Consider the following 130,000-nt stretch of genomic DNA (forward strand, 5'->3'; position numbering starts at 1 on the left):
CGCCATCTCTTCTCAGCGCCCAGGGTATCACCTCCCACTTCCTATAGGATCAAAAGAAGCGCACACCAAGCCCTAAATACGCCGAAGTCGTTGGCCGCCCAAGGAGAAGTAGCGAGGATGGGGGTGTGCGACCGCCCAGGGAGAGGAAAACAAATGCACACCAAGCAGTAAACAATTGGTGAAGTCGACGAGGGGCACTAAAGTGAAAAAATGCGTGCAATAAGCTAGGGGTGACTAGGAAAACTTCTAGAGGCATGAAACGTGAGGTTTTGCATGAAGACGATGAGGGGTGCTCTGGGAAAAAAATGCATTGTAGTAAACTGGGACGACTCCCTAAACTACAGGAGGTAGGCTACGTGGGAAGTAAACTAGGCTAATGGTAAACTCGGCCCGTCTAGAAAAATAGCTACAAACGGCGCACGGTGGCAGTGAGTAATCACGTCGCACATATCCAATTATGGGATACATGCTGCAATCACAGTCTAGAGTCACGGTGGCAAGTTGACTTCCCCCAGGTGATCACCCCGCCCCTTTTCTGGCATTGGATGCCCCTTTTCTGGCAATAAACGATGATCGTCAATTTTTTGCATCATTCTTCTGCTGCCGTCGATTTCACCTGACTGATGTCTTTAAGACCCCATCCCCCCCCCCCCCCCCTCGAGGAGGGAGAGAGTAACGAGGGCTGTAATATAGGTATGCATTAGTTAATGCCACTAATAGATATAAGAAGAATAGCGGCATTAATTAATAGATATAAGAAGAATTGTGTGAATATGTACCCACAACGTTCTTCTGAGTGCACAATAATTAATGAGCGTGTATTCTCAAGAGGTTTCATTAAGGTTTTCCAACATAATTTTCCATCATGTTTTATGGGATAAATTTCCTTAATTAGCAATATTTGACAAACTGCATTTCCTTAATTAGCAACCTCTGCCTCATGAATACGTAACCCCCTCTCTCTGTCTCGTGACTGCTTTGCTTCTCTGTAGGTGATGTGCTACCCTACAGGTTCATCCTGGCTGATGTGCCCGCTTCAAAAATAGGCACTCAGCCTCTCTACTTGGTCTTTCTCTCTCTCGCATGTACCTTGCCCTCATGCTTCCTCCCTTTTTCTTTGATGCAGAGACTCGTGCCCTCTGCTGAGTCCTGCTCAAGCTCTAGGGTTCTCTTCCCTCTACTCAGTCCTTGTCATCCATGTTGTGTACATGTTTTCCTCTCGAAAGAGGGCATGGCTTCTTTTGTTGTTTCCTCTGTGAAAGAGAAGATGTAGGAGCACCTATTTGCCATACCATCACATGGCCTACACGTGGCAGGCTCTTTTTTGCAGGCATAGCAATAGAAGTAGCATTAGTAACTTGCAATTTAGACCTTCATTGTATTAATGAATGCCTGCGTGGCATTGATTAGTACACCATCAATAAAACTCTGATATACGAAGAATTGTGTGAAATATATACATACATATGCGTAAGAGACCGGACCAATAAATAAACATAAACGCTTAGTCTTCACTCTCGAGGATTACAGCGACAGTCAAATAAATCTATCTAGAAGCTCAGAAGAAAACGAGTTTGACATGAAGTTCCCAATCCATCTCCTGCATCAATCGTCATCATCATCATCATCACCATTGCCCTCATCAACAGAGGAGAAGAAGAAGAGACAGACATGGCCAAAAGCTCCTACATGCCCTCTCTCCTAACATCTTTTCTGATCTGCCTGCTCTTCACAACAACAGCAGCACTAGCTCAGCATCTGTCCGGCTCTGATCCGGCTCCATCTCCATCCTCTTCATCTCCATTGCCTCTCGCTCTCGAAGAAGAACAACAGAGGTATGCGCTGCACATCAGAAATTTTACAGTGTTTTTTTTTTCCCGCTTCCCCTGTACATAAATTCCCGTCTAACGCAGGTTTCGTGGATTCTTCGTGTCCTAACTCAGCATTTTTCATGGATTATTTTCCTGTGATCTAGCCCCAATCCGTGGCCTCCTACTGCTAACGAAGAAGTCATTGAACCCTCTCAAATATGTTTCATCCCCTCTGTTTGCTATCATATGACCTTGGCAGGCCTCATAACCTCTTTTGCTACCATTTACTTACCTTTAAGTCATGGCCTCGTAACCACTTTTGCTACCCATTACTTATCTTTAAGCCATGACCTCTTTCTGCTCTCATGTACTAGGATATTTTCTGGCATTTTTCTGCTATACCCTAATTCAGCAGGTTTAATGGCCATTTTAATTATCATAAATTTCTAATTTAGCATGCCCGATGGCCATTTTGTGCTATCATTGAGCCTTAATTCAGTAGGCTCAATTCTCGAGTTTGTCTTCTTTTGATTCTTTTTTTTTTTTGGTGTGTGTGTGTGTGTGTGTTTTCAACAGATTTCAGGTGGAATTGCAGGTTTTGTGGAATGGGGTGGTTACTGCAAGAGACCGGGAGACAAAAGAAGTGCAGTGGTCGTTTTTTTCCGGGGCTCCGCTGCACTCAGCCCATGGCCCTTTGCTGGACGCCTATGAGAGTTCAAACTCATCTGCAGGCATAACTGCTGGTGTTATTTCTGAGGATGAGTTTGTGTTCTGTGGCACAGATTGGGAGCTTTACTCCTTTGACAAACATCGAGGGATCCAGGTGAGCGGTTATCAAAAAGAGAGTTTTCTTGTCAAGGAAAGTCTACCTCAGATTTTTAGTCTTGTTTAGCTCGTGTGGAAGATGGCTACTTTTGTTGCGGTAGAATATGTAGGTGTTGTTAATGGCAAGATTGTGAATGGCTGATCTTGATAACTTCACAGGACCTTCCCATCTCACCCGATGAGCTTGTACGGAGCACTCCAGCCATTCTGAATGGGGCTCTCATCCTTGGCACCTTGTCAACTTCCGTGTTTCTTCTGGATGCAAAGTCTGGGAGTTTGGTACAGACATTTGATTCGAAAAACGACACATTTGTACCTGACCATGTTGATGTTGAAGACATGTTGCGCTTTTTAGAGCCCAGTCTTCAAGAGCTAAGAACTGCAGAATACCTGTTTGTCTTCAGGAAGGACTACACAATCAAATCTGTTGCAATGGCATCGGGCACACTTTTATGGAATGTAAGTGTGGGGGATGTTCAGCTGCATCATATCAATTCTGATGGCATTCCTCGCCTCCCGCAACCAAGAGAGGGAAGCTTAAGAGACAGTTCAGTGGGTGAAGATGTTCCAACACGTGTTCAGCTGCATAATATCAATTCTGATGGCATTCCTTGCCTCCCGCAACCAAGAGAGGGAAGCTTAAGAGAGAGTTCAGTGGGTGAAGCTGTTCCAACACTTGTAGCGCTGCCTGCTGGCCATGAAAAGGAAAATCAAATTCTTCCAGCTCGTGTTCATGTATTTCAAGACAGTTCAGGGGACCTGCCTTTGAGAAGTAGATTTACCAAAAAACAAGTCACTGTTGCCCTCTTCTTGACATTTGGGTGTTGTGCAGCAGCCACATTTCTCTTCTGGAAATTTGAAGGAAAGACAAGTAAGGAGGAGAAGCAGGTGCCCAGAAAGAAAAAGGGGAGGAGAACAAAGCCAGGTGTTGCCGCCACACCACAAGAATTCATGCAGTTCACAGGTGGTCCTGTGACCACTGAAGAAAATTATACTGCTTCACGGTCTGGTGCAATTGTTGATACAATGACACTTCTGAATGAGGGGAACGAAGAGTATTACCTGGTGGATGACCTTCGTATGACATGGAAGCATATTGGGAGTGGAAGTAATGGAACCATGGTTTTTGATGGTTATATTGACAAGCGATCTGTTGCTGTCAAGAGGATGCTTAGGCAGTATTATTATAAAGCTCAAAAGGAAATAGATCACTTGATAAAATCTGATGAGCATCCTAATATTGTGCGCTATTTCTCTGTGAAATTTGATGCTCATTTTGTCTACGTTGTTCTAGAACGCTGCCGTTTCAGCTTAAATGATCTTGTTCTTGCCCAAAGTTTACAGCACTTGGGAACATACAAAAGCGATGCAATGCCCGGAGATCTAACCAAGGAAGAATTAGAAGCCATTGCAGAGAAGGTTGGAGATACCAAAGATTATCAATTATGGGATGAATGGGCTCGGCCTTCTACAAAACTTTTGAAGTTCATGAGGTGCGCTTTTGAACACCTCTGACAGCAGCAGATGGCCTTTTTTTTCGAGTCTGCATGGTGACTGTGTGCGTGATATGCGCATGCATTGGTGTGTGCGCGCGCGTGTTTATTAACAAAGCAAAGTAGTTGAATTGAATTTGTGTGCTGATTTTAGTGCTTTTGCACATTATTTAGTAAGCAAAGCAGGGATTCCAACATGATTATAGGATATCATTTACTTTGGTAATAAAGAAGGCCATGCCTATCATTATCCCTTTAGCATTATTTCTGTCTTTCAGGAAAAAGAACAGATTAACAATTATGGGTATTATTAGAGGATATGACTTGCAGCTTTTCTTTCTTGATGTTTCTAACACAGGCTCATGTAGTTCAGTCTGCTTCAAAGTTCCAAATGTGTTAGGATTGCACTTGCTTTTACCACCTCCTCTTTGGGCAGGGAGATATTTTGTTAAAGAGAGTTGACAAAGATGAGCAGCTTTGTCTACCTTATACTAATGCGTGAAATTTCAATGACAGTGTTTAGTTGAGGCTTGCACTTTTATTCCTGTGGACTTGGTATATAAAGCAGGAGACACATTATTCAAGGGGATGGGCAAGCCTTTTCAAATGAATGTTGATAGATGTGGAGCTTTTGAAGGGGGACTTGTTCATTAGATTTTGGGTTTGTTCTCCCATTGAGAGTGGAAAGTGGACTTCAATTTAGAATACAAAGTTCAATGCAAATACATCTCGCCAGTTTGGAACTCTTGAGTAGACTCAAACTTGAGAGAGGTGCATATCATTTGAGCCCAGAGAGAGTAGATTCAATCTCAAAATGATTTAGGAAATGCCGTTTCTATATGTGATTTGGGCATTTCCTACGTGTCTCATGTGAGGATGGGATGAAATGGCCGTTTTTGCCGTTTCAGGCCGTTTCTTGCAGGTACCACCCTTGAAATGGTGTTTCCTTGTTTCAGGCCTCCGTTTCCAACGCTTCTTGTGATTGCCCCTGAGAGAGACCTTCAATAGGCACGATGATTTGGGCTCACTGGCATTACGTGATGTAAAAGATCATAGTGGCCATACTTGACGTGATACAACATATCACAGTCAAGCCTGCAAATGGAGCTTGACCACACATGACTTAAACTTACATCAGACTACTGAAAGGTCAACCCACCCTAGATAAGTCGACGATCATCATCAATGAGAAAAGCCACCATGCCATCATATGGCATCTCTTTCGACACTCCAAGTGATCACCTCTTTATACTTTTCCATCTCTTCCAAGCTGGAAAAGAGTACTGCTCTCTTGTCATCCTCATGAATGTTGGCCCTTAAAGCAGCTAGTTGTTGGAGGAGGGAACGTGTGGTGCCGAGGTGCTCTTGCAATGTGTGATGCAACTTTTTGTGGAGAAAGTCAAAACTCCTAAAAATCTCACAAATGCTTTTGAATTCGAAGATGCCGTAAGAGGGAAAGTTGTTCCTCTCAACAAGCTCTACGCAATGGCGTGAACAGATCTTCTTTTTGACAACCTTGAAAAATTAGGGTTTCAGCTGTGCAGAAATTAGGGCTAGGGTTTTGGGAGACAAGAGGATACAGAGCTGCTAGTTGCAATTGTGTGAGCTTAGGTGTGCAATGCTGCAGGTTACGAAAGAGAGCAAAGTGGAAGACAAGTGTGTACAGAGTGTGTAGCTTCAAGAAAACTTCCTAGAGATGTTTTTGCTTAGGAGGTGGCTGTAGCCAAGTGGAAGCTTGGAGTTGTTGTCTCCAAAGGCTGAGGAAATTCGTAAGGTAGTTGTTTTGATTAGGAGCCGGGCTACCCGCAACGTAGTCGTCGATGGTGCTCCAACAGTCAGTCAAGTAGCAAAGGCTTGGATTATTCTAAGAAGGCAAATTGGAAAGCTGTACCGGAATCAACAAAACATGGCTTCTTTTCGGAAGCCGAGGGCAAACCTTAGCAGCCCTATGATTACCTCATGTTAGTAGTAAATTCATAGAATGATATGGGAGATGCATTTAACACTCAAGATAAAGCAAGTGTTCACAGGTGAAGGAGTTTCAATGATGTTGATCATTGAAGCAGCAGTATCAAGATAAGCCAAACGGTGACATGAACATGGGAATCTGCTTGAAGATACACATGAGTTCCGAGGAGGACTAATCTTGTGAGAAGAAAGCATGCAAGGGAACATATGCATGGAAATCGGCCGTGAAGATGTACATGTAGCCATGAGGGCATGCTTCCTTAGAAAGTGAAAAAGAATATCTACAAATACTTGAAAACTTTGTTGAAGGTACCATTGAGATAATATCAAGAAATGGTGAAGACTTTATGACTTGGTTGAACACAATGCTAATCAATGCACTTAAATACACTAAGATTTGATGGGCACTTGCTCAAATACAAGAAGTAATTTGCTGAATTGACAAGAGACACACAATGAGATGGAACGGCCGACCCCTCCCTCAAATAAAGTATATTGATCTTGGGAGAATCAAGCATAGTAACATGGGACGGGGAACGTAATGGGGATGGGGACGGGGATTCCTGGGAACCAGGACGGGGAACAGGGGACGGCATGGGATGGCATACAAAATATGCAATTTTAAGTAAGCACTCATTTAAGAAACTTAACAATACTAAAACAAAGTCACTTTACACTTCCAAAGCATCAATATTAAGTCATACTAGCAAAAAAATGGGTGTTACAAAAAAGGAGATCAATCGCCAAAGGCTAAAGCAAAAGACAAGGGCAAAGGCCTAGGCCCTAACCACGTAAGTGGCATACAAAAAAGAGACTATCACTAGAGTAGTACATATGTCAAAAAGCCTCAAGGGGCATGTGAAGTGCTGGCCTCACGATCATGGGTCCTTGCAATGCGTGCAGGCTCCATAGAGATGTCCTCCACTTGCTCCTCCAACTCCTCATCATCTTGAGACATCTCCCACTCGGTAAATGCATCAGCCTTTGCAGTTGCACTCTTGCAAAGCATTCGCAAGTTTGCACTCACAAAGACTAGATCATTTGCCCGTTCCACCCCAAGACGGTTCCTCTTCTTCGATGCAATGTGACTGTATGAGCTCCAAAGTTGCTCTAGGCAAGAGGAACTCACTGCCTGGCTGGGAATGCGGATGGCTAGATGCTGAAGCTCAGGTCCATCCGAACCAAAGTCTTCCCACCACAAAGCAGCCCCAACTTTGAAGCGATTATCCTGTGCATCCATGTCTCCATAAGAGCCCTGAAAGCTCCTATACCTGGACAACTGGTCACGGATCTTCCGCCTAACATTTGGGTCAGGTACAAATCGAGTCAAGACAAGTCTCCATAGCTTGCTCACCTCTGCGTCACTTTCTTGCCCTTTACCCTGAAACTCAGGGTCCACCACATAGGCTGCTGCATGCAAAGGAGAGGAGTAGGAGTTCCACCGACGTTCACATAGGGCCCGGATCTCCAAATCCCTCAGCTTCTCTATCATGTTGTCCATAGCCTCATATACCTTGCCGATGCATGGCTTCATACCATCCACAAGCCTCATCAAGTGGACAATAGGATGAACCATAGCATTAATGCACTTCACTTTTTCCCAAAAATCAGGGCTCTTTGCTTTTTCCTTGCATAGAGCTCCTGTCTCAGTGGAAGCCAATGGTGAAGAAGTGAACTCGTCACTAATGAACAACTGTCTCAATTCACCACTACACTCTTTCAATCGGTGGAGCATCAAGAAGTTGTAGGCAAACCTCGTATCTGAGTATTTGAGGAGCTGACGGCTAGATTTTTTGGAGAATTCATGGCGTAGGAATTGATGGTTTGTGACAAATGTCACTATTTGGCTGCCCACTTGGATGATAGGCTGGATCCATGGCAAGTCCCCAATATCCTTCAAGAGATTATTTAAGCAATGTGCCATGCAAAATGACACGGTGATGTTGGGGTACATGCTCTCAATGATCGCTCTGGCTGCCCTGTTTGAAGCCTCCCCATCAGCAACAAAGCCCACAACTAGGTCTGGGCCAATGATCTCTATGCCACTAGCCCACTCTGTTGCTAGCACATTAGCACTCTTCCCGGTCCCAGAAGCATCATGTGAGGCGATGAAGTACATCTCACCGTGGGAATATGCAACAAGGCCATGGATGGACCTCTTTTGCGTATCACTCCATCCATCTGCTATCAGGGACACTCCATTCCTTGCCCATTGTCGCTTCGTGTTTTCTGTTGCTTGCTCCACAAGCTGTTGGGGTAAAGGCATTATGCCCACCCTTATAGTGTGTACAAGCCCATAAGTTATAGTACATAGTACACTTAGTACTTTTAATGTACTAAGTGCACTATGTGTACTAGTGCAATATACATGTGTGATAGGGGAGTCACACACTCATTCCTTGATGAGTTGACTTATCCCCACAACTCTCTTTCTCTCTCTCTCCTTGTTCTCTCTGTGTATGTCTCCCACATGAATCTCTAACCCTAATTCTCTCTCCCATTCAACTGGTATCAGAGCTGGAGGGGAGTTTGCACAGACTCAAAGCACAGAAACGTGCACAATGGTAATCGAGGCTTGTTAGATCTTCTTGCGCATTTGTCTGACTGTGTCGGGCATTTCGTCTGATGGCCACCATGAGGCCTCTGCCAGCGGGTGTCATCCTCACCAACGAACTCTTATGGTGGGAGTTCTTCCTGGATGCTTCGCAATGCTGGGGCAATCGGCTTAGGAAGGCAACAACACGTGTAGCGCAAGCCACTGAAGGAGGCGGCGAAGGCACACAACGCGTGTAGCGCAAGCCACTGAAGGAGGCGGCGAAGGCACACAACGCCTACGTGGTGGTGGTCCGCGTAAGTAGGCGAAGGCGACACGCCTACGTGGTGGTGGTCAGGCGCAGCCACAAGACGTCAACAGGCGGGCGGCGCTCAGCTCCACGTCAGGCGACACGCCTACGTGGTGGTGGTCAGGCTCAGCCACAAGGCGTCAACAGGCGGGCGGCGTCAGCTCCACGTCATTTGCTGAGGAGAGCTACGCAGCCCACACGCTGCCTGCTGAGGAGAGCTACGCAGCCCAGCCATCTGGACAGCTGCAGGCGCATAAGCATCAACACAAGTAACTCCCGATTCAGCAACATCAGCAAGAAGCCCCCCCCTCCCCCCCCTTTTCTGCAACAGCATCAACACAAAGAAATTCAGCCTGCAGATCAGAGAAATTCAAAAAAAATTAAGAGGTACTCAATTTTGAGCAAAATTGGCAAAATTGGGTGACATTGGTCACAATTAGGATCAATTTGCAGGAAATTGGATGTTGAAATTTGGGGCTTTTGATGTAATTGTGCAATTAAGCATTCATACATGCTGTATGATGTGAGAAATCGCACATTCGGGCAAAATTGCAGTGCAAATCAAGGGGCTTTTGTGCCGATTGGATTGATTTGCATGCAGGCAATCGCATTTGATGTTGTGGATAATGTGTTGATGCCTAACAAGCACTCAATGTGCCTGTAAATCAAGGGGCTTTCATGTATTGGATGTATATGTGGCCAGGGGGAAGCATCGCGAAGACTCTGGATGCCTTCATGTGCGTTAATGCACCATGTATGATCAGAAATTGATCTTAAATCAAGGGGCTTTTCAAGATTTTATGCTTGTTGAGCTTGGCAAAGCAGCAGGCAAGACTTTTATGCCTTGAATCCTCAGAAATCAGCTTGCAGTCAAGGGGCTTTTGCCCAATTTCTGTTCGGGACTGTTGTATGCAGTGTTCGGGACTGTAAAAGTCTGATTTTCACTCATTTGGACAGCCAGGAGAGCATTTATTGCTGCTGTACTTGTTGGTACAGATTTGGTACAGCTTTGTACAAGTTTTGGCATGGCTGCACATTGATTTGAGTGACCAAAAGGCTCAATTTCAGCTACTGTACTTGCCGGTACAGGTTTGGTACATCATTGGTGAGCACTTAGTACTGCTGTACAGTACTTTGGAAGGGCCACAGAGCACATTTAAGGTGCTGTCCTAAATCTGCAGCAACCAGATTTTGCTGATTTCATCACATACAGTGGGAGTAGAGTTGCATTTGTGCTTCCGCAGTGGGAGATAAAGCTTGGGAGAATAACTGTGAGCACTTTGTGTGCTTTTGGTGCAGTGTTTTCACATTTTGCAGGGAGTCAGGCATTGACAGGTTGCATATTGCTATGGCAACCACAGGTGAGAGCTCTTCATTGCTTCACATCAAGAAGCTTGAAGGCTCACATAACTATGATATTTGGCAAACCCAGTGCTATAATGTGTTGCTCCAGAAGAAGCAGCACAAGCCTATCAAAGAAAGGGGTGTAAAGCCCGCTTCTCTTACTGCTGAAGAGTGGGAAGATATGGATGAGCTGGCAAGATCTACTATCATGTTGTCTATGTCAGACTCTTTACTTTTCAGCATTCGTGAAGAGAAGACAGCTTGGGGAATGTGGCAGAGATTGCAGGACTTGTATGCCCAACAAAGTGCCTCAAGCAAAGTGTATTGGTTGAAGAAACTCATAGGTCTTTAGATGAAGGAAGGGGCGTCTATGGCAGCCCATCTAAATGAGTTTAATGGTATTGTCAGCCAAGTTATTAATCAAAAGTTGGCAATGGACGATGAGTTCAAAGCCACTTTTCTCTTATGCACTTTGCCAGAGAGTTGGGACACATTCAGGACAGCCACTAGCAATTCGAATGTTATGCTGTCATACGCAGATGTTGAGGGTGCTCTTCTTCAAGAAGAGATGAACAGGAAAAACAACTCTGTTGGAAAGTCCAATGCAATGAATGCACGTGGGAGATCCCAGCAAAGGGGTAAAAGCCAAGAACGGGGAAGGAGCAAGTCTCGCTCCAAAAAGGACTTGGAATGCCATTATTGTGGCAAGAAGGGACACATCAAAAAGCAATGCTACAAATGGAAAAATGATCAAAAGGAAAAGGGAAAAGGCAAAGACAAAGACAAAGATGAAGCCAAAGATGTAAAGCCAAAGGGCAAAAGTGGAGTCAAGATTGAAGAAATCAATGTTTCACATGCAGGTGACAGTGAGGATGAGGTCCTATTCACGTCTTCACTTGATGCCCATTCATTTCTTGCAGGAGATGGTCATGGTATGCACTCATGGATCATTGATTCAGGTGCCTCCTTTCATGTCACAGGTTGCAGAGACTTGTTTGTCAGGTATACTGCTGGCAATGAAGGAGTGGTTTATTTGGGTGATAACCATGCATGCAAGATTCTTGGCAAAGGTGATGTGAGGCTTGTGTTTTCAGATGGCTCACAGCTTATGCTCCATGATGTCAGGCATGTGCCTGAGATCAAGAAGAATCTGCTTTCTACTGGACAGCTTGATGATGCTGATTATGTTACCACATTTAGTCGTGGAAAGTCGAAGATTAGTAAGGGCTCACTGGTTGTTGCCAGAGGCTCTAAGGTGGATACTCTTTACTTCATGCATGCAGGTGTTTGTCACCATGCTAATGTGAATGCAACCGAGCTGCCGGAAATTTCTATGTGGCATAGCCGGTTGGGACACATGAGTGTCAAAGGAATGGAGCAATTGTCTCGTTTGGGTTACTTGCCTTGGCCCTTCTCTAAAGGTTTCAAGTTTTCAGTTTTGTGAGCATTGTATATATGGTAGGCAACTACAGTGCCCCCACAAGAAAGCTCTTGGACACAAAGATGCTCAGTTAGAGCTTGTGCATACAGATGTATGTGAGATGCCTCAGCTTTCTTTGGGAGGGGCAAAATATTTTGTGTCTTTTATAGACGATGCCACACGCAAGGTGTGGGTCTATCCTCTTCGTTTGAAGAGTGATACATTCTCAGTGTTTGAGAAGTTTGTTGCTCTTGTTGAGAATCAAACTGGCAAAACACTGAAGGCTTTGCGTTTCGACAATGGTGGAGAGTATATGTCCAAACAGTTTCAGGACTTTTGTGATGCTAAAGGCATCAAGAGGGAGCTCTCTACTCCTTATGATCCTCCACAAAACGGGACAGTAGAGAGGATGAACAGGACCATTCAGGAGAAGGTCCGTTCTATGTTGTCACATGCTGCGTTACCTCATGGTTTTTGGGCTGAAGCTGTTATGACAGCCGTTCATCTTATAAACAGGTCACCTAACACGAGGCTTGGTGGGAAAGTGCCAGAGGAAGTATGGACGTCATACAAGCACTTGAGAGTGTTTGGTTGCGTTGCGTACGTGCACATACGCAGGGAAATGCGCACCAAACTTGATCCTAAGTCTCACAAATGCATATTCCTAGGATATGGTGACAGAGGTGAAATGGGGTATAGACTTTGGGATCCAGTGAATAGAAAGATTATACGCAGCAATGATGTCATTTTTGATGAAACATGCATGTATAAGGAGCCTGCAAGGCAACAGGAGACTGGTAGAGTCATCTTTGATGATGATGGACATCATGGACAACAACCAAGGGCTGTAAATCAGCCATTACAGCAGCAAAACCAGCCCTTAAATGGTGCTGAGAATGGTCCAAATGGACAGCCAGAGATGGCAGAAGATATCCCTATGGATATACCACAGTTAGAGGAGATACCGGGCATGATTTTTCTGCCTTATGGCATGGAACAGGAGCCACCAATGGGTGATATGCAGGCTGGACAGCAACCTGCAAATGATGGTCATTGGGTACGGAGGTCCACTAGACCCTCCAGAGCCCCTGACAGGTTTGTTCCAGGGGTTGACTACTTGATGCTCACTGACTGTGGGGAGCCCTCATGTTATAAGGAGGCTTTACAGAGGGCAGACAAGGCTCTTTGGGAGCGTGCCATGAAGTCAGAGATGGATTCTCTGCACAAAAATGGAACATGGAAGTTGGTGCATTTGCCTGCAGGCAAGAAGGTTTTGCCATGCAAGTGGGTTTATAGGCTCAAAGTTGCACCAGATGCTAAGCCAAGATACAAAGCCAGGTTAGTGGCTAAGGGCTTCAAGCAGGAATATGGTGTGGACTTTGATGAGATCTTCTCTCCAGTGGTCAAAATGACCACACTTAGAGCTGTGTTAGCTTTGGTTGCACATGATGATCTGGACTTGATTCAGATGGATGTGAAGACTGCTTTTCTTCACGGTGATCTCCATGAGGAGATATATATGCAACAGCCAGAGGGTTATGCAGTGAGTGGAAAGGAGAAGCTTGTATGCAAGCTGAAAAAGAGTCTTTATGGGCTCAAACAGGCACTAAGGGAATGGTATCATAAATTTGATACATTCATGAAATCCCAGAAATTCAGGAGAAGTGACATAGATCACTGCTTATACACCAAGAAAGCTTTGGATGGCAGTCTATTGATCCTCATCTTGTATGTTGATGATATGTTGATTGCCAGGAAATCTCGTAAGGAGATGGATACCTTGAAGCAGAGGCTGCATCAAACCTTTGATATGAAGGATTTGGGTGATGCAAATCACATTTTGGGTATGCGGATACTTCGGGACAGAAATCAGCATGTGTTGTATTTGTCTCAGAAGGAATACATTGGCAAAGTTTTGCAGAGGTTCAATATGGACGGGGGAAAGAAGACTAGTACTCCTTTGCCTCCATACGTGAAACTCAGTGCTATGGACAGCCCACAGTCAGATAGTGGCAGGGCTGATATGGCCAAGATTCCGTATGCTTCAGCTTGTGGCAGTCTCATGTATGCCATGGTTGCTACTAGGCCGGACATTGCTTTTGCAGTGGGAGTGGTTTCTAGATACATGGCCAACCCTGGCAAGAAGCATTGGGAAGCAGTGAAAGGTGTCATGAGATACCTGAAGGGCACACAGGATATGTGCATATGTTTTGGCAAACAGGATGCATTAGTGCATGGTTATACGGATTCGGATTATGCCGGTCATCCAGATAACCGGAAGTCTACTACCGGTTATGTGTTTACATTCACAGGAGGTGCTGTGTCATGGATATCCAGGATGCAGAAGTCAGTGACTACAGAGGCCGAGTATATTGCAGCCACAGAGGCTTGCAAGGAGGCATTATGGCTATCTCGGTTAGTGGTTGATTTGGGTTATACAGGGGATATTCCATTGTTGCATTGTGACAGTCAGAGTGCCATCCAGTTGGCAAAGAACCCTGTCTTTCATGCAAAGACGAAGCATGTGGATGTGAAGTATCACTCATCAGAGAGGTGATAGAGAACAAGCAAATTCAGCTTGTTAAGATTCATACGGATGACAACCCGGCTGATCTGTTGACAAAGGAATTGCCTCCGGAGCGGTTTGCTCATTGCAGACACTTGATGGGCATTGGATGAGGCCAGTTTCAGCCTTGATATGGCCTTGTCTATTATCATGTACATGCTGATTTTTCTTTTCCTTCATTTAAGGGCACTTTGCCTTTAAGTGGGAGGTTGTTGGGGTAAAGGCATTATGCCCACCCTTATAGTGTGTACAAGCCCATAAGTTATAGTACATAGTACACTTAGTACTTTTAATGTACTAAGTGCACTATGTGTACTAGTGCAATATACATGTGTGATAGGGGAGTCACACACTCATTCCTTGATGAGTTGACTTATCCCCACAACTCTCTTTCTCTCTCTCTCCTTGTTCTCTCTGTGTATGTCTCCCACATGAATCTCTAACCCTAATTCTCTCTCCCATTCAACAAGCCTCTTCTCCTTCTCTAGCAATGTGGTGTGCAAGGACTCCGATGATGGGGGCGTATAGTTTGGACCATACTCCCCTATCTTCTTCACCATGACCTTGAAGTAGTCCGATCTATCCACAAAAAATGAATAATTTAATAACCGATCAACTTCAAACTTCAAAGTTCAAGTAACTTGTAAGAGGAACATTGTAAAATGATAGATCTTAAGCTAGACATCTTAATTCTTGATTACCTGGCAGCATGGAAAGCAATGTGGTCATGAAAGAAGAAGCGGGCTATGGTCGTATCCACCTCTTCCTCCTTCTTGGGGTCCCAACTACCCTCGAGTACTCGGCGTGTGTGGATGCGGTCAGCATGGAGAAGGATGGTGTTGGGGCCTGTTCTCGTGGGGCGGGTGATGCGCCCGCGGGTGCCGATGAAGTGGATGCACATGGGGATGCCGAACCTTGGGATGGCCTCACTAGTGTTGCGGGATCCACGGCCACATGCGGCACTCTCCTCCTTGAAAGCAAGGCCTCATGTGTGGCAACACATTCAAGAAGCCTCCTTCTGGTCTCCTGTGTGACCTGATCACAAAATCGGACCTCATGACTGGGCCCATGCAAGAGGTGAGCTCTCACTTTATCCGCCCCACCCGTTCGCCTATATGGACATAGCTTGCAGGACCATGGGCGAGAGCCTCCTCCACTTCCGGAATGATCGGAGTTGACCTCTTCCCAGCAAGACCAACCTTCGGTCCTCCTTCCTCTATTCGTATTGGCGCCGCCGGAACGAGGTGCGGGGGATGGTTGCGATGAAGATGCCATGGAGGCAAGTGCCAAGGAGGCTTGAGCAATGGAGGTGAGTGTAGGAGAGAGATGTAGGAGAAGCTAAAGCAATGGAGGTGAGTGTAGGAGAGAGATGTAGGAGAAGCTAAAGTAAGAGGAGGTGAGACCATGAGTGTAGGAGAGAGATGTAGGAGAGGCTTGAGCAATGGAGGTGAGAGTAGGAGAGAGATGTAGGAGAGGCTTGCCAATGGAGAGGCTAGAGCAAGAGGTGAGTGTAGGAGAGCAACAAGACTACAAGTGACAACTTGAAATTACAACTTACCCAATGTCCCAATGCCACTTCAGCCTTGAGGCTTGAGGAGAGCTAGAGCCTTGCCGGGTTGCCCAATGCCCACTTGAGTCTTGAGCCTTGAAAGTTGAGCAGTGCTGAGCCAATGAGCTTTTCACTTGAGCCTTGAAAGTTGAGGAGCGTTGAGGCTTGAGCTTGAGCCTTGCTTGAGCCTTGAGGAGTGTTGCAAGTGCCAAGAGGCAAGACCTAAGAGGCTAGAGCAAGTGCCAAGGAGGCCCGAGGTGAGTCTTGAAGACTTGAAAGTTTCCTATAGCATGTGCCAATGGGGGCTCTTCTTATAGCCATGGGCCAAGTGGGGAGGGCTGCTCAACGGCTAGGCGCCCAACGGCTATAGGGCGCAACGGCAGACTGGTCAACGCTGCGCAACGGTCAGCTGACCGTCCCGTCCCGTTCCGTCCCACACGAATTGCTGTCCTGTCGTCCCGGAATCGCTGTCCCCTTGTTACAGCGTGGGCTCACACGTCCCCTGGCCGTCCTTGTCCGTTTCCGTTTCCGCACGTTATGGGACGACGTTCCCCCGTCCTAGGGGTCCGTCCCCCACGTCCCCTGTGACTATGGAATCAAGTACATAGTGTCATGGGCATTTCTGACCAGATTTCCATACCAATGCATATGAATATAGTATTGCAAACAGGTGGTTGTCGATGTAGACTTGAAACCCGCACACTACTCTCTCAAGTGTCCATGTTCCCTACCATTTGCTCTCTATTGTTCCACCAACACATGGTAGCAACAATCTGCAAGAGAGCACGTAGGACAAGAGAACACTACATAGGGTATATGATCTTGTAATCCGGTTCCTCTCTCCTGCTACTTGCTTCCATATTTAAGCATAAAAGCTTACTAATTGCAAGTAGAGTCGATGACAGCGGAAGTCTTCGCGATGGACGTCCTTGGATTGATGAGATCTTCGATTTGTCGCATTTCTTCACGACAAAAAACTTCAAGAGGATGAAGGGAACCCAGGGAAAGCTTCCCCTATGGTTCAACTTGAGAAAGGAGGGCTGAAATTAGGGTTTTTAGCAAAAAGACTAGAAATTACATGTTTTGTTGAATTTCAGTCATTGGGAGTGTGTAGGAGAGTGATTAGCATCTGGAAACACTCTTGGAAGCTTGAGAAATACCTTAGCAAGCTTGGAAATGGAGTTGGGAAGGAGAAAGTGCAGAAAATGCAGCCGAACAGCCCTCATGAAGGAGGTGCCAATCTCTAGAGAGAGGAGTGAGGTGGTGAGTTGTCCAGTGTAGGTGGCAGGCAGGTGCTTTGCGGAGCAAGCTAGAGCGGACACATGGTTGGTTACTCCCTTTGTACAAAGGGGATAAGGTTTGGGCGGTGGACATAGGGTTATGTCCACCTCGGGACATCAGTGTGTGTGAACTCCGGGCCGGTCATAATTTATAAGTGAGTTTTGGTTGCCCAAAACTTAATGAAGTGTGTACACACTCACTTATAAATTAGTGCTAACTCCTAAGGCTAGGTTTATGACCAATACTTACCACTTGTCACATGCCACATAACCATGTCAGCAGACAGTTTCACACGCACGGTTCGTGGGCGGGCGTCCCCTTATCCGGAACTACACATTAGTCAAGCAAGAATGAAAACATCATGTAATTTCAATTGCAAGCAAGCACATAAAGATGCTATGCAATGCATCATTGGTATGGACAATCCCCGTTCATGAGACTATACCAAAATAGACGTGCTCGAGGCAAGTACACGAAGTACTAGACCCAATGGAACACCAATCCACCAGCCATTTTTGGGCATGTATATAGAGGCACAAGTCCCAACGGAAAGCTAAGTCCATAGTATCACATGAGTGGCATCAATTCCCGGTATATACAACTGCCATGGATACCAATCCAATGTACATACATGATAAGAAAGCACGGGTGGACCAATTGGGTGGCCAAATGGTGACATTCCCCCCGGCTTCTAAACAGTTGTCCGCAACTGAAAAGCATCCAAATACGTCTGAAGCACATGCAGGCAATCTCTGAAGAACTCTTCATCTATCCATTTAGCATCAATGGGAAGATAGTTCTTAAACTTCACAAGGTAACGCCTGACAACTTTGCCTGTGGCAAGCTTGCGTTCCTTGTGATACACAATCTGCTTTGGTTGCAAGATCTCCTCAAGCTCATCCACCTATGGTGGATCCTCAATGACCGTTTCACTGGGCTCCGACCCTACATACTTGTGAAGGAGACTCACATGAAAAGCATTGTGTATGTGCCAATGACTAGGTAATGCTAATCTGAAAGCTACTTCATTGATCTTCTCGATCACTCGAAAAGGCCCATAGTACCTGGTTGCAAGCTTAGGATATTTATCCTCTTTGCCAGGCCTCTTTGCAAGTCTTGCTTTCTCAAATTTCAGCAATACCCAATCATTCTCTTTAACATCCAATTGCCTTCTATGCTTGTCGGCAACCTTTTTATGCTTGTCTTGTGACCTTGCAGTGGCTGTCCGCACCTGAGCAAAAGTAATATCCAAGTCTCTTACATACTCATCAGCTGCAGATATCTCATTCTTTGTGCGAAGGATGGTGGCAAAACCACCTTACCATAAACAATCTCAAACGGAGCCTTTCGCGTAGATGCATGCACCGTGTTGTTGTATGCAAATTCCACAAGCAGTAAGTACTTCTCCCAAGAAGACTTCTGATCTGCCACATAACATTTCAAGAGATCCAACATGGTTGAATTTGCAGCCTCACTTTGCCTATCCGTCTGAAGGTGATAAGTTGATGAGAAGTCTAATTTGGTGGCCATGTTATCAAATAAGGCCCGCCAAAAGAGACTTGTAGTCCTGGGATCTCTATTCCCCACAATAGACTTCGGCATTCCATGATGCTTGAACACTTGTGCAAGATATATTTTAACCATATGCTCAGCTTTGATGGTATTTTTGACCAGCAAGAAGTGAGCTTGCTTGCTAAACCTGTCCACAATTGTCCAAATTGCATCATTACCCTGTTGGGTCCGTGGCAAGTCCATAATGAAATCCATTGTAATACTTTCCCATGGCTGCGTTGGAATAGGCAATGGCTGAAGCAAACTTGGTGTCTTTTGCCTATCAAATTTCACCTTTTGACAGGTGATACATGCACGTACATGTGTCTCTATGTCCTTCTGCATACCTGGCCAAAAGAAATACCGCTCCATCATGTGCGTAGTTGGCATTATGCATCTATGACCAGCATATGGAGGAGCATGGCACTTATCCAAAACCTTTTGCCTCAAGTCAGATACCACACATAGGCAATTATCTTTCATGAGATAACCCTCTTTGATCACATATGAGGCATGTGCATGACCAGCCATCAAATCAGCCCAAATAGTGGCAAAATCAGCATTCGTATGATACAAATCACGCATGGCAGACAAGTCCCCATGAGAGGCAACTGAGATAGCTGCTACATACGGCTTTCATGACAATGCATCTACCACTACATTCTTCTTTCCTGGGATGTGCAAGATCTAAAAATGAAACATAGAGAGGAAATTGGCCATCGTCATATGCTTCTCTGACAACTTAGTTTGGGTAAGAAAATACCTCAAACTCTGGTGATCTGTCTTCATAGTAAAAGCAACCCCAAGAAGGTAATGTTTCCATATAGTAAGTGCATGAATTACAGCCAAGAGCTCTTTCTCATAAATGCCAAGAGTTAGCTCTGCATCATGCAATCTACGGCTCTTATAAGCCACGGCATGTCCCTCTTGATTAAGGACAGCTCCTGTCCAATTTCCAGTTGCATCACATTCCACACTAAAGGCTTTTGCAAATCCGGAATGTTCAACATTGGACCATGAGTAGTTGTATCTTTCAATTTGAGAAATGCATCCCTCTCTACATTAGTCCATTTCAACATGGCCTTCTTCTTTGTCAAATCATGCAAAGGAGAAGCAATCCATGCAAAGTGCCGAATGAACCTGTGGTAATCCAAGAAAACTACGGATCTCATGCATTGAACTCAATTCGGACCAATTCCGAATTGCATCAATTTTTGCAGGATCCATCCGCACTCCATCTTTGGACACAATATGCCCAAGATAATGTATCTTTGACAAGAAGAACTCACTCTTTGCATTTATGAAGAGTTTATGCTTATGGAGTGTGATATGCAGCGGAAGTCTTTGTATTAGAAGATTCTGTCACACAAATGCTCACACCGTCTTCTGAATCCTGAGTTTCGTGAGTTTAGCAATCCACTTTAATACTTCAAACTTTAAAGAGATGAGAGAGAGATATATGAGAATTGTACACGAGATTGGGTCCCGAATTACCCACTGAAGGGTCCCCTATCCCGATAACGAGATAGTATTTGCTTTATTACTTTAGAGAGAATGACTGTGGACTGTAGATAAGCTAAACGCAAGATCTCGGAGGATCTGAAGCCTAGCTGAACTGTACACGGCTGTAGAAACACCTCAATGAACTGATCTCGAGCCTATGCACTCTTCCCAAGGACATGAGGAAGGGTTGCACACCTGAGGCTGAGAAAAGAAGGCGGTGGACTGTTCTAAGCTATGTTAGAATGCTGTAAATGCTTATGAATGATAGAATATCTTTACCAGATGACTGGTGTATGCCTGGATGATGCACTGAATGCTGGATACTGATGTAGGTTGATGAATCAAGGCTGAAACTGCTGGAAATCTGCAAACGCAGGTTTGTAGGGCTGACTACTGTTGTAGGATTGAAACGCAGACTTAATGGCTGCTGTGGGACTGCAAACGCAGGGAAGGACTAGTCTGAACACCTGTCGGCTTAATTAAGTGCAGAAACGCAAAGATGCTGTTTGGGCCTGCTGAAGTGTTGTCTGGCTGCGCCTATGACCTGATTGGCTGCGCCTATATCTGCAGGGATTGTAGTGCTGCTGGGCAGTGTACCTGGACGGCTGCGTTGAACTGCAGGTGCTGTTGGACTGCTGCGTTGATTTGCAGGGGCTGATTGGAAGCAAAACGTAGGTTCACAAGGCTGGAGAAGCAAACGCAGAAGCTCCAAGGCTGTTGGATTAGTCTAGGGCTAAAGGCAAGGGTACTCCTAGGGCTGAGGAGGAAGCTCTTAGCACACTGAAGACTGAATGAGGAACTAAGCCCTATGCAAGCCTATTTATACTAGATAGGGGTTGGTCAAGTTGGCTGGTCATAATTTAATAAACTTTATGTTTATAAATGACAATAAATGCTTAAATAAATACCATAAAATATGACAAAAATACTAGATAAATCCTAGTAAATTCCTTGGGATGTTCTAAATGATGCACAGGCATATGAATGCATATTATGCAGGATGTAGAGTGCTTTCTGATGCAAATCCTAAGGTTTCTACTGACTCTACATGCAGGAATGATTCTCTCCAAGTGGATTAAGGGACTTGACTGATCGACTGACCCGCTAAGGCTGAGGAATGACCTACGTAGCTCTTGCCTGACTTATCCTGGATTGAGGATGTACAATGGGGTCACGGCGTATGACAAATATCATCCTACTGGGTTCTAATAATGTATAAATGTTGCACTGCTGATGATGAGCCATCTTGACCATGCACTGAGTGCAGAGTGCATGTGACATTCCCTCCTGCTTAGCTTGGCGGCAGGTTCATGGCTTCCAAGTAGTCCGCCAACAACTGGGGGTACTCCTGGAAGAACTCCTTGTCTAGCCATATAGCTTCGTGGGTACCTCGATCTTGGAATTTCGTATAGAACGGATGTATCCGTCGATCGGAACCATGCTTCCAACGATGAAGAAGGATTTGCTCGGGCTCAATAACTTCTGCTTCGTCTACCACGTCTGGCTGCTGTTCATCTGAAACATCAAACACTTCTGGACCAACATATGGTTTTAGCCAAGAAACATGGAAAACATCATGCATTGTCCAACTGGTAGGCAACTTTAACTTCATGGAGACATCACTTAACTTCTTAACTATTGGAAAAGGGCCAAAACTACGGAATGAAAGCTTGGGACAACATTTGCCCACTTGTTTCAATCTCTGTTTCATGATACACAAATAGACCCAATCCCCTTCCTTGAGTGGACATCTCATCTAGACTTATTTGCCTGTTTGCTATATGCTTCGTGAGCTTTGGTCAAGCGGGCCTTGACTGACTTAATGATCTCGGAAAATGCTTCCGTGGTTTTATTAGCCTCTAAAGATGTTCCGTGGTTTTATTAGCCTCTAAAGATGGAGACACCATTCTCGTCAAAAGAGAAGAAAAACGGCGACCAAAGGTTGCTTCATATGGAGTCCGTCCGACACTGGATGAATGAGTGTCGTTCAAGATAGCTTGGACCAATGGAAGATAATGTTCCCATTTGGACTGCTGGTCATGACTTGAGAACATCAAAGGCCAACTGGTTATAAATTCTGTTTGGCCATCTGTCTGCGGATGGAATGCACTAGACAACTGCAACTTAGTTCCGAAGTTTTCAAATAATGCCCTCCAGAAATGCGAGGTAAACTTGGAATATCTATATGATGTTATGGTGCTAGGCAAACCACAAACATGATACCAATGCTTGAGAAACAGACGGGCTACGTTCTCGGCTGTGGCCGTATGCTTGCATGGGATGAGCATGCAGAATTTACTAAAGCGATCCACAATGGTAAAACACTGAGTGTTATGGGATCCGGTGGATGTTGGTAGAGGCCCTACAAAGTCCATAGATATGTCGATGAAAGGTCCGTCGGGGATAGGCAAAGGTTGAAGTAAACCTGCCTTCTTTGTATGGGAAACCTTGACTTTTTGACAAATCTTACGGGTACTGTTGATACCCCTATGTCCTCCAACTAAGGAGTCATGGGCATCGTGGAGAAGAGTGGAACGCTTTTCCCGAGTAACACAGAGACGGTTCTTGCAGAACAACCAACTGTTTTGTACTGAATAGTGGCCAGGCTCAGAATTGAGGACCAAACTGTACTGAGTACCGCATTCAGGGGAGTCGACATATTGGTCTTTCATACTATCTAAGTCCTTCCCCGTGATTTCGAGAATAGTAGATTCTTGGATTGCCTGGATGTTGGACTTTCGACTAAGAGCATCTGCTACTGGGTTATGCTTACCAGGGATGTATTCAATCATACCTCCAAACTGTTGGAAGATTTGACTCCACTTGGCCTGTCTATCACTCCATTGGGCACTTGGCATAGTCTAAAGCGTCCATAAAGAAAAGGCTTCCAATGCTTGACGGCTGTGATCACACCCAAAAGCTCTTTGTCATATACCGAATAATTCTTTTTGGCGACATCCAACTTTCTACTGTAATATGCCACGGGTCTCTTGTCCTGCTAGAGGACTGCACCTATGGCTACATTGCTGGCATCGGTGATGACCTCGAAAGGTTAGTCCCATGATGCTAACTTTAATATAGGTGCTTCTGAGGCGGCTTTCTGGAGTGCACGGAATGCATCAAGCGCCTTGCGTGTAATTGAGACTTTCTGCTTGCGAGTCTTCACCCCCTTGAGCAAGTCGGTAAGAGGTGCTGCAAGGTTGGAAAACTGATGGACATGGGTACTATAGGCCTAACAAAGACCTACGAATGAACGGATTTCTTGGGCGGTCTTAGGAATGTCCCAATCTAAGATCTCCTGAACCTTTGATGGATCCAGTCTAATCCCATCGGAAGCGATGATGTAGCCCAACTACTAAACTTCCTTAACACCAAAGACAGACTTTTTGGCGTTTATGTAGAGTTGATTATCTCGCAAAAGTTGCAAGACTTTCTCCACATCTTTCTCATGCTGCTCCGTAGTGGCTGAGAAGACTAGTATGTCATCAAGGAATATGAAAACACACTTCCCAATGTGGACTGCAAAAATCCTAGACATCATCATATTGAAGGTTGCGGGTGCATTCGTAAGCCCAAAAGGCATGACTACGAACTCGTAGTGACCACGCTCTGTTCAAAAAGCTGTTTTTGGAATGTCAGCTTAAAAAATGCGGACCTGATGGTAACCACTCTTGAGGTCGATCTTAGTGAAAAACTTAGCAACGTCTAAACGCTCCAAAATGTACTCTATTCTTGGCATAGGAAACTTATTCTTGATAGTGAGTTTGTTTAATGCCCTATAGTCTACACAAAGGCGTGTAGACTTGTCCTTCTTTTGGACAAATAGGATAGGTGCAGCAAATGGGGAGGAAGAAGGCCGAATGAATCCGGCTCGGAGAAGCTCAGATAACTGCTTTTCTAACTTGCCCTCTAAAGTCTTGGAAAGATGATAGGGACCAAATCAATGTGATGGTCCTCAGGGCGAGAGGGTGGGAGACCGGGCGGGAGATAGTCCCTAAGCATAATGTCCTGATGTCTGGATAGGAGGTCTGCTAACTGAGGGATTGAAGATGTAACGGATGCTACTAATGAGGAAGGGGCTGTTTGAGCACGAACATAAAGGAGTGCTCCTTCCGCTTCCTTGCGAATAGCTCGTCTGGCCTGGAGATGCGAAATCAATGGGATGCCAAGAATGCTTCTATTCCCACGAATCATGACAGGCTCAGAACTTCAAAGGCAAATTGCTGTGCCTTATGGGAAATGTGGGTGCGAAGACCAGGTGTAAACCCGTCCACATCCAGATGATATGGGACTAATGTGTAGCTCAATTTATTAGCCAATTGGGGAGAGATGGCGTCTTTAGAACTACCCATATCGAAAAGGACTACAAACTGTCGGCCTTGGGCAGAGCCATAACCTCGGATGAGGCTCTTCTAAGCAGCATCGCTCTCACCCTCCTGCTTAGCATCAAATACCACGGATGGCATAGGATGCATAGAAGGTAAAAGTTGAACTGCATTTGAGGTAGTAGGCGGGGCTGGAGGAGCTGGGGAGGCTAGAAGGAGCTTTGGTGGCTTGTGCCGCTTGCCATTTGTGGCAATCCTTCTTACCATGCCCTATAATATGACAGAAAAAACATCTATTTTCTGACTGGTACTTCCTTTGCTCCTCTGGAGGAAGATAACCTCTAGTAATGCTTGCTTTAGCCTTTTCATCAAGGGTTTTCTTAGGTTTAGATTCTTTATCTTTCTTACCCCTTGAACTGGAGCTATTGCTGCCGTCCTTCTTAGCATCTTTAGAAGAAACATTACCTTTCCCTGTCTGTGCAGCTGATTGCTGCTGCTGGGGTTTGGTATTGGACTGAGATCACTGCTTGGGCTTGCTCCCGTTCAGCTTCATTTCTTCATTCTGAGCGAGAGTTAGAGCCCGGTCATATGTACTTGGTTCAAAGTTACGAACTGTGAACCGAATGTCCACGAATGAATTGCTCCATCTAAGCCTGTGCAGATAACCCTAACTATTGTGCTAAAGTAATAACCTTACCAGAAAACTGAAGCACTTGGGATCCGTTATGTCTGAGTCCATAGAACTCATCTTTTAGACCGGTCATGTACTGAGGCAGGAGAAATCTGGTCTTCAGGTCATGGACAAAGGTGTCCCAGTCAAAGGCTGTGACACCTGTGGCTTGGTCCTAATGAATACTAGACCAATGCTGCTACCAAGCAACTGCCTCACCAGTGAGATGGGGAGCCGCTAAGTGGACTTTATCTTGGGGGTGTGTGATCCTAGCTAAAGGAAAATGAGCATTAAACTGATGAATAAATTGATTAACTGATGAATGATCACACTTACTGAAGTTTGGTTGATTGCGAATGACGGTGGTTGATGCTGCTGCGGACTGCTGGCTGGTGACACCTATGACTGGGGAGACTGAGGAGAGCTGCTGATACCTCAAGTGTATGGCCTCCTTTTCCCGTTGGTGCTCGAGTAACACAAGTTCTTGATCAAGCTCACGTTGGTGTTCCCGAGCGGCGAGTTCAGCTTGACGCCGGTCTTCGTCGATCTTGCGTTTGGCTTCCATATATTCCCGTCTTTCTGCTTTTTCTTCTTCCCTTCAGGCCTCATCCTCTCTCCTTTGTTGTTCCATCTGAAAGAAGAGGGAGATGTAGTCGGGTGCTGCTGGAGGCGGAGAAGGACGTGCTGCTGTTGCCTCCAAGAGTTGGAGATGCTCCATGAGCAGTTGGTTCTGACCTCTAAGAAGAGCTATGGTGTCTGCTCTAGGCGGAAGAACATGGTCTCCTTCGGGGGAGACGTCTTCCGGCTGATGAGTACTCTCTTCTGTAGACATGATGCTGAAGTCGGTGGTTGTGCCGGAACGCAATCTAACCATCCAAGGATGCCCCCACGCTAGGAAACGGTGTGTGTGGACAATCTGAATCTGATACCAATGTGATATGTAGCGGAAGTCTTTGTATTGGAAGATCCTGTCACACAAATGCTCACACCGTCTTCTGTATCCTGAGTTTCGTGAGTTTAGCAATCCACTTTAATACTTTAAACTTTAAAGAGATGAGAGAGAGATATATGAGAACTGTACACCAGATAGATTGGGTCCCGAATTACCCCTATTTTCTTAAACGAGGTCAAGATACTGAACTAACCTTCATCTGAATGAACCAGATAGAAGGGCTCCCTATCCCGATAACGAGATAGTATTTGCTTTATTACTTTAGAGAGAATGATTGTGGACTGTAGATAAGCCAAATGCAAGATCTCGGAGGATTTGAAGCCTGGCTGAACTTTACACGGTTGTAGAAACACCTCGATGAACTGATCTCGAGCCTATGCACTCTTCCCAAGGGCATGAGGAAGGGCTGCACACCTGAGGTTGAGAAAAGAAGGCGGTGGACCGTTCTAAGCTATGTTAGAATGCTGTAAATGCTTATGAATGATAGAATACCTTTACCAGATGACTGGTGTATGCCTGGATGATGCACTGAATGTTGGATACTGATGCAGACTGATGAATCAAGGCTGAAACTGCTGGAAATCTGCAAATGCAGAAGCTCCAAGGCTGTTGGATTAGTCTAGGGCTGAAGGCAAGGGTACTCCTAGGGCTGAGGAGGGAAGCTCTTAGCACACTAAAGATTGAATGAGGAACTAAGCCCTATGCAAGCCTATTTATACTAGATAGGGGTTGGTCAAGTTGGCTGGTCATAATTTAATAAACTTTATGTTTATAAATGACAATAAATGCTTAAATAATACCATAAAATATGGAAAAAATACCAGATAAATCCTAGTAAATTCCCTAAGGCTTCTGGGATGTTCTAAATGATGCACAGGCATATGAATGCATATTATGCAGGATGCAGAGTGCTTGCTGATGCAAACCCTAAGGCTTCTACTGACTCTACAGGCATGAATGATTCTCTCCAAGTGGGTTAAGGGACTTGACTGACTGACTGACCCGCTAAGGATGAGGAATGACCTACGTAGCTCGTGCCTGACTTATCTTGGAGTGAGGATGTACAATGGGGTTACGGCGTACGACAAATATGATCCTACTGGGTTCTAATAATGTACAAATGTTGCACTGCTAATGATGAGCCATCTTGTCACCATGCACTGAGTGCAGAGTGCATGTGACACGGAGTTCTTCAAAAACAATGGCCAAATGAGCTCTATGCGCTTCTTTGGTCTTCGAGAAGACTAGGATGTCATCAAAGAAGACACCTGTAAATTTTTTGTACCCACGGAATATGCGATCCATCATTCAATTGAATGTAGCCGGGGCATTTGTAAGACCAAAAGGCATAATAAGATACTCATAAAGCCCAAATGCTGTCCTGAAAGCAGTTTTGTGTACATCCTCAGGCACTACACGCACTTGATGATACCCACTCTTGAGATCAATTCGGCTAAAGCATGCCGATCCATCCAACTTGTCAAGGATGTCGTCTGTGTGGAATCGAAAACCGATTCTTGATGGTAAGCTTATTCAAAGCTCTATAATCCACACACATACGAAAGGATCCATCCTTCTTTTGAACCAAGAGGACGGGTGAACAATATGGGGAAGAGCTTGGTTGAATCAAACCCTTCTCAAGAAGCTCATTCACCTGCTTCATGATCTCCTCTTTTTGGGATGCACTTACACGATAGGCTGGCCTATTAGGTGGTGAGCTACCCGGCACAAGATTAATGCGATGATCTTCCAGTCGTACGGGTGGCAACTCATTTGGTAACTCATCAGCAAAACAATCATTGTGCTCTTGCAAAATTTCAGCCTATCATTACTAAGAGTGTTTACATGTACATTATTTTCCTCAACATGATCTCGTATAAAAATCAAGTACGCAAAAACACTCTTTTTCATTACTTTCTTAATTTGTACATGAGATACAAGGGGAATGGTATCACTCTCTTCACCAGCATCAATTACATGCTCTCGGTCTTTATGCATGAAGGTGATCCTGTTGGTCTTGTAAGCCTTGCACGGATCAATACGTATGCCAAGGCTTTCCAAGCAATACATCACACCGATTCAAAGGCCCCACAAGAAATCCTCATGACCCACATAGCCTTGAATGTGTATGCGCAACTTTCCAAAAATAGGCATGACCTGCACTTCTCTACCAACAAAGGCAGCCCCTGCTTCAATTTGAGGACCCATGTCCTCTACTTCAATACCCAAAGCAATTGCTATATGTGTGGATATGAATTCTCCGATGCACAATCATCAAACATGAACAAAGCGGGCTGATCCTTGAGCTGTTCCCAAGCTTTACATACAACCTTGTCTTTGCTATCATGTTTCGTGTTGCCCTGCACATTTGGAACCATATGCACATTAGGCTTTGATGCATTTGCATTATCACGCTTCTTGTTTTGCAATATGCTCGGTGCTACCACAAGTAAAGCATTTCCCCTCACTCATATATTGCTTTTCATGCTCCGGAGTGAGACCATAGTCTCTCAATTTGAAGGGACGCTTCTTGGTAGTGTTATTTTCAGCCTTTGGACCAATTTTATCTTGGTTTTGGTCCTTTTTAGGTGGCTGTCCATTATTTTGCAGGTTTTGGACAGCCCTCTCTTTGCCTTGAAATGAGGGTTTAGCCTTATTGGATCGACTCAATTTGAGTTCCAATTGCTCGGTGGCAGTGGCGGCTGTGATTAATTGGTGTAAGGTGTGACCAGGATACATTTGTAGTCCTGCTTTGTACTCGGTTGCAATCCCGATTGAAACCTTCTCTTCCTTTCCGCCTCGGTGACATGCATAAATGGAGACACCTCCATAAGCACTTTCCAAAACTTTTGTATATATGCATTCACTGATTCCCCCTCATTTTGCTTCACCCAATCCCACTTCATTGTTATCTCATTCAATGCATTGGGAGGCAAGAATTGAGCATAGAACCTCTCCTTGACCTCTTCCCAAGATCTAACAGGATTCGGTGAGAGCTTCTCTGTGAGCCACCAATGGGTAGCAGTGCCTTAAATGAACATGCTTACATGCCGGATCATGGATTTCTGAGTGAAATCCTCATCACTGAAAGCAATGTCAAATTGGGCAATAAAAGCAAGTGCCTTTGATGCATTATATTCCCCATGATATGCGTTAAACTTCACAAATTTGTCTCCAGCTTTGAAGTCACGAGACTTTGATGCATGTGCCTGCATCTCAACATGTTTTTTTCCATGTTTGTCCATTGGGACAGCCCCTGTGAGACTGGCATCATTTTAGGACCAAAAGGTGATGCATAAGGCATATATACATGTGCCCTTTAAGCATGAGGCATGGTTGGCCCTCAACATGCATTGATACATTTTCAGCCATAGCTTCTCCCTCACGAGCACACTTGAAGGCATGAGTAGCATGAGAGAACGTGGAATACTTGCACCAACAGAAAATTGCAGCCCATGTTGCATGTGTTGTGCATGCACATTTTCAGCCAGCAATGGCATTTGACATACATTTTGACCACTACCATAAACATTGTATCCTTGACGGGCCACATAAGGTATTCCTGCATGGCATGAAGTCACTGATTGTCTTTATAAAAATGGCCAAGGCATGAAAGGACTATGCAAAGGAAAGTTTTCAGTTGAGGGCAACTGATTAGAAGCTGAGGGGATGTCACCAATCTGTATATTTTAACATCCTAAGATCAAAAAACATCCATATATTGATCATGGAAAGGTTTGCAAGAGAACTAAGGTTGTCACATGCACTCTGCATTGTAGTGCATGGTGACAAGATGGCTCATCATTAGTGCAACACTGTACAACAGTAGGACCCTTTTAGGATATGAAATTGTCGTACGCCGTGGCCCCATTGTAATCCTCAGTCGAAGATATGTCAGGCACGAGCTATGTAGGTCATTCCTCAACCTTAGAGAGTTAGTCCGTCAAAGTCCCTTAACGCACTTGGAGAGAATCATTCATGCATATAGAGTCAGTAGAAACCTTAGGGTTTGTATCAGAGCATGGTTACATTTGCATATTCAGCATTTTACTACATTTATTAGCATTTCTTCTGGCATTTTTCATAATATTTCAGCATTTATCCCATTATAGCAAGTCGTGTAGCTTTAATGCTACAGTCGGGCAGCTTTACAACCAGTTGACCAGCCCTCTTGCCTATATAAATAGCATCACTTGCATCATTCCATTCATCTCATCATCATTGGAGTCAAACGTTTCAGTCCTTTGGCACTAGGAGCATCAATGCTTGAGCATTCAGCCATACATCATCGAAACACATCATCATCAGCATTCAGCCAGAAGAAGCGCTATAGAACCTTGCGTTTTCAGCATACAAACAGTTTCCAGCATTCATCCATCATTTCGTTTTGCTACAGCCATTTCGGTGAAGGTAAAACGAATCATCTACATTCATTCATAGTGCATATCATAGCTAGAACAGTCCCAAACAGCCCCTTCTCTCAGCCTCAGATTTGCAGCCTTCCTACATTCCACTGGAAGAGTGCATAGGCATTGTTGGTGCTTCTACAGCCGTGTACAGTTCAGCCCGACTCTTGGTCTTTCAAAGGTCTTGCGTTTGGCTTATTTACAGTCCCAAGTCAGTCCTTCATTCAATCTCTTCAAGGATAATAAAGCAAATACTCCTAGCAATAGGAGGGGACCCTTCAGTGGGTAATTTGGGACCCAATAAGGTGTATAGATCTATCTCTCTCCGTCTGTGGGTGAAGTGCACTGGAAAAATTTAATTTAGTACCAAAGTTATCAAACAATGTCCTCCAAAAATGACTGGTAAACTTGGCATCTTTGTCTGACACTATGGTCCTAGGAATCCCGCCAATCGGGTACCAATGCCGAATGAACAACCAGGCAGCATCCTCAGCGGTCACATTGGCCCTGCATGGAATAAGCATAACAAATTTGCTATAGTTAAGCACTGAGTATTACGCTTACCTGGGCTGGGAGGTAGATTCGTGACAAAGTCCGTCGAAATATCTTGGAAAGGTCTCTCAGGAATTGGCATGGGCTGTAATAACCCTATCTTCTTTCCATGGGGAGCTTTCACCTTTTGACAAATATCACAGTGTTGTACATATGAAAACACATCTCGCCTCATCTTTGGCCAATAATATTGCCATTCCAATTTCTCCAAAGTCGAATTCATGCCACTATGACCACCAGTAACGGCGTCATGGGCGTCATGGAGAAGAGCTACCCTGAACGACTTCATGACACATAGTCGGCCTTTGTAGAAAAGCCAATTATCGCGTATCAAAAAATGGCATGGTCCTGTGGCATCCAATGCCTGTTCCCAGTGTGTACTGAATTTCTCGGAATCCGCGTACGTGTGCTTCATGTCGTCTAGTCCCGTACTAACAAGGTCGAGTCTAGTGGTCTGAATCAAAGTCACTTGTCCCTTCCTGCTCAAAGCATTAGCCACTGGATTGGCCTTTCTTGGAAGGTACTCAATCATACCACCAAATTGTTGGAATATCTGGCTCCAGTGGTGTTGTCGGTCACTCCACTGTGCACTTGGCATTGTACGAATCCAGTGTAATACTTGATGGTCAGTGCGAACCTCAAAGTCACGGCCATAAAGGAAATGTTTCCAATGTTTCAAGGCCTGTATTACTGCGAGGAGTTCACGATCGTAGACTGAGTAATTCTTCTCTGCGGGCAGTAACTTAACGAGACATGTAAGCTGTTGGTGGTGGACTCACACTCACACACAGAGTCTTGTAGATTAGGGTTAGGTGTAGGAAGAAGAAGATCACACATAAATGAAAGAGAGAGAGAGAGAGAGAGAGAGAGCCAAATGTGTGGTAGCCACAAAATGCAAGTCAACCCTTGCATGTGTGTCACATCCATATACTATAGAAGTACAGAATATTATATGGATAGAGTGTCATACTTGATATCCAAGGGGAAAAACCACATGGAAAAAAGTGCCCTTGGTTAAGTCCTGTTCACACATAGCACTACCATAAGTGAGCATATGTCAACAAATCCCCCCTGTAGTGAAAGTGTGAACTTGTACAAGGTAGCAGATCACTCTCTGTATGAGAGTAAGCCAGAGGGTTCACATCGGAGATGGTGCCTACACCGGAGGATTCAGAGCATCATTGCGAGGCATCGGGCTCGTCTGACCAGGCATCCCACTATGGCAGATATCCAGGCCATCCGGCAGAGACCCATGCTAGAGCTCCTAGGATGATTACCACTCCAGCCATATACTGTTGTACTCAGTGTCACTTTTGTACTCCCCCATATTCATGTATTCATGTATCCATGTACTCATGTACCCCATTTTGACTAGTAGCATTAGCTTCCCACTCTCCCTAGTTGTTGCTTCTGCATGCTCCCTACTGATGTATTGTAGGGCTAGATACTTACCTTCAGTTCTTTCTTTTCTTTTCCAGACAGTGTATCAGATGTCACATGGTTGTAACTTTGGTCTCATAGGTCACTTTGGCCTTTTGAAGACGTTAATATAACATTTCATTTCATTTCTCTCTGTTTGTCTGTCTGTCTCTCTCTTTCTTATCTCCATTACATTGTGCTATCGTCAAGAACCAAGGTGCTGAATAATCATTATCAAATTATAACCCTGTTTGTAAGCTTCCGCATGTTACAGAACCACCTGCCTGTACTCTAAAGTTTCAATGGGTTCTTACCATTAACCATGCCAAGACATGAGAAACACACATTGACTAGCTAACACGAGTTGTCCAAATAAGATGTTTTTTGTTCCTACTATTTATGATTGAATGAAATTCTTTCCACCTGTTCCAATAGGGAGGGTCTTTGTCCTTGAGAGCCTGTCCCTGATGGAGGCTGCCCGTCAGCTTTTCATGTCCTGGTGCCTGAAACCCTTTTGATTTGCACCACTGGAAAATGATTTGAAGAGAGGTGCGTGTCACCAAAATTGCAGATGTTCTCAACAGCATAAGCCTGGAACAAGCATGAGACTTGTCTATAGATGGGCTTTCATTTATTCTTATGTATTATGGTCTGCTGCAGATATCCCTTGAACTTTAGAAGGTACTGAAGTTTTTTGTGTTGAAATCCTCAGATGAAACCAAATAATGATCTCTAACTTTGGCTTGTCCTCTTTTGTAGAAACTGTAGACCCAGAAGATTGTTCCCACAGTGATTTTTAACCCTCTAAGCCCAGCATTAAGTTGGTGAATGTTGTTTTGAGCATGCATAGCCAAGGAAGTAAAGGTAATAACAAGTCCTAAAAAGACGTTCTAAGGAGAAACATCTTCCTTTAGGATGACTCCATTTGTAGGACTACTTTGGATTTAACAAAGAGAGTTCTGGTGGTCTCATTGCACGTGTGCACTAAAAGATGAATTAGCTTTTAGTGACTTCTGGAATTGGGAGTGTTCTGATGTGAGGGGAAGGATGATCTTGATTAATGCTAAGCAAGAGAGATTAATGCTAAACAGTAAGTGCCTTATTCTGCAACTAACATCGCTCACGATTGAGGTTAAGACACATTGTCCAACATTTCCTCCTGTGGTGTTCAAGGAACCAATCAATGATACTGGAGACTCGTCATTCAACACTTCTAATGGCTTTGGAGTTAATGAGCATGTATAAGTTTTGCAGCTTGCCATCGAATATTTTGGATATAAAAGGTGGCTGATAAGCGTAAGAATGTGAGCCTGATGTCAAAAGATGTTAGCCTTTCATGTAAAGGCATACATAAGCACGAGCTTGTGTGGAGAAAGGGGTTGCAGGTCAAAGTGAGCATTAGCAGTTTGGCCCCATGATTGGTTTTAATATAGTTTTTTAAAAACTCCATCAATCTCGTGCTTTGGGACTCAGATACATACTATTCAACATTTTGCTTTATTTAGTAAGAACAGAAAGTCATTTATGATGTACGTCAAGTGTTTGAAGCTATAGATGATTGGCACTGTCTCATGATAAGCTTTTTTGCTTCTGGTGTTTCTAATGCATTGTTAGGGATATTCTGGCGGGTCTTTCACATCTACATGATGTGGGAATAGTGCATCGTGATCTGAAGCCCCATAATGTGTTGATAAGCAGTGGGCGTATGCCACAAGCAAAGCTTTCCGACATGGGGATTAGCAAACAGTTGGCTGATGGTGTAACCTCTCTTGACACTCAATCTACAGGCATGGCTTGACTTCTCAACCCCTAGCTTGTCTCATTTGCAAAATGTGGATATGAGTTTCTAAGTGAGAACAAAGTAGCCAAAAGTTGATAGAATGATAGCTTAGTTCTCAATGCTGGGTCTTTTTTTGTTTCGAAGGGGAGGGGGGAGGTCTATTGACCGAGTGAAACTTTTTGTGTAGGTTCGGGAAGTTCTGGCTGGCAAGCTCCTGAACAGCTTATGCGCAAGTTGCAAACAAGGAGTGTAGATTTGTTTAGTCTTGGCTGTGTACTATTTTTCAGTATAAGTGGGGGCTACCATCCTTTTGGCACACGCATTGAACGTGATATGAACATCGTACATGGGAAGCTTGACCTTTTTCGAGTCGAGCACGTGCCTGAAGCTATGGATTTGATACCAAAATTACTTCATCACGATCCAAGTAAAAGGTAAATAGAGCTGCATATTGGTTGTTCAAGCAGTGATTTTAAATTGCCTCAGCCTTTGTAGTAAATAAGGAAGAGAGATAGTGACAGCAGGGTGGGTGTTTACATGTTTGCGGCTTCCCCTTAAGCCACAGCCAAGGATTTCTTTTACCTTGGTTGCGTATTGTTTGAAACAATGTAAAATAAATTAAAGTTTTCATATCTTTGACTCCTGGCTGAGATAGCTCCTATCTGATAGCCAAATTCAATACTCTTGAAGAGATTAGCAAGAACAACACAGAGTAGATGACTATCCTGTCACCACTCAACCAGAGGTCCTCTTCAAGACCACCCCCTTGGTAGGGGTAAGGCACCAAGAGTAGCATCTCCCAAATAAGAGCTACTTGTCCCATACAACACGGTCCTCAGTGTCATTGGAGACCTTTCTAGAGGGCGCAGCGAAACATGGACCTTCGGATGACTCCCAATCCTCAAGAAGAAAAATTGATGATCTCAAACTTATATTTATAGTCGTGTCCACTCATCCTTAATTACAAAGTAAAGCTAACCCTTGGTTAACCTCACCAATAAATTGGGCCCACATTATGTCTTTCAGGGACATGACATTCTCTCCCCCTTTGTGTGACTAAATCTATGGAAGAAAAACTTTGGAAATGGGTGCCGAAGAGATTCAACAAGCTTTAGGTTGACATTCATATATTAACACAAATGGACTCAACTTTGTGGCTGAATGCTTAGCACTGTTGTAAGCAAACTCCACCAATGGTAGAGACTCCATGATGATGTGCATTATTGGGCTGAGAACTGATGGGGAGAAACCTGTAATTAGGGTTTAGAGTTCATTCATGGGAGACATACACAGAGAAGCAAGGGAGAGAGAGAGAGAGAGTTGTGGGGATAAGTCAACTCATGAAAAGCATATGTGTGTGACTCCCCTATCACACATGTATATTGCACTAGTACACATAGTGCACTTAGTACATTAAAAGTACTAAGTGTACTATGTACTATAACTTATGGGCTTGTACACACTATAAGGGTGGGCATAACGCCTTTACCCCAACAACCTCCCACTTAAAGGCAAAGTGCCCTTAAGTAAAGGAAAAGAAAAAATCAGCATGTACATGATAATATACAAGGCCATATCAAGGCTGAAAATGGCCTCATCCAATGCCCATCAAGTGTCTGCAATGAGCAAACCGCTCCGGAGGCAAACTCTTCGTCAACAGATCAGCCGGGTTGTCATCCGTATGAATCTTAACAAGCTGAATTTGCTTGTTCTCTATCACCTCTCTGATGAAGTGATACTTCACATCCACATGCTTCGTCTTTGCATGAAAGACAGGGTTCTTTGCCAACTGGATGGCACTCTGACTGTCACAATGCAACAATGGAATATCCCCTGTATAACCCAAATCAACCACTAACCGAGATAGCCATAATGCCTCCTTGCAAGCCTCTGTGGCTGCAATATACTCGGCCTCTGTAGTAGATAAGGCAGTGCACTTCTGCATCCTGGATATCCATGACACAGCACCTCCTGTGAATGTAAACACATAACCGGTAGTAGACTTCCGGTTATCTGGATGACCGGCATAATCCGAATCCGTGTAACCATGCACTAATGCATCCTGTTTGCCAAAGCAAATGCACAAATCCTGTGTGCCCTTCAGGTATCTCATGACACCTTTCACTGCTTCCCAATGCTTCTTGCCAGGGTTGGCCATGTACCTAGAAACCACTCCCACTGCAAATGCAATGTCCGGCCTAGTAGCAACCATGGCATACATGAGACTGCCACAAGCTGAAGCATACGGAATCTTGGCCATATCAGCCCTGTCTCTATCTGACTGTGGGCTGTCCATAGCACTGAGTTTCACATATGGAGGCAAAGGAGTACTAGCCTTCTTCCCCCCGTCCATATTGAACCTCTGCAAAACTTTGCCAATATATTCCTTCTGAGACAAATACAACACATGCTGATTTCTGTCCCGAAGTATCCGCATACCCAAAATGTGATTTGCATCACCCAAATCCTTCATATCAAAGGTTTCATGCAGCCTCTTTTTCAAAGCATCCATCTCTTTACGAGATTTCCCGGCAATCAACATATCATCAACATACAAAATGAGAATCAATAGACTGCCATCCAAAGCCTTTTTGGTGTACAAGCAGTGATCTATGTCACTTCTCCTGAATTTCTGAGATTTCATGAATGTATCAAATTTATGATACCATTCTCTTGGTGCCTGTTTGAGCCCATAAAGACTCTTTTTCAGCTTGCATACAAGCTTCTCCTTTCCACTTACTGCATAACCCTCTGGCTGCTGCATATATATCTCCTCATGGAGATCACCGTGAAGAAAAGCAGTCTTCACATCCATCTGAATCAAGTCCAGATCATCATGCGCAACCAAAGCCAACACAGCTCTAAGTGTGGTCATTTTGACCACTGGAGAGAAGATCTCATCAAAGTCCACACCATATTTCTGCTTGAAGCCCTTAGCCACTAACCTGGCTTTGTATCTTGGCTTTGCATCTGGTGCAACTTTGAGCCTGTATACCCACTTGCATGGCAAAACCTTCTTGCCTGCAGGCAAAGGCACCAATTTCCATGTTCCATTTTTATGCAGAGAATCCATCTCTGACTTCATGGCACGCTCCCATAGAGCCTTGTCTGCCCTCTGTAAAGCCTCTTTATAACATGAGGGCTCCCCACAGTCAGTTAGCATCAAGTAGTCAACCCCTGGAACAAACCTGTCAGGGGCTCTGGAGGGTCTAGTGGACCTCCGTACCCAATGACCATCATTTGCAGGTTGCTGTCCAGCCTGCATATCACCCATTGGTGGCTCCTGTTCCATGCCATAAGGCTGAAAAATCATGCCCGGTATCTCCTCTAACTGTGGTATATCCATAGGGATATCTTCTGCCATATCTGGCTGTCCATTTGGACCATTTTCAGCACCATTTAAGGGCTGGTTTTCCTGCTGTAATGGCTGATTTACAGCCCTTTGTTGTTGTCCATGATGTCCATCATCATCAAAGATGACTCTGCTAGGCTCCTGTTGCCTTGCAGGCTCCTTATACATGCATGTTTCATCAAAAATGACATCATTGCTGCGTATGATCTTTCTATTCATGGGATCCCAAAGTCTATACCCCATTTCACCTCTGTCACCATATCCTAGGAATATGCATTTGTGAGACTTAGGATCAAGTTTGGTGCGCATTTCCCTGCGTATGTGCACGTACGCAACGCAACCAAACACTCTCAAGTGCTTGTATGACGGAGGCTTCCCTGTCCATACTTCTTCTGGCACTTTCCCACCAAGCCTCGTGTTAGGTGACCTGTTTATAAGGTGAACGGCTGTCATAACAGCTTCAGCCCAAAAACCATGAGGTAATGCAGCATGTGACAACATAGAACGGACCTTCTCCTGTATGGTCCTGTTCATCCTCTCTGCTGTCCCGTTTTGTGGAGGATCATAAGGAGTAGAGAGCTCCCTCTTGATGCCTTTAGCATCACAAAAGTCCTGAAACTGTTTGGACGTATACTCTCCACCATTATCGGAACGCAAAGCCTTCAGTGTTTTGCCAGTTTGATTCTCAACATGAGCAACAAACTTCTGAAACACTGAGAATGTATCACTCTTCAAACGAAGAGGATAAACCCACACCTTGCGTGTGGCATCATCTATAAATGACACAAAGTATTTTGCCCCTCCCAAAGAAAGCTGAGGCATCTCACATACATCTGTATGCACAAGCTCTAACTGAGCATCTTTCTGTCCAAGAGCTTTCTTGTGGGGGCACTGTAGTTGCCTACCATATATACAATGCTCACAAAATTGAAAACTTGAAAACTTTAGAGAAGGCAAGTAACCCAAACGAGACAATTGCTCCATTCCTTTGACACTCATGTGTCCCAACCGGCTATGCCACATAGAAATTTCCGGCAGCTCGGTTGCATTTACATTAGCATGGTGACAAACACCTGCATGTATAAAGTAAAGAGTGTCCACCTTAGAGCCTCTGGCAACAACCAGTGAGCCCTTACTAATCTTCCACTTTCCACTACCAAATGTGGTAACATAATCAGCATCATCAAGCTGTCCAGTAGAAAGCAGATTCTTCTTGATCTCAGGCACATGCCTGACATCATGGAGCATAAGCTGTGAGCCATCTGAAAATACAAGCCTCACATCACCTCTGCCAAGTATCTTGCATGCATGGTTATCACCCAAATAAACAACTCCTTCATTGCCAGCAGTGTACCTGACAAACAAGTCTCTGCAACCTGTGACATGAAAGGAGGCACCTGAATCAATGATCCATGAGTGCATACCATGACCACCTGTAAGAAGTGAATGGGCATCAAGTGAAGACGTAAAGAGGACCTCATCCTCACTGCCACCTGCATGTGACACATTGATTTCTTCGATCTTGACTCCACTTTTGCCCTTTGGCTTTACATCTTTGGCTTCATCCTTCTCTTTGTCTTTGCCTTTTCCTTTTTCCTTTTGATCATTTTTCCATTTGTAGCATTGCTTTTTGATGTGTCCCTTCTTGCCACAATAATGGCATTCCAAATCCTTTTTGGAGCGAGACTTGCTCCTTCCCCTTTCTTGGCTTTTACCCCTTTGCTGGGATCTCCCACGTGCATTCATTGCATTGGACTTTCCAACAGAGTTGTTCTTCCTGTTCATCTCTTCTTGAAGAAGAGCACCCTCAACATCTGCATATGACAGCATAGCATTCGAATTGCTAGTGGCTGTCCTGAATGTGTCCCAACTCTCTGGCAAAGTGCATAACAAAAAAGTGGCTTTGAACTCATCGTCCATTGCCAACTTTTGATTTATAACCTGGCTGACAATACCATTAAACTCATTGAGATGGGCTGTCATAGAAGCCCCTTCCTTCATCTGAAGGCCTATGAGTTTCTTCAACCAATACACTTTGCTTGAGGCACTTTGTTGGGCATACAAGTCCTGCAATCTCTGCCACATTCCCCAAGCTGTCTTCTCTTCACGAATGCTGAAAAGTAATGAGTCTGACACAGACAACATGATAGTAGATCTTGCCAGCTCATCCATATCTTCCCACTCTTCAGCTGTAAGAGAAGCGGGCATCACACCCCTTTCTTTGATAGGCTTATGTTGCTTTTTCTGAAGCAACACATTGTAGCACTGGGTTTGCCAAATATCATAATTATGCGAGCCTTCAAGCTTCTTGATGTGAAGCAATGAAGAGCTCTCACCTGTGGTTGCCATAGCAAAATGCAACCTGTAATGCCTGACTCCCTGCAAATGTGCAAACACTGCACCCTAAGCACACAAAGTGCTTACAAATGTTCTCCCAAGCTTTATCTCCCACTGCGGAAGCAAGAATGCAACTTTTCTCCCACTTTTTGTGATGAAAACACCAAAATCTGGTTGCTGCAGATTTTGGACAGCACCTTAAATGTCCTCTTTTGCCCTTCCAAAATACTGTACAGCAGTACTAAGCGCTCTCCAATGATGTACCAAACCTGTACCGGCAATTTCAGCAGCTGAATTTGAACCTTTTGATCACTCAAAACAATGTACAGCCATGCCAAACCATGCACAAAGCTGTGCCAAATCTGTACCAGCAGGTACAGTAGCAATAAATGCTCTCCTGGCTGTCCAAATGAGTGAAAATCAGATTTTTACAGTCACGAACACTGCATAAAACAGTCCCGAACAGAAATTGGGCAAAAGCCCCTTGACTGCAAGCTGATTTTTGAAGATTCAAGGCATAAATGTCTTGCCTGCTGCTTTGCCAAGCTCAACAAGCATACAAACTTGAAAAGCCCCTTGATTTGAGATCAATTTCTGATCATGCATGGTACATTGACGCACATGAAGGCATCCAGAGTGTTCACGATGCTTCCCCCTGGCCACATATACATCCAATACATGAAAGCCCCTTGATTTACAGGCACATTGAGTGCTTGTAAGGCATCAGCACATTAACCACAGCATCAAATGCGATTGCCTGCATGCAAATCAACCAAATCGGCACAAAAGCCCCTTGATTTGCACTGCGATTTGCTGCAATTTGCTGCGATTTTGCCCAAATGTGCGATTTTTCACATCATACAGCATGTATGAGTGCTTAATTGCACAATTACATCAAAAACCCCAAATTTCGACATCCAATTTCCTGCAAATTGATCCTGATTTGACCAATTTCCTGCAAATTGATCCTGATTGTGACCAATGTCACCCGATTTTGCCAATTTTGCTCAAAAATTGAGCAATTGGGCACCTGTACCTGCTCAATTGATTTAATTGAAAAGAAATTCGCAAAAAATTAAGGCAAGTACCTATGAAATTCTGAATTTCTCTGATTTGCAGGTTGTTTTCTGTTGCAGGAGGGGGGTTTGCTGATGTTGATGCTGCTGCAGAAAGCTATTGCTTTTTATTATGTTTCCAGACGAATAGGTGCTGTTCTGCTGCTGCCTAAGGAACTGCTGTTACTCTTCCTCTGACCTAAAGATGGATGAACTTCAGTGCAGAGGTGGCGTTCATTAGCTGCAGAACACATAGCAAAGGCTTGTGACTCGGGCTTCAGGAGAGCAAGGTGAGCAATAGCGAACCGCAGCGCAGGCGCCTGACGACCTCGTTGCCTAGCGCTTTTCGCCTTCGCTCTACGCTTCTTCACTCACGCTTTCGCCTTCTCCGCCCAGCACCGCATACACGTCGACGGGCTCCCTTCGCTAATCGACTCTCCTGCTCGTTGACGTATTCGCCAGCTAACTTGTGTTTGCCTTCGCTCAAGCCTAGCGCATGTTCGCCTGCGGCTGATGTCTTCGCCTCACTTTGTGCACCAGCGCTACACGTATTTGCCTGCGCCACTATGCTGCCCTCCTCGCTCGTGGCTGCTGGACAGCCCGCCTGGTTGCTGGGCAGTCCACGCTGCTGGCTGGGCAACAGTTGAGCCAGCCCACGCCTACTGTCTGGGCAGAGACTAGAAAAAATACAGCAGCTCCAAGAGAGATTCAGCAGGCGACCAGGAATCAGCAAAAGGGGGGGGGGCAGGGGCGGCCAGCAGAGCAGAAGAGGTTCTTCGCGACGGAAGTGCTTCACCAGCAATAGGGAAGGCGGGAGCAGGAACAACAACAAGCTCTGATACCAGTTGATGGGGAGAAACCTGTAATTAGGGTTTAGAGTTCATTCATGGGAGACATACACAGAGAAGCAAGGGAGAGAGAGAGAGAGAGTTGTGGGGATAAGTCAACTCATGAAAAGCATATGTGTGTGACTCCCCTATCACACATGTATATTGCACTAGTACACATAGTGCACTTAGTACATTAAAAGTACTAAGTGTACTATGTACTATAACTTATGGGCTTGTACACACTATAAGGGTGGGCATAACGCCTTTACCCCAACAAGAACCTCTTTGCGCAAGCTTGACCTGATTGCCCTCTTGCTATGGTGCGTTTTCCTCCCTTGCTTGCCCTTGATGCTGAGAGTACAACTCTACAAGCTTCTCTGGCTGAGAATAAAGCCCACAAGATGATGGCTTCTACCACAAGATGATCTCTATGGGCAGCCATATAGAGATGTACAGACGGGCTGCAGAAAGCAACCGTTAATTCAGGCATGCTAATATGGACGCCACAAGTATTTTTAGGGGTTTTTTTATTGAAAAAGCAAGTGGGCGTGTTAATACACAAAAAAGCCCATCTTTTTTAGGAAAAAACGTGCAAAGGGAGGGGTGTGGTACCTTCTAGCCTTTTAAAAAAAAAGGCATCTTCCTTATTTATAATGGGAAAGCACATGGGTGTTTTTTTGCCCTGTAAAAACAAGGTTACAGGATGCTTACTGATCTTACCTTCTCCGGACGTAATGAAACCTTGGAGATGGTCTATTGCGAGGCTTCACAATATGGGGGCAGGTTGAAGGAGTGGAAAAATCCTACTCTGAGGAGCAAATGTCCAAACTCCGGGCCAACTTACAGGCTGATATACAGTAATTGCGGGACCAGGTGATACTCCTACGGAGGGCAGTCCTTGGATCAGCCCCTACTCCAGGTACAGTTGTAGTCGTGCCTTCTTTCACGCCGGACGCTTTTGCGGCCGAGAAGGAGAGGATGCAGGAGGTTGTAGACTCTTGGCTCAACCGGTGGAATGTGCACTTCGAGTTTCACCCTTTCCGAGACGTCTGGAAAATCCAGATGGTTAGGGGTCTCCTGAAGGGGAAGGCTCTTACTTGGTGGAGAAAAATCAGGGATAAACCCACTACTTGGGCAGATTTTGAGGGGCAGTTTTGCAATGAGTTCCTCCAGGCAGATGATGAGTTTCATGTCGTGGTCAAGTTTGCAGACTCGGATATGTGCAACATGTCTTTGGCACGTATTTATAGAGGTTTAGGAATTGCAGTCTCGATGAGCAGGGCACATGGATGCTACTACTCTATGCAGATTCTTTATCCGTTGACTTGCACGAGATCACAGTCTCCAGTTGAGAAATAATCATAGCAGGTTTCTAGAGGATGCCATCAAGTATGCTAGAATTTATGGAGACTATGGCTAGCCAGAATCAGAAACAGGTCTCTTAGAAATCTCACACTCCAGGCAGTTTGAAGGAGGGTTCCCAATGTAAATTTAAGTTTAGGTTTGGGAAGGCTTCGCATAACAAAAATCAAACCCTGGCTTCGGGTGATTCCAATCCAAAGAAAGAGAAGAAAATCCACCAAGGTCTTTGAACTTTCTGAGATGGTGGGTGTTTTATTTGTGGCCAAAAGAGCCATATGAGACCGAACTATCCGTAGGGGAAGAAAGTGCCCAAGGTAGCTTACGTGAGAGAAGTGGAAGGTAATCCTAGAATCTCTTCCGTTTGATACTACAGTTCTAGATCATAGTACCTGCATGGTGTGTAACTTCAACATGTGGGTCTTTGGTCCCAATGATCTTATACGGATGTATGCATCGGTATTAGGGAAGACCGTGCACATCCTTTTTGACCCTGGTAGTACTCACAACTTCGTTAATGCCACACTTGTGCAGAAGTTGAGAGTGGAGACGTAGCCAAGTGATCATGTTTACCGCGTGTGAAGCTGGTGGTGGGGGATGGACACATTTGGGACCGGCGGGTTTCTCAGTTGCCCTCCATCCATGATTATACAAAGGCCCTAGATTTCTTGATTATGGATCTATATAGGGTTGATGTTATTCTAGGAAAGGAATGGTTTTATAGCCATGATGTTCATGTCGATTGGAAGGGTCATACTTTGTCCTTTGTAATGAGGGTCTTCCGATTTGTCTTAAGAGTGGTTTTGCAATCCTACACTCTACTTTTGTAAATTCAGCAGAACTTCATAATATTATTGGAAATTCAGATTATGAGGTGTATGAGTGTGTTCTTGATCCCCTTTCATCTAATGTTAATTGTAGTTTAAATACGGTAAAGTTGGATGCTTGGGAGATGAGCTTTAGAGGACATTAAGGCGGATTTTGTCGATGTCTTCCTGCTGAATTCTCTTATGGTTTGACGCCTAATAGGTCGGTGGATCATAAGATTGATTTGCTTCTAGGGTCTCAGCCTGTGAGTATAGCCTTATAGGATGAGCTAGATGGAAGAGGACGAGATTGCCCGACATATCTCCGGATGGGATAGATACATAGGAGTAAAACTCCCTGAGGAGCTCCAGTGCTTTTAAAGCACAAGAAGGATGGTACTTGGCAGATGTGTGAATTATAAAAAGTGGAATAAAGTTATGATAAAGAATAGGTATCCTTTTTCTAGATGATTTGATAGATAGGTTGTAGGGTGTTGCCTATTGTACGAAGAATGACCTTTGTGCTGGTTATCTAATATTGGAGGAGAATGTCATTAAGACAGGTTTCCGTACACGATATGGCCATTATGAGTTTCTTGTATTACCTTTTGGGCTCACTAATTCAGCAGATGATGAATGTTCTCTTTCGAGATTATGTGGAGAAATTCATTGTAGTATTCTTAGATGATATTTTATTTTATAGTCGTACCTTCGAGGAGCATGTTTAGCATCTCAGGGGAGTCTTGGGGATTTTGAGATGAGAACGACTGCATGCTAAACTCTCCAAGTGTGAGTCCTTCTATAAGGAGCTCACATACCTAGGTTATTGGATTTCTCGGGATGGTATGAGCATTGATCTTGAGCAGATCCAGAAGGTGTTGGAATGACCAGTTCCTCGGAGAGTGAGGCAACTTCGAGCATTCTTGTGATTCACGTCTTTCTTAAAAAATCAGTAAAGGATTATTTGAATCTAATTGCTTCTCTTGTGAACCTTCTCAGAGGACGAGGACGTAAGTCCAATAGTCCTACTACCTGGAATGAGAGGCTTGAGGAGGCTTTCCAGACTCCCAAGCTTAAGGTGAAGGAAGATGTTATGACCCTGTGTTTTCCTCTGGACAGTATGCAGGTGGGCACGGGGACATGGTGGACAGTGTGAATGGCATCCGTTTCGAATTGAGAAGGAAACCCATGGGACAAAAGGATTTTAAGTTTAAAGGTTTTTTAACCTTTGGTACAAAAGGAACCTTTGATGATTTAAAATAATAATAATATTGGAGGATGCGCTTTTTGTTATGGCTTTTAGTTTTTGCTTTTTGGAGAAAAGCGGGCTGAGGCTCCTCTTTATTTTTAAAAAGGGGAAGGGTGGTAGAATCGGTGTGTGTGTGTGGCGCTTCTCCTTGGCTGGCGGTCTGCCCTGCAGTACACACAGGCGAACGTGCGCACTCTTTGTGCAACAAGCAGGCACGTGGGCTGGACACACAGAGGCGGCTGCAGGAAGCGCAGTACTGCAGGAGATACAGAACTGCCACAGGTGACACACAGGGTTGCAGCTACACGCATGGTGCTCTTTTTGGCGACTGGTGGGCTGCAGGGAAAAAGCACAGGGCTGAACGCTCTTTCTTATCTCTCTCTCTTTCGTGGAAGTGGCTGCAGCACACATACAGGTTCTCTCTCTCTCTCTCTCTTTGGGAACGGGCGGACTGGATTGACAGCAACACATGCTTTTCTCTCTCTCTTTCTGGCGGCTGTTGGGCTACAGGACAGGAGGCAGGCTGGACAGCACGAGGGTTGGGCTGTTTTCTCTCTCTCCCCCCCGCTCTCTCTCTCTCTCTCCGTGTAAGAGGCAGGCTGCAGAGTTCTTTCATGGGCAGGCGCACAGAGGGCTGCAACGCGAGCCTTTATGGTGACGAAAACCTGTTCGTCTGGAGTGCTACAGTGTTTGGTTCAGAGGACACTCCATGGGAAGGCCATGAGGCATGCTGTGACGACGGAGATTGTGGCTGAGAACATTAACGCTGCGTCAGAAAAGCTATGGTGACATGACACTTGGAGAGAGAGTTTTGGGGATTGTTTCAGAGGCACGAGCCGCTATGGCGAGAGTGGGAGCATGAGGCTATGATTCCCAAACATGAACGCGTGCACTCCTGGAAGGAAAAAGCTGCAGATCAGTTTGTATCTTGGGCTGCTATCTCTTTGTCTTGGGTCACGATGTTTTGGGTGGGTTAGAAGTGCTCTCTAGTGCCAGCCCTGTGTGAGCAAGGGTACTATGAAAAGTGCCTTGGCTAGCAAGTGGTAGGACTTGGATCATGGGACACATCCAAGGTAGACTTGCAAGAGAGCAAGAGCGCCATGAGAGGTGCCGGCTAGCGAGCCTGGAGCCTTGAGTGTGTACGAGGCCCTCGAGCACTTAACTTGAAGGCTTTTGAAGACAAAGATCAAGGGTTAAGGCTTTGAGATGGGCTCTTGATGAAGAAGACATGGGGTAAGGCTTGCTAAGCACTCATTTGGAAAACTTGGGTGAAACTACAAGGGATCCTATTGGTGGAGGATTCTACAAGTTGTACTTTGTACTCAAATTTAATCAAGTAAAGAAATACCGCAAGGGGTGCCACTGCGATTTAGGGCCAATCGATGTCCGTGTACTGTTTGCAGGAGCACTCTAGCTCTCCCCTTGTTTGTTTTTCTTTTCCAGGTCCTCAAAGGTGTTGAAGTGTTTTGTGTGCGAGTGTTTGTTTCACCGCCCGTCAAGTTTTTGAAGGCCGGTTACAGAAGCACCTATTTTAGCCTTACCGGATCTTGGCCAACCATTTGTTGTTGAGACTGATGCTATTGGTTACACAATAGGGGCTGCCTTATTCCAGGGGGGCTGACCTATGACATTTGAAAGGAAGAAGCTTGATGATAGCCAAGTCAGGTGGCATGCTTAGGAGAAAGAATTGCATGTGGTTATCCACGCATTGGAAATTTGGAGACATTATTTTGATGAATCCAAATTTGTTGTCTTGATTGACCATGAGTCGATCAAGTACATTTGTGATAGACCTGAGTTGAGAGGGAGGAGGGCACGATGGGTAGAGCTTATGCAGGACTTTGTTATGGAGATTCAGTACAGGAAGGACAGTTTGAACTGGGTTGCAAATGCTTTGAGTTGGATTGGAGAGGTGAATGTTTTGAGTTTCATCGAGATTAGTGCTAACTTGTATGATTCCTTGAGAGGGCCGTGTTGGATCGATAGGCATTTTAGTGGGTATTGGCAGCAAGTTCAGGCAAGGAGCTCCACAGTATTAGACCAAGACTAAGGGGTTGTACCACGTGTTAGGGTGGCTGGTAGTCAGTACTTGATCTAGAACAGATTATTGTTCCGTGATGAAAGAGTCTGTGTATCGGATTGTGCTGAGATTAGGAAGAAGATTCTTTATGAATGTCATGATTCTCCTGCAGCAGGTCATCCGGGGTACAACGGACCTATGACAAACGTTTTACTGGCCTGAAATGAAGGCGGAAGTCTACGACTATGTGGTAAAGTGTATTTCCATGGATTTTATTGTCGGATTGCCACGCACCAGGGCATGATGATATTGGGGTGGTGGTTGACAGACTGACAAAGACGGTAAGGTTTTTACCTACAAGGGGAACGGTGAGAGCAACTGATTTTGCTTAGCAATTTTTTTCTGGGAAAGAGATCCTTATATTAGTTAGTGAAAAAAAACAGCCACAATGGGCTAAATACAATCACGAAGGGCTAGATACAAACTCGCCACATGTACAGGGCGGGGATCAAATAATCAAAAAGAGAAAGATGCACTTTCCCTCTAGCTGGCCCCTCTATGAGGGGAAGGCTATCTCAAAGGAATCGGGGGGGGGGGGGGGGGGGGGGGGGGGGTTGGGGGACCACGCTGGTGGCCTGTAGTGCCAAGTGGATCGCCACCTCTATCGGTGAGAAAAGGGCCAGGCCGCCAGAGCCTCAAGAAAGCTTTCCGCCGCTTCCGCATGCGATAAGAGCCTCCGTGCAACTTCCCGCATTGACCGCGGAGGGTATGAATGATGTCGAACCAAATAATGCTCTTGATGGACTCCGCAAGGGGAGTGTGGGTACCCTCGATGGCTTCGATGCATCTAACTCGCCATATGTGCCAGGGTGCGATGCTATTGCAAACTCCATCTCTGACATGAGCCCGGATGCCAGTGGTCCGTAGATGGGGTTGTGACTGGTACTACCGAAATGCGGAGGTGGGAGACCTGAAGGGCTAGCCCCCCACTATCCTCCTCGTAAGCCCTGACCACCTCAGCCTCTGTGGCCCAAGCGACAGTGCCCCATGTAATGATCCGGTTCGAGGCCCTGTCCATCGTGAAGATGTGGAGAATCCGCAACCAAACTTGTTGAGCCTTCGGGCCATCCCAAAGACAATGTCGCTGAGACTCTTGAGGGTGGCCGCACCTAGGGTAGGTTGCTGGCCGACCTCCAATTGCCAACCATGTGCCAACCGCCAAACTCCTGGTGCCATTAGCCAAAGAAAGAGGGTGATCTTTCGAGGCCAAAAACTGTCCTAGAGCCTCTTCCATAAATCTGAGAAGAAACGCGGGAAGAGGCCCTGTGATGGCCAATGTGCTGCTACTGCTGAGGTGCCATCGATCTTTGGCATCTGAATCTTGCGAAAGGGGGGGGGGACCCACGTTGGTGGCCTGTAGTGCCAAGTGGATCGCCACCTCTATCGGTGAGAAAAGGGCCAGGCCGCCAGAGCCTCAAGAAAGCTTTCCGCCGCTTTTGCATGTGGTCAGAGCCTCCGTGCAACTTCCCCCATTGACCGCGGAGGGTATGAATGATGTTGAGCCAAATGCTCCTGATGGACTCCGCAAGCAGAGTGTGGGTACCCTCGATGGCTTCGATGCATCTAGCTCGCCATATGTGCCAGGGTGCGATGCTACTGCAAAACTTCCATCTCTGACATGAGCCCGGACGCCAGTGGTCCGTAGATGGGGCTGTTATTGGTACTACCAAAATGCGGAGGTGGGAGACCTGAAGGGCTAGCCCCCCACCATCCTCCTCGTAAGCCCTGACCACCTCAGCCTCTGTGGCCCAAGCGACAGTGCCCCATGTAATGATCTGGTTCGAGGCCCTGTCCATTGTGAAGATGTGGAGAATCCGCAACCAAACCTGTTGAGCCTTCGGGCAATCCCAAAGACAATGTTGCCGAGACTCTTAAGGGTGGTTGCACCTAGGGCAGGTTGCTGGCCGACCTCCAACTTCCAACCATGTGCCAATCGCCAAACTCCTGGTGCCATTAGCCAAAGAAAGAGGGTGATCTTTCGAGGCCAAAAACTGTCCCAGAGCCTCTTCCAAAAATCTAAGAAGAAACGCGGGAAGAGGCCTTGTGACGGCCAATGTGCTGCTACTGCCAAGGTGCCATCGATCTCTGGCATCTGAATCCTGCAACCTAGCCGCGTTGTATATGCAAAAAGGGGGCATCCAGAGTCTCCTCCCGATCAGCGGGATCATGCCGAGTCCACTCTCTCGGGTCCCATTGTAGGCGCATGAGAGGTCGGCTCTCCTATATCCATAGCCGCTAGAATCTCTCCCTAGCCACCTTGGTCGGTGGGGGGTCTATGTGCCACTCACGTGCTTGAAATCCAATCACCCTCACCCTCTGTAAGGTGCATCCATTGAAATTCTCCAAGGGGGGCTTGGATCTCTCTAATCTGCCATGGGGACCGATAGAAAAAGTGAGCAGACCACTAACCTCATCCGCCCCGTGGACTACCAGAAGAATATCATGCCGAGTAAACACTCCTAGCCGTAGTGGGGGGGATGGGTTTGGGATAGGTGCTAGCCACTTGTGAGGAATAACGGAGTCGATCTCGATGTTGAGCCTATCTCTACCTTGGATCCCTGCCAAACCTCTCTCCTAATCCTCCGGGGGTAACTGCCTGTGTGCAAGCCAATCTCCAAGGGACCTGGAAGGTCCTAAGCTCAATGTGCCCCATGATACATGAGGTCGTCCCCCCATTATATGGCCATTGGGTAAACAGATCAAGGGGTTCCAAATCAATGGCTGGTTGTCGAAGGCGCTCCTCTGAAGCAAATGGATCTAGCTGTCTAAGGGCCGGCCTGAGGTGATCCCAAGCTCGGAGTAAGCTGGCTGTAAATCTGTCCTCGGCTGACTACACAGTTTGTTTCTCCCTCCTGTGCTCAGAACATGCTTTCAACAGTGGGTTGTTTTGGATCATATTCAGAGACAATTTGGACTGATTTGTGGCATTGATTTAGTCTAGCTTTTGTGAACAGAGCTTTGTCAGAGTCTCTTTTGAGTCTTGTGAAGAAAGCTATCTGGGATATTTGTGGAAAATCCGGTGCAAATTGCACCTCACCTTGGATTCCATGTATAGGCGTAATAAAGAAGTACCGACGGGGGCTGGTTGTTCTGGCTCAATGTGCTGTCTATATTTATATTTTGTGGCTTTTTGCCATTATTCTTTGTCCACACTTGAAGTATTTCTCTTCTAGTCCGGTTCCAGTCGGTTACAGTACCACGCCATCTTACTTTTAAGGTTTTAATAACCTTAAAGTATTGCCTTCATCATCAGTATTGGCCACCGTCGTAGCCGGAAAAATTAGGGCTTTTGTAAAAATCAGCCCTTTGCATCAATATTGAAGCCCCTGTAACAACATAAATTTGGGGATTTTAAACAAACCAACCAAAATTGGGAAAATCATATCTACATTCAGCAAATTGAAGTTCCCATAAGGTCATGGAAGGGGTGTAGCATGGAAGAGACGTTGGAAAAGATGACATCACCGGCATCGAGGGGAGATTCAATTTCCTAAAATCATTTTCTTGTTTTATGTATGTTGAGAGTCATGGGTCCTCTACCTGGGATGTCTCCCGAAATCGATTTGTAATAAATGTACGTCATGTGTGTGTCTGTGTGTGCCTTGTTTTATAAAAGGCTTCGTATCTCCAACTTATCCCAGTTAGGAGCCAGGGGGGTGACGAAGTGCTAGCCTTGCTACCTTGGTTGTATTATGTGATTGGAGGGCTATCATGACACGGGAGGTGTGCATGATGAGTCGGCTCTGACAGAGCATGTGATGGGTTTAGAAGGTAGTATCTTTCTTTTGCGTTCGGGTCTCACCACCTTTGCTCCGAAGGGGGGTTTGTTGGGATATTCAGAGCTTCATCCATATGATTCAACCCTTATATGTGTTATTGTGTGTGTGCGTGTGAACCACCTCTTAAGATAAGTGTGCCATGTGGCAACGCATGTGTATGTGTGTGATTGTGTTGTCAGACGATAAGATCCAGCACCTACAAAAAGGACATGCACTTTCATTTTCTATCAATCAAGCATTATGCCCAACACTAGTGCATCACAGTCTCTCTCTAGCGTATCGTTTGTCTCTCTATCTCTCCATGCTATGGAGTTTCAGCCCCCATAGCTGTTGCAACTATTGCCTACTCCTTGGGGGCTGATCCAACAAAAACTCAACTAACCCAAATTAACACAAGTCTATAAGTAGATCCCGTGTCTCTCCATTCTACTCCCAAACAAGCTAAGTAGAAAAATGCAAATGAAGGCAAGCCAGCTAAGGGAGAGAAGACAAAGCTAAACTTGAAGAGTCGTAGAACAAGCCCAAAGAGCAGAAGATTTAACCCTCAGAAGCAACCCAAACAACAGTGGTCATAGTTATCAACATGGCAATTCGTAGTCAATGCATAATCAATGCGGATCAAAATGCCATGTCATAAAGTCACATCTTCAACATGCATATGCATTCAAGTATATGCTTATTTGCTGTATATAGGAGGTAGCTAAGTCGTGAAAGAATTGCATATGGATATGTGTGAATAATGTTTTCAATTTGTGCGATTTCCATTCAACTCTTTCAAGCTTGTAAAGTATGCAAATTGATATAGCATGCACACCCCATTCTATAATGTCTAGGGTGGTGCTTCACCTTGTTGAGTGAATTTTGAAGGTGTTGAGCAGCAGACGTTTCACATCCATTGTGCAGACATATATACAGGCTTGCATTATGAAAATGCTGTGTTGATTCAACTATGGCACTAAGTAACACAGCAATCAGTCGGGGGCTTTGTATGGCATCAGATTTCAGCATTTGTAATAGTACTGCAGAAGGTTTCCTTGCTCTGTTGACGACCATTCTGTTACTTGTATAAGGTTCATTCAGTTCAGCAATGTACACTAAAGTAGGTTGACAGAATCAATCCTCCATTTGTTATTTCTCTTCCTCAGCTTGATGAGTAATCTATGAAGATTTTTCTACTATGGTGACATACCTCTACCATGAACCTCCACCTACTCTTGGGCACTGATGACGTGTGATGGATGTCATAGCACGTAGTCCATGCTATGCATGATGGAGTTGATGATTTGAGGCTTGTGAAAAGACTCTCACAGAGTCAAGATCACACTTTGGTTTTTGTTTAGTTTAGGAAATAACTTCTAGTGTATGATATTCTCTTCCTCTCTTCCTCTTCTCTGGGTAATCTCAGTTTCTACTATCACACTCGTTTGTCTATAATATGTATTGTTCTGGAAACTTTAATAAACCTCCCTTTTCTATTTATACTTAGAGATATTTGGGAAGATATTGTCCCCCCAAGCTTCGATTTGGAAAGCTGGCTATTTTGTAGATACCATGAAGGTGAGGAAAGAGTGCAAGTTTTTAAAAGTGCATGATTAAGATGACGATAAAAAAATCTTCGATCTCTGAAAATTAGAAAAGTGAAATCTAAAAGGCTTTCGGAACTTAACTGAAATCAGAAGATTTATAGAGAGGGTCTTTATCTTGATGTTTACATGAGACTTCATATGATGTTTTCTTTAGCTCCTAACACGGCCATCCCCAAGCCTTGGATTCAACTAACCAGGCTAGGTCTACAGGTGCTTCAACCCAGACTGATCTTATTTCTAGCTTTTCCATACATTGGTCATAGGTTACACAAGGGGTCTTTATCTTGATGTTTACATGAGACTTCATATGATGTTTTCTTTAGCTCCTAACACGGCCATCCCCAAGCCTTGGATTCAACTAACCAGGCTAGGTCTACAGGTGCTTCAACCCAGACTGATCTTATTTCTAGCTTTTCCATACATTGGTCATAGGTTACACAAGCCCTTGCATATGGTTGCTTTACACATAAATTGCACTCATATGTATTTTGCACATAAATTAATATATGCATATGTATGCTTTTAGGGTGCACATTTTTCTCTCAGTGAGGTAAATCAAGACCTTTTGCAAAAGAATTATGATGCCTAACCTGCGTATTTATTGTGAAATGCTGCAGACCCGATGTGAATGCAGTGAGAGTCCATCCCCTGTTCTGGAGGTGTGACATAAGATTAAAGTTTCTATGTGATGCTAGTGACCGAGTTGAACTAGAGGACAAGGTATGCGAGTCTCTTCTTTTGGAAGATCTGGAGGCGGCGTCACCATTGGCTCTTGACCGTCCTTGGGGTGAGAAGCTAGATGCTGCCTTCATACAGAACCTTGGAAAATACAGGAAATATAATTACAGTAGTGTTCGAGACTTACTTCGAGTCATCCGTAACAAGTCTAGTCATTTCAGAGAGCTACCTCTAGAGATACAGGTATGTTTTCAAGGTCACTCTTCATGCTACTATTCCTGTTCTGGAAATGAACTTGCGCTTGTTTTGCTTTTTTATTGGGGGCATGTGAAGTTGTGGAGACAAGCGTCAACCCGTTAGCTAAAGTAGATCAAGAGCTGTAAAAAATGTCTCCCATACACCATAGCCTCCTCACAATCATGTGATGATCTCTATAACCCCGTGTAAGTGATGTCGAGCTCCTGTAGTTTGACAGGGTCGTCGAGATCAAGTAGTGGGACCTGCTAACACCTTGTCTTGGCGTTGAAGTCCTCCAGCATGTCTAAGAGGCATCAAGGAATCTGATGATGAGGGGTGTCCTGTGTCATGTCCTTCCTTGCCCTCCATGTATCTGCAAAAGGAAGGGGGGGGGGGGGGGTCCCGTCCATTCCTATCATCTGGCAAAGCGCCATGGCATCTGCCTCGGAACAAGCCCCCACCTGTTGCCGCCACACTCACATCCTTCCTGCACTTCTCCTCCTCAAGTCTCATGTATGATGCTCACACTTGCACATGGAGAGCCCTATCCTTCTTGCACTTCTCCTCCTCAAGTCTCATGTATGATGCTTATGTACAGAGAGAGAGAGAGAGAGAGAGAGAGAGAGAGAGAGAGAAAGATTTTATGAACGTCTTCCAAAAGACCGAACTCGGCCTATGAGACAAATCGGAGTACCTGTATGGGGTATCCTCTGTCATCCCAACAAAATGAAAAAGTACTGAACAAAAAAGCTGAATCTGGGTGTGCAGGAGATGGAGCTCTACTACTAGGAGAATGCAAAGCTATATGCATGGAGTATACAATCATGATATGCAACCTAGCTAGCTCCATCCTGTACCATACTGGGGGTATAAAATGGTATACATCAGTGAAGGGGGTGTCCACAGCTCCCTGAAGAACATGCCTGGGTGTGCTCTGAAGCGAGCCAGTCGCTCCGCACCCTCTCTGTGAAACTGAGCTCTGATCTCTGTCATCTCTCTCTGGTATAGGCGTGGTGTCCGAAAGCCAGGTGTCCTCTGTCTCCAGCGGGCTCTAAGTGTCTCCGCTCTCTGGAGAGTAATTCCCTGCCGTGTAGGGGCTGGGAGGGGGATGGATCTCTGAAAAAATGTAGTAATTTGTGTCTGTCGCCCCTCCTCTGGAGCTGTCTGAGCCTGTAATAATGTCTCTCTGTGGCGCTGTATGTCTAGAATGTCTCCCCCCAGTATGCGCTGGTCTGTTGCCTCAAAGTTCTGGCGTAGGGAATGTGGCTCTTTGAATAAAATTTGATATCTCTCTCTCATGGTTGTATATGCTCTGCATCTGTATACATAATGCTCCTCACTCTCCACCTCCTCTCTGCACAATCTGCATACCCTCTCCTCTCGGGGGATCCGTGCTGCTTTGCCAGTCTCAATCTCCAATCGGTGTGATGAAACTCTGAGCTGACCAATAGCCACTCGGGAGCCGTGTGGTAAAAAGCCCTCCATGTATCTAGGCCTCTCTATAAATCCATCATCAGTGATACTCATGAAGTGATCTCTGTAGTATAGCATCTTCGGTGGAAGAGGCTGTGTAGGCGATATCCATGTCTCTCGTGTATAGAGCTGCCATAGATCCTGTCTTGATACTCTGTTCCTCTCACTATGAGAGAGACGGATATGTGGTGCATCCCTGTCATACTGGAATGGTGGTAGATGATCCATGTCTAGGCCATGCTATGAGAACCAATGTGTGACCTGTGCATACCATGATCCTCTGTCTCCTGCCTCAGCCAGCTGTCTAGATGCCTCAAAAGCTCTGTATGACAATCTGTCCTCTGGCATCTCTCTGAATCTGTCTAGCAGGCATATAGTCTGAAATATGGCCTCTACCATCATAGGAGGCGCAGCAAACTCTGCTCGGATAATGTCATGAGGTACTGACGGTTTGCTGCGTATCATGCGTGCCATCATGAGGGCCTGTGGTCTCTCTATCTGTGTCCACCAATGGGTAGCAAGGCCTGGCGCCCATACCGCTGCTCCATACATCAATGCCGGTGTGACTAATGTGTCAAATAGCCACCCCTTCGTCCGGGGCTCCTGAAAATGCGCCTGGTGGCACTGTCTCTCTAGCATAGCCAATGCTGCATATCCCCGTGTTAATCTAGCTCTGGCTGCTGAACCCATGGTGAAGCGTGTGGCTGCTGCAGAGAAGGTAACCCCTAGGTACACGTATGATGTCACCACCTCCACCTGGCATCCTGCGAGAGTGAATGTCAGCTGACTCCTGCCCTGTCTCGATGTATGAAAGACCATAACCTTGGTTTTCCCAAGGTTCACAGTAAGACCCCTCTGTGTGCAGAAATCATCGAGTGCATGTAGATGCTGCCGTAGACCACCTAGAGACTCAGACACTAATACAATATCATCAGCATAGAGCATAATATGTAGTGAGAGAGAGAGAGAGAGAGAGAGAGAGAGAGAGCGTCTACGAAAGACCCATTGGGCCTATGAGACCAAAGTGATACAATAATGTCCATGGCATATCTCATCATGGAATGGAAAATGAAACAGAAAGAAAACATAAACATAGTTATCTCATTAGGTGATACAAAACTGTCCATGGAAACTCATCATGGAATACTAAGAACATCGAAACATGAGAGCAGCATCAGCTTCGAGTAGATGGTATACCAATCTCCAAAATATCAAGCATGGGGCTGGATCTAGAGTTGATGAGGTGATCGGGGCCGGGGGGCCGGGGGCGTCGGGCACGCTGGAGTGCGGAGGCTCGGTCCGAGGTAACTCCTCTCGGGCGGAGTAGCTCGTGGAGGGTCCACAAGATCCACTATATCGGTGTCCTCCACCTCCTGGGTTCGGAAGAAACTGGTGATGGTTGGTTGGTGAGGGAGGGGGCGGGGTGGCTGGGGTGGAAGCTCTCTCAAGGAGGTGTCCATGTGTCTGCGGAGCTCAAGCAGGAAGAGGCCTAGGCAATGCTGGTCTTGGAAGTTAATGATCCTGAAGAGTGGACCAAATCCCTCACGAAATAGACAGTGAAACCTCTCACAGATCTCATAGTAGAGAGAGAGAGAGAGAGAGAGAGAGAGAGAGAGAGAGAGAGAGATTTTATTAACGTCTTCCAAAAGACCGAACTCGGCCTATGAGACAAATCAGTGTACCTGTGTGGGGTATCCTCTGTCATCCCAACAAAATGAAAAAGTACTGAACTAAAAAGCTGAATCTGGGTGTGCAATAAGTACAATGAGTGGGGGAGGGGATGGAGCTCTACTACTAGGAGAATGCAAAGCTATATGCATGGAGTATACAATCATGATATGCAACCTAGCTAGCTCCATCCTGTACCATTTTGGGGTTATAAAATGGTATACATCAATGAAGGGGGTGTCCACAGCCCCCTAAAGAACATGCTTGGGTCTGCTCTCTGAAGCGAGCCAGTCGCTCCGCACCCTCTCTGTAAAACTGAGCTCTGATCTCTGTCATCTCTCTTTGGTATAGGCGTGGTGTCCGAAAGCCAGGTGTCCTCTGTCTCCTGCGGGCTCTGAGTGTCTTTGCTCTCTGGAGAGTAATTCCCTGCTGTGTAGGGTGAATGGGAGAAAGAATTAGGGTTAGGGTTTCATGTGAGAGACACACACAGGGAGAAGGAAGAGAGAGAGAGAGAGAGAGTTGTGGGGATAAGTCAACTCAAGCATTGAGTGTGTGACTCCCCTATCACACATGTATATTGCACTAGTACACATAGTGCACTTAGTACATTAAAAGTACTAAGTGTACTATGTACAATAACTTATGGGCTTGTACACACTACAAGGGTGGGCATAATGCCTTTACCCCAACAACCTTCTACTTAAAGGCAAAGTGCCCTTAAATGAAGGAAAAGAAAAATCAGCATGTACATGATAATATACAAGGCTATATCAAGGCTGAAACTGGCCTCATCCAATGCCCATCAAGTGTCTGCAATGAGCAAACCGCTCCGGAGGCAATTCCTTTGTCAACAGATCAGCCGGGTTGTCATCCGTATGAATCTTAACAAGCTGAATTTGCTTGTTCTCTATCACCTCTCTGATGAGTGATACTTCACATCCACATGCTTCGTCTTTGCATGAAAGACAGGGTTCTTTGCCAACTGGATGGCACTCTGACTGTCACAATGCAACAATGGAATATCCCCTGTATAACCCAAATCAACCACTAACCGAGATAGCCATAATGCCTCCTTGCAAGCCTCTGTGGCTGCAATATACTCGGCCTTTGTAGTAGATAAGGCAGTGCACTTCTGCATCCTGGATATCCATGACACAGCACCTCCTGTGAATGTAAACACATAACCGGTACCGGCATAATCCGAATCCGTGTAACCATGCACTAATGCATCCTGTTTGCCAAAGCATATGCACATATCCCGTGTGCCCTTCAGGTATCTCATGACACCTTTCACTGCTTCCCAATGCTTCTTGCCAGGTTTGGCCATGAAACCACTCCCACTGCAAATGCAATGTCCGGCCTAGTAGCAACCATGGCATACATGAGACTGCCACAAGCTGAAGCATACGGAATCTTTGCCATATCAGCCCTGTCACTATCCGACTGTGGGCTGTCCATAGCACTGAGTTTCACATATGGAGGCAAAGGAGTACTAGTCTTCTTCCCCCCGTCCATATTGAACCTCTGCAAAACTTTGCCAATGTATTCCTTCTGAGACAAATACAACACATGCTGATTTCTGTCCCGAAGTATCCGCATACCCAAAATGTGATTTGCATCACCCAAATCCTTCATATCAAAGGTTTGATGCAGCCTCTTCTTCAAGGCATCCATCTCTTTACGAGATTTCCCGGCAATCAACATATCATCAACATACAAGATGAGAATCAATAGATTGCCATCCAAAGCTTTCTTGGTGTATAAGCAGTGATCTATGTCACTCCTCCTGAAGTCCTGGGATTTCATGAATGTATCAAATTTATGATACCATTCCCTTGGTGCCTGTTTGAGCCCATAAAGACTCTTTTTCAGCTTGCATACAAGCTTCTCCTTTCCACTTACTGCATAACCCTCTGGCTGTTGCATATATATTTCCTCATGTAGATCACCGTGAAGAAAAGCAGTCTTCACATCCATCTGAATCAAATCCAGATCATCATGAGCAACCAAAGCTAATACAGCTCTAAGTGTGGTCATTTTGACCACTGGAGAGAAGATCTCATCAAAGTCCACACCATATTCCTGCTTGAAGCCCTTAGCCACTAACTTGGCTTTGTATCTTGGCTTTGCATCAGGTGCAACTTTGAGCCTGTAAACCCACTTGCATGGCAAAACCTTTTTGCCTGCAGGCAAATGCACCAACTTCCATGTTCCATTTTTGTGCAGAGAATCCATCTCTAACTTCATGGCATGCTCCCAAAGAGCCTTGTCTGCCCTCTGTAAAGCCTCCTTATAACATGAGGGCTCCTTATAACATGAGGGCTCCCCACAGTCAGTGAGCATCAAGTAGTCAACCCGTGGAACAAACCTGTCAGGGGCTCTGGAGGGTCTAGAGGACCTCCGTACCCAATGACCATCATTTGCAGGTTGCTGTCCAGCCTGCATATCACCCATTGGTGGCTCCTGTTCCATGCCATATGGTTGAAAGATCATGCCCGGTATCTCCTGTAACTGTGGTATATCCATAGGGATATCTTCTGCCATCTCTGGCTGTCCATTTGGACCATTTTCAGCACTATTTAAGGGCTGGTTTTGCTGCTATAATGGCTGATTTACAGCCCTTGGTTGTTGTCCATGATGTCCATCATCATCAAAGATGACTCTGCCAGGCTCCTGTTGCCTTGCAGGCTCCTTATACATGCATGTTTCATCAAAAATGACATCATTGCTGCGTATAATCTTTCTATTCACTGGATCCCAAAGTCTATACCCCATTTCACCTCTGTCACCATATCCTAGGAATATGCATTTGTGAGACTTAGGATCAAGTTTGGTGTGCATTTCCCTGCGTATGTGCACGTATGCAACGCAACCAAACACTCTCAAGTGCTTGTATGCAGAGGCTTCCCTGTCTATACTTCTTCTGGCACTTTCCCACCAAGCCTCGTATTAGGTGACCTGTTTATAAGATGAACGGCTGTCATAACAGCTTCAGCCTAAAATCCATGAGGTAATGCAGCATGTGACAACATAGAACGGACCTTCTCCTGAATGGTCCTGTTCATCCTCTCTGCTGTCCCGTTTTGTGGAGGATCATAAGGAATAGAGAGCTCCCTCTTGATGCCTTTAGCATCACAAAAGTCCTGAAACTGTTTGGACATATACTCTCCACCATTGTCGGAACGCAAAGCCTTCAGTGTTTTGCCAGTTTGATTCTCAACAAGAGCAACAAACTTCTCAAACACTGAGAATGTATCACTCTTTAAACGAAGAGGATAAACCCACACCTTGCGTGTGGCATCATCTATAAAAGACACAAAGTATTTTGCCCCTCCCAAAGAAAGCTGAGGCATCTCACATACATCTGTATGCACAAGCTCTAACTGAGCATCTTTCTGTCCAAAAGCTTTCTTGTGGGGGCACTGGAGTTGCCTGCCATATATACAATGCTCACAAAACTGAAAACTTGAAAACTTTAGAGAAGGCAAGTAACCCAAACGAGACAATTGCTCCATTCCTTTGACACTCATGTGTCCCAACCGGCTATGCCACATAGAGATTTCCGGCAGCTCGGTTGCATTTACATTAGCATGGTGACAAACACCAGCATGCATGAAGTAAAGAGTGTCCACCTTAGAGCCTCTGGCAACAACCAGTGAGCCCTTACTAATCTTCCACTTTCCACGACCAAATGTGGTAACATAATCAGCATCATCAAGCTGTCCAGTAGAAAGCAGGTTCTTCTTGATCTCAGGCACATGCCTGACATCATGGAGCATAAGCTGTGAGCCATCTGAAAACACAAGCCTCACATCACCTCTGCCAAGAATCTTGCATGCATGGTTGTCACCCAAATAAACTACTCCTTCATTTCCAGCAGTATACCTGACAAACAAGTCTCTGCAACCTGTGACATGAAAGGAGGCACCTGAATTAATGATCCATGAGTGCATACCATGACCATCTCCTGCAAGAAGTGAATGGGCATCAAGTGAAGACGTGAATAGGACCTCATCCTCACTGTCACCTGCATGTGACACATTGACTTCTTCAATCTTGACTCCACTTTTGCCCTTTTGCTTTACATCTTTGGCTTCATCTTTGTCTTTTTCTTTGCCTTTTCCCTTTTCCTTTTGATCATTTTTCCATTTGTAGCATTGCTTTTTGATGTGTCCCTTCTTGCCACAATAATGGCATTCCAAGTCCTTTTTGGAGCGGGACTTGCTCCTTCCCCGTTCTTGGCTTTTACCCCTTTGCTGGGATCTCCCACGTGCATTCATTGCATTGGACTTTCCAACAGAGTTGTTTTTCCTGTTCATCTCCTCTTGAAGGAGAGCACCCTCAACATCTGCATATGACAGCATAGCATTCGAATTGCTAGTGGCTGTCCTGAATGTGTCCCAACTCTCTGGCAAAGTGCATAAGAGAAAAGTGGCTTTGAACTCATCGTCCATTGCCAACTTTTGATTGATTACCTGGCTGACAACACCATTAAACTCATTTAGATGGGCTGCCATAGACGCCCCTTCCTTCATTTGAAGACCTATGAGTTTCTTCAACCAATACACTTTGCTTGAGGCACTTTGCTGGGCATACAAGTCCTGCAATCTTTGCCACATTCCCCAAGCTGTCTTCTCTTCACGAATGCTGAAAAGTAAAGTGTCTGACACAGACAACATGATGGTGGATCTTGCTAGCTCATCCATATCTTCCCACTCTTCAGCAGTAAGAGAAGCGGGCATTACACCCCAGGCTTGTGCTGCTTCTTCTGGAGCAACACATTATAGCACTGGGTTTGCCAAATATCATAATTATGTGAGCCTTCAAGCTTCTTGATGTGAAGCAATGAAGAGCTCTCACCTGTGTGGTTGCCATAGCAATATGCAACCTGTCAATGCCTGACTCCCTGCAAAATGTGCAAACATTGCACCAAAAGCACACAAAGTGCTCACAGTTGTTCTCCCAAAGTTTATCTCCCACTGCGGAAGCACAAATGCAACTCTACTCCCACTGTATGTGATGAAATCACCAAAATCTGGTTGCTGCAGATTTAGGACAGCACCTTAAATGTGCTCTGTTCCCCTTCCAAAGTACAGTACAGCAGTACTAAGTGCTCACCAATGATGTACCAAACCTGTACCGGCAAGTATAGCAGCTGAAATTGAGATTTTTGCTCACTCAAATCAATGTGCAGCCATGCCAAAACTTGTACAAAGCTGTACCAAAGCTGTACCAGCAGGTACAGTAGCAATAAATGCTCTCCTGGCTGTCCAAATGAGTGAAAATCAGACTTTTACAGTCCCCACCACTGCATACAACAATCCCGGACTGAAAGTGAGCAAAAGCCCCTTGACTGCAAGTGGATTTCCGAGGATTCAAAGCATAAAAGTCTTGCCTACTGCTTTGCCAAGCTCAACAAGCATAAAATCTTGAAAAGCCCCTTGATTTAAGATCAATTTCTGATCATACATGGTACATTAACGCACATGAAGGCATCCAGAGTCTTCCCGATGCTTCCCCCTGGCCACATATACATCCAATACATAAAAGCCCCTTGATTTACAGGCACATTGAGTGCTTGACAGGCATCAACACATTGCCCAAAGCATCAAATGCGAGTGCCTGCATGCAAATCAATCCAATTGGCACAAAAGCCCTTTGATTTGCACATCAATTTCTTGCAATTTTGCCCGAATGTGAAATTTCTCACATCATGCAGCATGTATGAATGCTTAATTGCACAATTACATCAAAAGCCCCAAATTTCGACATCCAATTTCCTGCAAATTGACTCTGATTGTGACCAATGTCACCCAATTTTGCCAATTTTGCTCAAAAATTGAGCAATTTGGCACCTGTACCTGCTCAATTGATAATTGTACCTGCTCAATTGCAAATCCCAAAAAAAAATTGAAGCATGTACCTCGTAATTTCTGATTGCAGGAAAAGAGGAGGCGTCGAATTTGCTTTGATGAGGTGCTGCTGCAGAAATCTGACTCGACTAAGGTCAGAGGCACGTGTGTGTGCCCAGCGCAGCTTCTCAGCAGCAGGTAGTTGTGACCGGCTTTTTTTACGTGTTAGCCTTGGGCTGGATGCAGGCGTGGATGAAACCGCAGGCTGGCAGTGGTGCGTAGCTCTCCTCGTTGTGTGCAACACAGTAGACGGCGCCAGGGACACGTGTTCCCAGATATTCGCGAGGCAACCAGTGCTACCCGTCGCACGTCGCGTGTAGCGGTGGCCACGGCGAAGCTGTGCTGGCGCTTCTACTGACGCCACCAGTCTAGAGGCAGACAGCCCGATGTGCAGGGCCGATTTCGCCATCCTCCAGAAGACAAAGAGACTTGTCGGCATTATCGCTGTCGTTGATGTTGTCGTCGTCGTTCCCGTCGGGTTGATGGCCAGCAGCACGAAGGACCGCACATATGGCGTTGGTGATGGCGATGGCGGTATCCTCATCGTCGTAGTCAGACAGCTCGTCGTCGCTTTGCAAAATGGCCTCCAAAGCGGACTACTGTGTGAAGCGAAAGCTACTGCACAGAGAGATTCGAAGGCTTAGTGCTCAGCAGGTCTCTGCAGTTCTGTTTGCCTCCGCTCTGATACCAGTTGAATGGGAGATTAAGAGTTAGGGTTAGGGTTTCATGTGAGAGACAAACACACAGGGAGAAGGAAGAGAGAGAGAGAGAGAGAGTTGTGGGGATAAGTCAACTCAAGCATTGAGTGTGTGACTCCCCTATCACACATGTATATTGCACTAGTACACATAGTGCACTTAGTACATTAAAAGTACTAAGTGTACTATGTACTATAACTTATGGGCTTGTACACACTACAAGGGTGGGCATAATGCCTTTACCCCAACATAGGGGCTGGGAGTGGGATGGATCTCTGAAAAAATGTAGTAATCTATGTCTGTCGTCCCCCCTCTCGAGCTGTCTGAGCCTGTAATGATGTCTCTCTGTGACGCTGTATGTCTTCCGTATTAGTGTCTCTCTGTGGACTCCATGATGTGGCAGAGTGAGGGATGTCCACTGAAGATGGTGGTGTATCTCTCTCTAATGACACTATATGCTGTGCATCTGCATACATAATGTTCCTCACTCTCAACCTTCTCCTGGCATAGTGTGCATATCCTCTCTGCTCTGGGGATCCGTGCTGCCCTACCTGCTTCAATCTCAAGCTGGTGTGATGACACTTTGAGCTGGCCAATCGCCACTCGGGCACTATGAGGCATGTACACATCCATGTATCCAGGTCTCTGTATGAATCCATCCGCTGAGATACGCATAAACTGATCTCTGTAGTATAGCATCTTCAATGGTAGAGGCTGACTGGGTGTAATCCAAGTCTCTTGAGTGTATCATTGCCACAAATCTTGCCGAGGGACTTTGTTCCTCTCACTGTGAGAGAGCTGGATGTGTGGTGCATGTATAGCATACTTGAAAGGTGGCAGGTGATCTATGTCGAGACCATGCTGAGTGAGCCACTGTATCATCTGTGAATACCATGATCTCCTACTCTCTGCGAGCTGCCTAGATGCCTCAAAAGCTCTATGTGAGAGTCGATCTGATGGCATATCTCTGATCCTCTGTATGAAGCAGATCGTTTGGAAGAGGGCCTCTACTAGCATAGGAGGTGCAGCAAACTCCGTCGAGACAATGTCATGTGGGACGGAGGGTTTGCTGCGGATCATCCGCGAGGAGAATCTGAGGCCTCTCTATCTGAGACCATGCGGAGGTGGCGAGCCCAGGTGCCCATACTCTGCAGCATACATCAAAGCAGGGGTGACTAGTGTGTCAAACAATCACCCCTTCGTGTGGGGCTCCTGGAAGTGTGCCTGGTGACACTCTCTCTCTAGCATGGCCAGAGTTGCATACCCTCGTGTGAGTCTATCCCTGGCTGCCTGTGCCATAGTAAATCTTCTTGGCGGAGTCGTAAATGTAATCCCCAGGTACACATGAGTCTACCACCTCTAACTGTCCTCCTGCTAGTGTGAAGATGGCTTGTCGTCGAACCGGCCCTGAGGTGTGGAAATCATGGCCTTGGTTTTCCCAAGGATCACTGTAAGCCCCCTCTGTGTGCAGAAGTCATCGAGTGCATGGAGATGGTGCTGTAGTCCCATCCGCGACTCAGAGACCAGAATAATATCATCTGCATATAGCATAATGTGGACTGTGGTACCTGAGATGTCTACCCCGTCCCCACCATCGTGACCAACGAAGTCTGCCACCTCATCGATGTATAGCCCAAATAGTGTAGGAGAAATGAAATGATATATTAACGTCTTCAGAAGGCCAAAATGACCTATGAGACCAAAAAGGTTACAACAATTGGTGGATCTGATACAATGTCTGTGTAAGAAAAGCTAAAAACAACTAAACAACTAACTGAAATTGAAACAACTATGAGGAAAAGTACGGTACTAGGAGCTCCTAATGGATAACATCTGGGAGGAAAACTCCAGCAACAAAGGTAAGCATCATACACATCACTATCCAAAGATGTCTCTCATCGGTCGATGGCGGATATCCTCAATGTCCTCCATGGTGAGTACTCTGACTGGACGTCTCCCATGCTGTGCTAGTATGGTCCTGATCCTCTGTTGTGGTCTCCGTTGGTGTCGAGATGGGCCTCTCATCTTGGGGCGCCTGGACCGCCCCAGCTCTATAGCCCGATCAATCAGTGTACCTCTGGTGCGGCTAAAGTGTATAATCTGCCTTTGTAGGTGTCTCTCCCTCTCTGATACCCTCCCTCTCAAGAGACCCTCTCTATGTCTACGCAGCTCCAGCAAGTATAATCCGAGGCATCTCTGATCCTGGTATCTCATGACTCTAGAAAGTGGTCCGAAACCCTCTCTAAACAGGCAGTGAAAACGGCCTCGTATCTCATAATATACTGGACAGTGACATACGTAATGTAACTCTGTCTCTGGCTCCATCTGGCACAACTGACAAATCCTGGCCTTAGTTGGTACTCCTCTGAATCTGCCAGTCTCAATCTCTAGCTGGTGTGAGGATGTGTGCATCTGACCAATAGCACACCGTACCCCATGAGAAAGATGAGTATCCATGTAGCTGGGTCTAATCACAAACCCATCCTCCGTGAGCTGGAGAAGATGATCTCTATAGAAAGCCATCTTCGTACCAAGCTCGTGTGTCGGCTGTATCCATGTCCTCCTAGTGTCCAGCTGAGTCAAGTCCTGCCTGATAAGTCTGGTAATCTCTGCCCGTGTGAGAGAGGGAGGGTGCATCCGCATACTAAAGCCATGCAGTTGGAACCAAGCTGTCATCTGTGCATACCAACATGATCCGTCTCCCTGTGATGCCAACTGTCGTGAAGACTCCAGGGCTTAGCGAGCATATCTGTCTCTAGGGAGAGCCCAAGTGCTATGTATAAAAGAGACTGATCGAGTGAGTGCCTCTACTACCAATGGGGGGGCAGCCATCTCTGCACGGATAATATCATGTGGTACGGAGGCCTTGGCCCTAATCATCCGGGAAATCATAGAAACCAAGGGCCTCTCCATACGTAGAGAGAGAGAGAGAGAGAGAGAGAGAGAGAGAGGGGGGGGGGGGGGGAGGGGAGGGGAGGGGAGGGGATGAGAGATCAGAGATGAGATGAGATGAGATGAGATGTTATGTTAACATCTTCAAAAGGCTAGAATGACCTATGAGACAAAAGTTACAATCAAAGGTCCGATACAAGCTGTCTGTGGAAGAAGAAAGATAATATAAAGAGGGATACAATCAGATGAGTGATAGCATCCGGGGGGGGGGGGAGAGAGAGAGAGAGAGAGAGAGAGAGAAAGAAAGTTATATTAATGTCCACGGGAGGCTGAATTCGACCTATGGGACAGATCAGGTACATCCATTTACATTCCACTCTGGGTATTGATGCCAAAGAGGCATAAAACTGGAAAAAAAAAAAACTCAAAATGAACTCTTAAGACTCTTAAGAGTTTAAATTACAATGGGTTCTATTGCATCTAGTTTGAAATTGAGGTTCAAAATAAAAATAGCTATATTTCATCCATGGATGGATTTGCTCTTGAGGGGGGTGGGGTACGGAATTCTTTAATGATTGCTTGTCCTCCTCTGTATATTGCCCATTTGCCATTCTTTCTTGCTTCTTTAACTTTATTTAGCTCTGCCGATTTGTTCTTGAGTTGTAGCGGGGTGAGTTCATCAGCTATCCATACCTTTGTCCCTTGGAGAGACCTTGTTTGCTTCATCACTGCTATTTTCTCATTGTTGTCCATATAGGAGACTTTTACCTTTGTACCTTTTACTATAATAGAGATAGGGTCTCCTAAGTCCACGAAGGGGACTACTTTGCTCAGTTGTGCTGTAAGTACATCTGTATCTAATATGTAGTCTTCTCGAAGCTCTTGAGCTATGTCTGCCCTATCCCAGCCTTGAGGAAGACCACCGACTCTGATTACCTTTTTGTTACTTTCCATTCGTTCCTTTTCTTTGACCGCTGATATGACTTCTTTAACAAAATCTTGTGAGTTAACTGAATTTACCTTTGAAACATGGTTTGTCATTTCTGTTTGTAGTGTTGTAGGTATGGGTCCTTCTCGTGCTTCCTCTTGCTTCGTCTTCATGGCTTGCACTTGCACTTTCAGTTCGTTGATTTGTTCATCTTTCTTGATAGTCTCGTGTTTGAGAGAGAGAGAGAGAGAGAGAGAGAGAGAGAGAGAGAGTCATCGGAGAAAATTTCGCATGGGACGCGGTAACATGAGGCCAATCTCATCCGAGGTAAAATGCCTGGTCGGCCTTTGCTGGTGCGCTATGATCAACTGTATCCTCCGGTGCATACGGGATCTCCTGTTGGGTCCACTGGGCCTTGGACATCTGGCTCCACTAAGCTATAGCGCCTGATCACGTGTCACTCCTCGAGAGGCAGCTCTCAGTGTAGATGCTAAGGGAGTCAGGGGTTGAGTGGTGACCTGCAAAGTAATACCGAAATAGTCAGTCAAATGTCTTTGTACTAGTCCTCTGATCATGTGTCCACTGCTACGTAGAAGCGCCTCCTTGTGCCGGCATAGCTCCAATAAGAAAAGTCCGAGGCATCTTTGATCAGTGAAGTCCACTCTGGAGAAGGGTCCAAAACCCACTCTGAAGAGACAAGTGAAATCTCCCTCGGATCTCATAGTAGACTAGACAGTGGCATATATAGTGCTTCTCTGTCTCAGGTGCCATGTTGCACAAGCAACAAATGCGCTCCTTTGCAAGCAGTCTCTGTGGTCCATATCTACCAGTCTGAATCAGTAAAACTGAAGTGCGGATCTGTCCAATAGCACATGTAATGCCATGTGAGAGGTGTGTGTCCATGTACCTCGGGCGAATGATGAACCTGTCCTTAGTGGTATGGAGAAGATGATCTCTATAGAAAGCCATCTTCGTCCCTAACTCCTGTGTCGGTGCAAGCCACGCCATGAGATCGTATCCGATGACCCTGCTAATTGTTAGATATCATCATCCCCTTGCTGCTGGCTTCCTTTGTGGTGTCCTATTTTAGCCTTTAGGGCTGACCATGTTAGCTAGAGGGGCTGGTCACCCCTCACATTATATTCCCATTTTTCCCCATTTTATGGAGTCTTGCCTTTTTCCCTAGTTATGAGAGAGCTGGTCGGCTGCCCCTACTTTGGCATATATATAGTCGGGCCATTCCCTTCTCAGACTTGACTTGGGTATTTGCCTCTTGCATGCCTTAGTGCCTCTGCATATTGGCTTGCTGCAATCCCTCACATACGAGGTCTTCTTCCCCTCTTGCTCGGGACTTATATCCTTGTTTGGTGATATTGAGAGCAGGTATACACCTGAGTTTTCTCTCCATCTCACTCTCTCAAGTCTCTCCTGTGTTTCCACTTTCCCATCTTCCGATGTGCATTCTATCATGGTATCAGAGCACCGGTGACTTGCAGTGTTTGTTGCTCCCCCCTCTCACTCCTGCGTTTTTTTTCTCAGTTCTGCTGCTGGTGGGTCTGCCCTTTTCCAGGCGCTTCACCATTGCAGATTTGTGGTCAATCTTCATCAGATTTGACCCTTGGGACTCCTGAACAGCTGTCAGCCTGCTCTGTTTCAGGGCAGCAGCACTATTTGTGATGCGTTTCTTCATCTACAGGTTGTTTGCAGCAGTCGGTTTGCCGATTGGTTGATTTGAGGCTTTGTTGTACCTTTCACTTTTGAGTTTCCAGATTCTGCCCTATCTACTGCCCCTTTCACCTTGGCGTTTTCAGATTTGCAGCAGTTGGACCCGAAGGTACCTTCTCTTCAACGTTTTTTCCTCATACGAGGTGTGGAAGCTGGTCAGCCTGTATTTTCAGGTTTGCAGCCCCTGGTTGGCTGTGTTTTCATCTCCAGTAGACACATATCACTTGCATAGGGGGTCTTGTGTGGATTGTGGCATTGGTGACAGTTTGGTACTTGAGGAGGACACTGAATTTCTGATTTCAGTCAGCGGTTTGCTGTTTTTTGGAGCATCTATACTTGCTTTTTGTTCCTGGCATACACAGTTCCCCGGTTTCTTCATGTTCCTTGCCTTCTGTTGGCGGTGGAGTGTTGTTTTTTGCTGAGCAACAGTGTTTTGGCTGCGTTTTACTTCCCAAAGGAGTTTTCTACACTCAAAGGGGGCATATTCCGTTGTGCATTCTATTACTAATCTCCCTATGTGTCAGGGGAAGAGACAATGCATCCAAAGAACATGGAAAGGGGGTAATCAATCCATAGAAAATCGATGTAGCTCAAATCATGTAGACATTTGTGCATACCAGCAAGATCTATCCCCTCTGCAGCCAGCTGTCTGGAGGACTCAAGTGCCAACCGAGCATACCTACCTCATGGACCTCCCATAGTCCATGTAGATATGATACTGATTTGGTAAGTGCCTCTACCACTATAGGTGCCGCACCCATCTCCGTCCGGATAATCTCGTGTGGGACAGATGCCTTATTGCGAGTCATCCTAGCAATCATCATCACAAGCAATCTCTCTAGTGGTCTCCAGCCATTATAAGACTTGCTTGACCGTTTGCGGTGGTCAAGAGTAGGCCCCCAAATCTGCACAACATATAAGAGTGTTGGGGATAAAAGAGTCTCGAAAAGCCATAGCTTCGTTTGAGGCTCTTGAAACTGTACCTGTGAACACATCCTCTCCAAAGCTCCCAGAGCCGCATATCCTCGTGCTAATCTCGCCTCAGCTGTTGGCCTCATAGAGAAAGCTGGGCCAGTAAACAAAATCCCCAAGTATACATAGGAGAAAACATACTCCAACACCTCACCTCTGTAAGAGAACTGTGGAGCTGATCTCACCCACTGTGCAGAGGTATTAAAGATCATAACCTTGGTTTTTCCAAGGTTCACTATGAGGTCCCTATCCTGTGCAAATGCCTGTAAAGCATCTAAATGTCTCTGCATCTGCTATGGTGAGTCGACTATCTATACAATGTCATTTGCATAAGTAAGAAGTGGTATCTAGGTGCCTGCTAGTGGTGATCCTCTGCCGTTCTCTCTATCGATGTACTTAGAAATCTCATCCATGTATAGACCAAACAAAATCGGCGAGAGTGGACAACCTTGTTTCTCTTCAATGGTAGAGTGAATAAGCTCAGACTATCCCTGTGGTGTCTGTACTCTACATGTCATTGACTCTTATAATGCAAGAATCCCCCAAGTGAGCTTGTGCTGAACTCCTATGCCACACAATCTCCTCAACAATCTGGCCCGTGGCATTGTGTCAAAAGCCTTGCAGAAATCCACAAAGCATCAATAAATCCTCCTCCCTTGTGCCCTCCCCTCCTCAATGATGGCCGTGAGGGTGAAAATGTGATCCAGTGTCGGAAGCCTCTATGGAAACCTCCTTGCCCAAGCGCTCTAGGTCCATGCTCCTCTTCCCAACTACTAAGCTCATGCTCAAGGATAGAGGCATAAAGCTTAGGCAAAGTGTGCCAATCATGATAGTACGATAAGTAGTGGGAATCATGGGGTCACCCGATGTCAGTACGGGCACAATAGTGTTAGTGCTCCAACTCACAGGGAAGCCCTCACACACAGCTCTGTTAAACATATGCATCAATAAGGGAGCCAACATATCTCTAGCATAAGACAAATGCTCTGCAACAAGGCCATCATGATCCAGGGCCTTCCTTGCATGCACTTTATCAATAGCATCATGAATCATGCTCAACCTGAAGGTGGAGATTTGTGGACTGGGCTCAAGGGGATCTGGAAGAGCAGGCTGCTCTGGGGTATGGTAGAGGGTGGTAGCTACCTGACTCCAAGTGGGCGTTGAGGTGATGGGCATGGGCGGGCTATGCTCTCGAAAAAGTCTCCAAGCCTCCCTGGAATCTCGTCCTAAAAAGAGCTAGTATAGCTCTCGCTCTAGGTGGGAAAGGAAAGCTCGTTTCTTGCGCCTCGTAAGAAGATCCGTGCTTGTCGCTGAGTGGTGGGTCCCAAAGCAACCTCCCTTTGTAGTCTAGCTCTCGCCTCACGGCACTCGTCATCATGACATCTATTTTGGGGCATACTCCCCAATGGTGGTCTACTCGGGGATGGATGTGGTGGTGGGTAGCACCACTATCGAAATGGATAAGCATTTTGGTTAGCCACTCTGCCCCAAGCCTTGAAAAGTTTCCTTCTCTCTGGTGGTGTATGATCTTGGTGTTGAAGTTCCTTTGGCAATGCATTGGTTTGGGGCGGCTTGGTTTCTTGGTTTGGCTTGACATGACATTTTACAGCCATATGTCCCTTTTTTCCACATTGGAAACACTTTCCTTCCTTGAAATACTCTTCAAGTTGCTTGCGGGATAGCTTCTTTCGGAAAAGTGCAAGTTTATCTCCACTCCTGTCCTTCTTCTCTTGTAGCTTGTTCTTTGATTGAGATCCCGCTTTGAACCTCTTCTTTTGGGATGGATCTCAATTGTCGTTCTTCGTTTTGCCCACCATTGCATGTGTAGGGCCTCGGCTTGTAGAGCTTTGTCTTGTGCTTCCTCCAAGGTTTTTGGTCCTGCCATGTAAACAGCTTGCATAAGCTTAGGCTGCAATCCATTCACAAACTTACGCATTTCCATTAGTGATGGAATGGGAGTATAAGAAGTAAACTTTAATGAGACAGCTGAAAAGTTATTTAAGGTAAGCTGCTACATTCTCACCGACTTTTTACTTTACCTCATCCCATTCTTTCTGCACATCTCCTTAAAAATTTGCGGGTAGGAACTTCTTGTTGAACGTGGTCTTGAAATCGGTCCACGACTTTGACTCGGTACTGTCTTGTACCACCTTTAGTCACCAATTCAAGGTGGCATCCTTCAAATGCATACGAACCATACGAAGCTTGGTTTTTTCGAAGAAGTCCTCGCCTCCAAAAGCGACATCAAATTGCTTGATGAAGGATAAGGCTTTTTGGGTGTCCCGTTTTCCATAAAAGGCATCGATAGCCACCAATTCAAGGCAGCATCCTTCAAATGCATATGAACCATACGAAGCTTGGACTTTTTGAAGAAGTCCTCGCCTCCAAAAGCGGCATCAAACTGTTTGATGAAGGATAAGGCTTTTTGGGTGTCTTGCTTTCCATAAAAGGCATCGAACTTGACCCCCTTCTCTCCCAGCTTGAAGCTTTCCGTAAAAGTCTTCGATAGCCACCAATTCAAGGCGGCATCCTTCAAATGTATACGAACCATACGAAGCTTGGACTTTTTGGAGAAGTCCTCGCCTCCAAAAGCGGGATCAAACTGCTTGATGAAGGATAAGGCTTTTTCGGTGTCTCGCTTTCCATAAAAGGCATCGAACTTGACGCTCTTCTCTCCCGGCTTGAAGTCCACTTTGCTGGTTGTGAAAGGCTCCTTTGCCTTCATTTTGTTTACTTGGCCCGATGATGTTGCATCAGAGAGAGCGGGCCTAGGGATAGGCTCCTTGTTTCCTCTATGAGAAGGGGAACGGGTTGCTCTAGATCCTTCTGCAATAGTGACTGCTTTGGCTTGAAGATAAGATTTGGCAGCTTCTACTCCTTCGGCTTTGGTGGCTTGATCCTTGATGAAATCTTCAAACATCCGAGCCCTTCTATGGTCTCGTTCCTTCTTGGCTCTCCAAGCTTGGAATTCTTCATCTTCGAGAAATTGTCTAAATTGCTGTAAATCTCGTTACTTTGCCGATGTCATGGCCACGGTTTCATAAGAAATAGATTGTCGGCCTTGGTTCCCATCTTGAAGTCGTGTATTGGCCTCATAGTTGTTCCCTTTATTAGGCCCTTGGTCTCCCTCTACTCTTGACATGGTTATGTCACCCCAAGAAAGATTTCCTCAAGAGAAATCCTTGCTGTGATACCATTGTAAGCCTAGCGGGGCGAAGTGATGGTGTCGGTTTGGTTCATTTAGACATAGGATGACCGACATAGGGTGACCTATGATATGGTAGCATATAGATTCAACGGGTTCACTAGTAAGAGATAGGAGAGAGAGAGGGCTTGCTTCATCAAATTTACCAGAGATCTTGAAAGAGATTATCCTTGACATGCGACTACCTTCTAGATAATGTGAGGTGGCTTGTAAGCTCATATACACTTGGCTTCTCTAATACCCCCTAGGTTGGGTCCTTTCACATGTCGTCTAGCTAAATCCTTTATCCACACACACGACCCCCAAGCCCTCTAGATTTTAATGGGCGCCCATTCCTAGGGGAAACCCATCAATACAACATATGTAACATCTTTCTCTATTCACACTTCCATTGCACTAGTAATCTTACACTCCCATCAAACGAAAAGGATTTTCTTGTGCAAATAACCAAGGCTAGTTTAAAGGACCATAACTGCCAAGGTTAACTTTGAGGTCTCTGCCATAGAAAAAGGTCTATAGGCATGGACATGGTATTTGCATCCCCTCTTGAGAGAGTGTCAAGAGTACTACATTTGCATAAAAAAAGAGGAGACTACTATCTCTGCAACGTAGAACCCGTAGAACCGAGAGACTTTGGGTACACCCCATTTTTCGCTTACATAGCACAGCTAGGCCGCAGGATCCAGATGCCCAAGATGGAGGGCACTCCTGTAGCAGCAGGACACTGACAGTCTCAGGGCCTTTTCTCACAGATTTTTGGAAGAGGCTTTGGGACAGTTTTCGACCTCGGAGGATCATCCTCTTTTTGTGGTTGCTGGCACATAGGAGTTTGGCGGTTGGCACATGGTTGGCCATTGGCGGTAGACCAACAACATGTCCGAGGTGGCCACCTCAGGAGTCTCAGTGAGATTGTCTTTGGGATTGCCCGAAGGCTCAACAGATTTGGTAGTGAATCCTCCGCCTCTTCACGATGGACCGGACCTCTACCCGTACCTATTACATGGGGCACTGTTGCTTGGGCCACTAAGGCTTAGGTTGTCTTGGCTTATAAGGAGGAAGGTGGGGGGCTAGCCCTTCAGGTCTCTCACCTTTGCATTTCAATAGTACCAGTCCCAACCCATCTACTAGTCACTGGACTCCTGGTTTATGCTAGAGATGGGAGATTTGTAGCAGCATTGCAGCATGGCACATCTAGAGAGCTCGATGCGGCTTAGTGTTTGAAGGTACCCACACTCCGCCTGCGGAGTCTAGCAGGAGATTTGGCTCGACATCATTCATACCCTCCATGGCCAATGGGGAAAGCTGCAGGGTGGTTTTGACCGTATGCGGAAGCGTTGAGAAGCCTTCTTGAGGCTTTGGCAACATGGCCCTTTTCTCACAGATAGAGGTGGTGAGCCTAATTGGCACTACAGACCACCTGTGTGGTAGTGCTGTATAGCTATTGCTCGGAACCTGGTCTTCCATGCCCGAACCAAGCACATAGAGATACAATATCACTTTGTTCGTGAGAAGATTTTGGCTGGTGACATCTTATTCCCTCCCCCACCCATTGTATGAGATAGCCTTCTCCTCATAGAGCGGCCAGCCGGAGGAGAAGTGCATTCTTCCTCCCCTTGTGTTCTTTGGTCCTTGCTCCGTACATGGAGATGAGTTTGTATTTAGCCCTTAGAGGTTGTTTTTTGTTAACTAATAGAAGGATCTTGTTTCCAGAAAAAAAAAAAAGAATAAACAAAATCAGCCAATTCACATATATGAGAGAGAAAGAAAGAAACAAAGGAAGTAATATTAACGTCTACAAAAGACCCCGAGGGTCTATGAGACCATGAGTGATACAATGTTGCCGTCGGTATACCGAGCCATGGAAAAAGTAACTGAAAGAAAACGAAACAATTATCACTAGTGTATATACATGTGATATCAGCATATGACCTTGTGTATGAGGTAAACTAGCCATTTCACACCATAAGTGTTGTCCATGGGCATGGTCCAGTGGCCTTGGGCCCATTATTCATATGAGGCCATTCGCTTTGTTACAAACCATCCCCACCCAAGAGGTTTCGTTTTCGAAACCATTGATATGTACAACCACAATCCACATGGATGGATCCCCTCCTTGCACACACAAAGGTATTGACAAAGCCCTCTCGGAAGAGGCAATGGAATCTCCCCCGTATCTCATAGTGGGCAGGGCAGCTAAGCATGTGCACCGCATCTTCCACCTGTCCTGTGGTGCATACCCTGCATATCCGATCCGGTGGGGTTTCATCAGCTCTGCCAGTCTCGACTCTAAGGTGGTGAGAGGATACTCTGAGCTGGTCAATCACCAGCCCCCGAAACGCAGGCAGTGGTCCCTGTAAAACTGGGACTGATTGCCAAGGTCCAAGGAAGGAGAGATGCATGTCGGATGTATGTGAAGCCCTAGTAGAGAGAGAAAGACAGAGAGAGGAGTTTGTTTTTGTCTTACAGAAGATCGCATCAGTTTATGAGACCATGGTAATACATCAGAAGTACAGCTACATGCATGTTTTGGAGAGAGAGAGAGAGAGAGAGTCAGTCTAAGCAATACTTTCTCTGATATGCAGCAATTATTTGAACCGTTTCCAGAAGGATTCGAGACATACTTCCGAATCAGGTTTCCTAGGCTGCTGCTTGAGGTTTTCAAAGTTGTGCACAGGCATTGCAGAAAAGAGGAGGTGTTCAAAAGATACTTTTCACACCATTGTTGATACCCTACTTGAGTCCTGGCACGTGTGTAAAGAGGCAGAAGCTGCCATCACTCTCTTCAGGTAGTCAAAATCGAAGATTTTCTTGATTTGAGATCTCTTTAATGCAGGAATTCTGTTCTGGGTTTTAGGTCTCTTGTTAAGAGCCTCACTGCTATTCATGTTAGAATATTTGTACACTAGCATTTCATTGAGCTCTTTACCTGCTAATATTTTGTTGCATGCATGCCCAGCTGGATGTTGTGGCCTTACTAAAAGTGTCATGACGCGGTTCTTGGTTGCTGCATTCTAAGGCCAGAAGACGGGGGGTTGGCAGGGAGATAGGGGGCAGAGTCATTTTATAAGTTTCTTTGTGTTTCAATAGAAAACATAAATTTAGTGGTGACACTCTTTAATGCACAAATGTTGATGAAAAGCATACATGTTATGACCTCCCCATATCATCTTTCATGAAGATTCCATGGTTATTGTTTGATTCTTACTATATTGACATAGTGAAAGACACATCTATGTCTTTCATAAAAACCACAATTCTATATGACATTTCAAGCATATTAATGACACCTTTGTTTAAGTTGGTAGATTTTCTGCAGAAAATAAGCATTAATATACCTCTTAAGCTTCGTCTTGACATCAGTTTTAGTAGAATGTGTGCACACAGTTATATGACTAGCAATGTATATTTTTTCCACCTACAGAATTTATCATATGAAAAATGTCCCAACATTTATTTCTGGAGTGGAGTGAAAAAACTTCATATAGTGAACTCATCAATCACCAATAAACTTGTGGGTCAAAGTGCCCAAAGGACGTTTGCACATCACCACACCCAATGATCTTTTAAACGTTGCAGTTGGAGTTCTTGCCATGGTTTGATCATCATTTCCTTCTTTGTCCAAGTAAGTGGCTATGCTAGATATTCCTGAGCTAACACACACGGGATTCTTGCCCTCTGTTTCTTGTTGATCTCAGTTTCAGAATCTGCTTGGTGTAGCTAGCAATTAGTTTTCAAGGTTTAGCTTCATTCTTGTTTTTGGCTTGTGATTTAGTTGTAAATTTAGATCTTGCCTCATGTCTATAGTTGTGGATGCAAGTACACGATTATGAAGGATCTGAATAAGGCCTACAACAATCATTGAGCATTGCATGTTCCTTCATCTCCTTGTCACAATGAAGATCTTAATCTATGGCATTTTTTCAAAATTTTTGTGTGGTTTTTTTTTCCATTTTTCTTGTTTTAACAAAATTTTGGGGTAATTTTCACACAAACCGCATCTCAAATTTTTAAAGTCTTCTTTATCAAAGTTTTGTGTCAAGTTGCTTGAAGTCTTTCCTTATGAGGGTTTCTCTTCGTACAGATCTTCATATTATCATGGAAGGAGAAGTTTGCAAAACGTCAATGGGAGGGCTTTCCTTTAGGTTTCCAGGCCTTGTCTGTATTCTATGACAACATTAAAAAAAAAAACTCTTTTGCACATTTTATATCCCTACATTAAAATTGAACACTCTCCAACTTGAACTTTGACAGCGCAATTGGATCTCGGATTGGATGGCAATGGGAGCTCAAACGTTGGAACTCAATGACAATTATTTTTTGATCTTCTCTTCTGTAGACAATCACTAATTTGAGAGTTAGTTTTGCACACTATTTTGAATTTATAGGTTTTGTCGAACATTCTTTCCAATTAAGTTTTTGAGACAAAACAAAGCGCTTAAGAATCTCATGGCTTTGGTTGCTTCTTGCGCAAAAACCATGATGAAAAGTTAGAAGGAAAGCTCATAGACCTACAAGCATAAGAAGTTGAAAAATCACCTAAGTAATTTATAACAAAGAGAAAATATTTTATATATGTGTGTGTGTGTGCATATATATGTATATACATATATACATATATATATATATATATATATATATATATATATATATATTGTTGAACCCACAATCTCTCTACATATATATTGTTGATTCCATAATCTCTCTCTCTCTCTCTCTCTCTCTCTCTATTAAGTGTCTACTACAGACCCATTGGGTCTATGGGACTAAATTGATGTAGCCATTTATGTGGTAGTGGTGTGGATGTTGGGGCATTATTTTGTTCCTTGGGAGATTTTCCCCTCCCCCCTCCCAGTTTGTATACACTCTTGTGAAGGAGTATATGGAACCTTATCATAACACCCCAATTGTACTTCAGTGATTCTCATCAATTTACTTAGTGTTATTCTTTTCTTTATCTCTGCTTGCTTGTTGCATCTCTGTATGTGTTGCTATCTTTGTCTCTGCTCCGACAATTGGTATTAGAGGAAGTTATCTTTGCTCATCTCCTCACTATCACCTCCTCGAGTTGTTCTTTCGAGTGTCTTAGATTAAGCTATCCTCTTAGGTGGAGAAGATATACCATATAGTGTGATAAACTATATTAATAGAATTTTGGGAACCTTTGGGTCGTTTTTGGCACGTTCGGGGTCTGCTTGCATGTGGTAAAAGGTTTTTATAGACAACATGGGGGAGTGTCACTTCAAATTGTCTTTTTAATACAATTTCATTAACAGTTTCGTCAATGGTAACAATTTTACACACTACACTTTGTTATTTTTCATGCATTTTACATGTCTCTATCATTAGTGATTTATTGGTGGCAACCATCTTGGTTTCATTAGGTGGGCATTGCCCCTAGTACTTGCAGGTTGCTTTCGAACTTTTGCATTTTGTCAGAGATTCGTTATTTGTAGGCTAAAATGGTTGGCAGTGTTGTATTTGTGATGCTTTTAACTGAGAATAAGCTATATGCAACCAACTATTCGTTGGTCCTATATGATGCGTCATGTATTGGTTACCAAAGGGCTTCGGAATATTATTATTGTCATTGAGGCACACCTTGTCTTGTTAGTGCTCATGATAGTACTTGTACTTCAGACGATACTAGGTAAGATGTGACCAGATGTAACTAATGTACCTCCCACATCTCAACAAGCCAGGTAGGATGGTAAGGATGAACATGTGCATGTGTAAGTGGCACTTTCATTATTTCTCATATTCCCATATAAAACTACTAAACAGGCTTGAGAGATGTGCTTGTTGCACTTTTCTACGTGCGTAACAAGGTATGTGTGACTTGCTTGCATAAGCAGCTTACAGTTTCTGACAAGGATCAAAGGTCTTCTAGAGAAGCTTGCGTATTGATTGTTATGCTTGTTTGATACCAGGCATTCATTGCCAGTCAAAAAGGTAAAGGCAAAGCCTTCTCTTAGTGTGGCTACAAGCCAAAGGAAAAATTAGCCCAATCTTTTAGGTAGGATGCTAAGAAGAAAGTCAGGCATGGATGTGGTTGATTCATTGACATAAGTGCTGAAAAGAAGTTAGTAAACTATGCACATGATGATTGAGTATTCATCGTGCACTGCAGTTATAAGGATCAAAGGTCTCATAGAGAAGCATGTGTATTGATTGTTATGCTTGTGGGATACCAAGGCATTGATTGCCACTCAAAAAGGTAAAGGCAAAGCCTTCTCTTATTAGTGTGGCTATAAGCCAAAGGTAAAATTAGCCCAATCTTTTAGCTAGGATGCTAATGAATGTAGAAAAAGGCTAGAGAAGGAGAAGAAAAAATTCAAGCATGGATGTGGTTGATGCATTAGCTCAAGTGCTAAAAAGGACTTAGTAAACTATGCACATGATGCTTAGGTCCTCATCGTGCACTACAATTATAATCCTTTTGTCCATGATGTATAAATGTAAGTGACAGATCATCATGCTTGGTATTTTAACAATGGTGCTAACAAGCACATTACTTCTTAGTGTGATTTGTTTTCATCTCTTGAGTCATCTCCTTAAGTTGGTACACTCACGTGTGCAAACAACTCCTCATATTCAGCAAAGGAGTTGGTAAGGTTTTGCACACTGTTGCAAATGGTGGGGCAATCACTCTCTCAAAAGTCTTGTTTGTGCCACGCATTAGAAAAAACTTATTGATTCGTTTTGCTCTGGTTGAGTTTGATCCCCAAGGAGGCATAGTTACAAGTGTTAGCAACTCCTCATATCTAGTGAGTGACAGGACTTTGAACGTTGTGCTCACTGGTGCAAATGGTGGCACAATCACTCTCTCAGAAGTCTTGTTTATATCAAGTATTAGAAAGAACTTGTTGTCACTCTCTTTGCCATTGCTAGGGTAGACCTAGTGGTCAGTTTGTTTTGCTGATAGATGTACAATTCATGATTGGAGTGATAGAGACATCACTATGGTATCTCGTACTCTAAGCCATGGGCTTTACAAGTTAGACATGTATAAGAGATTAGCAGATAATGCTTGTTTAATTCTCACACGTGCTATGATTGACATGTGAAGACATAGCATGCCTACTTTAAGCACTTGCATTGACAGTTTGTTGCATCTTAAAAGACAAGAGATGGTGTCAGAGTTTTCAAAGCTTATGGTCCCTATCAAACATGTCTCTCGCTCTGTCTCAGTGAAGATGAAGGTAGGGGATTGCTTCCAACACCAAAACCTGCCAAATGGAATCTGAGACATACATGTTGCCTTGTACTTAACTTCATAGCTCAAAGTGGCCATATTGTCGCTACTTCTTGTTGAGACATGATATACATGAATCCTCATGACGAAAGCAAAAGCCACTAGTGAATACTCGTGTGTCATAACATCCATCCCAATTGGAGTCACTAAAGGCATGTAGTTGAATATCGCCTCGCAAAAGCCACTAGTGAATACTCGTGTGTCATAACATCCATCCCAATTGGAGTCACTAAAAGCATGTAGTTGAATATCACCTCGCTTAGCATAGAATAGCCCAAGGACAGTAATGAGGGCCTTGTAAGTCTTGGAGTATTCACTTAGTAGCCTCCCAATGCTAACTTTTGAGTCTTGTGCATAAACTCGCTCCACTGGGAGACTCCAAACTGAATGTCTAGCCTTGTTTTGCATAGATATATGAGGCACCCAACATCCTGCTAATAAAGTGATGCATTATTTGTTCATACATCCTAGACATTGAGCTTGGTACCTGTATCTACTAGTGTAGCAATAGGCTTATGGTCTTCAAGACCAAACCATATAACTAGTCTTTGTACGTACTTTGACTCTAACATCACAATACCATCATCACACTACAAAAACTATATATCCACATATTAATTCAATGAGCCCAAATAGGTCATCTTAATTGACAAATGTAATTCAAATTTTGAAGGGGCTGAAATCTTTTCCTCATTAGGACCTATGAGCAGCATGTAAGCAACATATTAAACAATGACCAAAAAACAATTCTTACTCCTCTTTACAAAGAGGGTATTTTCAGTTGGACTATTAAAAAACCATTTACAAAACCAAGTATACATTTATCTTTACATTCCATCCAGATGTGCTTTTAATGGAATAATACACTAGATTATAGTCATATAAGACTCCATGTCGTCAGTCCCCTTCTCTAATATGGAAATTAGGTGGTGTTGATCGATCATATCATATCACTTCTGGCAAGTTAGGTTTAGTACAAAATATTTGGACAGGAAGCTAGATCCTCCACACTCCACCAAGAGCAACTCCTCCCACTATCACCTCTGACCGCTCCGACCACCGTCACCGCCGGTGCCCTCTGACATCTCCGACCGCCATCACCGCCGGTGCCCTCCGACATCTCTGACCCATCAAATTCCTGTGATCGCTCCGACCGTGGTCACCACCTTGCCCTCTGATATCTCCGACCCCATCGGGTCCTCTGACTACTAGTAGCACTTACGACGTGCATGGAAAAGTTCGATGGTACTCATGGAGGCAACACCCCTCTCCCTTTACCAAGGCAGTGCGAGATCCTCTTTGAGCACCATCTCCCGTTTTCTAAACGGAAGATCTTCCCTCTACACAACATGATGAAGGTTGGGACTTCAAGGAGGAGGACACCCAAGGAGGAGTTAAGGGTAGCACTCTCTCCGCCGTGTATGACATTCTCTTGGAGAGGAAATTCTCTTGTAGCAAATTCTTTGCTGTATCACAAGTTAAGGCAAAGTTGTAATACAAGTAGAGATAGCTTGCTGGATGAAGTTGCCCAGGATCTTAGTTCAATCATTTTTCTTATTAACATAGATGGCTTGCTGGATGAAATTGCCCAAGAGCTCAGTTCAATCATTTTTTCCACGGTTGGCTTGTTGGATGAAGTTTCCCATGAGCCTAGTTGAATTATTTTTATTATTTGTGTATCTCTCTAAAAGGTTTGCCTGGAAAGATCATTGTATGAGGTATGCCTGGGAGCCCGCCTGTCGGATGTTTTGCCCGGGGTCTTGCTCGGGGTCTAGCTTGCCAGCAGAGAACCACCTATTTTTTCTATAGCATTCATCGGGATGGTGAATTGAGTAGTAGTGGGAGACCTATGGATAGGAAGCTAGGTCCTCCACACTCCACCAAGAGCAACTCCTCCCCTTATCACCTCCGACCGCTCCAACCACCGTCACCGCCAATGCCCTCTAACATCTCCGATCGCCATCACTGCCGGTTCCCTCCGACATCTTCGATCGCTCTAATCGGCATCACCACTGGTGCCCTTCGACCGCTCCGACCACCATCACTGCCGGTGTCCTTCGACGTCTCTGACCCATCGGGTCCTCCGACTACTAGTAGCACTTATGACATGTCACCAATCCTCCACGTTGTCACCAATGCTTCGAGCTCGTGTCCCTTGCGGTCTCTAAGCTCGCTTCGAGAAGCTCCAAGCTTCCCCTCCACGCTGTCACCATAGAGTCACTCACACCACCATGTAAGGAAATCTCTATCTCTCACTTCTCTACACAAGCATGCATGCATACAAGCATAGAGAAGGCACATGTACTAGAGTACTCTCTCACAATCTCTCTCAAGACAAGGCAAGAACTCTCATAGCACAAAGGGGGATTGTCCCCATTCATTATGAGAAAATAGCTTATATACAATTGGCGCTTATTCACACTTGGGTGCCCAAAACTTACTAAGGCCTTGGGTGGCCAATATCTCATAATGTTACAACTTTTATAGTGCCTTTGCATGACACTTATTAATGTCCTCAAATGGAGGAGCCTAATTGTTAATCCTAACTGGGATTAACATCCCCCCTATCTAATGTAGGTTCTATCCTCAGAACCTGTCACTAAGGCCTAAAGACCTAGTCGCCGAGCTCATGACAATAGAAGTTGCGGTGTGATTGAAGCTTTTTCAGGGTTCTTCTAAATGCAGAGTGTGATCTCCAGAATATGATGTCTACCATATCTTCAAATGTTACATGCATGTATGTTGGTAAACGCCTGAGGATACGATGATAGTATAACATCATGCCTCTATCAGTGGGACTTTGGTTCATGTCGAATAGTAGTTGATCTACATCATATTCATCATATCTCTCTTTGGGTTGGTCAATAAGGACCATGATCAACTTTAGAAATCGGACACTGGCCACAATAGCAAGATCCGGGATGCAATGCCATGCATGTATCCAAGTCAACAATTGCTTCCTTTGTTATCCTATATCTGAAAATGTTGCTGGCAAAAATAGAGGAAAGTTATAGCAGACATGTGAATCTCGCTGCTTGGCATCATGGAATTCCAATGGTGTCCATCTTCGTTTCAGTGGCATATATAATGGGTCTCCTCTTTGTGTGGGCGGAGCACACATGTACTGGTGACTATATTCTAGAATTGTTAAGTACTCCTGCTGCCATGCTGGCTATATATGAAAATCTTTAATTTTGGGGTTTGCATCCTCTGTGACGATTGTTGTATAGCCTCCTCCTGTATGGACTGCATGTGCCTTTTTGCATCTATGGAAGCATAGCTGATCATGAATGTTACAATCCTGATTTCAAGTAAATCTGCCAAGTGCGAGTTAGCTAGTTTTGTATGCCTTGCCACATTTGACCATAAGGTTCGTTCTCCAGCTAAGGGCAATAATTCTTCTAACTATCTGCTTGAGATTTGTCAGTAAGAGGAATACTAGAGTACTATGGATTTAGTAATTTACTTGCTATAGAGGAAAACACCGGATAAGTTGAAAAATTAGATGAACTTGATGTTTCCTCTTGACCCTCTCCGGAACTAGGGGTGGGTGGGTGGGTTTGTTGAGCTTCATAAACTCTTGGAGGTCTATGACTTCTGTAGGAGATATATCAAGATATTCAATGTGTATTTTATCAAAGTTAAGACAATTGTGGTCAGCATGGCTTCTAGATGTTTATGTATATAGAGATACAGTTTAAGAATGCCATAGGGATGGTAGGGGGTAGATTCACATAGGTTAAAGTGTTGATGTGTATTATACACTTCTAGCCACCCATGACTGATTATCCACTGATAACTTCTAGCTACAACCTCGTAATTGGCCGGTGTAACACGAATATCATCTGGTACAAACAGGTCAAGTTTATCAACACTGTTGTCCAAATGTCCAGATTTTGCAGCACCCAATACCAACTATGTATGTTGAGCACAATAGGGTGTAATGGATAGAAGAATACATCTTTGGGATCGGTTAGTGCTAGGTCCATATCCATAATAATGGTATGTTCAGTATCACGTTCAATTTTTTTTTAATTAGTGTCAAATCTCCTAGGCTTAAATCTTCGAACAGAATTATTTTATATTGAAGTAAAGACAGTGTTAGTGTAGACAAAAAGAGAGTAAGAGTTTGAGGAGAGGCCCGAGGTGTCACCGGCAACAAACCTATCTCCAAGGCTCGCTCAAGAAGCAAGCGCAACTCGTCGGTAGGCTCGTGTCTTTCACTTTGTTCTTGGATCGCTAGTTAGCGCTCCAATTCTTATATCCTTGATTCTTTGGTGGTTAGAAGTTCTGAAATGGCCGTTTCTCTGACCATTCTTGCTACATCTAATTCCTCAAATCTTCTTGTGGGGTAGCTTCTTGTGCCCATCTGGCCGAGGCTTCCAACTCTTGAGTCTCCTGTAATCTTCTGAAGCCTTTTAGTTGCCAATGCTTGGCTAGCTTGGAGTTGGGTAATCTATAGCATTTCCTGTTTGTGGGTATTCGTGAGCGTCTCCATCTCCAAAGATTTGGCATCGATTGTCTCATTCAGGGCCCTTACTTTCTTTGTATTTTCTTTGTTTGTTTGTTCTCGTTCTGTCTGAAGCTAGAGCACTTTGTGATCAGCATCTTTGAGAGCTGTAGATATAGATGTCAAGTTCTTTTGTAATTCCTCTTCCTTGGCTTGGAATGTACTTTGGACCTCCTGAAGCTTTTGAGCATGGATGCTGGCTTGTTCCTTAGTGTGCGCAACTTCTCTTTGAATCTATTCTTTGGCTTGCTCCATTTGTGCCTTTAGGTCTCTATTTTCTTTATTTCTTTGCACTAGTATTTGGCTGAGAACTAGATTATTGCTTTCTAGTGTTTGGTACCTTACTTCTTGCTCTTCGGCAGCTTTTAAGCTTTTTAAGATCACATCTAGATGGGTTGCTTCTGCTGTTGTTAAGTGTTCCTAAAACGTTTGAACTTGGTTTGTGGCATCTTGGACCTGTTTCCATAGTGTTGCATTTCTGTCGGTCAGTAAATGACAGCTCCACACCCATTGTTCTTGTTCCCAAATAGAGGCACTGGTTTTGCAGCTGCGCCTTCCAATTCATAGTGTGGTAGTTGTAATAGACTGTCCAGTCCCTCTATAGTCTCATTGAGGAATTGCTCGTAATCTAGAGTATGTAAGGACTTCGTTAACCCAATTCTAGGGTTAACAAGAGCTACCGCCATTATCTTACATCAAGGAGTCATGATGGATACACCAAAGGGTCATACATTCAAGATATGAAGTAATAGTGTCCAAAGCTACAACTTGGATGGGCGCCTATAATGGTGTGACGGAGTATTTATGGCGATTCCCGCTTCAAGAGCGTTCAAGAGCGTGTGGTAGCAAGTTAGGATGAAGTCCTAAGTGATGTACTTCATGGATATATTATGAGAGTAGTCATTGTAATAGCATTAGGCCTCTTATATGAGCTTAAAGTGTCCGGCTGGCCATAATTTAAGTGAGTGTGAACACTTATGGCCATGTATATAAGTGAATATCTCTCATAATACAATATACTCTCCCATTGTGCAATTGAGAGTAGTCATTGTAATAGCATTAGGCCTCTTATATATTATGAGAGTAGTCATTGTAATAGCATTAGGCCTCTTATATGAGCTTAAAGTGTCCGGCTGGCCATAATTTAAGTGAGTGTGAACACTTATGGCCATGTATATAAGTGAATATCTCTCATAATACAATATACTCTCCCATTGTGCAATTGAGTCTTGCTTTTGCTAATCTTTCTCCCTAATGCATGCTAGTGAGTGTGTGTGAGTGAAGTGAGGTGAAAGGAGGGACGAGTACCTGTAGTGCAACGCGACGGTGTAACAACGCTCGTGGGAGGTGTGGTGGAATTGCTTCTCAAAGAGTTGTAGAGCTTGGAGATCTCAAGGCGGCTTACAAGCTCGGCCATTGGAAAGAGCCTCACGATAGTTGCTGTTCACTAGGTAAACTCTTTTTAGATGTGTTTCAAGGAGGATTAGGGTGAGCTATAAAATTTTTGGCGCCACTGCTGGGGAGCCATCCCTTGGCTTTTTCCATTGTTTTTCCTCTAATCTATGCATTATCCATTACCCATTATCTTAATTAATGGTTTTTCATGAAAAAGATGTGGATTTGATGGTGATTTGTGCGAGATTTGGTGTAGAATAGCTCTCTTTTTTGGTTTTGAAAAGAATACTTTTTGCTTAATTTTTAGCTTAATTTGTTGTTTTGTTGGTGTTATTGTGGTTTTTCATGTTCTTAGGGCTTACACATAGTTTTTATTAGGCTTAGTTTGCATCCATTGCATCAAACAATGCAATAGAATCCAATTTTTAGTGAATATTAGCTCTCTTTAGTGTTAAACATAGAACTAAGATCATTAATTTTAGTTTAATTGTGTGTTTTTTGTTGAAATTGTTTAGATTAGAGTGTTAGCAAGCACTAGGAGTAGCTTAATCTTTCAAAAATTTCTTAAAACCATCAAAAAATCCTTGAATCTGATTAATTTCTCTTAATGGACTGGTTTGTATCCAATGATGTGCTCAATTGTGTGAAATAATTAGGGATTAGTGGTTAATTAGAGTCTTTGATTAGTGTAAAAGAGAAATATTAGTGAAATGATTAATCTTGGATTAAATTTTAATCACTTTTTTTATATAACTCATTAAGGCTAATGAGCATTCAATGAGTAGATGCTCATGAGTTGTCAAATTGTCCGTTTTGGGGGTCATTTATAAAGGGTGTAAGAGGTGTTATTAAAAGGTTTACTTTTTTGATTCCCACTTACCTTTTTAGGAAAATGCCCATATCTCTTTCATTTTAAATTCAAAAATATCCCTCCCAAAAGTGAAATTTGTATTTCCCACTAGACTAAAAAAAAGAATTTAATATTTTCGTGAAGTCTGGTTCACGACGTAAACCATTTTTTGCAACTTCACGGCCAAAGAGTTCACGCCCTCGAGAATCGCGTCCAAAAAAATAAATCGAATGTAATATTTTCGTGAAGTCCAGTTCAAGACATGAACCATTTTTTGTAACTTCACAGCTAAAGGGTTCACGTCCTCATGAACCGCGCCCAAGAAAAAACGAATTTAACCTTTTTGTGAAATCCGGTTCATGGCGTGAGATTCTTCGTTCACGCGACCCAAAAAATTTTTAAAAAATAAAAAAAATCAATCAAAATTTATAAAATCCGTGAAGTCCACTTCATGGCATGAAAAGTGGTCTGTCGGCAAAAAAAAAGATTGTGGAAAACACCCTTATTTGGAGACCCATATCTCCTAAACCGTATATCCGATGAAGGCGCTCTAGGACTCATTAGAAAGCTGACATCGAGCTCTTCGACTTTGGACTTGGCCGTTCGAAGTCAAAATCGATCATTTTGGCCTTCGACCAGCAGCCTCAAAATTCAACCCAAAAATCGAGGCAAAAAACAACCCAAAAACCACAAAAAATCACAAAAAATCACAAAAAACAGCGCGAAAATGATGATGAGCTATATTCGAGCTACTTTTTGAGAGTCCAAACAACAAAATCACGAACAACTTAGGGAAACAAAGTTGTAATACTCCAAAAATACTACAACTCTCTCATACAGAGTTTTTCAAAATTCCTTTTGGAACACCCTAAAAAATGTGCTGCGAAACATGGAAAAAGTTCTCAGAAAAATTTTTCGTCTTAAAACAGTGATGGAAAATAGATTTTAGGACCTCCTTTTCCATCTAGGAAGTTACTAGCATATGCTTTTTCTCGAAAATTAACTCAAGAGGTCATTCATGTGTATGGGCCTAAGCTATTTAGAGCGAACAAACACCCATTTGACCCAATGAAGAGTACGCCAAGCCTCTTGAGGCTGTAAACGGGCTGTGGGAGAATATAAAAAGTAAATTTAAAAAAAATCCTATATCATTAAGGAGCATTTAGGCACTCCGACATGGCCACGGTAGAGGGATTGCCAGGGATCACACACAAGGACCGAACCCAATGGCTTACATCTTCAAGCCATTGAGATCAATGCCACAAATGCACCTCCTAATACCATTGGCTATGCCTATAACAAGCGTGTCATCAGGTTTTACACCCCCTATCACTTCGATTCCACCGGGCTTTGGTCCCTTACCTAACATTCCCATAAATCCTACAAGTACCAACCCTTTCCTGGATGCCCACACCCTAGACATACTTACTAGTCTAGGAAGGGGGGTAGCCTAAGGACTCAGTGAGTCTCTCCCGAATACTCACATACGGCCTTAGTGACTCATACAGAAATACAGCCGTACAAATTTCAAAAATTATGGACAAATACGATGGAACAATAGACCCTGTTCAATTCATTCAAATGTTTGAATAGAGATTTGAAGCCTTTGGAAATTCCAACTATCCCACCAAGGTACATGCGTTGAACCTATGCTTATAGGGAAAATCTAGTCGATGGTTCATCACATTGATGCCAACAATCAAGACCAGCTTCAAAACCTTGAAATTAGCCTTTATACATGGCTTTTCTAGACAAGGTGATCAGTGGAGTGCACTAACAGAACTCTATTCAATTGAGCATTAACCAAATGAATCCATTAAAAATTTTATCCTTCGGATAAAACTCTTGGACTCACGTCCTGACATACCAAATAAAGTCGAAAAATGAGGCAAGTTCTAGTATATCACTAAGTGAGGATGAAACAAGTTCTTACTCTTCACTTCAGTGCACCACATAGACTAATCAAGAAACTAGAACCCACCCAAATGGATAATAATAATCACATGACATGCGGAACGCCAAAAGCAAGCTCAAGAGAGTATGCTTAGTTTGCTTGAATGTCTTACAGGGTCACCGGTTGTGATTGAGCCTCATAATGCCAATCCTAAAACAACAACCAAAATACAAAGCTCAAAGGAGTACTGCTTTCCTTTTCAAGAGGAAGACATACTCTCTACAGAAGAGTCATTTGAGACAGATTGCACGAACTATACACTTGAGAAAGCACGTAAGGAATTCGATAATTCCCTTACAAGATTAAAACAGTCTCTCAAAATCTCATTTGGAGGAATTCTCTTCTCTCATGATGAAGCCAACATCACATTAGCACTTGCACCTTTAAGGGCTCAACCTGAGTTATACCAAGACATAAAGAACTCCATAGAACAAGACTGTGAGAATTTGCAAGTTTCCAAACAGATCTCATTAAGAATTGTCAGAGGGCCAAGTGTGCCAGTGTACACATTGGGTACTCTTGAAAAAGCTGAGAGCCAAAATGAGGATGAAAGTGAATGGGAGTATGAAACAAAAATGGGATCTGAAGTTGAAACAAAAACTAAAATATCCATGGTTCCTTTGGAAGATTCTATCATTGTATAGTTGGATTTCCCTACAAACAATGATGTTAAGTGCAAATGTGCATTGATTAGCCCGAGAGCTAGTCATAACATCGTGATGACAATAGACACTTGGGTGTCATTGGGATAACCTAAACTCATCCTTACAGACAATAGTCTTGCAAGAGGAGCCAATGGAGACAAAACATTGAAGTTCTAGGTTACTTCAGATACACTACTCAAACAATCGTGGTGATATGGAATTTACATTCCATGTTACCCTAGATTCCCTTGAGTATGATGTCGTCCTTGGTGGAACTTGGATTGGTGAATCGTTGTATTCAATAGATGAATCCATGCAAGCAATCACCTTGAACACTCCTGCAAGAGATGTACAATTGCTATTACGGGAGGAAGAGACGTGGCAGGAGATGGAACTTCCAACATATCTTACTAAAAAGATCCCTAGGATTTTGGTTGGATTGGAAATTTTAAATAAAATCACCACAGCTCAAGCACAGGTTTATCCAACACGAGAATATAATCTCATGACCCTTGAGCTATGGGATTTGTTAGGTCAATCAACACTCGACGGCACATCTTGAAAGGATTACCTTTACACAAGACTTGAACATGCCATGTTTGGGGTACTTTGAACATACAATGTATATTGAAATTAATCCCCTCACTTGCAAGTTTTTTGTGGTTGAGTATGTGTTGGAAGCACATCTGATCTTGGGGCATAAATGGACTATTGCTACCCAAGCACCACTGTGCTTTGCTATAGCGATAGAGTCATCATTGATGGTCAACGATAAAAAGCTGACAATACCATACTGCAAGGAAGAGTATCCAACTTTAATGGATTTCTATGATGCTGAACACAAAAGGATACAAGCCTCTTCCACAAAAGCCCCTCTACATAATGATCTACCATCTGCTCTCATTGATCGACTCCAATAAAGCATATACTCCTTCAACCCCATCCTCTCCAACGAAGTTCAATGCCAAAACCTTGTAATCAATAGCCATTTCTGATGAAGTTCTCCCCATGCAACCATCTATCTCTAACAAGTAACTAAAAGGAAAGGACCCGGAGCCTATGCCTCTTCATCGACAAACCAAACCAAAGGAGACAACCACATGCTCGAAGGCCTCGTCATCAACAGCCACTCCACAAGAGATTCTAGCCTCATTATCATCAACAATGCCCATGAGTCTCAACCATGTAGCCTCCGTGCCAACCAAAGTCAAGGAGGGCCTCAAACCTTCCACATCAACCCAAAATAAAGCTCCACCAAGACAACCACAATCAATGTATCTTAATAGTATCAAGATGTGGGTGGAGAAGTAGCTACATTGTCCACAAAAGCCGAATGCAAGTTCCTAAAAAAACTCCACCAAAAGTCAACAAGTGTGGGTACCAAAAACATTACTGCAAGCACAAGGGCACTACCAAAATAATACCAAAGCTTGGATTCCCAAGCGCATCACAAAGTCCCCTAAGCTTGGACAAAGAAGGAAGCCTTAGCACCAAGCACATCAGCCCCACCAGTTTCTAATGTTCATAAAAAGATGGGTTCCTATGCATGTGATTCAACAACAAGGATACTATGTTGGTAATCCCATCATATGGTTGCCAAAATTGAACAATGTGAAGAAAGTCTCACCACCGACTTCAAACCCAATAGCTTCACCTAAGGTTTGACAAGAATGGAGGCCCAAGCAACAACAAGAAAATCACTCAACCACTCTCGTGCATTCAGCACCAACACAAGAGCTTGTGTATTCAAGCAAACAATCAGCAGTCTTCCCTACTGCCTCGATGACATTTGAGCAACAAATTCAAGAATCAATACCCACGTCTGTAACCAAGACTTATGAGCGCATCAAGAACAAACTAACAATGCTCTCGTCACCCCTCTGGATGTGAGAAAAAGATGTTGTTCTGTACAAGATCACTTGGGCTTTGAGATACAAACATTGCCTCTCCAATGGATGCATGCATAGCATAGAAAACTCCAGTGAGGCTTTGGAGTGGTTGTTCCTCAACATAATTAGAGGGGAAAATATCTGCAGAGAGACATAAGAAAATGGAGAATCATAAGAAAATATGAAACAAAAAATCCAATATTAGCATGTTGTTAAAGCTGTGTTTATGTTACACTGACAATTTGAAGGAAACCTTGGTCGTTGGCCTTGAATGTACACGTCTCCAAGGGTATACACATGCTGCACTATGGCAACCGGTCCTTCCTTCTTAGTATGCTTGAAGCCTTGTAGCCGCCCCTTCCAATGATGTAGCATATTCCCTAGTTGACGCACTCAATGTGGTCCCTTAGAGCTTGGCTGCATGTAGACCCGAGCCCCAACCCTGAATCTTGTTGGAGCCCAAACTCCATTCTCATCTCTTGTGTTATGCAGCACAAGCTCTTCCACCTTCTCCCTAGGTCTTCTCACATTACTGGAAGAGACCATGGTGGTAAGAAAAGATAAGAAGGGAAAAGAAAAACTTGTTTTACAATAGAAGAGTGGAGAGGAGAGAAAGTTCAGGGTTTTCAGTGCAGCAATGGAAAGCTTAAAAGAGGGTTAGAGTTTGAGAATAGGCTTCCTCAACCTAGAGTAGACTAAAGAGGGATAGAGTTTCTACAGCAATGGAGAGGGAGGGATCTTGAGAGAGAGAGAGAGAGAGAGAGAGGGAGGGAGATTGAGAGGGAGGGAGCTTGAGAAGACGGGAGAGCTTGAGAGGGATGGAGTTTCTACAGCAATGGAGAGCTTAGAAAAGGAAGAAAGAGGGAGAGGGAGCTTGAGACTGAGAGGGAGCTTGACAAGGAGGGAGAGCTTGAGAGGTATGGAGTTTTTGCAGCAATGGAGAGCTTAGAAGAGGAAGAAAGAGGTTCAAAATGAGCTTTCCAAACCTAGAGTATGTTGGGGGGAAGTTTGAGAGGGAAAACACTTTTGGAAAAAAAATTAAAAATTTTCAAATTTTAGGGTTTTTCATCTGCGCGATTCTAGGTGGGGGGACCTCTAAGTTTGGGCCCAAGAGGTAGGGGGACAAGAGTAGTAATTAGGCCCCATTAGCAACGAAAGTCTAGGCCCCTAGGGTCAAAGAAGTCAAAAATGTGCACCCAGCCCTCTTCCTATTGGTCCATTCCTAATCAAAAGTTAATCCAAGAGGCCCTCTTTGGGTCCAAAAAATTCCTAATGGTCCGACAGCCGTGCCATAAAATCAAATGCTTTCCTTATTTATGCATTTCGCGTTTGCAATTCTTCATTGTGTGCATCACCAAGCATTGCCTCTCCCCGCTCTCGATTCCCAAGTGCTCGTCTACCCGCGTTTATTTATGCATTTCGCGTTTGCAATTCTTCATTGTGTGCATCACCAAGCATTGCCTCTCCCCGCTCTCGATTCCCAAGTGCTCGTCTACCCGCGTATTCGGCGTCTTCGAGTTGAGGTGGGGGATTGTGCATTGCCTTTGTGTTGTTCTTTTCATTTCTTTCCTTCTTTTAAGTAATCAAATCTCATGTCATGATTAATTCTTACAAACGATCCAAACTGTAATTGTTGCATGTGTTATTGATCCTATTTTTCTACACTCAAGACATAAGATAATAACTCACCATTTAACTCTAAAAAATGGTCAAAAAACACAAGTTATACAAAGGACTTGGTCATAAACCTACACTCTCACGGTTTTAACTATTTCACGGTTTTAACCATCTCATGGTTTTTAGCCATCTCATGGGTATTGTACCCTGCTATCTCATGGTGCATAAACTTGCACTCTCACGGATTAACTGCCTCACGGTTTTGACTGTTTCACAATTTTAACCATTTCACGGTTTCAACCCATCTCACGATTTTAACCATTTCACGGTTTTAACCATTTCACGGTTTTATCCATCTCATGGATTAACTGCCTCACGTTGACCCTTCTCATGGTTTTAGCCATCTCACAAGTTTCGTACCCCGCTATCTCACAGTGCATAAACCTGCACTCTCACGGTTTGCACCTTTCCACTGTAGGCTTATACCTTGTTATTGCTCACACCACTAACACACTTCTCATCGAATATAACACTCACACACCCTCATTTTCAAAAAACAAAGAAGAAGAAGAAGAAGAAGAAGAAGAAGAAGAAGAAGAGAAAAAGAGGTAACAACCACATGCTCTCACCAGTCAGTATGAATGACATTCTTATCATTATTATTACAGATGTTGACCTCTGCTACCTCTGAATCGAAAGTCAAGGAGACTCTGATAGTCACACAAGCTAGTGCAACTGGGTCACCTATAAGTAGAAAGAAGAGACCAACACGTGGCCCAAAACTAACCTATTTGGGACAATATGCACAAGCATTCCATGGATCAATCATAAGCAAGGATGTCCATACTACCCATGGAAAGATAGCTCTACAGTACCACAATAGCCTGGAGTGCTTGCAGATCTTGGAAGAATCTAAAGTCAAGGACAAACTAGAGAAAGTAGGCCTGAGATAAATGGCAGTGTCTCCCCCATACCATCAATCCAGAATTGTTTGCGGAGTACCTAAAGTCCTATGACAAGGCCACAAAGAGAGAAAATGTTACCAAAGTAGATGGAACCACAGCACAGGTCCTACTCTCAGAGGAATTGATCCGGGAAGCCTTATAATTATCACCACCTATAAAGATCCACTCTCACAACTTCGAGAAGATGCCCTTGGATGCAATGTTGAAGAAAAGCTCTTACAATTCCAATGAGGCAGAATATGAAAATATCAAAGATAATGTGAAAAGAAAGCTTGTAGAGCCATGTCCCTCAAATGTAGGTGAAACTAGTGGACCACTACAACAGGGTTCCCCTTAAAAGAATCCCCAAGGTGCATGACGAAAAGGAAGATGATTGGGCATGGTACATTCATAGGGAGATGGAAAACTACCTAAAGGTGCATGAGTCAAAGGTTTGCAATCCTTACATTACTGACCAAGGTGTTGAATCATGTAGCACAGCTCCCTATTCCAGATCCAGTGCACGAAGAACGTGAATAGAACAAGGACAAGTAGAACCACCAGCACTCACCTCTCGAGAGTTACAAGAAGGGCAGGCATTATTAAAAGACACCAAGGAAATCATGAAGGAGCTCAAGAAGAGTCAAAAGAAGAAAACCGACAAGAAGATGCATGGAATAGTACCTGGTGTCGCGGAGGAGTCGCAACACCTAAAAGCAGAACTAGCCCAGGAGATAGCTTCCTATCAGGAAGCACTGGAGCAAAGGGAAGCCAAAGGATTAAGTTTATCAAAAACTCCAGTAGGCACAATAGCAGAGGAGCCATACTGCACTGCTTGAATTCTCCGCTTACAAGGGCCACCCCCCCCAAGGCAAGTGTTTCGATGTGGTTGATGATCTACGTAAGCTTTTCCACACACGCTACTCTCTCTTGATTTACACCCTCAAGCTCCTTGATTTTTGCTTGAGCCTCAAGTAGGCCTTGCCTCCTAGCCCAGCACAAACTATTTTCAAAAACCTCTCCCCACTTCGGAATTCCATTATATCAGATCCACATGCATCAGCTGAGTTGGGTATAGAAAAAGCCACAGAATAAGATAAGTTGCAAGAAGAAGGGCACCAAAGCCACGAAGAGGCAATCTCAACACCTCTAGAGGTCCCCTAAGAAAGACTAAATGTAACCAAGAGAAAGAGAAATGAGGAAGCAACCAGCCCCAGCAAACAACAGTGGTGGCTGGAGGATGTAGATAGAATTCTAGAAAAGTCTGTTATGGCTCACCCTAACCCTCCTTGAAACACATCCAAAAAGAGATTACCTAGTGAACCGCAACTATCGTGAGAGGATCTTTCCAATGGCTGAGATCGTAACCCTTGAGGTCTCCAAGCTCTACAACTCCTTGAGAAGCAATTCCACCGTGCCTCCCATAAGCGTTGTCACACCGCCATGTTGCACTATGGGTATTCGTCCCTCCTCTCACCTCACTTCACTCACACACACTCACTAGCATGCATTAGGGAGAGATATTAGCAAGAGCGCAATGGGAGAGTATATTGTAATATGAGAGATACTCACTTATATAAATGGCCATAAGTGTTCACACTCACTTAAACTATGGCCAGCCGGACACTTTTGGCTCATAAGAGGCCTAATGCTATACCAATGACTACTCTTATAATATATCCATGAAGTACATCACTTAAGACTTCATCCTAACTTGCTACCACACGCTCTTGAGGCGGGAATTGCCCATAAATACTCCGTCACACCATTACGGGTGCTCATCCAAGTTGTAGCTTTGGACACTATTGCTTCATATCTTGAATGTATGACCCTTTGGTGTATCTATCATGACTCCTTGATGTAAGATAATGGTGTTAGCTCTTGTTAACCCTAGCATTGGGTTAACATCTCCCCCTTCTTGATGATAGCAATCGCATCCGCATAATCGCATTGAAGACCTTTGTGTGGGGAGAAAGAATAAGCTTTGTCGATGGCTTTGATGTTGAGTGACATTCAATGGTCTTTGTTCCTCCGGAAGGAATAAGAAAAGCTAGTTAGTGAATGAAGAGGTTAGTGGTTTATTAGGAATTCAATGATGTTGAGTGACATTCAATGGTCTTTGTTCCTCCGGAAGGAATAAGAAAAGCTAGTTAGTGAATGAAGAGGTTAGTGGTTTATTAGGAATTCCTAATGGGATGGGGGGGTGCGCTTTTTTGTGAATGATTGCATTTTTATATTTGTGTGAGCTCTTTTTTTTTCTTTTTTTTGTTGGCTCACTTTGTTTTTGGCAATCATAAGGTTACATGTGATTTGTGCTAAGGGGAGACTAAGAGATGTTAATAATGGGAGAGAAGAAAAGGAAGGATTTGGAGGAACGTAGACTTAATCGTCAGAACAAGATTGTGATTCTCTTTTCTCCATTCGATTCATTGAAGTGACGTTCATCATTTGAAGAAATTGGCCTTTGATGATATCCCTTTGTGTGGTAGGATTCTTGTCAAATGTTGTTGAGTAGGACTTGCTCCTGCTTTCTTTTGCCCATGTGTTTTTATGTATATTTAAGTGCTGTTATGAAGCAAATATACATGAAGTATAAGAATTGAGTCATATAGACTCTTATTGAACTGCTCCATGTTGAAGTAGCCACTTGTTGGTGAGGATTGAAAGAATTACGTCGACTTGCAAGGCTAATATAGATATCTTTACTAAGGGTTGAAGATCATTGATTTGTGAAGATGGATTTGTCGTTTGGAGAGGTTTATAATTTAAAGGAAAATTCCAGGCAATGGGTTGTACCATTAACCAAGCTTTTTGCCCACCATGGCTCCCCTCATCCAGAGATGAACCTGGAAGTTGGCGATGGTGAGGCTCTTTGGTGCAAATGTTCTCCTATGCCACATGAGTATGGATATGTACTCATGAAGCAGCTGCGACATTAATTTAGCCAAAAGAATAGTAAAAAATAAGCTTAACAAATATATAATAGCTATTGAAGAATATTGGGAAAGTGTTAATGCGTGAGATGGCTTAATCTATGATGAGGCTTAAATTGTGAAATAAGCTTAACAAATATATAATAGCTATTGAAGAATATTGGGAAAGTGTTAATGCGTGAGATGGCTTAATCTATGATGAGGCTTAAATTGTGAAAGTGTAGGTTCTTAAGCTGTGAGACTGTAATTCGTGAGAAACCTGAACTCGCATGAGATTGCAATTTTTTTGGCTGTGAAGGGATATTCCGTGAGATGGTCTAATCCCGTGAGATTGTAGGTTTTTTGGCCATGAAGGGATATTCCGTGAGATGGCCTAAACTCATGAAAGTTAATTCCATGAAATGGTGGTTCTTCTCACTCATATTTTGTAGATAAAAAACTAGGTTTATTTGGCAAGCTAGAAGAGATCCCCAACCCCCCTCTTAACAATCCCGAATGGCCCAAACCTGATGCTTGGACCATCTTATGCTTAAAGTTTAAGATGGTAAGTGGTATAAAGACATCACTCAAGTTTTCAAAGGCATCTAGGTCAGTATGGCTAAATTGGTTTGTCCTTTACATGTTTTTGTGCACATGTTCAATTCCATGACAATGCACCAAACAAAAATAATGTATATTTATAAGGAGGTACGGTCTAACCTCATTCAAGGATTATTAGGAGTGCAATTCTACCATGTAGAACATCCAATAGTCCCAAAATGCACTCTCCTAGCTGCCATTGTTGATAGGATGATGGATAAATATCTGCAACAATTGAATTATGTGGTCAGAAAATACTTAATGTTTATAAAAAAACATTAAGGTTTACAAAAAAACTTACAGTTTGGTCTATGTTGTTGAAGATAGTCAGAATAAACATGAAACACAAGTTCTTTGTGCATGTACACATGCTAGATTAAAATCTCCCTAACATTTTTCTTCCCTTCTACAATTAAAAAATCATTCACCCTACCTTTCCATGCTGCCAAAAATTGATTCTTTGATTTTTGCTTCTTTCTCCTATTTGGTTGCATCAAAACCCAACTCCGTTTGGATACAATAAGCTTTTACCAATATCCAGTTTTGTAGAAATTATGTTGGCAATTAATGAGGGGTCACATCACGGTGATGTGTACAAGTGCAATGTAGTAGATTCTACCGTGTCTTTCAGGTTCTTGAAGGCACACTCTATTTTGTACATGCGTCTGCACTACCAAAGATGGATGCAAAAGCACGGGACGTGGATCCCACTCCAAGCCTCAGAAGAAGAAATTATGCCTATTGAGGTAGCTGTGATGATGCAAAATGGATGGATTGAGTGAGTGGCAGTAAGCAAGCATTGGAGCCTAACAGACCTGTGTCAACACTTTAGCATCATGGGCTTTGACAATGTGGAAGAGTCAAGTTTCAAGTTGATGAGAAGAAAGGTATATCTGATTCCACTCCATGTCTAGAGTTAACCCTTACACTTTCTGGTTATTGTGCCACTTTCTATATTTTTACAGATTGGGAAGCATAAGGAGGAGACAACCATGGTCTCAAAATCATGGCAAATGGGGGACCTTGAATTTTCAACAGCAAGGTGCATAGCCATACCAACACATAGTAGGCATGCGGAAGAGCTTGAAGATGAACTGAGTATATGGGAAAATAGCCTCTGTTTTGATGCACATGAGGGGCAAGAGTTTCAGGATCGAGGTGAAGGCAATGACAGGCTTTCAAGTCAACAAGGAGATGGAGATCAACATGAAGTAAATGTCACAAGAGGGGTAAAAAATGAAGACATTATAACAATTTTAGATTAGATGACATGCTTGTAATTTTGTAGCATGCTTTTTTTTAACCAATCTTTATTTAATTGAAATCTTAATATTTTTGCAAACTATAATTTTTTTGTCTAGCGGTCTAGTGTGAAAAGGCCAAACTTTAAATTTTAACTATAAATAGCCAAAGGTGTCTTCTTTCTCATTTTCACCGATAGAAACCAAGCACGAGCTCACACGACCTCGTTGCATTCACATGGCTACCCACTTTGACAACTTCTGTGAGTTCCTCTCCACCACCCCGTGGGCGGGCAAGAGCGAGCTCTTTGTCATGTTCTCTCGTGAAGTCGACTTTGAAAAGTCACTCGCCCTTGCGTCCCAACATTATGAGACGCAGATTGCATACATGGAGCAATACTTGGCTCCCCACTCCATCTCCTTTCCCCATTGCCCCAATGATCGATGGGTGCCTATTGAGCTCCTTAAGTACATTCAACAATATGCCTGCTCCTACATCCAGCGCCTTGAACGCTTCATCGACATCTGCATCCCCGCAAGAGCTTATTGTACCTTCAATAAGCAAGAGGTGAAGAGGTTGGGGAAGGGCAATTTAGGAACTAGGTTCCTCTCGTGGCTCGCCATTTTTGCGTTCCTCATCAGCGATGATTAAGGATTCGGATGAGGAGGTAGAGATGCCTGCATTGCAGTTGGCAGGGTATTTGAGGGATGACAAGGAAGTGAAGGCAGTAGGAACGAGTGCTGGTGTAGAAGAGCAACTTGCATCATCAGAGCACTTTCCAGAGGGTGCACAATCTGCAGAGCTGAACAGCCCACTGTAGTAGAAGATGCGGGGCCATATTCCCCACACGAGGAGAGCAAGGTGCTGCCAGAGCTTGAGATCAATCTCTTGAGCACCATTGTAGTGGAAGGTGAAGAATACTTATTTCTTCATGACCTTGAAAAGACAGCTGGCTTGAGAATGGATGAATGCTTGGGCATTATATGCACGTGATGTGAGGTGGACTTTGATACGTCCAACCTCAATCCTCACCTAGATAGTGCTATATTACCCCTTGGAGAATCTATCGTAGAGATAGTTGCTTTGGTCAAGGAAACTATGGTTGAGACCGCGGAGCAAGCCCTAGTTCCAACAAAGGAGGAATTCACAACCTTACAAGACAAGCTAGAGGTTGAAAAGGATACCTCTGGAGTAATGGAGGAGACCAAAGCACCAAAAAAGGATGAGGCTAAGTCCTCGATTGACCTCTCCGCCCCCCACCAGCACTTTGGCAAAAGAAGACATTGAGCAAGAGGTAATAATCGACCTTTTACAACCTAGAAACATTTGTAATTATGTATAGGAAAAGCTGATGTGGCAAGGCAAAAAATAGGGGTCATCATAGCCTTTGTCTCCCTTAAGCCTAGCTTTTTAAGCTCTAATCCCTTAAAATTAGGAATCCTTAGGAGGCCCTTTTTGGGTCCAAAAATTTTCTAATGTGGGCGGCTGTCTTAATGAGGTATGCCACATGTCATTCCATAATTGGTCGAGGGGAAGGTGATTGTTTCACACCGTGAAGTAGTTAGGTGGTTCATGACGTGAACTAGTTCATGGTGTGAACTGTTTGGACTGTTTCACGATGTGAAATATTTTATGTTGAGTGCGTGCAAGGTTGATACCCTATGTTCCTCTAATGCTCAGACACTCAATCATGTAGTCAAAAGTTGGTTGAATGAAGTGAATGATCATGGTTCATGGCATGAATATTAAACATTTTAACCTTGTATCCATTTTTTTAAAGCAATGGATACATTTGTACTTCCTTGTGTTTATTGCCACACAGAAACCAAGGTGGTACTTTGGCACTTTTGGGTATTTGTTGTTGTTGCAATCATTTTAACTCCGTGCGAGAGTGCTTGATCTTTCCCTCCATCCAATTGAAGAGTGCCTCTACTGAATCTTGTTGATTTGGATTTGTCTCCGTCTCAATTGGTTGCACTTTTTCTCTTTTCTTCTCATTAACTTTGTCCATCTCTTTTATTTTGGTGGGTTCAGTTGGCGGGAGTGCTATCTTCAGTTCACCGTGTTGAATCAGCTTCTTTCTCCAAACCAATTTTTGTGCTTTCCTAGCATTTGTTTTAGTTGGGAAAATTGGCTTTGGTTGCTCTTCCTATTCCTTCCTGTGTTTATGAAGGTATTTGCAGTAATGAGCTTTGGGTGGGATTTTGGCACCCATATTGTTGTATTACCCTGGTAATAGCCTTGTACAGCAAATCCCTTCGAATCCATTGCTTTTGAGTGCCTTGTGGATGGTGGCTTCGTTTGAAATGCTGCTCGTCGATAAAAGTTAAAGGCCATCTATGTCCTTTGTCTGTAGCTCAAACTTTTTGCCCTGATTCCTCAATTACTTCTTTTGCATCATAATATATATGGGGTCGGAGTTGATTCTTCGGCACCCACTACTGAATTATTGGTGATTTTGGATTTTTTTTTGCATAGGGACGGGTGTTATGCTTTCTCTAGTGTGTGAGCTGCTTTTACTGCCACCCATTGATGTTTCCATACCATCAATCATAGCCTGCTTCCCCTTGTTTATTGGGCTCCATAAGGGCATGGTAATGACATTGTTGCCCTCGTTCAATTATGCCACCCTCTTTTCCCACTGGATATTACAATTATTGGCACAAATCCAAGATCGTCACTTCGTACTTGTGCTTCGTACTTGTGCATTGGTGGCCTCAAGGTGTGTCTAGAGCTTCCCTTGACTCATAAGAGATCATATTATGCCTTGATCCCATCTATTAGTGCAATGCTCATTGCATTACTTTTAGTTGTAGAGAGACTTTCACCCTAAGCCATGCTGGCTCAATGTCCAGGTCATCCTCATCAAAGAGGGTTAGTAAAGCCATGTTCACATGCAACTCTCTTCTGGAGTATATGTTTGGCCTTGGCCTCTCTTGCCTTAGCTTCTTCCTGAGCTTGCTTAATTTTTTCCTTGGCAAGATTTTTCCATTGTTTTAATAGATGCTCTTGCATGAGCATCTCTCTTGGGTCAGTGGTCGTAATATTTTTAAAGCTTGCTTCCATTGATGTAACCCTCCATTTGTATACCCTCAATTGTCTCAATTCTAACTGACCCTTGAGATGTGATTTCAGACAGCTTCTGACACCATACATGAGGACGAGGTCCCCTGTTTTCAGTTCTTTTTAATTCAGGTTATTGTCAAACCAACGCTTCCTTCGTAATTTTTTGACCATAAGAACATGTGATGAAATTAGTCGGGTTTCATCAATTTTCTCTAAGTCAACCAACCTTTCGGCTAATGCATTCTCAGTTAATCATTCTTGCACTGCAATTCATAGGCTTGAACTAAGTACTCCATAGGCATTACCGCCTCAACACCATAAACTAGACAGAAGGGAGTATATCCCATTGCTACCTCATACGATGTTCGATATGCCCATAGAGATACAATTAGCTTATGTTCCCAATCCGTGCAACTTGCTTCTAATGTTTTTGACAAGATAGTACACAAAATCTTATTTGTACTCTCCGCTTGACCATTTGCATGTGGATAATAAGGGGTGGACTACAAGGAATCCAGCAACAAGTAAGTGATCAATCACCTCATGAAGTGTGAACCGCGATCACTGACTAATTCCAATGGGCAGCCGAATCTTGAAATGATCTGTTCATATAAGAACTTAGCCGTTGTTCGTGCATTAGCTTGCTTAGAGGCTCTAGCCTCTGCCTCTGCCCATTTCGTGAAATAGTATGTGGCCACAATCACATATCGGGCTTGTGATGGATGCACAACTGCACTAATAGTTCCAATAAAATCAATTCCCCATTTCTCAAAAGGTTGTCTTACAATAATAGGGGTAAGTGGTGTCCTGTCTCTTTGTTGCAGAATAGCAAATTGTTGACACTCTTTGCATCTTTTTACAAACTCCATGGCATCCCCGAATAATGTCCACCACAGTCCCGCTTGAAGCACCTCGTGAGCTGTAATTTCCCTAGCAAAGTGTCCTCTAGCTATTCCTGAGTGTACTTCATCTCTAATATTGTGACAAATTCATCTTCCCGCACACATCTTCTTAAGACATTGTCCTTATAGCTAGCTTGTATAATTCACCAGCAATCAAAGGGCTATAAGATATTGTGATCTCATAAACTCAGCATGTAAATGAGTTAGAAAGACTACTTCAATCATCTCAGGAAGAGATGATAGAGCTTAGACAAACTAACAAAAAATTGGAGGAACATGCACTCCAAAAAACCCAACTAAAAAGCACTCCTTTTGGGTTAAGAGCAAGATCTAGACAATTTAAGAGTGCTACATGCCTAGTAACACATGGGAGTGCTAAGAAGAAACAAATAAGGCTTGCTCGAAGCTACATGAATAGTGTGGGAGATTTCTTCTTGGATAATCCTATAAATAGAATTTCTAAAGTCAACTCTACTATAAAAAACAAAGACTTGATTGAAATGCTCAAGCTTTCGGAATGTGTAGAGATTTGAAAGAGGGTAGTCAAGGAAGTTTGCCAATGGCTTTTGTGACTTGGTCAAGCCTGATGAGGTGGTCAATCCTGATGAGGTGGTGGAGGCATGTGACAAGGTTTTAATAAGCAAGAAGGGATATAGAGGCATATCAAAGCTACTCATGAAAATTATGAAGCCTTGTCAAGGAAGTTTGCCAATGGCTTTCGTGACTTGGTCAAGCCTGATGAGGTGGTGGAGGCATGTGACAAGGTTTTAATAAGCAAGAAGGGATATAGAGGCATATCAAAGCTACTCATGAAAATTATGAAGCCTTATCATCTTCGTGTGTTCGACTTACCCCAACCACATACCGTAATAATGTACTAGTAAAATTTGGCTATTCCAAGGTTCATAGCTAAATACAAACACATCTACAGTTTAATGACTATAGACAAGACAAAAAAGGAAATCAACATTCCAGTATGACATGTATAATAACATATTTATAGATATTAGAAGGGTCCAATCAGTGATTGTGAAGTTTTATCGTGCTGCACAGTAGAGGACTATGAGGATAATCTTATTTTTGTTATCAAGCTTGATGAGGCACAAATACTTAAACATCAAAGAATTAGTACAGGGCTGATGAAAAAAAGCTTTCAATTATTCTCAGGGAAGGGAGACAAACCATTATATAGTGCACAGTCAGAGGTGGAGCTATGGTACCTAGGGGGGAAGTTGCTTCAAGTGTGAGATAAGATTCATGATACTCTCAAGTGGTTATTTTGGCACACAAAAATTCCAAGCATCATTGACGCTTAGAATAAAGGTGAGAAGCTTGTGGTGGATGGGGTAGGAAAATTTACAATAGAGGGACATATGAGTGCTGACTTGAAAGCATTGAAGTGCATGTATGGGGTGTGTGGTGGTCCTAGATCAATGAACCCATGCCTCTATTGCATGGCAGGCATGAACAATATAGAATGGTACAACATTGTAATGAATTTTATAAAGCCTTTATCTAGAGACAAGACAAAGGAAGTACTTGGTGATGAAGACCAAACCAAGGATAAAATCAAAGACCAAGAGCAAGAGAAAGTCAACAAAAAAAAAGCCAAGGGTGAACCATGTACTGTGCTTGAGGATCCCAATTTTGATCTCGTACTTCCTATAAAGCTAGAGGGAGGTTATATTTATACTTTACATGTACAAATTAGAATACTGGATATGCTATTAAAGCTTTATCTTGACTATGCTCATTCCATTTTACCATCAGAGCTATCGGATGCAAGTTTAGAGAAATGTGAGGTATTACTCTCTAATATGGGATTTCATGGTGGACTTGTGCAAGTTGAAAAGGATGACAAGCAATCACGTACCACTTGTGATGTTCTGGCATATGTGTCAATGGGAGGAGCCAAAGCTAGGAGCCAAAGCTAGGAGGTTCTTGTCAAGCTATGAGCACAAACAAGTTAACAACATGGGAATGTTGGAAAGCTCTGTGTGAGAACACAACTAACCAAGCTAGTGATCTAAGCATGACAAAGCTTTGCATGAGAGTCTAGATAGAGCTTGATAATTTTATAAAACTCTTATGTAAGCAAACGACTGAAGGTGATTGTGCAAGTCAGTTTGAAATAGCAATCAAGACGCTTGTGGAAAATAATTGTAGCTACATGGGGAAGTAAGGACATAACCTTCTACTTAGTAAGATAATTTGATTCATGTCATTCGTACATTGGCTAATTAATATTACATAAATCAATTATTAATATGTTCTTTTTTCTATGTGAAGCATATTTTGTTTGCACATGGCCCATACTTTGTGAAGAACCAAGGGCCTCTTGCTATATGAAATACCCAAGGCATGGAAAAATTGCACTATGTAGCTCGTATTAACTATTTTCGTACAAGTCAACACGATGGCAAAAAAACAAAAATAAATTCATTTAAGAGATCTCTTTAACACATTCTATTAAAGGCAAATGCAATGATACAATGTAATTCTTAAAAGCCATGTTAGTTTATACCTCACAAAAATATAGTCACTATTATTAACATCAATATATTATAAACATTCATCATTCTCAATAAAGCATATCTTTATGCAAGATGGAGAAAATATCGTGGTGATGCAAATCTTATAAAATTTTGAAGAAAGTCTTGGCTTTGAAATGAGCAGCGCACACTATGTACTGAAAACTACTTTGCATTAAGATAAACAATATTGAATTGAACTTTTTTCAATACTTGTAGGGAAATTCTTGTTTAAAAAAGTCTTCTTCTTTTCCCCTTCTTCTTTTGTTTATCTTCCTCAGAGAGTTTACCCTCCTTTTTGGGGTTCTCTTCTTAGGGAAGTTGTTCACCCTCCTTTTCAAGGTAGTTCACTTCAGATAACTGTTTGCCCTCATCTTCTAGATTGTCTTCCGACGCATTTTATCTTTGTGCAAAGGTTGTTCTTATGGAAAACCATAAGCTAGATAATATGATATTTCTTCACTCCATTCAGGCACCATGTCTAGTTTGAACAAACAAGCATCTAGGAGTCATCAACATTAGTTGCCAGCTCCCCATTTGGAATTCTTGACATATGATTGACCAACACATACTGTGTTCCCTTTCTTACCATGACCGTGAAGTCAAATTCCAATAATAATAACAACCAGCGTGTGATTCTTCCCGTGGTGCAAGGCTTATTCACCATGTATAATAAGGCCTGATGGTCCACAAAGAATACAAATTTGTTGGCCAATAGGTAATGTCGATACTTCTTGACAGCATAAACAATGGCTAAACCCTCTCGTTTTGTGGTGGTATAGCTCACCTCTGCATCATTCAATTGGTGATTAGTGAAGTAGACTGGGTAGTCTAGTTTGAACTCACCAAGCTGTGCCAATACACATCCTATAGCGAAGTTTGATGCATCGATGTGTACATGGAATATAAGATCCCAGTTGGGTGGTCTCAGAATTGGTGCACTAGCCAGTGCTTGCTTCAATTTATCATATGCTTCTTGGCATTCTTTAATCCATTCAAAGACAATGAGTAGCTTATATAATGGTTTGGCAATTTCAGAAGGCAATTTCAGAATAAAATACTATGAAGCGGCGATAATACCTAACGTGGTCCATAAATCTATGTACACCTTTTTAATTATTAGTGAGCGCGAGGGCATTTCCAAGATCAATTTGACTTTCCCTTCGTCAGTAAAGGTGCCGTTCTTAGAGACAATGTGTCCCAAGATCACACCGTGTTTGACCCAAAATTGGTTTAACGATATACGATACAATCGACATCACTCAAACACCTTTCTCAACAAGCAAGCCAAATGGTATGACCATCGGGAGTGTGCACGTAGATCATTAATGAATACCTCCAACCACTTTTGCAAGTAGTCTTTAAAGACTGTGCACATTAATCGTGGAATGTTGCTGGGGCATTGGTGAGGCCAAAAGGCATTACTTTGTAAGCAAACGGCCCCCACATTGTATTGAAGGCCGTTTTGTGCTGGTCTTCGGGTGCTATAGACACCTGATTGTAACTTGAAAATCGATGTAAGAAGTTGTAAGCGTCTTCACCATCTACAAAACGAGTTCCATATAAGGCAGTGGTGGGTAATGGTCTTTCCTAGTAGTTGCATTGACCTTTTTGAGATCGACACAGACCCTAAGTTTCCCATTCTTCTTTGGCACTATCACGATTGGTGATAACCAATCCATATGTTCTATCTCATAGATAAAGTCTGCATCAACAATGAGTTTATCAATTTCCTCCTTTACAATTGCTGCATATTTAGGATTCATCTGGTATAATTTTTGCATGTTGGTCGATCCGTCCATGATTGAGATCGTGTGTTGTACCACTTTAGGTGGTACACCCTTCATCTCTTTGTAGTTCCAAGCGAAACAATCCTTAAAATTCTTAAGAAGAGCAATAAGGTCTTTTTCTTCAAATGGAGTCAATTCCATAGCGATATAAACAGGTTTGGTTTTTTGCCCTAGCTCTACAATATCAATTTCCTTGATCTCAGCTAGGCCATCATATGATGTGGATAAACCATCTTCCTTAACCTTTTTGGTCGTCAATTCAACCACTTTTCGTTCGTCAATTGTGTATGTCTTAAAATGTTCTGCCAAATCAAAAGTCAGTCTGGTTTATCCTCATCCTCTCTTTTTGTTTTAGCCATCATCTTCTTAGCCTCGCACTTGACTTTCGCCACAGCCTTGTTTCGTTTTCGGTGCCCAACTTTTGTAAGCTTAGGCGTTTCCGGTTCTTGAAGAGTGACTTCCTGCCTATGTTTCCCTTCAAGGGATATCTTGCTTAACTCCTCACCCCAATTCTTAGAAAACTCATCGTGTACCTTAGTAGCTTTGAGGTATCTCAGCCACCACTGGGCATCTGTGGGTTTTCTTCGTAGCAGGGCATTTCATCGAGTGATATCCCACTTCTGCTTTCGCCATCTTCTAAGGCATTGGTGGGCACTAGTACGGCCTTGTGATCCAATTCCTTTTGTGCTTGAAGCTTCCTCCTTTGATTCCTCTTCAATGAGTTGCCAATTGACCATACAGACAGAGGTAGTGGCAACATTCCTAGATTCAACGCATTGGGTTCCTCGGGGTTGCATGACATCTATGGTGGCTAGCACATGCATCCAGTTTTCACTGAAATCTAGAGGAGGTAGTGATGCATACATTTTCGCTTCCTCTTCCTCCTTTGAAAATTTCATCGTGGGATGGCATACTTGTACGAATGTGGTTCACTCGGTTGTAACCGTATACCAAACAGTTTCCCTTCCATGGGGTGTGCTTTCCACGTTCGCAGATCTATCTTTTCCCAATTTTTCTAACATCGTTTTGTAATGAAGCTAACCCCGCCCTACCATCCAAGATAACCAATGCTTGGTATCCGTTGTGATGAATTGGGATTGTAGCATTAGTGTCGTCACTTTTGTAATACCGTCCCAATTGATTAACCAATATCTTGACGAATCTAGGCGTTCTTTCCCTTGCATGTTTTAAGTTTCTTTCTACTGCTAGAGGTGACTGGATCTCCTCTATAGTGGCTATTGGCTTTAATTTGCCCTCTACTCATTCTTTTATATCTGCCCAAAACAGTGTCGATGAACTGCATAGTAGTTGTCCTAATGGCATTTGTACGGAAGTGGACAGTACAACTGTAAGGCTACCTATGTCTCTAGGCTCTCTGGCAAGTGAGGGTTCCTTCCACGTGTGCGTCTCATATCCATCCCTAGGGAATGAATGGACACATCCTGCTCAACCTCCTCAAACATTCTTGACATAAGGTTTCCTTGAGATCCCTCTTCAGACTCGTCTAGAATTGGAGTAGGCACATCCAATTCTCTTTCCCTTATCAGTTCATTTCCTGGATACATTGTATCCCTGGCCCGATTAGCCCGTAATTTGGCTTCGTAAAGTCGTTGACACTCTTCTACTAGGGCACTAGCTTCTTCAAGCTTTCTTATCTCTTCTTTAGCATTGGGGTATTCACCAATTCCCTTAGGGGTTGCTAGTTTTTCTCTTTGTGCCTCCTGGTCAAGCTCATCTGATTTTGGCGCTTGATCACTCTCTTCTCTTGATTCAGTGGATCCGGTGTCGATAGTATCTTCTTCAAATCCATCCTGAATTATAACCCTAGTGTCACCTTTACCCACTTTTTCACCCTCCTTCTCCTACCAATTTTAAAAGTCGTGGCCTCTGTTGGGTTCTTCCCTTTGTTCGCTAGTTGGGCTTGGGCTCGTGTCAAGACATTCAGTGGCGTGATGTTCCCAGGCTGCACACTTATGGTCCTAATAGCGGCCTGGTTAGAAGTGAAAGCAGAACCACTTGCGCGATATGGGCAGTCTTTGATCAAATGATCAACCCCACATTTAGTACAAGTTAGCACTGGCATGCATTAGGTTGTGCAGTCATTTGCTGAGTTTGATGCGTATGAACCACATTCTTGTTAGGATATTTTGCTATTCGATGAGGTCCACCGCAACCAAAACATTGTAGTGGCCCCCTCCTCATATTTGCGTTTATGTCCTTACCTTTCCACTGTACCGTGGTTTGGAACACTGGTACTGGCATGTTATTTTGTAAGACATAAAATTCTAGTGTAATCTCCACAGCTTCCTCATAGTCCTCACCGTTGATTTCTACCTCATGCACCATTTCAACTTCCTCTAATGGCTCCTCAATCAGCACTTGGTTGATTTTAGCCTATGATGGTTGTGGCGGTAGAATAGGTGGCGACAGAGGTAACGTGTCCAATATTCAAAACACCCCCCTAAGTAAATATGATGGGGTTGGTTGTCCTGCAGAAGCCGCAGTGATTTGCATGGGTGGTGCTGGTAAAGCCAGTGGTACTCTGGGTGACGGCAGTTGTGCTACGATTTGGAATCTTGGATACCTGCACATGGAAGTGTCATGGTTTCCTAATTTTACACAATGAGCACAATAGAGTAATGGCCTTACTCTTAACTGTGGGTACTCTGATCATTCTGCACATAGAACACCATACCAGATCTCTATACAAGGGTAAAGATGGGTATGCCGATGCCCTGATGCTTCTCTTCCATCCTTCACCTTTAATTTGTCTAGTATGGCATTACTGAGTTCATCCACATTCATGTTCCCAACTTGCTTTCTCCGAGTTCCTATTTCTTGGTGGCTTGAAACTCGCGAAGTTGTTGCTGTTGAAGATGCCTTGACATCTTCAGGTTGTGGCAATTCAAGCATATTGTCTTCATATTTGGTTGCCAACTTACAACATGCATCTAGAGTAGCCGGTCAGGCTAATACTAGATAATCATGCATTTTGTGATCTCGGACTCCTCTCCGGAAGTAGGACAATAATTGATCATCCGTTAGCCTCTCCTGTAGTTTATATCTTGAATTCAAGTGCTTTAGCCAGGATACATAGTGTCGCATAGACTCATTTTCTTTCTGTTTGATATTATGCAGTTGTGCCATCATAGGACTCCATCTGTCACCACTTCGGGCAAAGCTTAGCACAAACACATTCTTGAGTCAACTGAAATTGATCTTATCTTCTGGCTTGAGGGTTCAAAACCATTGATGAGATTTTCCTTCTAGGGTCAGTGAAAAGGCATGAATCATGGTTACATCACGTACTGGCCCGCAAGTTTCGCATGTGGACTCAAAGATCTCCACATGTTGGATCGGGTCCCCATCCCCTGAGAATTTTTGTATGAGCTTTGAAATGATGTGTGGCTTCATTTGGGATGGTCTGGATTCTACAGCAGTGCCTAGTTCCTTGACCATTCCTCGGCCCATTTTTGTAACCATATTCAACAAATCTGTCCTTGTGGCCGCATTAAGATCTACATTTGGATCTGCCCTTGGTCTTCGAGGCGCTACTCCCCCTACCTAGACCTCGTCCTCTTCCAACATTGGCTCTTCCAGGCATTTTTGGTCTATGGGTAGGTCCGGCCACCTCATTCTGGATTGTCTCATTATTAGCAACCTCTGTTCCTCTTTGTAGAATCAAGAGCTCCATGTCCTGTAAGAACATGGGATGATTTATCATTTTCTCTATGTCCTTCTTGGTGTACAGGTGGTCCTCTGCTTCCACAGTTTCCCTCGGTAGGTTATCTCCTTCGTTTTGGGTACAAAACCCTTCCTCCACTCTTGGCTCTTCATTAATGGGCTCTAAATTTGGGATGTCTCCCTCAGTCCTGCCCATGACTATTTCTGGTTCCTTGCCACGTGATTGAAATGGATTCACATTTCGCATTTCCTTTTGTTCAGCCCTAGCCCTTTGAGTATTGAGCTCTTGTTTCCGTAAGCTCAATTCTCGCAGTTTCCATTCTACTTCAACCCTTTTCAAATCTAATTCCACTTCCTTTGAGGTTAGGAGAGGGTTGGGAAGAATACTTGACCTATCATGGCCGCAATTTCCAAGTCTCTTCTCATTCTGGGAGTGCTAGTGTTCGATAGCCTAGAACTTGAAGGTTGGGTTGGTAATTCTTGCCTTAGACCTAGTCCAGTGCTAGTTGACGGCGGCGGCAGATTGCACTTCCTCATCGTTGCTGGTTTGGAGACCAAAAAATCCCCGGGCTATATCAATGATACCACTAGATCTTGTAGGGGAGGGTGGTTTCTCCTTTTCTCCAAACCCAGAGAATCATAGCCCTTCTTCCATGGATTCTTCACTACTTATATCGATGGTGGTTAGATTCCTTAAGACACTCAATTGAGTGCTTGTTCGCTGAGTGACTTGAACAACCAACACTCTTTTGATAGGAAGATCCTAGGTGGTTCAATGCACTATCGTTGGGAGTGAGGTCGTCTCTCCAATGAGTTTTCCAGACCTCAAGTGCATGTGAATGTGATTTGATAAGCTAATTTGCTACTCCCAAATGAATTTTGGTAAGGTACTGTCAACTGATTTATTTATTTTTATTTTCTGTGGGCAGTACACGTCGTGAGATGTTAGAGAATTGTTCACATCATGAGATCTAAATCGTTCACATCGTGAAATGGTAAGTAGTTCATGTCGTGAAATGGTAAGTAGTTCATGTTGTGAACTAGTTTTCGCACTCTCACATGCTCGAAGATTACTTTGGATTTACAAGTCAGCGTTACCTTGATCTAATTTTATTGGTCTTGATGTGCTCAATTAAGGCACTTCCCTAACCGTGAAACTGCAGATAATAGTTCATGTCATGAAATGGTAAACAGTTCACATCGTGAAAAGCTACATCGTTCACATCGTGAGATCTAATTGGTTCATGCCGTGAGATGTCAGAGAATCGTCCACATCGTGAGATCTAAATCTTCACGTTGTGAACTATATAGTGTTTCACGTCGTGAAGTATTCTCTGCTAGTTCACAAATTAAAATTTTGTAGGACCCATTGTGTCAGAGATGTCAGGATAAGACGCCCTATTTTTAGCAAGGTAATCCTGTGATTTGCGATGCTAATTGCAGGAGCGCGGTTCACACCGTGAGATACCAGGAAGTAGTTCACGTCATGAATTGTTTTCTTACACTTTCACATGTGAAGTTCCCACATGTCGACAGAGAGGCGTTTGGTGTTCACAAATTTGGTGATGCAAACATCAAAATTGAAAGGAAGAAACAGTGTAGCTTTCCTCTAGGGTCACCCCAGTACTCACCCACACAACAAAAACAACCTATTTCTCACAAACCTTCTCTTCCACTCAAACCTTATCCATTCATTCCATACACAATGTACTCTCTCACACTCTCTCTCAAGACAATGCAAGAACTCTCATAACACAAAGGGGGATTGTCCCCATTCATTATGAGAAAATACCTTATATACAATTGGCCCTTATTCACACTTGGGTGTTCTAAACTTACTAACTAGGCCTTGGGTGGCCAATATCTCATAATGTTACAACTGTTAATGTCCTCAAATGGAAGAGCATAATTGTTAATCCTAACTGGGATTAATAGCCACACCCCTCTCCCTTTTTTCCCAAGGCAAAGCGAGATCCTCTTTGAGCACCATCTCCCTTTTCCCACAACGAAATATATGACCTCTACACAACATGATGAGGGTTAGGACTTCGAGGAGGAGGACACCCAAGGAGGATTTAAGGAGAACACTCTCTCCGTCGTGTACGACACTCTTGGAGAGGACATTCTCTAGTGTATCACATTCTCTGTTTACAGCACTGTCTCTCTTATATCATTCTTTTTGGCATTTTGGTAGACAGTGTTATGCTCTTGTGGTGTTTATGTCTATCTCTCTATGTGAGTGAGGTGAGTGAGTGGTCAGTGGTGGGTGTAGTGTGAGTGAGAGGCCTATAAGGATACTGCGGTGTTTATGTCTATCTCTCTATGTGAGTGAGGTGAGTGAGTGGTCAGTGGTGGGTGTAGTGTGAGTGAGAGGCCTGTAAGGATGCTGCGGTGCTAGGTGGTGGTCGGAGAGTACGGTAGATAGTGTAAAGCATAGGTCTTGCATGTCTTAGCTAGTGAGGCCGACTCATCCTTATTAGCGGGTATACTTCCCCTAAGAGGATCCACGCTCCCTTTCCCCCAACCCTAATGTTTGTGTCGGTAGTCCACGAGTTTCCTAGCGAGGACTGACGACGGAGTCATCCCACAGAATAGATATCCATCCAGATATCTATCTAGAGAGATATCTATTTGATTACTTGTCTTATGGCATCTTAACTTGTGGCCTTGGCACTCTCTCGGGTTATTTGGCTTGGAGACGTTGGGCCTGAACCCGTACGCACTTGTATGGAGATGTGGTGAGGAAAAACGTTGTCAAGAGAAATAGTATTTCTTTCCCTTGCTTTTGTATTTTCAATTAGTATTAATTAAATTAATTAGTTTCTGGTTGAGTAACCATAAACACGCCCTATAGGATTCGAACCTACGACATCGGGTTTTGGAGACTCGCGTTCTACCGGACGAAACTAAGAGCACTCTTTTTTTCATTGGAGTGATTTTTTATCTTCGTTTTTTGGAAAGTGTGGGTGGGCAAAAATAGACTCCAAGAGGTGGGAGCAAAGATATCATCATAATCCATACCTTTCTCTTAAGCATAACTCTTCCTTGTGGTCATTCACACTACCATCATCTTTACACTTAAGCTTATATACTCACTTCATACCAATGGCCTTTTTACCATAAGGCAAATCTTCCAAATCCAAGTGTTATTTTTGAGGATTTTGTTGTATTCATCCTACTACATGGCCTATATCCAATGATCATTTTTTTGTGCTTGCTCAAAGGAAACAAGTTTTCCTTGATTGCATATACTTGAAATGAGAGCATGATCCACATAAGAATAAGATGCATGATGAGAACTTGCATATATCCTGATATGCAAAGGAGTAGCTAATTTTATATCCCACAACGTCTACACCAATCATTTTAGTATACTCTTAGATGCATGTATGGCTACCCTTTTCTCATCCACATTATCACCCACAATTGCCTCATCAATATGTTGATCTATAGGCTGAAATTTGGGCTGATTTTCAATCGGTATGGGTTGATTTCCAACACCTTGTTGAGCATTTATTTGATGTACATATGGTTGTCTTGCATTATAAAAGGTGGGAGCGTATCAAATATATCCTTTGAACATATATTTTGTTATTCTTTGCATAAAATAAGCATGGGCTAAACTGAGTTCTCAACAAAGACAACATAACTTTATAGATGACTTTCAATCAGTTGGCCCAAATTGGAATCCTTTAATCCAGAGTACCATTTGTTAACCCAATCAACGCCAATTAAAACTAAAGCAAAGATTAAGGGATTTCATCACTTGATGCTGATCAAAGATCAATTGGTTGCTACACCAACAATTGATTTTGGATTTAGGCTAAAATGGCTCTGGAGATAGCAAGTAGAAGATGAGGTTATGATCCAATGGATAGCATTGGTTTAGTTTTATCAACAATAAATTGAATAAGAAGACATGTAGTGATTAAAAGTACAAGGTTAGTGATGAGAATACAATTAATGTGAGGAAGTTATGGAGAAAAAATAACAAATTATATAGCTTAAAGGAGCATTTAAGAACATGGAATGCATCTAATCAATGTATTTATGCTAGAGATAAATGCACGTTGCACAGGAGGCCCAAAAAACAAGGTTAGGAAAGGCAGCACAAGGTCCATTGTGACAAGGCAACAATCACAAATGGGTTCTCTCATCATTCCACATGTGAAAACAAAATGTATAATGACTTAGATCTTCAATGTAGCAAACAATTTTTAGCAATACATGCTAATGCCGAACTGCAACCATATGCCTAAAAAATGAGAATGGACCATTGATAGACATATCATAATAGTGAAGTACCAAGTGTGAAATCTGTCTACACTTTTTTGGGATAGATGTTATTTTATTTATATTCTAATGGAAATTCCATTGAGTTCTCTTCAAGCTATTTGCTTCTCTATGCTAGGCTACTTGATTAATCCTGTTTTTGCACTTATAGCTTCATTTGATGGAATTAAGCCTCAAGGTTTGTTTATAGCCTCATATTAAGTTTTCCCCCTTCTTGTTACTTTGCAAATTGATTTGCTCCTACATGAACAAAGAATAAAGTTTGAAAGCCATGTGAGATTACTACTCATTTGAGCCACAAAAGCTACACACAAGCTTGTTAGATAGAGTTTGTGAGTGTATAGGAAGATGGATCATTTATAGCTATGATTAAGGAGTTGGAAAGAAGCACCGCTTATCTTTACTTCATGAAGCTAGATGTAGATATCGATTTGAGCATTCTAGATGTACGACCTGTTAATCTTGTATTGAATCTATGGATCTATGCTGGGTGGTTTAGATGCAAACGAGCAAAGGCAAGTTAAGGCTAGCAGCAATGGGTAGTGTTTAAACACTATTCACTTGTGGCGTTGATAATGAGTCTATCTCATGCAAGTCCTATTAGTACAATACCCCAGCAGTTACACTGGAGCCTGGCTAACTTTTTAATGCCTCTTCTCATGTAGCATCAATCAATCTAAAATGTTTTAATCCTTGATGCGTGCCATGATGCTTTTTAAACTTAAACAATACATAGAGGCTGCATGCAAGCACACTAAGAGCATGTATGGAAACCTTTTTGGCAATGTCACTATTATCATCATCAGAGAGTGATCCATACAAAAACAGCGAGGCACTAGCTTATATGAAAATTTTATGCTAAGTGAAACTGTGAACCATTTGATTATGTGCTATAGAAAGAGTAATTCCACGTGTTCAATGTTGATGTGTCTTAGTTTGCTCAACTGTCACAAGGCTTCTGGCATGGGACCAAGAATGTGTGCAGGCAACCGCTCTAGTGGTGGGTGTGACGCTAATAGAAAGGCCTCATGTGGCGTCTTGATTCACCCAGATGGCTCGATGTATGCAGATATGACATCTAGAAAAGATAATGCTTCATGTTTCCATCTCCATTAGCGTGCAAAAATGGCACTTGCTCTATGCCCTACTCAGGTGCATATATAATACGACCTAGTTCGTAACTGTGATGTGCTCTGATGTGACTGTAAGTTGTGCCAAGTTGTAGCCGCCATAAATTTATATCCTCGCTGGAAAATATTTGGGTTGCACATGTGTGCTTTGGAGGAGGTCTAAGCGAATGATTCTACTAGTGGATGTGGAAGCATGGTGCACTAAATTTGTGGGCACTTGTTGAGCCGGAGAGAGAGAAAGTGTATCCTGTAAATATCCAATGACTGACTCTCGTGTTACAAATGCACGTTAGACCATGTGTAATGGAAGTGTAGCCTATAAATATCCATGTAGCACTTCTCTTCTGCCCTAGCAATAAGAGTCATGGTTGGGCCTTGGTGCATCAGGGTTCTTATGAATGATCTTGGCCACTTGCTTTTATTTATTTGTTTGGGGTCGTTTGGAGTGAGGTCTTGAGCGTCTGCTCTCTAGTTCTCTATTTCAATGTTTTGCACGTGGGCCTTGGAAATGCACTAAATAAGGTGTCCAAGATATGCACCCATACGATGTCACAAGACACTCTAGGACAAGTCCAGATTCTTCTCTAGACCTTGTTCTACAATCTGTGTAGCATAATACAAATGATGTAAGAAGTTTTTCATTGCCCACTGAGTCTCTCTTGCTCTCAATGAATTATTTCTATGTTTTGATTTCTAAAATCAAAAGGCCTATCGGTTTTGATCAATCTAATGAATGAAACTTGAGAGACACCCAAAACCTTCACAAAAAAGGCTATGAAATCTACCTCGGATCTCACAGTAGGCAAGAGGCAGCGAAAAAGGTGGTGCTTTTCTATCTCAACGTCCCTTACGCCACATAAGTGGCAAATACTAGGAGCATCTTGTGATCACAAAATCCTTAAACACTGTGAAAAGCTTCTCATCATCTCCCAATTTTAACTGGATACACTCAATAAGCACCTTGTTGGCAATACGGACCGGTGAGCAATAACGCCGTTGTATAAAGGGGAATTCAGAAACAGTTCTCTCATGCACTTGGCTCTGGCAGGGAAGCAATCATATCTAGTGCTTCCTCAAGCATTTCACCACCATAGGCGGATCATCAACGCACTGTGTGGGAAGAAAAGAAGGCGACTATGTAGTGCGTAGAGTAGCGTTTCATCAAGAAGAACCTCTCAAACTTAACAGTCAGATAATTGAGGAAAGTGGACTATCCATTGTTGCTTGATGTTTTTGATTTATGCTCTGAAGAGATCAAGTCTAAATTGAAAGAGCCATTCTCAGAGCAGAGGATGAAGCAAAAGCAGGTCTAAGCCTTGTGCAGAGAGAGAGAGAGAGAGAGAGAGAGAGAGAGAGAGAGAGAGAGCACATCAAGGTAGGTTTGAGTAAAAAACAGGCCTCACTTACTTTAAAGACTTCAGGGTTTCTTTTGGCCTTTTTCACACCTTGGTCATCCACACCTTGGACTGACCCTAAGGCGTTGGCCTTTCCATTACGCTAAGGCTTTGGCCTTTCCACATGTCCTTTCAAACTCTACAAGCCTAAATCTTTTACATGTCTATACACCGCCAATCTTTCGACCCATTTACACCCTTCCACATTCCATTTACTTGTGTACACTTTTGGGAGTAGTTAGGGCGTATGAGTGCATTTTGGGCTCGTTTCGTACACTTTTGGGGTTTCTAGAAATCGTTTACACCATGCTTAGTGCTTTGTGAGCATGTTTACACATTTCTATGTGCTTTGTGGAGTGCTTATGTACAGTTACGGGTTATTCCTACTACTATCATCCTTCACTCAATCGACACTACACCCCATCATTGTCATCGACATCATTATATTACCATCTTTGACCTTGATCTTAGGAGTGTCGCTCTCTCGGATTGACATTAGTGACATTAGTGCCAAAACAGTTGTTGATCTAACAAGTGATGTTGCAAAGGAAATGGGTGTTGCACCCAAATAGAGAAAGATCTATGTGTGTTGCACCTAATAAACTCTGTAGACATAAATCAAATGAAAAAAAAATTCCTGATGAACCGTTTAAATCTTTTCAGGAATGTAATCACTGCTGTTACCATATACAGGTAGGTAGGTGAATGATTGTATTTTTGAGCTCTCATTTGATGCTACTGTGTAATGTGTGACGATGGTGAAATGTGCCATGACATAGCCAGCAAAGTATGAAGTACAAAAATGTAGTTGAGAAGCATTAACATATTTAAAAAATTATGCACTTTCAACCAATATTATTGAATTTTTATGCTGCACTTTCAACCAATGCTATTGAATTTCTATAAGTCTCCAGCTCTGTGCAAAAAATCATCCTCTTATGCATGGAAAAATGTTAATTCACGAAACGTGCGGCAGAGACAATTTCAGTAAATTAAATAATAATGTGGGACCCTCATCTAATCTCCTCCATGTCGAGGAACAATATATTAACAAAAAAACGCACCTCCTGACTGTAGGGACAAAAGAATTTACAAGCTGATGACACAAAAACTGCATGTTGAAAACACCCAAAAATTGCACACCTATATATGTATATGGTACAACACCCCGTTGATACTTATCCACCCTAAGAGCTCTCTGGTCTTGAATGTCCAGCTCTGTGCATCATAATCAGGGCAAAAGCCTGCACAGAGAAAAGTCCATAGTAAGTATTCAAAAAAGCACATTTAGTAACAAACCGATCTCTCAGCCCATGCTATCACTCCTACCAGTAAGAAATCACATTTTCCAAAAACTTGATATACAAAATAGGCCTAAATTCATCTTGAACTAGCTTAATTGGGTAGAGCGCAAGGAAGAATTCAGCTGCCAAACGTAACAGGTGATATCTACCTCCTATCCAAGACTGGTGCAAGTATGGTACGTGGGCATGCAGAGGTCAAATTTGAGGTCCCTTTTTTAAAATTTCTATACATGACTCGTGGTGCCGAATACATGACTAGTAAGGTCTTTTTTGGGTGATTTTAAATTGTAGAGCTTTTACACCTACAAAGACATCCAGATCCTCTCCCAGACTGACAAGACCTCAAAAGTGTCAAACCTCTAAAAAATATTAAAATATTTAGGGTCTTACAGTGACTTTTGCAAGAATCTTACTCAGATAGCTCATAGCTTCACCATAATCTAATTAGCCACTATCAAGAAAGGCCAAGTACCTTGCTGGGGGAGTATAGAAGTATTGCAAGATGTCTAATTTGTGTAGTACAGCTGAATTTTTTTTTTAAATGACTGCTCTGACACAAGTATGGCTGAATTGCAAATATCCTAGATGATGTGTGCATGCATGTTTCCAATCATATGGGGCAGATTCTTTAATCTACTACAGTTATTGGCCCCCGGGGGGATCGCCATGCCTGCCAATTGGATGCCGGATAGGGTATCAACATCAGCAGCAGGACCTCCAGAACGTCTTAGGAGGGGAAAAAAAAAACTTTATTTTAATAATGCAAGGATACTCACGATTTGGACCATATTTTATCTCATCCTTCTGTGTCTCAAGTTCTTGTTTGATACTTTTCTAGAGTCCACTTTACTTTGATGTAGCCCTAGTCTTCTCAGATTAAGGACCCTGCAAATTACTTTTACTTGCATGGCATGTGACTGTCATCCATGCCCCTCTTCAAGAAAAAAAATAACATACCCTGTGGCTGCTTCAGCAGCATCTGCTTGCAATATGATGCAGCCTGGTTGCCATTTGCATCCACCGGCCATATGGTTTAATCAGTATTTGTTCAAACACTCAAAGACACAGAAGCATGAGACTCTGTCCACACACACCCTAAGAGCTCACAAGCATGTCCTACCGTTCGATTATTCGGAATTAAAACATTAGAACTAGCTTTTGTTCCAAGAAAAGATCCTTCTATTAGTCATAAGACATTAGATTTAGCTTAACTTTTACCTTCCTAGCTTTATATAGCTGCATAACATAATCAAACAGAAAATGGCCAAAAAATGATAATAACAACACATTGCACATTATTTGGACAAGAATTGTAAATAGAAAATTTGAGGTATAAAAGTGCACCTTACAATACCGAAAGGAAAAAATGTTTCATTCTGGCCCATAGATTCTTCATCCACAGATGTAAAAGGTGATTCAGTAATATGCTCCCCTTTGCGGCAGACTTTCCTGCCAAATCCTTGCATACGTAGACTGAACAGCTGCAAAATTACTTTTGCTTGGTCAGACATACAGCTCCTAGTTGTTAAGTCCCATGACTCAAATTTTTAAGGGCTGCCATGTGAACGGGTAGAGGACATTGAATGAGCTGATAAGGAAGCTGTTGGACTTGAAATGTTTCCTCTAGAACACTCCACCAACAACTTCTGTAGGGAATCTTGTGCCGTCGTAAGGAACCAGTCATTCTCTGGTAAGACACTGCATAATAATCCAAAAAAGAGATTAAGATAGCTCTTTTATAAGCTGCATGCAAAATTCCAAACATGGGCTTGTGTCTTTCAGAACTACCTATTTGGGTCTAATCCAGTTCTGCTAAATGCTTCCACAGCTCTAGTGATAATGTCAGCAACAACAGCTCGAATATGTCGGGTAAGAAACCTCCCATGAGAAGCCATCTGAATAACAAACTCCATGTCGAGTACAAACTGATGCATAGAATCAAACTGTTAGAAAATTTGATATACAATAGTAAATACTAGAAGGACAAAGCTCTAATCATTAGCAAAACCTCTTGCATCCACTCTCACATTAACACATACTTGTTGCAAACCAGCTTGATCTAAAGCTTTGTAGCCATCTTCCATTTCTTCCCAGAAATCCTGATCTTTAGAAATAAAGATTACGAAGGTTTCAACAAGCCTCATAAGGAGCATTGCCGTCACCCTTTCCCTTCCTGCCAGTACATCAGCTGCTACATGGCTCAGCTTGTTCAATTTGAAAAACAGTTCCTGCATCAGAAACCAACACAGGACCCACATAATGGAATTCTATTTTTATCCATAAATACAACACTTCAGATTTCTAACAAGAATTGGTCTACAATGTATCAGACCTGAAAGATTTGAGAAGGCAAGAACTCCAAGTTAGCACCATCGTTCTCCAAGTTCAGATACGAGTAAACACTAAACCTTGCTTCCCCATCTTCTGTAAAAATGAGATCCAGAACTTGCTGCCTACAGTAATGGTCACGAAGCTTATCAACCATGCGCTGCCAGCGCCGCCTCCACTCCCTCAGTTCAGGCGTGCGAGATGGTGCAACATTGGTCCTATCCAGGGCTCGTTTATGTAAGTCTTCTTTGCCACTGGTTGGTTGTGCTGGTAGCAGCTTTGCTGCTGCTCGAGGTAAAATTTCCTCAGCAAGGGCAGAAGCATTTGCCAAAAGTCCTAACTGTTGGTTCTCCGTTTCTGCTAACTTCACAGTCTTATTGTCCATATGAGTGCCCAAGCCTTCATCCATTGGACCAGGCACAGCCATCATAAGAAGTTCAACATAAGATTCGAAAAGCTGAAGCAGGCCATCCAACATGAGGTCTCCTAGTTGCAAATTAATCAGAGGGGCCACGTCATCAAAAAAGTCCTGCAGAATACAAACAATTTCTGTTTAGCCAAGGGACAATATGATTCATAGGGGAAAACCGCAATATTATGACTTCTATAGATGCAGAAAAAAAAAAGCTAAATTAATTTAACTGCAGGTTCAATACATGCTTTAGATCAACCCCAAAATTTTCATCTTTTGAAATCACTGATCAGTCAAAGAATCATATCAAGCATCTACAATAACCTGCAGTAAGAGACGCATTTGACCAGAGCTTCAACATGAACCAGATATGGTGAATGTTGACGCATCTCAATTATGTACAGAGGAAGCCATTTCCCTTGATTTCACAATTTATATAATTCCATGAGACCAGATAGCATTTTGCTGAGTGCGTGAAAAGGAGAAAGAGTGGAGCAGAAAAGGCAACCACCAAAGCCAATGAACAAGGAAGTACGCCATATAAAAGGGAAAATTAGATACATCTCAAAGAAAGAATTCCACATAAGGAGTCTCTAATCAAAACAGCTTTAGTTCAAACAGTACCCAAGCATAAGTTGCTGATTAATGCTTAAGAGTCATTTCTCTTCTTGAAAATCATGCACCTCAATTATAAAATGCAAAAGACCTAGCAAAAAAGAATAAAGCATCCATGAGTATGACAATGTCACAATGTAGCAGCTGAAACATGTAGCCTCCACATCTGTGAACTCATACAGACACTCTGCATCCAATGCACCTAGATGTGCCATTTTATAATAATGAAAGGAAAATGGAGAGAAAGATTTGTCACCCTCCTAAATGATCAGCATGAGGTAGCAATAAAGGATCAAGAAGCTCATACTAATCAAATAAAGAAATGAAGATACGGGTAATAGAAGGACAAAGCCCCACAAACAAGCTTCTCTACTATGTTAGATCAGTAAAAAGTAGACATAAGCTGCCTTGTTGAGATGCCCATTTTGTACTGATTACTACCAAGTCCTAGGCGACTCGTGCAGCCTGGCTGTGTTGCCAAAAAATCATGATACTCTCATAACACTTATGCATGCATTCACTGTGTTCTAGAACTGCGCACTCATCCTTTGGGAAACAAAGAGTTCATGCTGCCACCAGCCATGTCAGGCAGAAAAGCTATGAGCACATAGCTTTAACAAGTTGTTCCACATATGCATTCACAGTGTTCTAGAACTCCACACTCATCCCTTGGGAAACCAAGAGTCCACACTGCCACCAGCAGTCATGGCAGGCAGAAAAGCTATGAGCACATAGCTTTAACAAATTGTTCCACAACGAAATCTCAGCAACATCACAATAGCATGAAATCCTCTGAGGAAAGACAGCCCGTGAGCAAAAGCAGAAAAACCCAAAGGCACCCAAAAGGAATCCGCCACATCTTGGAACCTCAGAAAAGTTGACCATTAGCACCTCTTCAATGGGACACTTCAATGGAAAGCCTTGAGAGACAACCCTAGAAGGTAAACCACCTGAGTCTGACCAGAGGATAAGGACAAAGAACAACCATAGAATCTTGAGAACCACGGTTCATTCAAATCTCTCCATATTAATTCACCCTAATCTTGGGATGGGATGTAGTAGTAGAACTCACCTTTCAGTCTCCAACGCATGTGTCCCAGCACAATGATTTCACCTCAGACAGCACAAAGAGCTCCAACAAAAAAGTTTCCATCAAAAAACCATCCATCTGGATGTAAAGCCGCCCTTATGGCAATGTACCCACCCCACACCAACTATGCTACCTATATCCTTTGTAGGATATCTTTATCTATGATCGATAATTGTCCACGAGATCTATGTTGCAAACTAAACAAATCTCCTTTGTATGTCTAATCACTCAGCCCAACACTAATTAGATCTCTAATTTAGACCATGGCGATTTAAATGAACCAGACTGGAACACTTATGCTGTCTTTACAGCAAACAATAACCACTTTGCCCCTCAGCTAGGAGCCTTGCTAAGTAGGCTAAAACAAGCACAAGCAAACCCTCACATTTAAGGGGCTCCAGCACTTTCATGGCAACAGTCAACCTCATACCAAAAGTACACTCTGCCACTACACTTTGAAGGTTGCCATCCTCCAAAACAGGTTAAGAAACCCCTTGCATGCATTTCTTAACACTAGTTTGGTACCAAAAAAGGACACTTAAGTGTCCTTTTTCGGACGATGCAAATAAAATGCTACTTGCGCTAAGAAAGACATATTCAAAATCCCTCGAGGAGTTTGAATATGTGACCTAGTGTGTCTTTAAAAAATGTAACCTTGCAATTTGGATGCTGGCACGATAAGGAATTACACCCATAAATAGGACTTGCATGAGACTGCAACAATTTCAGGAGTGCTAGCAGCGGAAGTAGCACTTCTTGCGCGGGCAAGGTCCCACGCTCGGGGCCTCACCCACGGATATCTGGACAAGAGACTAATCCATTGGTTTTTCCAAAACCGAACCCGGAAAAACTTCCTTTGCCCGGAAAGCACGGACGATTCCACCAGGATAACTTTTCCCTAACGTAGTCAAAAGCCTTAACTAACTGAGCTCATCTGACCTTGAGAAAACCGCCTTATAAGCTTAGAGAAAAAAATCACTAAGCGCCGTGAAAAATTCCAAGTAATTATTTCATATTTGTGTCAAAGATTTTGCCAAGTTTCACATGAAATAAAATTCAATTGAGAGTGTCTAAAATAGTAGGAAGTTGTGTGTGTTTGATACACCACTTTTTAGCATCCATTTGTATCCAAACCAATACATGGTTTTAATATGTTTGCAAGTTTTTTAAGGTGATACAATGCTTACTCTATCCATTGAGATCTTAAAGTTATATGTAAAAGCCCCTTAGTAAGCTACAAATATTAATTGTTTCAAAATGTCAAAACTGCACACAACAAAATTCTAGATTTAGATTCATGAGTCATACGCATTACATTCCTTAGTAAACTTGGAACATTTTGTCTGTATAGAATAATTCCGCTAAGGTACATTGTACAAACATAATTTGGGTACCTAAAATCTTTGTTTCATGGTTGTTGAGAGAGAATTTAGAAATTTTGAAAAATGTAGCACGATTGAAAAACTAAGATAGCGCTCAAGTAGCAAGATTTACTTGAGCTTGGGACCCCAAAAAATATGTATTAACTTGGTTTTGAACTATATAATCATTTCCGATTGCCAATTTACACTAACATAACCCTAGTTTTATGGAAGTACCTTTGGAAGACCAAAATTTTCCTCTTTTTCAGCATCTTGGTAATTATGAGATTTTTGTTATAGTTCACAAGTAGCTTAAGAACTAGGACCTAAAGGAGATTGTGTTGTTTTGAAACCCCAAGTTCTACCAATTGACTTTTACAAACATGAAAAACATGATTTATTCAAGAAGTTATAGGCATTTTATGGGATTTTTGACAAAACAGCTTCAAATTTCAATGAAAATTTCAAGTTAGAGTTTTTTGTCAAATTTCTAATATAGCTTGTGTTTTGACATCATGAAAAATCCCCTTTATTTTTTGACTTTTAACCGACCTATGGTTGAAACAAGGTGTAGAAATGTTGTTTCTAGGTTCCCCAAAAAATTCCAAAGTTTTGGTGAGAAACAGGACACTTTAGTGTCCAATTACAGAACTAGTGTTAACACATTCTTAAACAGTGATCTTTAAGCACGCATAAAACTCCCTCGTCATGCTATAAAAATGATGCTTTTCTCTCAATCTGACATGCAATCGTGCTGCTCTTCTTTGTCATTTCAAACTACATATTCACTACAAGTAGAATAAGGCGAGAAGTATATTTTAGAGACTTGACTGCCTGGGAGGTCTCTTCAGGACTTTCTTGCTAGCCGTTGTGAGGATGCCGGGTGATGGCCTCTATAACACCACCAGCAGGCACACAAGAAGAAAATGTAAAGGGATCAGAATTGCACGACACTAAGAGAATAATCACAAGAAGTAGGGTCTTTTACAGCATAAAACTTTAAAAATCAAATTGTTCTATAAAAGAGATAGATAAGAGTAATGTATTAGTGATAAAATAGATGGCAAATCCCCACCCCCGCGTGCTCCACACTGAAGAGATGTTTGATGGAATATCTTAAACCACTAAGATGGAGGTTTTATACTAGTAGACGATAGGGAGTAAAGTGACATATTATTGATAAAATGGATGGAAAATACCCACCCGCATGTGCTCCACTGAAGAGATCTTTGATACCCTTGAACTGACACCTTCGGGCACCCATATCCTAGCTGATCCTCTGGTTTTCAGCACACCCTCTGCTCTGGCTGAACTAAATCCACTCACATTGTTTACTGCTTGTGTCTGCAACCACAAAAAAATGCAAGGCCTCTAGCCTACAAATCCCAACAAAGATAATTGATCTGAAGGTAACCTCTCCACTGTAGTTCCTCTCCCCTCGTCTCTTCCTCTCCAAAAAACTAAATTGTGCTCTTCTTCAACCCGTCGCCACCTTGCTTTCTTCCAAAAAGTTGCACCGCCCGATTCCTTCGATGGCCCATACCCTTTCCTTTTTCGTTTCACCTGTGCATATCCACTTGGTTGCCACATGCCACTTTTGCTCCCTAGGATCCATTACACACTATCATATATACACTACATCTTATACATCATGTTTAGGCCGGCCTCTCACATATTGGCAACCCCCTGGTGAAACACTTCGAAAGTGTTTCACCTTCTCCTTTGTGCTTCAAACTCCTCTCTTCCACAAATTACTCCATATAACTCCATTAACAGCATCAATGGCACCATCCAGCTTTTCAACACCCTCCTGGATCAAAAGGGTATAATAACACCATCCTCCAAAGCCATCTAGCTGAATTAATCCACCCACTTGGATCAAAAACATGCAAAAAATCTGCAAACACCCTTAGTAAACACACCTCCTGTCAGCCCTCTTTCTATTTCCTCCATTGCTATCAGATTTGCCAAATTACTCCATATAACTCCATTAACAGCATCAACGGCACCATCCAGCTTTTCAACACCCTCCTGGATCAAAAGGGTATAACACCATCCTCCAAAGCCATCTAGCTGAATTAATCCACCCACTTGGATCAAAAACATGCAAAAAATCTGCAAACACCCTTAGTAAACACACCTCCTGTCAGCCCTCTTTCTATTTCCTCCATTGCTATCAGATTTGCTAACTTTATATGACTCTGAACATTTGGCAATTCTCTGTACTTCCACCAATCCTTCATTCCATTCCCCCAGTACATCCTCACCATCACAAAAAAACATCCCAACAACATCCTGAACACTGTCATGCAAAGAGCCCAAATCAACAACCCACTGCATCTCTTGCTCAAGATCTTCAGCTTCCTCATTCCACAATTTGCTCACAGCATCCAAAAGCTCATCATCCCTAACACACACTCCAGTATCCACATGGGCATCAACTTGCTCGACATCACCTAGATTCACATATCCTTCAAATAAAGCAAAGACATCCTCCAAAGTGTCATCCAACAAGGTATCTACATCATTATCCACACCACGATCCATATATTCATGCACATATGATTGCTGATTCATGCTAGCATCATCATCACCTGTGTCATCATAGAAAGGCAATTCTAATAGACTCTCTACCTCACACTCTTAACACTTCACGAAACAAACCTGTAGAGTCCACACTGGCATCTTCTAATGAAGCAATCCTCAACTCAGGTACCTGTGATATCTCCAACATACTAGGGACTACCTGCCCCACCATAGTAAACTCACCAACCTCTAAGAAATCCGCCATCCCTTTGCTAGCATCTACTACCTCCAACTCTGGGTCCACAACCATACAACCTGCACTCTTTGTAACCTCACAAACACATTGATCCAATGCCTTTGCATCCACTAACACATCACTCACACAGTGATCCATAACATGCACACTGCTACTAGCATGACACACATCAAGCAAATCAAATGTATCAACTCTACCCGGCATAGCGGTGGGCAAACACAAACCAGCTTTCCATCTCACCTTCCTTTCCTGGTACACAACAATCCTCACAGTTTCTGCAAATGTGTGGGTCTTTCACCCCACCTTCTCCTTGATCCTCTCATGCAGCACTTCAATAAACTTGTCCTTCTTCAGAGAGTCAGGAGGAACCTGGTTCTCTCCCAAGGTCTTGAGTATCTTCCTCCATGCAGCTTCAAAACTATCCACAAAATCTGACACTTCCTCATTTTCTCCTTGGTTCAACCTATTCAGCTCTCTCCACTCTGAACTATCAGCTTTCCCATATTGTCTCTTCAAAGCTTCCCTTAACCTGTCCCAACTTCCTCGTTTAGCATCCGTGGCCTCATACTCAAACCACTCACTGGCTGCATATTCTAATAATAAATCTGCCATCCTCAACTTGTAAGCATCATCATCCATGTTATTGCCCAAAGCCACCAATTCAATCCTCCTCAAAAACTGAGTGACATCCTCACCCTTCTCACCTCTAAACACATCATATCCAAAACCAACCATTGGTCCTGAGTTGATCAACAAGTGGATTCCAACCTGTTGACCAAAGTCCTAAATATGAATCTTCTGATCCTCAGTGAGGGCACCAAAGCATGTGAGGATGCAGGTGATGGCCTCTATAACACCACCAGCAGGCACACAAGAAGAGAATGTAAAGGGATCAGAATTGCAGGACACTAAAATCCCAGCTCCAAGGACACCAATCAACTCCGCACCTATCTTCAGCCCTCGAACTGACACCTTCGGACACCTATACACCCCCCAATCTAACTCAACTAACTCCTCCAATTGTCCTCCCAAGTAATATCTGACCTCCAACACCTCTAATCATTGACCTATGTGCCCCACCTGACCTCCTCTGACAGTTTGCTGACTTGAATCCTTCTAAGCTGACAAATAGCTAACTGTAATCTGATTCAGAAGACCGATGCTGACCCCAGTCTGATATAAGTCCTCCAGGCTCTTTTATTATCCTCCGACATCAACTAACTTCAAACCTACAACCCCGGCATCTTCCTGAACACTTTGTTGACTCTCTGCTGACCTTCTGGTGATGCCTGTCTGACTAAATCTGACTGAAACTGACTCAGCTGACTGAAACAAACCCAATCGGTTCAGCTATCTCAACTAAATCAGAAACTCTCTCACGTGTCCTCTGACTCTCCCTAACTCTTAGGCTGCTCTAACTTTAAAGAGATATCACACTAAAGACTCTCTGTCGACTGCAGCCGACTCAAATCTGACTAATGTGTCTGAACTAACTTAGTTGATTCAGCTGGATCACACTTCCTCTCCTCTCTGTCCTCTGACACTCTTAGATACTCAGAACACTCAAACCTCGCAAGGATCCAACCCTATGGACTCTCAACCGACTGCAGCTGACTCACAGCTGACTTTGAATCCCCATTCAGCACACAAACCAGTTTGACTGGCTACTGACAGTCCTTTGACTGTCAGACCTGACTAAAAACCACTTCCCTCCGACCCAAACAAACCAATCCTAGCCCTCTACACCTTCATCTGATTATATATGATACTCAGTTTACCTCATATGACTCTGTATCATTTCATTTGATGTTGACTGATGACTCAGCATCAGATCCCCAGACATCAGAGTGACACACAGGTGTTGCATCTCCATGAACTCAATCAAAACCATTCATTCATCACAACTAAAACATCAAAACAAAAAACTTTGCATCCACTCATCTTTGTCTACTTCAAATAGATTAAAAAACACATCAGTGTCTCAACATCCTTGAGACATGGGCCAAAACATACAAGAAGAAAACACCAAACATCATAAGGATCCTCTGCAGGTATACCCAAGCAACAACACTTCAAAGCATCATCTTCAGCAGCTACAGTTGAGGATGTATTAGATTGAGCCAAGTCTCTAACAAAGATGTTATACAGAGATCCTAGAGCACCCACATCCTAGCTGATCCTCTGGTCTTCAGCACACCCTCTGCTTTGGCTGAACTAAATCCATTCACATTGTTTACTGCTTGTGTGTGCAACCACAAAAAAATGCAGGGCCTCCAGCCTGCAAACCCCAACAAAGACAATTGATCTACATGTAACCTCTCCACTGCAGTTCCTCTCCAAAAAACTAAATTGTGCTTCTCTTCAACCCGTCACCGCCTTGCTTTCTTCCAGAAAGTTGTGCCGCTCGATTCCTTCGATGGCCCGTACCCT

General features: G+C 43.4%; 3 protein-coding genes across 9 annotated transcripts in view; 1 reads left to right on the forward strand and 2 right to left on the reverse strand.

The window, feature by feature from the left end:
- Nucleotides 1–1,376: 1,376 nt before the first annotated feature.
- LOC147615898 (serine/threonine-protein kinase/endoribonuclease IRE1a-like) lies at nt 1,377–77,457 on the forward strand. Of its 4 annotated transcripts, none has more exons than XM_086778526.1 (8): nt 1,377–1,835; nt 2,388–2,634; nt 2,796–4,129; nt 34,093–34,265; nt 34,446–34,692; nt 53,309–53,612; nt 75,662–75,865; nt 76,036–76,385. In XM_086778526.1, exons 1-7 carry the CDS (start codon nt 1,672–1,674, stop codon nt 75,803–75,805), a joined length of 2,613 nt encoding a protein of 870 aa, XP_086634652.1. In that variant the 5' UTR covers nt 1,377–1,671; the 3' UTR covers nt 75,806–75,865; nt 76,036–76,385. The 4 variants fall into 4 exon arrangements, with proteins under 4 accessions (XP_086634652.1, XP_086634653.1, XP_086634654.1 ...); XM_086778527.1 differs by lacking the exon at nt 76,036–76,385 and adding an exon at nt 77,161–77,457 and having other exon boundaries at nt 1,463–1,835; XM_086778528.1 differs by having other exon boundaries at nt 1,463–1,835; nt 34,177–34,265.
- Nucleotides 77,458–118,541: 41,084 nt separating this feature from the next.
- The window catches only part of LOC147615899 (exocyst complex component EXO84B-like), a 70,947-nt gene continuing 59,488 nt past the window's right edge, over nt 118,542–130,000 (reverse strand). For 2 of the 3 annotated variants that reach the window (XM_086778531.1, XM_086778533.1), the window contains 5 exons: nt 121,315–121,839; nt 121,022–121,210; nt 120,771–120,907; nt 120,327–120,680; nt 118,542–118,922 (listed from right to left, as the gene is read on the reverse strand). In XM_086778531.1, the coding sequence (XP_086634657.1) occupies nt 120,530–120,680; nt 120,771–120,907; nt 121,022–121,210; nt 121,315–121,839 (1,002 nt within the window). In that variant the 3' untranslated portion in view covers nt 118,542–118,922; nt 120,327–120,529. Of the gene's footprint in view, nt 118,923–119,429; nt 119,983–120,326; nt 120,681–120,770; nt 120,908–121,021; nt 121,211–121,314; nt 121,840–130,000 lie in introns of those variants that run through there. The other variant, XM_086778532.1, reaches the window with a different exon arrangement.
- LOC147615900 (uncharacterized) lies at nt 125,538–129,898 on the reverse strand. Of its 2 annotated transcripts, none has more exons than XM_086778534.1 (2): nt 125,992–129,898; nt 125,538–125,681 (listed from the first exon to the last, which is right to left on the reverse strand). In XM_086778534.1, the coding sequence occupies exon 1, from the start codon at nt 127,363–127,365 to the stop codon at nt 126,916–126,918; it is 450 nt and encodes a 149-aa protein (XP_086634660.1). In that variant the 5' UTR covers nt 127,366–129,898; the 3' UTR covers nt 125,538–125,681; nt 125,992–126,915. Both variants share the same exon structure in this region, with proteins under 2 accessions (XP_086634660.1, XP_086634661.1).

The sequence above is a fragment of the Cibotium barometz genome, chromosome 39 (genome assembly GCF_041138505.1).
Source record: "Cibotium barometz isolate CiBa-2024 chromosome 39, ASM4113850v1, whole genome shotgun sequence".
Taxonomy (NCBI): domain Eukaryota; kingdom Viridiplantae; phylum Streptophyta; class Polypodiopsida; order Cyatheales; family Cibotiaceae; genus Cibotium; species Cibotium barometz.

Bases quoted from the DNA above. Each gene is read 5' to 3' on its own strand.
- LOC147615898 (XM_086778526.1), top strand. From the start codon at position 1,672: ATGGCCAAAAGCTCCTACATGCCCTCTCTCCTAACATCTTTTCTGATC. The intron at 2,635-2,795 runs GTGAGCGGTTAT...ATAACTTCACAG, and splicing joins ACAAACATCGAGGGATCCAG to GACCTTCCCATCTCACCCGA. The intron at 4,130-34,092 runs GTGCGCTTTTGA...ATGCATTGTTAG, and splicing joins AAACTTTTGAAGTTCATGAG to GGATATTCTGGCGGGTCTTT.
- LOC147615900 (XM_086778534.1), bottom strand. From the start codon at position 127,365: ATGAATCAGCAATCATATGTGCATGAATATATGGATCGTGGTGTGGAT.